The sequence below is a fragment of the Centropristis striata genome, chromosome 11 (genome assembly GCF_030273125.1).
Source record: "Centropristis striata isolate RG_2023a ecotype Rhode Island chromosome 11, C.striata_1.0, whole genome shotgun sequence".
NCBI lineage: Eukaryota > Metazoa > Chordata > Actinopteri > Perciformes > Serranidae > Centropristis > Centropristis striata.
Genome location: NC_081527.1, coordinates 20,163,781 through 20,272,477, shown reverse-complemented (window position 1 = coordinate 20,272,477; position 108,697 = coordinate 20,163,781). Strand labels below are relative to the sequence as shown.

The window sequence follows — 108,697 nt, the reverse complement described above, 5'->3', positions numbered from 1 at the left end:
ATTTTTATGCAGAAACTAAGTCAAAATATTGATTTTTCACTAAAAATGAGAGAACTGTCAATGTTTTTTGTTCTGACCGCTAGAACCTTGAAAGTCACGTGACTTGGAACAAACCAATAGCCACGGGATATGACTGTCATTAACTTGCATTGTAGCGAAATCTGTCAGTTTCACGGGCATTTGAGTGATTCCGTGGCTATTCCACGGATTTTGAGTTAAGCAAATCCGTGGCTATTTCACGGATTCCTGTGAGACCAGGTTCTTTAGAATATTTGCACTGCCTGACCTAGTCTTCAGTAAGCACTATGTAAGTGTACTTGGAGGGAACTGAAGCAGTTATCTATGCTCCCTTTAAAGCCACCAGACTCCATTGACAAAAACAGTATTTTTACCCTGCAGAACACGGGAGGTGCCGGTCTAATGCTGCCTCCATTAGTTAATTTGTTTCTATTATTGTGTGACTTTGGTGAATCTGAATTAAACTTTAAAACACCAACGTCACACACTAACAGTAACAGTACACAATGAGCCGACATGCAGTTTTGATTTGTCAGTAAAGTGACAGTTTGACTTAAGACTGACTACGTTACACATAGTCAAGTGAGTATTAACTATTTAATGTACAGTTCAGAGTTAAAATCACATATCTACAATAAAATGCACATAAAGCACGTAGAGCCAGATGAAGCAGCATCAGTTCCCCAGATGCTTGTGCGCATGAAAACCTCGATGTAAGAACCAGTCTTCAAGGCACATTTTAGTTTCACTTCAAGCCACATTATGTTCATGTAATCCATAAAACTTGTTGGAAAGATCGAGCAGCTTTTCACACCTGCAGAGCATCTTTCTATTTGTGTATTGCACAATCCCAAGCCTGGTCTGAGGAGGATTTGGAGAACGTCATTTTGTTTCATCTGGCTCCAAAAAATACATTTTTTTCCCAACCATACAAAGTGAATAGCATGGCTAAGATTACATTAAGAGACCAGAGATAATAGGAATACATAATGGTCATGCAAGGAATTAAATGGCTGATGTGACATATGTGATTAACTGTAAGAATAAAATAGTTCAAATCCAGGTGCTGGGTGACAGAAATATATAGAATACGGTTTTCTACTTGGCCATAACTATGCGGTAAATATCAGGACTACTTAATGAGCACAAACAGTTCAGTAATAGTTTCTGCCAGTTCAGATACACTCTGCTGTTCTGTGACTGGTCGTAAGGCAAGGGGGTGTGGGGAGAGAGAGGTAAAGACCCAAGACATTTTCACAAAATCCTTCATCCAACGTTTGCGGTAAATGCTGGGTCATTTTTATGCTTTTTAACCCGACAACATGAAACACACACTCAGAATCATCATGGCAATGCAGCATCATCAGAATAGCATCATTGTGTAACATGAATTGGCATTAGTGTCCCTTTATTTGGCTAATGATGGTTAATATACAATCGTCTTATCATACATCTGTGTTGGCAGCTGTTCAGTCTCGTCCGTTCCAGCTGTTGAATACGTCATGAATTGAAAATGGGAATCCAAATCTTTTTTTCTTTAAAGTCAATTTAATAACACTTTGTTTCTGATTCAGTGCATTTATTGCTCATGACACAACACCACTGATTCACCTTTTTTTTTTTTTTGTTTCCTGAAAAGTAAAATTTCCATTTGGAAAAAGTCTCTTCACGAGGTGGTCTCTGGCTCCTCTTGGAGTACGCTCTTATTTCCTATTAATGTTGGAGCAGTGAACACACCACGTGTAACAGTGTGCGCAGTTAAAACTAGAGCCATTAAAAGGTAGTCACAACCATAGACGTCCGGTCATTGGCTTTCAAGTGATGGCTGATCTCCAAGGGTTTGTGCTTCACATCAACAGTCATCTAATACACAGACAACAGAGTAATAAAGCTACAGTGTTATGAACACCACTTAACTTGATTGGCATTATACTTTCACATTTAAAAAAAACTACTCTGAATGTCCAGTAAAGTATTGATAGTGAGGATATGTGTACCTACAAGTCCATAACTGTGGTGTCAAGGATTTAAATAACAGAGTGAACATTAACAAGAGAGACTCACACGGAGAAGATAACAAGAAAAGTTGTGTACTTGAGTAAGATGGGTAAATATAGAGTTTATTATACTTGATCATTTATACATCACAAACTGTTATTTGTGACTTATTACATGTTTCGTAATAATAATAATAATAATAAAAGGATACAGTGGTAAAATTGTACAATGCATTTCTGTTATAAATGAATTGAACTGAACGGGGGCTGAGGTGCGTGGTGGTTTTGATGTTTTGAGGCAATTCTCTTGTATCTAATAAAGTCTATTTAGTTGTCAGTCACGTTATGATCACCAGAAACTCAAAGACACTTACGGTCCACCAAGATAGAAAGTCCAAATTCCTTCTGCCGCAAAAACAGATGAAAAACTTTTATCTCTCGATATATATCTCTATATAGATATATTGATATATATTTATATTTGACAAATGTCTCACGTGAGCAGTATAGAATTTCTTCATGGCATTTGATTGCGGGTATTTACACATTTTCTGTCAAGTTCAGGAATGTCACCAACAAGCCTTTTACTCATGTTCAATAGAGAATAGATTACTATCACAGGGGATTGTGCTGATGAATACCTTTAAGACACAGACATGAGAAAATGTAGCTGAGGATTATTTAAAAAGGCAAAAAGGAAAACCTGATTGTTTCTCTTCTAATGAATTTAATGTAAATAAGGGCCAACTTCTGCAGCAAGCTGCATGCTAGTATTTCTTTTTGTTACAGTCAGCACATTAACACTATCCCAAAAAAATGGGAAAACAGTTGAGAATTGAAATGTCAGCTATATAAAGATACAATCAACAGCCTTTTGGGGCCTCCTGACTTTTTTTTTTTTTAAAGAAAGCTCTAAGAGGCAAGTAAGAAAAAGGTCTAATGAAGTGTGATCTAAATTGTTTTTTCACTCCTGTTTTTGCCCAGGATAATTCTTCTCAATTCCTTTCATTTTTATATGTGAAAACAGGTGAATAAAGGTTTTTGACTAGTGCCTTTTTTCCTGTTCGGAGTGTTTGTTGTTGTAATACTCATTTAAGCCACAAGGGGGTGACGTGCACCACTACACCATGTTCTGAATAAAACTAAAAGCTTTCATGTTTTCTTCCAGGTGAGTTTAAACGCTCTTAACACAAGGTAAATATATTGTGTGTTAGCAAGCTGTTAACACTGAAAATGTCCCCGTTGTGGGACTAATAAAGGAATATCTGATGTTATCTTATCAGAGTGCATGGAGAAATAAAGCTCCAGTGGTTGACTTCACACAATCAGTTGAATAGTTTTTAAAACCTGTTTCATATATGAAAAGTAGCTTGAAGTAGCCTAGAAAGATTATCCTGGCATTTTATGCCTGTTCATAAACACAGCAGAGAAAAAAAAAAATAGATCACCCAACGTTTTTTCTCACTTGCCTCTCAGGGTGTCTGTACTTTTTTTTTTTTTTTCCTTTACTGTATGTAAAAAGTGACTAAAGTTAATAAACAAATCCAATTCAGTAGTTTCTGCCACCCACGTGGAACAAAACGAGATACTTGCATATATACAAATAATCCAGTTCCTTTTCTGGTTTCTAAATTGAAGCACAGTCGTCTAATTCATGAGACAATCCAAAGCCTCACGGTAGCAAAAGGCAACATTAAACACCAGTCGAGTGATGTGATTCAGGTTCGAGCAGCTCTTTTCGGCTCACAGCAGATTTCTAAAAAGGCTCTCCTGTTCGAACTGGTGACAGTATAAGGTCACTCAATACAGCATTGGTTTGATGCTGGAGATGTAACACTGTTGAGATACTGAAATGCTACATGCACCAATCCACATGTATTCTTTTTTTTTTTGATTGATGTGCAGCAAAACAAGCACAACAGTACTTCATCTCATCACAGGTTCGAAAGCCTTTTTTTGGACACATTTCTCTTCGCTGATTGTGTAACTCTAAAGTGACTGCATAAGAAAAAACAAATCCACAAAATGAAACATGAATAAATTAACACTGATGCCTTGACATGGCAGTTAAACCTGAGTTCTGTTTTGGAAGTGGTTTCTTTTTTTTTCTTTTCTGATGATAGTACTCTATTTCTATTCAGGCATTGATAAACTCTACTATACGTTTTTGAGTTACACACTCAACCGTTTTTCTGTTAAATACATAAATTATTTCACAGTTTGCTGTCAAGTCCCCAGATGTGCCACCCCACCCACCAACCCCTACGTTATGTTGTCAACAAGCAAACTCCTCAAAGTTGCCTAGAGTCGGGTGACGAGGTAACATGTTCGGCGTGAATCCGAGACTGTCCGAGTGACTCCGGAGGGTGTCACAGGTGCTCTGCAAAACAGAGGGAAGGAAGGAGGGAAGACGAGTTCAACCGGGTTAAGGGAGGGGCAATGAAGGGAGTGATGATGATGATGATGAAGTGAGAAATAAATGAGCCACAGGTAAAATGAGAGCGACCGGGACAATGGAGGGACGCAGAGAAAATGAAAAAAAAAAAAAGTATGATGTATGTGGCGAGGAGAAAATGTGCAAAATCAGAATTATCAACGCATCAGAAACAAAGATAGGATATTAAATGGAGGGCCATGAATGACAGAAACATATGTGGACAATGATGAGGTAATGAATACAACAAATTTGGACGTTCCAAGATCAGCCACATCGCATGTGGCCACATGATGTTTCACAGGCAGTGAAAAGATAGTTTAAAGAAAAATCAGGGAAAGGTGGGAAAAGATGAATGAAAGGAGGGAGAAGAGAAAGAAAACAGTATATTTTTAGTCCTGTTTTTACACTAACATGATAAATTCTTATAGTTACGGAAGTTGAAACATCCACATGTGTCTGCATTTTCCTATTTGTGCAAAGGAATTTATAAAAGAAGGAAGCATCATTACAGCAGAGTGCTAGCTTTCTAATTTTGCTTTGGTTTCAGTTCTATAGAAGTAAACTGGGCGTGCATTGGAGATCCAGCTGTAACACTTTATATCTGCTTTGACTGGGAAATGTCTCTACAAAATAAAGCCAGATATGAGATGTTGTGATGTGAACCTAATGCATAAGTGCCAAAAGCTGCAGTTTCTCATCTGGCCACTTGAGGCTGACTTCAAAAGCAAGTCGATTCCTACTGACTGATATTTTTACAGTTTACAGCCTGGCACAAAAATTGGTTTTGGTCTCTGTTGCTAATTTCCCTCTTCTCAACAACTGTGAAGGGCTGAATTTTTATGTAAATCACATTATTCATTTATATTAAGGCTTAAAGTTATGCATAATTAGGGCATGGCCGCTTAGAGTGACAGGCGGCCGCCCCCAGCTCACCTCTGTTCCACCTCTTTGCACCTTTTTTGGAGAAGTCAGGCGCTGTCAAGATGTTAACAGACAGCCACTGTGAGTGAGCTTAAATTCTGCTCTACAGAAACCTATGAGTGACATGATGAAGACCGGTCCATATTCTGTGGTTATATCTGACCAGAATGCAGTTTTATCCAGAACAATTTATAAATGGCTCAGATTTTAATTGGCTGGACTCAGTGTCATGGCCTTTCACAGTTTGGTTAATATCCTTAACCTGACCATATGTATGAAATAAAAATCACTGCAAGACTGCATTATTCTCGCCCATATTATTAACCAGCACACATTTAGCTAGAGAAATTGCTTGCTAATGTTAGCTAAACAAAGTGCAAATGCTAAGTTAGTTTACTGACGAGCAATAAAAAGTATCAGTAAGTTGCAGATTTGGTGATTAGCACCACCTCTAAATATTCTAATTAAACATTATTACATTTCATCAGGGGTCGAATGTAACTAAGTACATTTACTCAAGTACTGTACTTCTGTATTTCCACATATCTAACTATACTTCTTCTCCACTGCATTGTAGAGTAAAATATTGTACTTTTTACTCCCTTACATTTAGCTGACAGCTTTAGGTTCTTTTCAGGTCGAGATTTAACATGAAAAAATACAATCAATTTAAAATGATTATGCATGTTTATAAATAAAATATACTTGGAATATATATATAACAATCAAAGTGGGGACATCCTGCCATTCTACTTTTGATACTTCAAGTGCATTTTGATGCTGATTCTTTTGTACTTTAAGTTTTCAATGCAGGACTTTTACTTGTAATGGAGTAATAAGTACTTTTACCTAAGTGGGGGATTTAATGCTTCATTTTCCACTGAATATCATTACCGGTTAACAGTTAATGTTTGGTGCCTTAATACAATCAAATACATATAGAAAACTACCGGCTTGGCACCAGTGGCATACAATGCAACATAGCAACCCTTCCTTCTTTTATGAATTCCTCCGTGTGTGCAAATCTGCTCGCTGAGTAGAAAAGTCCTGACACTGTATGTGGATAACAAACATTGGTAGTCCCATTGGCAAAACTGGCTACTCCAGCAGACAAAGAACCATTTATATTGTGTGCAAACTCACTGCATGCAGACCTGTGATAACATCACAAAGTAATGCATCTAGTGATGTTATCTGGCACGAGCCTCAAATGCATTGCCTCTAAATGGACCTCTGTGCTGCAGGGAAACAAATAGATCTTGTGTGCTTTTTGTACAACAATTCAATAAATATGTAATCTGTTTTCACAGGAGATCTGCGCTTTATCCTATTGGGGAAGAAAGCATCATTATTCAGTGGAAGGAGCAGGTTTTGCATAGTGCAGAGAGTCAAATCATTACGCACTTGGAGAATCCAACCAACTTCTGTTGAGCCGATAAATACAGAAACACACCAAACTAATCAGTCCTGACACGACAGTGGACATTAAAATGCTCGCTGCAGTTGGATAATCACCCCTCTTTTCGTTGACTGTCTACCAAATAATTCGTAGCCACTGAGGGAATGATGTATGAGATGGTCTCAAGTATGTATGAAAGAGAGGGACAGCATGGGAGGGAGCATCTATTATCAATGGGGTGTGCTACCTGGGGGCATGATTAGGCGTGACACCAGGGCTGGTTGGGTTCTCTGGAAACTCCTGGAATAGACATGATGAAAAGAAAGATGGGTGAGGGTGACTGAAATGAAAATAAAACACAATGCAAATGCTAATCGTTCAACTTGTGAGGGAATACTGCAAGAGGGTGTTTTTCCCCTCAGTGATATCATTAAAGTACTGAAGGAAGATGGCTGTTTTAAAATAAGATTTGAGCCTTTTAATCAGCAGGGAAAACAAAAAAAAAAACGATCGCCGTCATCCAGAAGTGTTTGACGATCATTAAAGAGAATGACGGTCAAACTTAAAATAGACTCTTATAAATAACTAAACGCTTTGCTTTGCTTTGCTTTACTTTACTGTCGGGCTGTTTGAGTGGAGATGTGACAATGGACTAGTTGAAAAACGGTTATTGAGTATGAGAGAAAAGAAGAACAAAAGGATGGTTTATTGTAAGCAGATGAATATATGACATGAATGGGGCAGAATACAGTAAATATCACACTATGTAAGACTCCAGTAAAACAATACAACACTGTCAATATCAGCCCTCTATATAAATTCTTCTTCTACTGCCACTTAAAAAAAACACATGGACTAAAAAAAACCTTCATCACTATGTTGGCTTAATTTAACATATCTCCACTCCTACAGAAGAGAATAAAGAACTTCTTTCAATCTTTTCTTTCACATCAGCTATCAGACCAAACCCTGATCCCGAGGCAATTGAGCATGCAAGGACACAAACCACATGCAGAGACAAACCCACTGCTTTTTCACCAGTTTGAAGATAAATAAGGAGCGTGGTGCTGAATTGAAAAAGTCTTGGGCTTGTGTGACACACAACAGAAAGTTGGAGCTTGCATTTCCAAGATTTGTGCCAATAATGGATGCAAACTGGTGGATACAGTAACCTATACCCAGGGACAAAAGGGACTGTCTGCGCTTAACAAAAATCTGCTTAAATGCTTTTGAGTAAAACAGCACCGGAGAAAAAAGGAAATGTTTTAAGTTTTGTTGGAGCTTCCGCCCCTACAATGAGCTGCAGAGAGAGATTGGTGGATTTTAGTTGTCCCACTGTGTGTTTGAAAGACATTAATAAAGCGGTTATTACGGTTAAGATTTTAACATTAAGTTCAATTTGCACTGAAAATAAAGTGAAGTTATTATTTAAGTAATCAGATTGGAGTCATATTGGCACTTAGACAACGTATTTAATCCCATTTTAAAAACTTTATCTCAAGTGATGGCTTACGGTAATAAAATAATAAGAATGAAAATAAGAAATAAACTAATTAAAATGAAATAGTATCAAATAAACAGGAAACAAACGAACATCAGAAAACAAGTATGCAACAATAAAAAATGACAATAAAAATCTAATATAAACTACAAATAAAACAAATCCACATTTATGGTGTGAGATTAAATTCTCAAATGTTATAGTAAATTTAAATCTGTTTTATATTGGTCGAATATTTCACACAGAGGATGTTTTATTGAGAGCATTTCTCGTCTGTTGCGAACCCGGCGCCACTGGGGATTATGCATTTGCCTGATGTGACTTACACCTCTGATAAAAATGGTTGTTTTTCACAGAAGCCTCCACAGTTAGTCATGATGAGTGTTATACAATTCATACAAAAATAACTGATTTTTGTTATGTGTAATCTAAATCTAAAACAGATAACTGGGCGAGATATGACTGAACATGTGACAGGATGTCTTTTAGCTTTAGCTGTGTTCATTATCGTAGCAGTATGAGGCACAATAAACATGAAGCTAGCCTCTCAGCTCAAACACAGAACAGATTAAAGTTGTCCGCATATATAACTACAAGAGCATTTTTTAAGAACATAAGGTAAATCATTTATGAGAAATAAAATAAAAATGGACCAAAGCAACTTTCTTGCGGGACTCCTCAGTCAGAGTTTTTTTATTTATTTATTTGCTATCAGAGATGATATTCGCTTTGGGCTTTAAAACGTATGAAAAACTTAGTGAGAGTGGTTGTCCATATAGTGATTTTTTTTCTCTGGCAGAAAAGGGAGCACTCGCAGGGTGCTTGATCAAAAAAAGTGCTGCATGTGGGTTTTGTTTCAATGAAAATATATCTTGACAACATATAACCACTCAAACTTCTGATGTATGATAGCCAAGCATCTCCCCTTTGCCTTTAACTCTCTATCTGGGCTTCTATTGATTTGTTTTCTCACCATGAGGAAGTTAGCCCTCATACTGACAATATGTACAGTGATAAAAGCAACACTCAGTGTCCAAGTGCTTCCACTATTGGCCTTATTCTGTCTTTGTTGTGATATCTCAGTGACAAGTCCCTCCCCATCTAATACTAGAGCATGTCAGATATATTGGTTGACTGATATTATTTGCAGATATTGGCCTAATAAAAGCATATAAGAATCTGTGTATATGCTGTCTTATATGGCTGTCATAAAAATTATAATATATAACACAGCAAATGTTGCTTGGGATGTTTTCAAAATGGTGCTATTTATTCTTTTTTTCTTTTTTTTTTTCTTAAGTAGTCAGCAATTGACTGACACTGAACGGCAATGATGTTAATTTAGCTATTTATTTTATTTCTATTTATTCTTTTTGTTCTCAGTTATTATTTATAGACTTATTATAGACTATAGAGTGGCGAGAAATCGGTGCATAATCCACATAAAAAAGGTCTATTTTCATTCCAGCTCAAATAGTTACTATATCGGCTATAGGTATCAATCTCAAAAATCCCATATCAGTCAGGCTCTATGAAATATATTATTGGAGTGAAGTGACAACACCAGCAACTTTCTGAAAAGTTGAGAGATTTCTCCTGATTGGGAAGAATTGAAAGAAAAAAAGATACTGGTGATCAAAAAACTCTACTGTATGAACACTCAGCCCAATATGATTAATAGCATCAATTTAAAATTTGACTGAAAAAAAAAATCTCATATATTTTTCTGCAACTGTTGCCAGTAAAGGTTTGATTCAGCAGAATGTGCTGAACATTTGCTGATTGCTGATATTAAGAAGGTGCATTTCAGTTATAAATAATTTCTTAACTGCTCTGGAGAAAGCTTACATAACAGTCTGCAGGGGAAGTGGAGGTGCCTCTGGACGCCAGTGTGTTAAACCACTGGGCTCAACAGAATGCTGTGATTTAGGGCAGGACAGAAATGCCCCACATTCTTCTAGCTTTCATTTTGAAGTTCAAATGAGTTCCAGTGCCTTTAAGGCTTTGAAAATGAGTTGATCATGAAATGTTAATAAAACCTCCAGACCTCTTAATCTTGTTCCGTTTTTTGCTCTCTCTTTTAGTTTTCTACATGAATCCATTCGCAGTTTCCTCTGATCATACTGCCAGACATAAAGCGACAAACCCAGAGTACAATAACAGCTCTTCCTGCTCTAAGTGAACTGTAATTACAGGAGCGAGGGGCAACTTCGAGAAGCTACTGTATATTGTGTCAATACTGACTGTGTGTGGGATTAAATACGGTGAGGGCTACAACCTGTGAGTGTAAGAGCACTTAATGAGTCAGATACTTTACTTCTACTTGTCCGTGAACTGTAGTTTAAGGGAACTCAAGCAGCAGAGCACTTCACAAACTCAGTCAGTTTGCTCCTCGTAAATGCTCATCTGTATTCCCTCTGTAAGATGTAGATTTTTCTTATTACAGGGCACAATTTGTGCTGCTTCTCTACAATATTCACCATGTAAATAAAGTACCCAATGTGTGTAATATCAAACACACTGATTATTCATCCATACTGTGCAATAAAAACAATGTTTATATATTATTAATGATTATGTTTTCTAGTGCGATACATCTTTTCTGCATGGGAAATTGAAAACTAATGATGACATACCGTGGTGCGGCTTTGTTTTCTCTCTGGTGCTGTTCATTAAAAGCATTTACAGTGTTAGCAGACATTTTTTGTTGTTATTGTAGTTCCCGAGGCTCATTTAATACATCACATTCATTTCATTCTCATTCTGAGAGACTTGAATTACCAGATTGTCGCTCTGACAACGCTGTGGTCGTTTCTTGCGTATGAAGTAGCCCAGAACCTTATCCTTAAACACCTGAATGCAAAAACATCACATACGCATTAGTCACAGATGGAATACATTATGGTCAGTGACATTAAGACTAAACATGAGCAGTAAAAACACATTTAAATTTAAACATTTTGGGAAATATGCTTAGTCAGTGCCTTGCAAAGAGTCAGATGAGTCTGTACAGTTGGTTAGCTTAGCTTTGCATAAAGACTAGAAACAGCCCACTAATTAACATCTTGTTTATTTGATCCATACAAAACCAAAGGGCAAGAACTACAAGTTGTGGTTCGTGCGAGAAAAATATTAACTACGAAGCTATGTGACTGTCATCGTGATTTGGATTCAAACTCTCAGAGTCCCTCAGCGTCTTTAGCAGCCATGTGAGGAAGCTCTGATGTCTCCATGTTTGGATAAAAAGTCAGACTTGTAGATATTCCTGACTCCAACAGTTTCAACCACACATTACACACAAACTTGTATTGTTTCCTTCAAGGTAGCATGATTCTGTATGATGTGAGACTCCCAGTATAGAGCTGAATAACTGCCCTGTTACTTGAAGAGTTTGGTATAACTGTGTCTATGCAAACTGTAGCAGGTAAAGACAACTGAGGCTCATCTAGTTTATTCTATTATTAATCCAAGTGAAGACTGACTTAACGTACAAGTTCTTCTACATCATGGTCTTTGTTAGAAGTGCTGGATTATTATTTCATAGTTACAAAGCAACCATGCATTAACTGCTCCCAGCCGAAACATAATCCCCCCCCCCTTTTAGAGGTGCTGATAGGCAGAGTTTGTTACCTTTGAACAGAGCCAGGCTAGCTGTTTCATGGCTTTAAGCTAAGAAACGCTAACTGGCTGCTGGCTACTCATATTATGATTTTTTTAAAAATGTGATAACAAAACCTAAGTATATATAATGCTTTCAAAATAACACAAGTTTTTTAATCAAAATACTTGAATAATGACTTTCCTGAAATTTTATTTTAAATAAGTGTTGCTTTTCGTGTAATACTTAAATATCAAAGTAATGTCAATGAACTGAAGAGCGCACATGGCCATGATTAGTTATGAGCTAAACTGTGTGGCGAGCTATTAAACAGAGGTAAAAATTGATGTTTCAGACTCCATAGTGGTGAAGATTTTAATATTTTCTGAGGTGGTCCGCAGTGTAAAAAGTTTGAGAATCACTACCATACAGACATAAGACCGAGTAAGCTTATTTCCCAAAAATGCTAAACTATTCCTTCAAGACTAAACACAAGCAGTACAAATATATTTAAAAAGTTATCTTAGACTAATTTACATTGTGTTTAAATAAAACTAAATTACCTGTAAAGTGTTACACTTAGCTATCTGCCTTTATATCCACTAGCAGAAGAGTAAATTAAATGATTGTTAACAGGTTTTTAATTTAATAAGTGAAAAGCATCATTTTACCTCATATAGGTAGTCAAATATTTCCAGTATTGTTAGGACGCTGGCTCCGATAAACAGCCCCATCTGCCCTCCAATGTCACCTAGAACAAGAGAGATGAACAGATATGGGCGGGTACAGCAACTGAACAATGGTGCGTGAAAGCGTGCCCCGTGCTGTCACTCCTCATTCACTATCTCTCACAGTAATCTGAGCACAGTTGTCAAAAGTGTCCATCCAGCCCCAACTTCTCATCAGACCCAACCAGGCTGCCCTTGCAAGAGCATCAGATTATGAAAATGTGTTCAGCCTGTTTCATGAGTTCAAAGAGGAAACCTCAAAGCAGCAGGCGTGAACACACGATGTGAAATGTGTGGAAGAGGGGGGGCCCCCGCTGAGAGCGCCGATACCGAGGTCAACCACGTTTTATCTGTCACAATGAACCTGAAACTGCGAGAATCTTACCGAGAAGCCCTGCAATTTCATAGGCCTTCTTCTGCTCAATCTTCTCATAATTCAGAGCTTCAAAGAAGATGTCCATGACCAATATATTTTCTCTGGAGAGAAGACAGACAAGAGCACACCCAACAAAGTTTATTTCTGGTGATATTACATTACACCAAATGGTATTTCACATTTCCTGTGCAACTATCTCTCATTATTGTTACATTGAAGGTGAACGATGGAGACCCAGGACATGCTATGCCACAATACATCCATCCTTCAACAGAAACAAAGCAAAAGAGGCTGAATACTGGACTGTCACCATATAATACTTACCCAATATATTGCTCAGTTTTGTTGAATTTCTTAGCCAGATATTTAGCAGATGCCTTACTGGGGATCTTAACCATGGACAGCTCCTTGCCATAGCGAGTCATGTTGCAGGGGGTCTGACACACACAGTAATCGTTGTCTTTCTCTACCAAAAAGTCTGTGGATGATCAAAGTCATTTAAAAATATCGTGATCACTGCGAAGAATCAAACACACCTGCACACAGAGAGGCTCTCTAAAAATATCTCTGCACACAACTGAAAAGCTACATTCGCTGCCATCGTTCACTTTCCATGAAAGCAAATAATGACTGAAGCTATTATAAAGAGAAGGGAGGGAGAGAAAAAAAATGCTCTGCGGGACATATTCGACACAAGCGAAGCAAAGGCACATCACAAATCTCCTTAATGGAATTTTTAAACAATAATTTTACTTTATTATTTTTGCTCCAGCACTGTTTGAGATTAAAGTAATTTTAAGTCAAAGCTACTGAATTATTATACAAAAGCTTGAAGAGTCTCATGGCACTGCTGCTGAACACTTGATGGAATTCATGCATTAATGCACAACTATTACAATAATATTTCATACTTATGCAATAAAATGTGTGGGCTCACCTAAAGCTGGGTCAGCACAGTCTTTGTACTGCTCAGGTGTGCAAACTGTGGAGGTTCCTGTTTGGAATAACATAAGGGTGAAAATAATTACACATATTAAATATGAAACTGAATCACACATTTACAACATAATAATGATAGCAAATTTATGGAATAACAATTCAGAAATAAATGAGAGAGGTAGACAGAAAAGTCTATAATATGCATTTGAGAGCTACCATCACAATTTAATTTGTAGTATTTGGCGTATTGTGAATGAAAAATACATTAAAATCAAAGGAAGGAAAGGAAAAGGAAGAATTCAGACTGTATATTTACAGAATCAAAGGTTTATCAGTTTGAACATAAGCTACACTGTCTTTGTAGAGTTTTAGACAATGTCCCAACTGTTTTGAAATCAGGGTTGTATAAGATAAGGACAGTGTGTTGTCGTTGACCCACTGTTGTAAGGTAACGTTATGTGAATGAAAACCCCAACATACTAACGCACATTCGATAAATACAACACAACTTAATAATTTGCTTGTCCTTTGTAAGATATATTTAATTTAAACTTGTGCAAAGAGAATACACTCACCGGCCACTTTATTATGTACACCTGTTCAACTAATTGTTAACACAAATCAAATCAGTCAAATCAAATCAAAATTACTTTATTTATCCACGAGGGGAAATTCAGTTAGTCTGTTAGCTCTTGAAGAATAAATCAACATATCAATATTAATATTCAATCAACAACTCAGCAAGAAGAAAGTATCCAGTGAGCAGGAGTTCGCTGGGTGAAAATGCCTTGTTGATGCCAGAGGTCAGAGGAGAATGTGCAGACTGGTTTGAGATGATAGAAAGGCAACAGTAACTCAAATAACCAGTCCTTACAACCAAGGTCTGCAGAAGAGCATCTCTGAACGCACAACATGTCCTACCTTAAGCAGATAGGCTACAGCAGCAGCAGAACACTCCAGCCACTTTATAAGGTACAATAATAAGCTTATAAAATGGCTGGTGAGTGTGAATTTAATGTTCAGACTGATTAACTTTGTTTTTAGTAAATATATACATTCTTTATTGTGAATGGAATGCATTCTGTTTTAATTTACAGGTGCATCTCAATAAATTAGAATATCATAGTTTCTTTATGTCAGTAATTCAATTAAAAAACTGGAAATAACACATTATATTGAACCATTACACACAGAATGAATGAAACATTTCATGACTTAATTTCATTTCTTCTAATTATAATGATTATGGCTTATATTTAATGAAGACCTTAAATTCAGTGTCTTAAAAAATATATATTACAAATGACCAATTTCAAAAAGTACGTTTAATATGGAAATGTTGGCCTCTGAAAAGTATGTTCATCTTTATGCACCCAATACTTGGTTGGGGCCTTTGACTTTTCCATGATATTCTAATGTATTGAGATGCACCTGTGTGTTTTACACAGTGTCGCAACTTTTTTTGGAATCAGGGCTGTAGACGAACCCTGAAAGCTCAACATGGCTTCTTTTGCCTGGTTACAAATACTAACGTAGGATTGGACAGTGGCTGTTCTAGGGAAGGGTCAGTGGGTCACATCTTTCTGAAATCATACCAGGCATGTGAACCATCCTGCAGTTGCAGTTCTCCAGCAGGTACCGGGTTTCACAGTCAATGCGGCAGGCGGTGATGCTGTATGTGGAGAAGTACTCAGAATCTATGGGAGTAGACTTGCAATCTCCCCAAGGCGGAGGGAGGTACTGAAGCTGAAAGAGCAAACAGCACATGTTTTCCCTCAGTATATCAGCACGCAGGATTACAACGAGGAACATAATGCAGGCCCAGTACAGCAGAAGTACAAAAGAGGGACAACAAGCTGACAAAACCCAACACAAATGCATCAAACAGAAACGAAAAGGAAGGAAGAAAGAAAAAAAGAAAATACAGAAGCACTTACATGAAAATGTGCACTCAAACAATACTGGCACAAAATGTCCGGTAACATTATTGCTCATGTGTAGCAGCAGGCAGACATCATGCAAAACATTACTGATGCAGGTCTAGTCCCCGGTAGGAAGCAGAATACCATGGGAATAGAGACAGGCTTAATAGAAATCTTTAAAATATGTAGATTCAGACAGGACACCACAATCAATGGACAAATCTTTACAACCCTGAGAACAGAATTCAGAACAGTTTTTGAATGAAAAAAAACAATGAATTGTATTGATTTTAACAGACATTATACAACAATACCTCCTATTTTACAGTAAATATTTGACCCTAATGAAAAACTAGCCTCCAGAAGCTTACAAAAGAGGTTTTTATTGTTGATTAACTATTTAGATTCACTAAGCCCAAGACAGTGTATTAAAAAAACCACCCTGGACTGCAATGCCTGGTGAATTAAACAATGAAGTGAAGTCAGTGTGCAGTCTCATTAGAGGTAAAACTCTCATTAAAAAGGTGAAGAGCAGGTCACTACATTTATGAGTAACTCAGGGAATTCTAAATGGATCCACTAATGAGGAATATTTAATGCTTGAATTTTAAGGTTTTGGTTCACAGTAAACATTAGATCCACGGTGCTCATCTCATAACTGCAGCAATGTGCCCCGGGTGGAGCGTGCGATCTGTTTGGAGCTCTCTTTAACACTTTAAAGGATTTTTTTTTTTGGGGTGTACCAACATTTAACCACCAATAAGACTTTCAGTCCACTTTAAAAGTCTTGTTTACAGCAATTTATGGTAATGAATGCCTACTACTCATCTTCATGACAAAAACGAACCAATTATTTATGAAGACTACTGATGCTTGCTTGGGCACTGGAGCATATAGCTACTAATTGCAGTGGGAGCTCGCCAACAATCAATGTTAAAGGCTTCTTCCTGACAAACCTCACAGAGAATTCATGCTGCTACTGTCACATTAACGCTCACTGTAATTCCTAATCATCTTCACCAGCTCTAAACAAGCTAACGCAGACAAGCTAGTGGTCATTTAGTCAATAGAAAGTGACAGAGATGGAGTGGAATTCACTGAAGGAGTCGACTTAAAGTGGCAAATTATTATTAAGCCTTGATTAAACTCCATTTCTAGCCCACATACTCTCATTTCTGGAGTTGAAAAAACTGATGCCAGAGTCTTCATTGGTGATAAAACCTAATGAATCACATTGTCTCGTCCCTCCAGGTGACACTAAGGAGCGCTCCAGTGGATCGCCCCGATAACATAAAGGCAAAACAAACGCTGACGAAAAAAGATGTTAGCAGAACTGCACATGGTGGTGAGAGGGTAAAGCCAAACAACAGCTTTAATGGAGATACAGACTCGGATGAATGGATTAAAGCTGGAATGAAACCTATTAGCTGCTCGTAACTGAAGTCTATTAAACAGAAAAGAAGGTGAAGGGACTGCAGATGTTGTTGGATGTCGTTGCTTCAGCCACACAGAAGGGGGACAGATGGATCCATTCCTCAGGGGAGGGCACCAGCACATGAAAGTGGGGGACTTAGTGATGGATGTGTAGCCGTTTAACAATACAGTATTTGTGGCATGCAGCAAGCCCAAACAGTCATACGCTACCCTCTGCTCTTGGCTGGAAACGAACGTTTGGAAGCCGGGGGCGACCCCAAAGCCCAGCTCATGGAGGAAAGGAGGCTCTGACTGAGAGTGAAGCTGTACCTTTATGCCGGCCTCATAGGACGTCTCATCTAGGGTGAGGGGTGAGGGAACACAGCCCACGTCATTATCAAAATAAAGTAAAGTATAAAGGAGGAACAACAGCAGGGCGTGGGACAGAAAGACAGCCCGTTGTCAGTATAACAACACAACAGCTACAACACAACAGCTACAACTCCCAGCGGCGCCTGAAAACTTTGCAGCATTAGTTTACTGGTGGGTTTTTTTATTCAGCCATTCTTTTCTTGTATCCACTATAAAGCTTGAGTCATGATTAGGGATGTCACAGAACCAGAAATGTAGTAGTCTTGATACTAAACTTAAAAAGTGAAAACAAAACAATAAATCCCATTTAATTTGTCCTGACTGCTAGATTTAATTACCATCCAGCTATTTTATACTGTCTTTGGCGGTAAGGAAGAAATCATAGAACTGTAGTTACATCTGTAACTCTCATTTTGCTGCCAGTTACTCTCCTTTTTGTCAGCAGAGAAAAAGTTGCAGTGACGACTCGCTAATTTGCTAACTTGTTGCTCCTGCTACCAATATTAGCCGATCTGTTTCAACAAAGTTTGGCTGCAAAAACGTGCATATGCAACCATGGTTTTCTATCACAATTTAAGGGAAACTTCTTAAGGTCTCACTTGTGTGCTGCAGCACACAAAACTTGCCTCATCCGGCATACTTTAAGCGCCAGAATCACCAGCGTAGAGAGACACTGGGCATTCCCAGTTCCCCACGCTACAGTTGTTGCAGTGATGTATAAATATGTCACATTTAGACAACACAGTTCAGTTTCAACCATTATATAATTCTACTCTAAAAGTTGGTGCAGTCATAGCTTCCTATTAAAAATTAAATTCCTCTGACAGAAGCTTCACAAATGAAAAGTCTTGAAATCACAAGTGCTTTATCCAGCTGTCTATTATCACACCGAGAACAGTGTCACTGTACTCGTTTGAGACTGACTGAAATTAATGCTGGCCAGACTCTAACGACAGTCTAATTAATTCAGCACATCTTTTAGGTCGTAAACACGTCTTTTAGCTGTCACTGGTGTGGGCGCTCGTGTCATGATTATAAATGGCAATCCATGCACTTTTGCTTTCAGGAGAAATCTTTGAGATGGTGATTAATAGATCAGATTCACTTCTTGGAGATGGCTGAATGATGATACACTTGGAGCTTTTTACAACACTTGTATATAGAGAAAGAGAGTGAGAGAGAAATATTACAATACAATATTCAAAACTGCTTCCCAAAAATAGAGTTTGTCATCTTTGTGGTGTCCAAGTGTCTGCTTTAGAAAACCAAACTCTGTCTCAATCATCCCATGTTACTCTGCTGAAACAATGGTGGAACATTTTTATATTTGATCATTTATCTCATGCTTCCGAACTGACCAAGACCATTAACTTTAGGAGCAAAATCATTTAAATTAGGCTCGATTAATTTCTCTAGTAATGAATTAGATTTAGTGCTGAAGTGTCCATTACTCCGAGACTTCACAAGGACTGATTATGTGGTGGAAATTTTAATGAGCCTGCGGCACAATACCAAAGTACACTTGATCTCAAAGGTAATCACTGCAAAATCCTTAAATCCTTTGTGGCTCTGGCGCCATTTTCTTATGACTTACAATGACTGTTTGTCAGAGAATATCTCCCTGTCCTATCTCTGTTTCCCTTTGAAAAGACTGGTGTTTGGCTTGTGCGTTTATTCTAGTGACAAAAGAGACACAATTTGAATGTGTTGTCTTGGCAACCTCTCAGAAAACGCTGTACAGTTTCATTACATTTGGATAGGGCATGCGTGTGAGCTCAGTGTTATGACCTTGCACACAGGCTTTTTCGATCAATTCTGGCTTAACTACAGTTATTACTTTTCATCCTTCGCTGACAGCCATGAACGGATAGTTGAAGGCTAGAAACTAATTTTCTACAAAACCTGCCACAGGCCTTTTTTGCTCCCTTCATTATTGTGTGCTAAAACACACATTTTTGTCGTGTCTCTAAATCATTTTAAAATATGTCTTCAAAATATCTGCTGGTCGTCTTTCTCATCTAATGACACAGACTTTAAGTGGTAGTGGAACCGGGGAATAAACTCATATGACAGTTGTATCACCCTTCTTTAAATAGTTCAATTTAAAGAAGTAAAGATTATAAAAGTATATTATGTACAATTTCTCTTATTTTTTTATTTTTAAAATGTATCTTTTATTTAATTTATTAGCTTATTATTTTTTCTACCTTGCCATCTGGTTTCTATTGAACCTTTGTTTATTTTTATGAAATTAATTTCACACTGGAATTAAGTTTGTGATTGTTTTAGTTTTACTTTCTTTTTACATTTTTTCTTTCCATAAATCATTTTGTAAAAAAACAACAACATAAAGACGGCAGAATAATTGTATTGTAAAATGACTGTATGAGTTACTAAAGCTAAAAACTTCTAAAAGCCTATATATATATTCAAATCTTTAGAAATCTGTATTTTTAACAAGGTTACTCTCTGTTTCATTTAGTCACCTGTCAATTAGATCAGCTTTGTTGTCTCCTAGAAACATCATAAATTAACTTTTTATCCAGCTTAATCCACATTTTTACTTTTAGACATTTGTTGTTTAACTATACATTTTAACACGATGAAACTAATTTCCCTCAAGATACAGCAAGTCTTCAGAGCGTGCCTTCAGAGGTCAGTTATTTTTTATCAAGTCTTTAAAGCTTATTTTGGCTAAATGCTGCTGCCAGTAGTTTTCATAATTTCAGTGTGAAAAATCATTCATAACAATTTCCTTAAAGGATGTTAATCATAAGAAACTGTTAATTATCTCTTCAAACACTTTAAATTAGCTTTATTTTTTATTAATCAGAATTAATGTTTTGATCATTGAAGCCTGCTGACCATGGTTGTGTGAATTTAGACCCAGTTCTTTGCTGCCTTCTCTTTGAATGAGCCACTAGAGACGATTTTCACAGCATTGAAATAAGCTCTATTCATATTTTTTTCCTCATGCTTAAAGTAATGAAGACTCAACATGAAAAGGGAAAACAAACACTCTGAGCTGCCAGATATTTTTGTGTAGTCTGAGACTCTTTTGGCTCACATAAGCACAGTATGCTTGTATGCTTGCATCCAATCATTACTTGGCCGTGCTCTATCAATATTCTTTGGCTGCTGAAATCCTTCAGTTTCATGTACTCAGAATCACTGAGTGTTTATATAACACCTCAACTGCACATTTCCCACACAAGTTAAACCAAAGATCTGATTTTGCTCCAGGCTCTGTGACACAGAGGTAATGGGCACTGACTGGCGAGAATTTTGGGGACAAACACAGAATGAGGCGGAGGTCGAGGTTGGAGGGGAAGGAGGCTGAACATTAGGTACCAGTTGCTGCTGACATGACACAAAAGTTTGAAAACCAGGGGCCACACCAAATCCCAGTTGGTCAATGAAGGGCGGCTCGTCCTGGCTGTGGATCTGAACCTTGATGCCTGCTTCGTAGGAGGTCTCATCTGTGGATACAGCACGCCAGAAAAATATAACAACAAGTACGGCCGCCTATGGAAACCCGGCTTTTTTGGCTCTGGTGCTAAGTGCTTTAGCCCATGCTGGAAGCTAATAGCAGAGAGATACTCATATGTTAGTGTGGTGGAGCGGTGTTTAACAGATTTACAAGCAAAGATTTATCACATGCTGTATACTTTATGAATGTACAATACAGTGGGTGTTGTTGTCTGCCATAAATTTAAGACAACATGCCAATGAATGCAATTTATTAGACCTGATGTCAGTTGTAGACCTGGAGAAACATATCAAGATAATATGCCACTAAATATGCTTGTACAGTTTATCACTTCAGTGTGGTGTAAATCCTGGAATCGTATTATGTATGTGAAGTGATGCACCCTCATGTTATAGAAAAGACAAAGGACTTGAGGAGTGGTTGGGACTTCCAGGGTAAGACAGAGGGATTTTTACAAAAGGGTTACCATACTGACCTGTCTCTCCCCAAACAGGCAGGTATTCATCCTGCTGAATGTCCAACATGATCTCCAAGCCGTTCCCCGTGCCGCCTTTTAATGTGGTCAACAAAGGGTTGCCGTCCAGTCCAGAGTTGAATGTGTAGCATTTTCCGTAACGTGTGTAAATCTGTAAAGAGAGAGCACAGAGAAAGCAGGAGTGTAAATTAAAAGTCAAAGCCTTTCCACTGTGCCGTGGTAAACTGTGCACCTGTACGAGATGTATTACATGTCAGCCTGTAATTGTGCAGGACAGCTAATCATTGCAGGGCTTTGTGATTATCAGAGAAAGCGGTACCGGCTTTAAACAGGCACCTGGCTCTTATTTGAGGAATTAATGAGCTTTCCTTAGCAGCGGCAGCAGCTATCAATCTTCACCCAATTTCACTCCAAATTTCCCCTGAGTAACTTAGAGGGAATGTACTATTTTGCGGTCATTAAATAAGAAACATCTGACGTGGAAGCTCTTTGGACACACAAACAAACACTAAATTGGGTTTGTAAAAGATATTTGTGTGTCCTGACTTACAAACTTCTTGAGAGACCGAACCTGTGCCAGTAAAAGCTCAGCAGCACTTAGCGTTTGATGTGCAATTTCTACAGTACATTTGCTCACACCAAATAACGTTTGGATTTAATTAATCCGCTTGGCTTGAGTTATTTATTTTCATCTTTTTGCTTCAGCGCTCGCAGTTGACAGATATATATTTTTTTCCAGGTTTATAGATTTTCCCTGTGATTGGAAAATTATTCCTCCCGTGCCAAGCAAGTAGTAAACACATATGTATCATGATTAGAAATGTTGACATTTAAACTGAAATAATAATACGGAGAAATCGTCACGTTCTGTTTACAGTTTGAGGGGCTGAGTCAATTCAAGATAAGTCCATCAATTTGAGATAAGGCTATCAGACTGTAGAATTGATTGGTTATGCAACAGTCTGAGGAACTAGAATATGTGTCCCTCATGTATTTCTACACCAAACCTGCAGTGTTATAAAGAAGAAACAGCTGTCGTTTGTATTACCATTTCAAATTGTGACAACGCCTACATATGCCTTACACACAATCACACACAAGTTCATCACAGTTACATATGCAACAATATCTGCGTGTTGGTGTTCACAGCATAAAGTGAAGAGAGTGTGAATGACTACAGGAGGCTTGGAAGGATTTCATTTTTTTAAAGAAAACTGAATACCTGTATGTGAAATTTAGTCACTTGTGAATATTTATACATTACTATTTCATTTTGCTGTAGATTAGGGCTTGGCAATATATCAATATTATGTGGATACCATGAAATTAGACTAGATATTAACTTAGATTTTGGATATCATAATATGGCACAATCATTTTCTTCTCCTGGTATTAAACGTTGCATTGCAGTAAAATGATCATTTATAATCTTACCAAACTGTTCTTGATGTAATTATTTGCTTTTGCCCTCTAAGCCAGTATACCCACATTACTGATGTTTATTTATGAAATACATTCAAACTTACAATACCACTGCAATATTGATATCAAGATATTTGGTCAAAAATATTGTAATACTTAATTTTTTCCCATTCAAAAGCTAAAAGAATTTATAACATTGAAATATTTAATGTTGAAAAACATCTGTCTGAATTTATATGAACACGTGTTTTAATTTTCAGTTTGTAATTTCAAGTTATTTTTAAAAAACAACTTGATTTTCAATAGTTTAGAAGATTACTTTATTAATCCCACAATGGGGAAATTCAACCTCTGCATTTAACCCATCCTTTTTTTTTACACACAAGTGAACACACCATGCAAGGAGCAGTGGGCAGCACATTACTGCGCCTGGGGAGCTGTGCAGGGGGGGTTGGGTGCCTTGCTCAAGGGCACTTCAGTCCTTGACCTGTCAGTACCGGGATTCGAACCGGTGACTCTCCAGTTACAAGCCCGATTCCTAGGATTCTAGGTTTCATAAATTAAATTCTATAAAAAAACGAAATTAAAAAAACACTGAATTCAAGCCTAATTAAGCTTGAAATTGAATTGGTGAAATTCAGACACCAAAATTTAAACCGATTAAAAATCTGAGAAATCAGACAAAATGGACATTTTTAACATGATTTATTAATGGTTAATTTTCAGAATTACGTATTCAGTTGCTACAAATTATTACGAAGTTTTCTTGCTACCATATAAAACTCATGAAAACACCCCTGAAAGTTGATATAATAAATTGTAGCCACACTTTACACATTAATGATCATGGCTGTCCGAATGTCCTTACTTGACAAACAATAAAGCCCATTCATACACTGCAGCACCCTGACAAGTAATTGTGACTGCTGTTGTTGTTTCTGGCTTTCTCAACAATCTTGCTGTCTACATCTTTCCTCACCACATTTTTAAAAAACAAGTAACGCCTGAAAGGAAAAGGGATGTCATCTAATGGTTGAATTCCACTACCCAGTGTGGTGAGGTCGTGGTAAGAGGGCTGCTGGCAAAGAACTCAGCCAGCATGGCAGAGCTGATCTCAGGAGATCAGAGTCAGTGTTCCATGTCCAGACACAGTCAGACTTACATGCAGCCCAGACAGATAAGACAGCGCTTTGGTCCTTTCCCCCTGCTGGCTGTATAATGAGGTCGGCAAAGTGACTAGAGACCTGATTTTAAAGATTCAGATTTAAGTTAAGATAAAACGGGAGCTTCATTCGGCTGCACCACAGCCACAGTATGTGTTGCTGAAAATGTGAGCATGCAACACAGTTTAAATCCCAATTACTGTTCCAATCTGGAAATGATAAAGCTTGCGGAGGATCTGCATGGGTTTATGCAAAAAAGGAAAGCCACAGCCACAGCCACAGCCACAGCGGACAGCTGACATATTGCAGTGTGAAGGACTTTGCAACAGTATAAGAGCCAGTTGAAGTATTCACAGTTACATGTTAAATTTCCATGAATCGTTATCTGCAAATGTTCCGATCTACAAAGGCAAGCGTTTGAATGTGATGTAGTGACAGGGTGGTGTTTCTTTTGTCTTCCCAGATTTAAATTATTCTCCGTGCTGTGGAAATGAATTACTCACTCTGCATACTTTCTCTCTATTGAGCCTTTTAAATATTTTCTGATGACGGTAGAGGCTATGTTGCGTTTGCTAGGAATTTGATAGAAATATTACCATTCTGAATAGAGCAGCTATGGTTTGCAAACATCATCCACTTCCTCCATGCAGCATTCAGAGCCGACTCAAAAATGAATGGGTGTAATCGACTTCTGTCTGGTGTTTTAAATGGGACGCTCAGCTGCATTTCTGAAACAAGACTGTATATAGTCCACATGCCCTGCAGATGTTTAATTAGAGAGGCTGAAACTTTAATTCAAACTGATTTACGATGTCTGAATTATTAATGATCTAATTCTTCTTCCTTAATATTGTTGTCACAGGTTATAAAGCAAAAAGGCGTTAAAGCAACTGGCTAATCAAGAACTCGCCAGGGGTGAATATAACCCAATGAGAAAAGTAGACACTAAACTCATTGATGATTACATTTTCCCCACTACATCAGGGTAACATTGCATTTCATTCCTTTAGGGACTACTTTAAGTTTAATAAGGAAAAAGATGTCGTGTCTGAGAGACAAAAACAGGACAGGATTGTTTGCAGCTTAAAACACCCTCAGAGAACGAGGATGGTTCTTCAAATGCTTACATTAATTATTAACACACACTGTTAACAACATTCATATCCACACCTGACAAACACCATCTTTCTTTCTGTACATACAGTGCTGAAGTTTTTGTAGGTGCAGGTTTCCCCTCTGAACCTGCACTCCAGCAGCATGTCCTCCAACTGGTGACCGAGGCGTCCCATCATCTCGGTGGTGTTGATGCTGTAATCAGGGGGCGGGGTGTAGTTGTTGAAGTCCAACAGGCTCAGGAGACCTTGCTTGTGGTTGTCTTTAAGAATGGACAGGCTCCTCTCCATCACTGTGTGATTAGGATACATGAGGTCCATCCAGTAGCCGCTGTGGTACAGGTCATCCCTGGTCAGGGAGGATACTCGGAACACATTTTTATTGCAGAAAGTAACAGCTGGGAAGGACATATTGTGAGCCCACACCATGTAGATCTTGGTGATGGCAGGATAGGACATCAGGTAGAGAATTCGATTCCAGGACCAGGTGCACAGGAGACTGAAACAAAGGAAGAAGGCCATAATCCAGATGACCCTCTGCGGCTTTGACTTGTCCGGAGAGAAGATGAACTTCAGACCGTGGATTTTTGTCCTCATTATGAAATTCACCGAGATCTCTTTCCACGTTTGTGTAAGCGAGCCAGACTCAGTGTTTTGGAGATGGGTCTCTTGGGCATCATTGTCTTTGTTTGACCCCAGGGCAACCGTTTCGGAAGTGGGTGCTTTAACCATGATGGCTTGTGTCAGGACAGGCACTTCTTTAACAAAGGCAGTTTCTTAGTAGCCCACCCGAGACAACCCCAGTTTACACACAGTAGCTTTTTCCACAGCCATCTCCAGTTTTATGCATCACAAATTCCAGGTAGTAGCGACTGGAGTCCTAATGTGCAGCTGTCCCACTGTTCAGGCTTGAAAATTCTTTGCCGTGAAGATATAAACAAAGGAACTGAGCTCCTTGGGGGAGGTAAAATTGATTTACATAATGATTCCTTTATGAGAAAAACAGCTGAATCACTCCATTAACGAAAACCATCAAGCGTAACCATCACCAGTCCTTCATCAATAGATAAATGGACGTGATAATTGCAGATGTAAGCGACGGCTTCACTCCCAGAGGCAATCACTTTGAAAATCCGGAGAGGCTTACCCCTGTTGCTCTGATCTTTCACTCCTCTATCTCCCTCTCCAGTGCCAGACAATACTTGCAGATTTCGGTGGTTTCTCTCTTTGTGCAAAAAGCTGCCCAGAACCCAACTCCTCCCTTTTTCCACAGATTGAAGAGATGCTTTTCACACTGTTGACTTGCAGCCTGCAGAAAGGAATATAAAGCTTGTTGCCCCCCTACACACTCTCTCTACAGTCGAATGGAGAATGAGGTGGAGCCAGTGGATGAAATTGTTTTCCTCCGGTGATGAAGTAGACCTCCAACGGTATAGAGAGGCGGGGGGAAGTATCAATCAAAGTAGAAATAATTGTGATAAAGAAACTCTGCAATAGAGGAAGTGATGAAGTCTGAAATTCTTTAATATTGGAGAATCTGCAGCTCGCTCGTAGATCAATGAATCTATATAATTGATAACTCGAGGGAGGCAGTTGAAGAAAAACACAGCAAAATCCCCTTCAAAATGTGTAAGAGAAATCTGTTTCTAGTTCGTCTTTTCTGACAGTTTCAAATATATTTTTACAAATGCATTGTAATGAGGACTGACATCCTTCTGCATGCAGATGTGGCTCTGGCTGATATTAAAGGTGCTTTGCTCCGTTTATGTGAGACTATCAGAGGATTCTGTTTGGCAGAAGGCTCAGCTTCACATTGAGGGTATTTCTTTTTCCCCATTATGTTAGCTGTAATATTTTCAGTCTGTAATGTGACTATTGGCTTCGTAACTTGATCACTGCTCTGGTGATGTATGGTTGTAAAAAAATGATTCTGAAAAGTGAAAAATAGGGAAAATGTTGGATTACAGTGTGGAGGAGAGGGTGTCATTTGCAAGTTTAGATGGGATGAATTGGACTAAAATAATTAGATTCGACCTAGTTTATTTATAACAGAAAAGGGTGGAAATGACTCATGGGCATCACTGGGTCCCTGTCTCACTGAAATGCCAAGACATGCCTGAACTGATCTGCCAATTCTGGATCCATCAACTGATTGTGTTTTAATTGGGGGAGTAAAGGTTCTGGACTGAGACAGAGAATGCCGTGTTATGTGCTTCAGACATGACTGCACGGACATATTCCTGATGCACACTCAACCGTTTTATTCGTGCAGGCAGACAGAGACTGCTGGAGGAGCAGTTAAGAAAGGAGAGGGGGAATGTGCTGCTTGTAAATAACAGGTGTAAACCGGGCATATTAATTTACACCACCTGTTATTGGATGCTTTCTTTAATGGCTATAAGAGCATCTGTAACCCAAATATCAAACTATTAGCTGCAAGTCTTCTTTCATATTATCATCTACAAAGTTTGAACGCATCGTCTTTTTTATTGTTTAAATGCCACCAAAGTGGCATTTAAGTGAATTTTTTTTGGGATTGATAATATATGTCTGTCTGTTTATACTGAGAATGTGTTAGAATGTATAAATGAAGCCATGGGACAATGTGACGCATGTTATAATTTACTCCTATTTTCTTATATTTACCAATTGAATAAAATACAGTCTTTTTTGCCCCGTATTTTCTTATTCACTCGCCACGAAAGAAGAAGAAAAAAAGAAGAAGGAAGAACCGTACCTTGGCACAAAAATCAAGGTCTGAACCAAGCCATGCATTTGGAGAATTGTCACACCCAGTTTCCTCGTAAAACATATAGTTTAATAATAAGATTAAACAAATGTAAAAAGAGAACTCTTACTAAGTACAACATAAGTTAATAAACCTATTCCCGTGAATAAGATAAAATAATTGACATCACTTCCATATCTCTACGCTTAACATGAAGGTAGAGCTGCATTTTTAAGAATCCCACTTGTTTTTGTGGCAAGATCTGCATGCATGCAAGCATGGATGGCTAGCAAAACCTAGCAAAATGTTTATTTAAATGCTGGTGTGTTGAACACGGTGGGTTTTGAGAAACCATTTGCCATTTTGAGAAAACATGTCGTTCAAATTGTAAACCGTTGCAAAAACGTGCACATGGTTTTCTGATTAAATGTGTCCCTGGTCAATCCCAGCAATTACATGCTACACAGGGTAGGTCTTGCAAAAAAAGCAAGCGTGATTTATAATGAAGTGGTAACAGCTAACAGGATGTTGATTTAGCATAGCTGGAAGCAAGGACTTCAGGAAGTCACTGCACACTTTTTTTTCTTGCATTTCAGTTTTTGTAAGACTAAATAAACAAGAGAGGATATTATGCTAAGCTAATCTTCTCCTGTTCTTGAGCTTCACACTGAATGCATGACATGATAGTGGTATCAACCTTCTCAATTAAATCCACAAAAGCAAATAAGCGCATTTAAATGGCAAATTATTTCTTTAAAGGGAAAGTTTGCAAGTTATGAATTTAATTACTTGAGGCATTTCATGACTTTAAAATAATTTTTGCACTACAAAGCAAAGCCTGCCACACCAGGCAACAGACAGGCTGCTTTAAAGTGTCTGATTTATCTGTGGCGCATTTTCATCTACAGGTAGTGTCTTTATGTCTAAATGCACAGTTTTTGTCTGACACTGGCAGAAAATGCTTTCCTTTGATCAAAACCAATGACAAGTAATAAGTAAACAGAAGGGAAAGTGTGAATAGCAGAAAAAAGGCTTATGATTACAGCGCTAAATGTAATTGGATGTCATTATTACAAACAGTGAGAAGGGTCTGGCAATCACACATTACTTTGTTTAGAGATCTTCAGTACAGAGGATGAATATTTAAAAAATGCAGCATTCAATGGAAATAATAAAAGGTCAAACTGTAGACTTGTTGATTATGCATTGAGGTCCTCTGCTCATAACAGCACATTTGTTATTTAACTGAAGTTTTAAACCGTCTTTAATAAAAAAGAGATTACTTCAAAACATTTCAATTTATTTTCAGCCAATTTAATTATAGTCACAATTATTAATTCAAAACAAAGAGAGAGGGGGGCAGTATGCAGAACAGTTCAAAGTTCAGAGTTCAAAGTTGCGGCAATGACAGTCCGATACCATTAATGATGTCTGGATACTGAAAACAAAGAGAAGCCACAATAACAGCTTCAGTGCTGTGGTAATAGTTATTTTCCCTGTGTGCTTCAGGGCTTTCCGGTAGCAAAACAACTAAATTAATTGCCTGGGTCCAGCTTCCCCAACAGCTACTGGATGTCGTGTCTGCACCACGCCTATTTTTCCTGCCTTGCAGCCAAGACAGGAGCTTGGCATTACTGCCTGCTGCCTTTTTAGCCTCATGTTCAACCTTTTTATTCTTAGTAACAACTGAATAAGCTTTTTGTAATTGTAGAATAGAGAATGCTGCTTTTGTTTGGCAAAGATGCAATCAAAATGAACAATATGCATTATTTTATCATCAACAGGGATAACTACCTCAGTGTCAGACGCAATAACAAAGCACAACAAAGAGGAGAACAATACTAAGACAGCATGTGCAGCAGACAAGTAAATAACTCCAACAATAACACGTTATCAGACGGAATGCCTGGGTTCTTCACTTATTGAACAGCTGCAGTGGTATTCTTTCTTCTTGGTTTCTTTGGAGAAATGTCAATAGATATGAAGCACATTTAACTGGTGAGTTAATTACTTGAGCTCATTTGTCCCACACAAGCCCAGCAGAGATGCGAGGCAGAAGGCTTTCCGGGTCTCTGAATTGTCCCTCGTCAGCAGTTTGAGCCAAAGCGCAATTTCATTACTCCCAGCTGCAGAGGTTACACACAGGCAATGCATGACAATCATCGTTACTCTATTTAACATGCGCTTCCTGTCGGTGCCAGCAGATCTCCAACAATTGACTATTCTTTCAGCCGTTTACTGTGAGGTACATTAAAGCAAAAGTGTATTCAAGAACCCAATATCCAATATGGATTGGACCCATTACAATCACCCAATGGTGATTGTTTGTGGTACCGTTTGTGTATCTTAGATCTAATGCTGTACTCAAGTCTTGCAAAAAAGAACATCTCATTAATATATTTACATTATTACATTACAATATTCAACATATTGCAATATTCTGAATTACATACAGGTCATGCAAACTGCATATTCGGATTTGGATATTCTGAATAAGTCCTTTTCCGAATATAGCATTTTTCAATGAAAACATACGGGATATGCTAATATAATTTGGGTTGGAGGAGCATCTTTGGACATGATTATAGTGCATTCACAGTGCACAGTGAGCGTCAGCTTGTGCTGCGGTTGTTGTACATAAAACAACTAATAGTTTGCAAGGCTGGAGTAGAGATGCATGCCCAGAAGAAAAGCCCACATTTCTGGTTCAAAAGAAGAATCAAACTTTTAAACCTTATTTAAGTAGCCGCAGCTCGTCCCCCTCCAAACACTCAAAAAGCAGCAAGCACAGCAAGAAACGGAGCCGGTCTCTGTCGCGGTCCAGAGACAGAGAGAGGTCCAAGAAGCAGACCAAGTCCCCATTAAACCCTATTAAAGCAAATATCACAACACCAGACTTTTCAAGAAGGTTCTTAAAGGAATAAAAGAGGAACTGTTCACAGTCTAACAAATCCACCACATATGGAAAAAAATCCTATTTTGATGAAAAGAAACAAAACGGCACAAGTGGTTCCAGCTGTTCCACTTTTTTGATGTAATACACATCATGTTACATTAATCAGTGTATGCACAGCTGCATGCAAAGTGGAATATTAGTGGAATAATGATTGCCATTAGCCATGATAACAGCTTAGAAAGAATACTGGGGTTTTTTTTTTAATAAGGGGCAAAAGCTGAATGCATGTAAGGAGGTTACTAGTAAACTAAAACGTTCAGTCAAATAATGGATTCAAAATGTTTGACAATTGACCAATTGTGATAATCAAACAACCTTGCAAGTCATCTATCCAGCAAAAATACCATTTACGTTTGAGCCTCTCAAATAACGGTTCGCTAATCCTGCCCCCTTTTTCAATTGTTGCTAGGCCTGACAAGCTTTGGCACTAGCATATGCCATCCATATGCCATTTTCAACTATGCCAGAAAGAGATATTCCAAAGGAAATAAGAGCAAATTTGTTGAATAATAGCTCTGAAATATCTGAGAGAAGTAGACAGAAAGGACTATGAGCCCAACAAGCTGGTGAGCTAGCATGAGAGTCCGTCACACTTGCAAGCACAAATTAAACACCGGTACTGGCAGATCTGCCTTCAAATTCCCAGTCAGCTACGGAGAGTCGTATATAATAAGATGACAATGTTGCTCCATGGCTGTGGGTTAACATTTTGTGAGTGGAAACACATTCAACATGCTAACACACATTCATCCAGATTTGCTGATCACAAGGACGAGGAAAAAGCAGAGCCCAAGTCTTTAGCCCTGCTGTTCTTTCTAGCAGCCCTTTACTGCTGTCTGACTTAAACATGGAGGTCTTTTCACATCACACCGCAATTTTTAAAGTTGTCAATATATAACTATTGATCTGTGCAGCTTTAAGTATAAATATGACGAATGAAGTCTTATTGTGTGTTTTTTCAGCAGAATCAATGACGTGCTGCGGTATAGATGAAAGAACAAAGCAATGGACTGCGCAGCATTATGTACAGGAAATCGGTATTTCCGCCTCACTTGTGTTATTGGAAATACAACATGACTGAATAAGAGTCTCTGAGCATTTCAAATCTACTCAATGAAAGAACAAAGCTTCCCAATCTGGTGTAACACTCTGCAATCATGTTTCAGCAGTGAACTACAGTGTTTTAGAACTTTTTATAATATGACTCAGACTGCAGTGTGACTAACTTTTTATAACTGTGTTTATTTGTGAAATCATTTCATAAAATCATTAATTTAATTAAAATATCCCCTCCAAGAAAAAGCTGCAATCACTTAACAATTTAAAGCGCTCCAGGCAGAAGTTAATGATTTCTCGTCGCTATAAATTCGCTACCCTCCTTATTGAAAACACATTTCTGCCGCTCACGCATTTCCATTGTTATCTTCCTGAGAATGTAAACTGTATTTCATCTTTGTCTCAGTATTCAAGCATGTAATTAGAGGATCATAGTGTAATAAAAATTTGCCAAATTGAAAACGAGCTGCTGATTGCTGATTGATGGGGGGAAAAAAGTCAAACTATTTGAAAGATTTGTACAGTTATTGCCCAGCTTTAAGCCCAGCTCAGTGGTCCCTGAGCCTGTCAGGGAGTGACACTAACCATCCTCTTTTATGTCAGAGCCTATCTGAGCCCCAGAGGTCTCATTAGAGGAGGAGCAGAGTTTTGACTGAGTAAAGGGAAGAGCTCCTTCAAGGTCCAGTGAGAATGTTCAACACCAAATGAAATACTGGCAGCAATTAGGTGCACATCAGAAACACACGCAGCTCAGACAGGTCAGAACCAAAGATGAGAAGAATAAAAAGCTATATCCAACATTACTGTCCAGTTACCTTAGAGCTGAATTTTTACGCTAATTAGTTGATTAATAGACAACTATTTTGATTACTGTAAAATAAAAATTCCCCCCAAAAATGACTTCTCAATTCTTAATATTAGGTGTGTTTCTTTTTCTTCTATGACAGAAAACACAATATTGTAGGTGTTTTGGACTGCTGGACAAAGAAAACAAACAAATTGATTATGCTACCTTGGGCTCAGGGAAGCCAGATGGGCATTTTTCAAATTGTAAAGATATCTTATAGGCCAAATGATTTGTTAACTAAGAATAATTAATCCGAAATGGACATAATTATTTAGTTGCAGTCTTAAGTCACTCAAATATGCAAATATGTCTTTGCTGATTTCTGTCTTTTTTTATATGAAATTGCATATGTAATTCTATGTATTTTTACAGCTTAATTGATTTTCGTATATATTGTTTTTTTAATATTTAATTCAATTGTTATATTATGTTTTTATTTAAGTATTGATGATGATGATGATGATGATGATGATGATGATGATGATGATGATGATGATGATGATGATGATTAAACCATTTACTTTAATTATCAAATAATCTTTCAGTTATTTTATTGATTAATCACTTCCTATAAAACTGATAGAAAAAGAGTATAAAATAGAATTTCCAATATGGGTTTTTAAAATTCTTCAGTCATATAAAGAAAAGCAGTTAAATGTTATTTTTTGTTAATCAACAAATCCATTAATTGACTAATCATTTCAGCTCCACATGATGTGAAATCTGGAATATATTTGTTTGATCTATTCAAGTTAATGTAAGATCATTGCCATACATACAGTATCCTATTTTAGAAACTTTGTGATAGAAATCCCTAAGTTCTGTCCTATTTAAAGCTTGAATAAATAAAGCTGATTTGCTGAATATTAAAGACAAATTCCACATATATTGTGGCAGAGTTTTTCAGCCATGAGTCCAGGAATCCTCATGGAGTTATTTGATATGCAGCATGTCACACCCAGATTCACATGAAAACTTCACAACTCGATTCCCTGAGAATTTCCCGACAGGAAAATCAAGGCCAGAGAAAAGGCAGAGAAGTCCATGTGCCTCGCTGTGATTTAAAATGACCAAACAAATGTAAATCTAGAACAGAAGACGGAAAGGTTAGAGCCAAAACATTTGCAATCAGGGATGTCACTCTGCTGGACGGGCAGCTTCTTTAGCAGAGGGAGACATCTTGTGGCCTGCTTCTAAATGAAACTAACCTCCCTGAAACAGCAACACAGCCACTTTGTATGCTGCCTGAGTAATGCAAGGAAAGCAAGAATGGATTTTTTTTTTTTTTAAGCTAAGAGCGGCTTATACTGTGAAATACCTCATATAAAATTTATCAAAAGGCAAAAATATTGGCATGTACTTTGCAAGAAAAATAAAATAAATAAGCCCTAAAGCTGTTTTGGAGGACAAGAGTGCATTCACTGTAAATCTCATTGGTCATGACGCTATTTTAGTTGTTAAGGTTCTATAAAAGAAAATGCAGCACTTCTACAGTAATCTGTAATTGTAAACATCTCTGACACAGCACATGTACAGTACATCCCCTCTGGCAGACCAGGTGCAGGGCAGATGCCGTCTGTATCAATAAAAAACAGATGCTGCTGGCTACACCTGCCTCATGTTCCCTTGTTCCATTCCAGGCAGGATCCAACTAAAAAAACATAAGTGCGCTGTCACTCAAGCTTTCAGTCTGCAGCCCCGCAGTCACACTTTGATAAACTCACTCCTCAAATTTCTCCACCGGTACTTTCATTTGCAAGGATAATCTTGTTTTTTTTTAGCATGTTCTCATCTTGTTTGCTCAGCTGGAGGCTTTTGGTATCCATTCCTGAATCCATTTTGCCCGCTCGCCCAGAAATTAAGCATCGTAAGCACTCGCCAGCTGCCTAAACGCGCCACAGAGTAACAGCGTTCCATCAAGAGTTTCTCCTGTGTCAGGTGATAATATTATGAATTCAAATCATATCCCTAAACATCCGCAAGGCTACAGAGGCTCTCTATCTTTCCAGCATTCGGAGAAATGTTATTACATAATTTAAATATAAAGGTTTTTTTTAAGATTTGAAGGCTGATTACCTCATCACTCATGCTTCTGAAAAATGATTTACATAAATGTGTCATGTCTAGCTTCCCCTATACTGTGAGTCATGCTGTCAAGGGGAATCTCAGTTTACTTGAAAGAAGATAGCGATAGTATACTTTAGAAGGTGTAAGGCATCGTTTATATTGGCTTAGAGAGCAGGGTATAGATCTCAGATGCCATTAGAGGAAACAAAAGCTAAATATGGGCATAGCAGGTAATCTAAGATCAAAAGGACATGCGATATGAAACCATGAGTCATATTTTGCCCCATCATTGTCTAGTAAAATGTGAAAATCTGGACATTAACAAGCTTAACATGTGGTTTTGTTTGGATATTACACGTTGCCAAAAGGTTGGTAATCTACAACACAATATAATGGCACTATTGGTTTTGGACAGAGCAACAATTGTGTCCAATGTCTCCACCTAACAAGCTAATTATCTTAAGAGGTTCTGTCAACTGGCACCTCCAATGTCTGCCTCTGGTAGTATCTGCTCCCTGATGTGCAAGTCAGCAAAAAGCATCCCCGTGCAGCGTCCCCGCTATGAATTCCTTCACTATTCCTCTTCAGCATCATTGATCGGACTGCCAATACTGCACTTACAGTAACAGTGGCTCCCACACTGGCCTTTACTGACACTGAGTAATGGAACAAACACATTAGGTATTTGCTATCTGGCCTGTCATCTACACTCGCTGCCTCAGATTTGTTTATTTCACTGTTTGTACTGTGGAGCTTTATTTTATCTCCCCCCCTCCTTTTTCATGCTCCAGGCAGCACTGTAATTTTGTGCTCCTTCACACACCTCTTCCCTTCATCTCTCCTAATGCTTCCAGTTGTGCATCGTGGCGCTGGCTTGGCTTCAAAGCAGACTGAATCACAATGATGGTGTCGGTCCTGAGCTGAGTCCCAGTCCCACCTCAATCTAAGCACAGCACAGCCTCCGTGTTCTCTATCTCTCCTTTCTCTTTTGTTTCCACTTTGTCTTAGCTCTCTCCTTCAACTTTTATTTCTCGCTTTTCCCCCTTTATCCATTTCTCTTGTATAAGCTGCCACTCCTCTGTCTCGTCCCTATCTCCCACAGTGCCTTTTTTTCTGCCTATTTCTGAACAGGTCTAACACTCAATCCTGACTTCTGCTTCCTTTACTCACCCTTCTCTTTTCTTTGACCTCCAAAGCTAACTTCAGCCTCCAGACTATACTGCAGTGGATGAAGTAAAAGACCACATCCTGCTTCTGGTTTGGCAGAGGCTGAAAAAAAATCTCCAACCACCACAGACAGACCATAATATAATATTAAAAAGGCTTTGGTGTCAATGCAATCAGATACCCCAACAGGAAGTTCAATCACACCACAAGAGATCAACAGTAAAAGGATAAATGTGTTGGAATCAACTATGCATTAGCGCAAGCCAGCTAAAGCTCTGAGCTAGTGATCGATTGAAATGATATTATGCCAACTTCAGTGTGCATCCTGCATATACACACTGACAGATGATTTATTTGGTCAGAGCCAATCTTGCAGGTTTAATCCACAGCAGTGAGTTGGGCAGTATTGGGGTGCTTACGATTTTGAGTATTAATGAGGCAATCAATCACGCACCAGTTTACAGTCGGTGTGTACGGCATCAAGATGGAGGCATGAGATTAATTTTGATAATGAAATAAAGCCTCCACGAAGGCTGTATGTTCAGACTGCAGGCGAACCGGTCAGACTGTCCCCACTGTTTGTAAGTGATCAGATCGGATTTGTGTGTCCGGACATCACACACCTATCTGCATGGGTTGTTCTAGAAATTACACAGGTGACCGTTACTTTGCTGGTGGTGCAGCTTTCCAATGTGGAAGCATGAGAAATGGAGGTCCAAACAATCGCAGTTAGAACTCCTCTGCTGCACAAGGCTAACTCAGCCACAGAGGAGGCCGGTATATATTTCAGGGTTCTGTGCTGCAGTCATGGCAGGCTTCACTGTGCAGAGAGAGGTGTGGTGCCATTCGCAAAGTACTGACAGGTGGGAAAATGTAGTCTTTGGGACATTTGATCATGATGATAGGTGGTTGGCCAATTTTTTAATCTGCTGGGGGAGGTTGTGGCCATCTTGCAACTCATGCAGAAGACACTTTGAAATCTGTTTACACATTAGGGATGGGAATAATTAATCGACGACCGGTTAATAGTTGTTAAGAATTTGGTCGATCACGTGGAATTTTTAATTGATCTGTGTATTTTTTCATTTTATCTCTGACTGCGTATCAGCACGCACTGAACTGAAACATGGCCGAGCGTGAATAAGCCAACGAGCTGAGAATTGAGTTGGATCAAATTACAGTTTGCAAAACGAAAGCTGCAAGTACAACTATAAAAAGTTGCAAGTACAATTATAAAACACAGACAAATAAAAGAGTATTAATTTGAGCAAACTAGCTTACTGTATGAAACCTTGATAGCATGAATTACTAGGTTTAATTTGATCCAAAACTTATTTAAACACAAAACACATTTAAATATGCAAGATTACTGTGACTAACTAACCTCATGCCTCTTCGGGGGCTGCAACATATAACATTGAACTCCTTGACGTTATCTTTACAGTTTTATCTCAGTTGAGTTCGTTTTTCAATTGGCAGGAACAAGTCTGTCCGTCTTTTCAAAATACAAGCGTCCGTTAACAAAACAGGCTTTTGCATTGTATTGTATATATATTTTATTTTGCCCATGTATGCATGCAGCGATTAATTGATGGTTAATGTTATAGATAATTGAGTTGGCAGGTTTCTTCCAAACGCCCATCTCTAGTACGCATTGAGACATATTCATAGAAATACGATACGCTTTTTAAAAATCAATATGAATATACCCAAAAACAATGAATTTGGGGTGGCAGTGTGAACAATGCCTAAGAAAGTTTTTTTTTTCATAAAGTGTTGATAAGTTCTACATCCATTAAGACCTGCAGAAGCACAGAAATCCTCCAGTGTAATATGAACAAAGCTTATTACCACAGTTCACTCACAGATTGATACAGGGACATTCAAGGCTATGTTCTTGTATATATTTATAGCACTGCGTAGAAAATTTTCTAGCATCTACCATCTGCCAGCCTTTTAATATCTGAGACTCGTTCTCCTCCAGTGAATTACAGCATCCTTCCCCCAAAAAATATTTCATTACTTTATGCAGAGGGAATAATTGCACTTGGGGCCCCTGATATTTCCTCTCCAAGATTTCTCAATGCCACTGCACCCATATCCAAGTCATTAGCACAAACATCTGGTCCTTCCTGCCACTGTAGGCATGCTGTAGTTTCCTCAGCCACTGTTTCTTAATATGACTTTGACACAGAAATGCACATTCAGGCATAGTGAGCAAGCACATATACTCAAATATATACAAAAATACTGCACAGATGTAAGTGTGGTACAAGTAATATGCTAAGAAGAGCAAAAAGAATCATACTCTAAGGGTTTTAAACAGGAAAAGATTGTAGTATATTCTGTTTTTATTGCGATATCAAGTTGCATAACCCTGAAAAGTGAAATATATCAGCAGAGGCATTCGAATGATTTTATGCATATATTTCCTCCGATTTTTCCACATGCAGAGAGCTAATTATCAGTTGTTGTCTAGACCTTGCGTGAGTCATCTCTCAGTGATGTTCCTGAAGTATATAATGGGTAATCTCAATTCCATCACATCTCATCTCCTGTGAGAGGACTTGCCTCTGAGCCTCCCACAGTAAGATCAGCAGGCCGAGGAGGGGGAATTCAGGCAGCTCCATGAATATTTAATTAGTCCCCTCTATACTTAGGCCCTCAGAGCGTCTCCAGTTTCTGACATTTAGCTGAAATTTGCCCTTTGTGCGTGGGGATGTGAAAGAGCCAAGGTCACCTGACTGACCACATTGATATGAAAATATGCCTTTATTAGCTTACAAGTGTCGTTTTGTTTTTGCAACTCAATTCTGGTGCACCATTTTCCTGTACAGGTCTGAAGCTTTTCCATGAGCAGACGTCAGGTTTGGTGTGGGTTCAATTTATACTATTGTCTCTGACACAAAATACTCAAAAATATAAAAAGGTAAGAGCATTGTTACTGTAGACCTACTACGTAATTAGTATAAATCCTTTGCCTCACATTCACTGCTGCTGGTTCTCAAAGAAACTGTGCAGCATGACAAGCCCATCTTGGCGCTAGGCTTTCATCACTCAAATCAATGGCCCATTTCATCGAAATACAATCCTTCCCCTGTCTCTGCAGCAGGACGATTAAGTTCCATTCAAATTCTGCTGACATGATTTTATCTCTTTGGTTGAGGCCTGAAAATTGTGGGGAAAACAATACTAGGATTTAACAAAAATGAAAGCACCCAAGTTAAGAAAAATTACCCTTTAATTGCAGAAGTGGCATTGTTCTGTTTTGGTGCCAAATTGCGTTTTTTGATTTTGTAAGATGAGAAGAAACACTACAACATTTGGTACCTTTGTTACAATGAAGATCATTCTTCTGAGGTATTTACAAAGAAAAACAATAACGTATTGAAACTCTTCTAGTCTTGAAAACGGCATATGTTTGCTTCATAATGCATGATGCATGATGTCAGCAGAGATTTGTTGAACCATATGGCATCTCAGTAGTTTATATCTTTCTGAGGACAATTATAATAAGGAAGTAACTCATTTCTGCTTCAAGAAAAAGGACCATTATTAGTAGTCAGAGAATGAAGAATTGGACATATAAATAATAATATAAATATTGCCATCACCATAGAAGAAGAATCTGTCTGCTTTGGAGCCAGCACTTGTAGACAGAGATAAAGCATTGCTTTATTAGTATTCCATAGAATTTTTCCTCTTACACCCACATACCTGTTGTTCCCCCAGAGCTACTTAATCTTTCCACAAACATGCCATTAATTATTTAAAAAGGCAGGATTATGGGACCATTAGTGAAGGAACAATTAAGAAACTACAACATAATTTAAATGAAAGTGACGTCTCTCTTCCTAATGATATCTGATGTGGATGTGTATGTCTCATCATGACAATGCCCATTTTAGAAAAAGAAGCACTGAGAGCTCTGCTGTAATGTCTTCTGGTGTTCATAAACATAAATTAACTCATATCTCATAACACCGTGGGCAGAGTGAGGCATTCAAATTTGTGGCATTATAATGACTATTAAACAGCTCACAGTTGTTGGCATTGTTGCCAAAGGCTTCTGCATATGTTCAAATCTTCCTTTCAAGCTTTTCCACAGTGTGTACATTTCCCCCTTAATTTAATACATCATTTTTAGATTTTCTAATAAATATTTGGGCAAAACAAATCTGCATTTATATTACTGAGAAATTCTGAAATATTTAAGATAGTGCTTCTTCACTCTCTCGCAGCTCAACACTTGGGGATGAGTGTTTTTCTCACATTGATTCTGACGCAGTTTGCAGTGATTTCACCTGAGGTCAGCCATACTTACCAAAGTGAAGTTTTCTGGACCGCAGTCCTTGCCTCTATATTTGCAGTCGAGCAACATTTCGTCTATGTTGTGGCTGGTCCTCTGTACAAAGTCCAACATGTTGAAGCTCTTGCTGGGGAAAAATTTGCTGTTGTCTGTGGGCTGCCCCAAAGCGGCCATGAAGTCATCAAAGTCCCCTTGCTCTATACCCAAGAGCCCGGCCATCCAGAAGATGTCATCCCTACGGATCTGGGATTTTCGATAGCTGTTGTAGTTGCAGATGGTGATGGCTGGGAAGTACATCACAGGACTGTCCATCTCATCCAGAATGGTGACATGGGGGTACTGGTAGTACTCAATCACACGATCAGCCACTTGGTAGAGGAAGAACGAAAGAGAGGAGCTGAAGGCGGCGGCCCACAGCAGCCGTCGAATAGTCACTCCACCGGGCAGGAAGATGTGGCTGAGACCGTGGAGGGTACAGTTGGCCCCAAACACTGTAATGTCCGATGGGGGACGTGGCGCTTCCTCCTCAGGGGCTCCCATTATCCCAAAAGAATTTCCAAGTTAGTGGATGCGTTCTTGTTGCAGTGATGACCCGCTGAATACTGGTGCAAACAGTGAGGTTTACCTACACGAAATGTACAAGGGAGGCTGGACGAGACGGAGTCTAGTTTCCTCTTCGCACCGGGGGGAGGCAAGGGGTTGGATATCTTGAGCTAGGAAGTAGCGATGGACCGTTATATCAACCAATCCCCATTGAGATCTTAGAGGGCACATTGAATTTAAGAGATCCAGTTTCATTTGGGAAGTAAGACCTGATTCCCCAGTGGGTCGTGTTGGATGGATCAGACGGCAGAGCAGAGAGTCAAAGATGAAAACTGAACCTCTAACACACCCAAATTCTTTTGGCTTTTGTAACATTCTTCTGTCTAGGGAAGGTTTTTGGATCTCTAACTCCAACTTGAAGGACTATTGTTTTCACTCCAGAAGAATTCATTGCTATTTAATGGGTAAAAAAAGACCCATCAAAACCCATGGGAGACATTGCGCAGGTGGTCAGCAAGCCAAAAGCAAGGCTGTTCTTCTTTGTTCCTGAAAAGTTGACATTTTGCAGACACAAAATGTCAGCAATTCCCAATTAGCATCACATTTAGTTACAGCAGCACACGCAAAGCTTGAGCTGCCATGTACAACCACAATAATCTATTAGCCACAGAGAGGCTACACAGAGGAAATGGCTTAGTGCTTTTCTTAATGAAACCTTAACGGACGTTGTTGTGAAAGGCCAGAGTATTACTCATTCACAGCTCCCATTAAGCTTATTGCAGCTGGTGACAGGATTTAGACCTGGCACCCTTAGTCACAGACTCACATTTATAATCTTTAGGCTACCATCATCCCTCCTGAACTTTCATCTAATGACTACACATTTTACAATGATATAAGTCACTCTGGTGAATCAAAGCAGCATTTAATCTACTGTACAGTCTCAATAAACTATTTAGATCCTGCAGAAAACATGTTAAGTTCTACAAGCCTAGCAGTTCTCTTAAGTTTGCAGCACACATCTTCTATCTTGCTGCAGCCCCCCATCATGTGTTTTGTAACAGCATCAATTATTAATGCATTCTCCAGCATACATTTAAACTCATGGACAGAGGTGTATATTCGCAGGATGCAGGCCTGAGGTTATTGCAGTCCATCCTGATGAGCATCTGTCTCAACTGCAATTGATTTGCTCAGAGCCGCATTCATTTAAGTTAATAAGTTAACTGATGTTGAGCAAGGTAAAGACCTCTAATCGCCTGTCAGGACAACTTAAAATCTATCTGGTTAATGTATTCTCTCTTGTTGTCCGTCTCAACTTTCTTCACTCACCCACCGATCCCTTCTCATCATCCACACCTCTTCCTTCTTACATACATCCCCTTATCTAACCTTCTGCAAATCTATTCCTCCTCTCACCCCCCTCTATCCCTCCCCTCCTTAAATCAATTTTGTCAGCAGAGGCCAAAAACAGAGCTGAAGGAAAGTGAATATTGGACTTACATTCGTCAGATGGACACAAACTAGACTCCAGATGAATGATAATGTTGCTCTGTTCATGCTGGATGTGTAAATAAGCAACTGTTTGCTAAGAAGTTTGGCACATCTAATTAAAAGGTGATGATATGTCAATGTTGTGGTCATCACTTGTTTCTGCTGCAAATGGACAAAACAATCAGCTACTGCAGGGTGATGCTATGTTAGGTCTCCATAAAGTTCACATAGCAAACTCTGAGTTATTGATTTGCACCGCAAAAGTGGAACTGTAATGCATGTAAACCATACATCTTCATTAAGTAATGTTTTGGCCACTAGGTGGCAATGCAACAACCTGTTATAACAATCTTGTCACAATAATATCATTCAAATGATATGGGGAGGAGGTTAGCTAACAGTTTCCCATTAACACGCCCAGCAGACAGGATGCAACATTATCATCCATTTCGAGTTGTGATTCGGTACAATATAAATTTTCCTTTTAGCTCTGTTATGGTCTTCACCAACTCTCAAGGGAAATATAGCTTTTTCTCTCTGAAAACAGCTGCCAACATGATGAGAGTGGTGAGGCTGAATCAATACAGTAAAGGCTGCTGGCTATAAAACCAAAAACAATTGGTTAAAGGTTACTAAAGTGCTGCAGGGCAGAGGGAACCTGCAGGCTGATCGGTTTCTGTGGGTTAATCTCTGCAAACACCCTCTTTAACATTAGACAAAGTCTTTCATCCATTGTTAATGTAAAAATATTGATTGGAGCAGCTTTAACAGCTCTAACATTACCAATGGGGCTGTCATTATGTGTCTGCACTAAACACTCACGCACCCCCTCTCCATCATTTCATTCATGCCACAAGGAAACGATTGTACATAAAGAATGGGTCAGGCATTATAATTACCATATACTTTAATATTTGCCACTTGTACTGTTGTGTGACAGGCTTTACATTAATTTATCTTGTTAGAAAAACACTGCTCTGCCAAGGTTACACAAAGGTCTGACTTTGTGAACACAATAACAATCAAGAGAGATAAATGCAACATGTTTTTCATTAAAAAGTAAGATCAGTGGTTTAATGAGGAAATAATGAAAATGTTCAAAAATACAATATCTGACAAAGTTAATAAATCTTCTCCTGGACCTGCAACAAAAAAACGAATCACTTGGCTTGGCAATTTTGGCTGATGTCCTACTGCAATTTTCCACCAAATGTCATTAAAATCTGTTTACTTTTATGAGATAACCTAATATACAACCACACATAGAAGCGCACAGGGCAGAAAACATACACTAGCTCCTCCTTGGCTGTGGTAGTAACCTCAAGAACAACTTTTGAAAACACGAACCTTGTGGCAAAGCTGCAGTGTGCTTCCACTGAGCATTCAGACGCTGCGAGGCAAAAACACAAAGGCTTCCAAATCTAAAAGGTAATGTTTGAGTTGACTTTAAAGATAATGTTTTAAAGGAAGTCAAACCACAGCGACCTCTCCCTAAGCGAATGTGGCAAAGGGGGAAGTCATTTAGGCACTGTCGGGTTAAGAAAAGACACATCAAAAACTAGTTCCGACACAGAGCAGCTTAAAGAATGCGCAGCTTCAAACTAGCTTCTTTCATGCACAGTTTGCAGAGGAATTCAGCAGCCCTTTGTTTAAGTGTAAGTAAATTCATTCAAAAGCTTTTCAGTAAATTGAGCACTGAGTACATCTTTGCTTTTCTCTGTCACCTATGGGAAAAATTGAGTAATACTCCGTCTTCAACTACAGCAAATGGAGAAGTGGTCAAAGCACATCTTGGTATTTAACAGGCACACTCTCAGTGAAGTGCAGGCCGCTATTCAATCAATACACTGTGGAGGTTTTCCAGATGCTTTAACTTAGGTGTACTGGTTAATGTGCTGCCGTAACAAATCAGCAATACAGTACATCACCATCGCACAGTACCGCGTTCCTGAAAACTCTGTCTTTCACTCTACAGTGAGAAGAAACCGAGGCTGCATTCACACGTGTCAAGATTACTGATATCTTCAGAGACTAAGTGCTCTTTCTCATCAGCCACTTTGTATCCTGACTGTGTGGAGAATGTCAGAGTTAGTCTGCTGGATCTGATGGCAGACATGTTACGGGTGGCTATGAGAATGTCATTTTCATAAAGCTGAAAGACATTTAAATACTGAGTCTGGAGGAAAAAGGTTCCAACCTGTCCCTCTGCTCCTCAATATCTTATTACCTCACCCCTTTTTTGGTCCTCCCAGCCACCCAAATGTTGAGTTTACAAGGAGCTTAAAGTGTTTTGACTACTTCTGGTTCTTTTTTGTGATAAAAAAAAAAGTTGCTTGGCGTCCTGCGCAAGGACACTTCAAGTCACAGAGACTTTATCCAACTGTCTCTCAACTCGCAGTCTCTCCCAGTTTGTTTCCCCACATGTAGAGAGGGCCTTTTATGTACTTCCAAAATCAAAGCAGCGAGAAGAAGCCAAGTTAGGAAGTGCTGAGCTGACATATTTAATGTAACTACACATTTCACATCAATAGGCCTGAGTGAGATAATGATGAACATCTATGCAAATAAAGTAATTAAAATGCAGGGACATAGCAGGATGTTGGGATTCATTTCAAGTAGGGCTGGGCGATATGGCCCTAAAAGATTATCACGATATTTCAGAGTACTTTCGCAATAACGATATTCTTGACGATATTAAAAAATACTGAAAAATATATAGAAAATTATTTTTTAGTCTGTATAAATAAATAAAAATTGTACAACAAAATACAAATGAATCATAAATCTAAATGTAGTGTAAATTGCAAATCTCAACAGTTGCCAAATACGAAAAAAATACTTACTTGAGTATTAGCAAATAATAATAAAATTTTTAAATCTGTACATTTTATAGTACAATGTGATCAATCTCGTCCACTTTGAGAGCTAAATGTGAGCAAACACCTCACAAACACATCATTGCCTATTTTAATTAATTATTGTAAAGGAGAATAAAGGTTCTTCTATGTTTTATTTAAGGCATCTTATTTTGATAGTCTTGTAATTTCTGTGGTGGATTCTGTGCTCTTATTTTGAAAGCTGCATTTGTATAGCGACAGGAAGTAATAGTAGCTTTTTGTGATTAAAACAACTTTAATTGTTAGCTAATGTTAGCTCGTGGCTAACGAACGGCACAATGCAACAGTGTGTTTGGACCGTTTGGACCTCTGACAGGACAGGTTGATAGTATTTAGATCGGCTCACGCACACACAGACGCACAGAGAGAGAGAGAGAGAGGACGGGACTGATACATTACAGACAGGTAGGTGCTTGTTTTGAAGCGCAGTGGGAGGGCAGCTCGGTATATTCAGTGCGTGTGTGTGAATGCGCGCGCATGTCTCGGAGGAGGACTGAGAGGTGGGTCGGGGTTTTGACTGACTGACGGGTGACAGACACTGCTGAGCAGAGACACAACGCAAAATAACTTTATATTATAAATAGTGTAGCCTAGATATACTTTCAGTAGCTTGAAATGTGACGTTAGCGCAGCACAAGAGACTGGCAGGCCGCCAAGGTCTAGGTAATTAATAGGAAATCCTTATGCCACTATGTCAAGAAGTAGGGCATGGTGCCAATATCGTTATATGCATTTTTTTACCCATAAAAAAAATATACCGGTATAATCGTGAACGATACGATATGGCACACCCCTAATTTCAAGATGTTTTAAACCCTGGACCCCAAACTCATCAGTGTTAAGCTTCAAGGTTTACAAAAGTATTTATCTTCAACCACCCAAACTTTGACAAATGATAAATAAAGAATAAAGAATGGTGGGCATTAAAGTTCATTCTTGACCCTGAAGCTATTTTGCCAAACAAAGGAAAAAGTCTTAACCCTCTATGGTACGGTGTTGCCCTCAGGCAACATACCCATTTTTGGCCTGTCAAATTTCTACAATGCATGTTTTTGAGTGATGCGATACTTTAAAAAAAGAAGAAAGAGTATAGGTAACCACTAGCAATGCTTTAATTTGTCACATGATCTCCAGGAGGCCATATTGAAACCCTATTTTGTAGACTTTTCCAAAGTAATGCCATTTTGCGCCACAAAAATCACTCAAAATGTTATCTTCTGGCCCTTTTCCATCTGGAAAAAAATATATTCCTTCTGATAGGTGAGTAAACTTCATTTTTGATAGTTTTATACACAGACTGTTCAAGACAATCATTTCAATGGGTCGTTGGTTCAATGGTACAATGTTGCCTACAGGCAAAATTTAGGCAAGAAAAAGGTTTAAAAAGTTCCTTTTATAATGTTTTTAAATTTAAAATGTTATGTATTGTACCCTGTTGAAGCTACTGAATCTTTTAAACATGTTTATTAAATCGATTATGTTTCGATTATAAACTTTCTTTTTCACCTGTGCATCGTTATGGGACAATGTTGCCTACAGGCAACAAACCCCAAAAACGGGTTTTTCTTCAGATTATGTTTATTTAATCTATTTTAAGACAAACTTTTTTTCCTAACTGCCATGATAATGTGTACAAAAGAGGGTTAACTTAAGCTAATCTTACTGGACTTTTTTGGAGCTTATACCTTTAAGAAGCCGGAGACTGATTGAAACTAATCAATTAACTAACTGGCTGTCTTAGCTTAATTTGAAAGCTCCAGAAAAGTCAGTATATTGATTTTTTTGGAGACTTGAAGCATCACATTTTTGCCGAAATATGACTGCAAATTCGAATTACTTGCACAAACAAAAAAACATACTCAAAAACATCATTAAATACTTGGTAACCAAGAAAACATTTCTTCCTAACAGCGCTCCAGTTTTCAAATTTCCGTTAAAAAACCTTCTTGGTATCACAAAATTGTCACTTGCATAACTAATACTGCAGTTAGACACATTTATATTTGGAAAAAAGAAACGTCAAAATCACAGATCAGTCTTTGCCAACAGAGCCAAAATGACAACCATAACACATTTAAATACCACCACAGTTTCTGCAGCTATTCATCCACTGCTCCACTTTCCCTTCATAAAAAGCAGATTTTTAAATGCCATTAATCAGAATCCGGGACTTCAGTGAATCTAAGTTGCAGCTGGTTTCTCTTATGGCAAGAAGGAAATGGGCAACAAATTATGAGGAAATTCAATATTTCAGTATTGACCCGAACACATGAGAATCCTTGATAAATTGGGTTTCATAACAGCAGAGGGAAGGTTGTATAGGTGTTGTTTGCACAGCAGCGGCATATTCTGATCTATGGATCTGCTTTATAAAGAGCATGGTCTATATACTTCTGTATGTCAGAATCCCTGCTGTTTGATTTAATGCCTAACTCCATGCAGACAGTTAGTCATCAAGCACAAGCAGATGACTTCATACAGCTGCCAAAGTAATCACAGAGTATAAAAGGCAAAAAGCTTCACGTGGGTACTTCAAAGGACCTTTCAAAAATTAATTTCTGTCCATCCAAGATGGCAATTAGCTGTAAGTATAGTTAAGAGGAATGAAAGGTGACTTTTCCCTCATCCATTTTGGAGAGCGGTTTGGAAACAACACTCCTGAGATGAAAATATTATCTGAAATGACATTCACATATCGCCCCTGCCCTCGAAGACTGCGGAGACCTTGAGTCTTCAAAGAGTTGAACTTTTAAGAAATATATAAAATTGATTTTACAGGTTGTTCGCAGTGGCAGGGAACACTGTCGAAGCACCTTGTCCACGGAGGAAGCAATATTATATGATTTTGGGGAACTCAGTCCAAGATTTGTCAATGTCAAATATTATCTGTGCCAAAAATAAAGATAGGTTGGCTGAGGCTCTATCTGTGATGTCATTGGGAGACAGACCTTTAAGTGTGAGGAATGGACGACTACTCCTTCTTAAAGATGAGGTTAGGAATGATCTGAGGAGTGGACTTAAACAAAACATCCACCTTAAGCCTGAGTTAAGGGTTACTTTTATCAGTACATTAGATGATCTTTGACTTGTGACACTAGACACTTCTTTCCTGGGCTATCCAGATAATAAAGGCTCTAGTCTAAATTGCTGACTTAGTGGAATTTGTTTTAAATTGTCTTGTTGGAGCTTTTATTCCCAAATCGATACCGTTTCCATTTAGTATTGGTAGCTCTGAACCAAAGCACTTGTCCGCAGGAAATTACAATGTCAGTGTCCAGTGCCATACAAGTTCTCCTGCTCATTTAACAGAAGAATTTTAGGAAGTCCCTCTTGATGGAATCAGAGGTAAGAGTCTCTGTGATGTCTGAGTTAACCAAGGTCACAGAAATGACATATGTGAACGCTGGTTAACAGCCATTAAGAGGACAGTCTTGGAATCCCAGTGGCCTGTAATATAATATTGAGTATTTCCTGCCTTGTAAATGATAAACGATAATGTCCAGTGAAAACCAGCATCCAAGCAGACCGAATCAAGGCCGCAATGCTTCATTCAACCTGTCAGGGCTCATTGTCCAATGATGACCAGCTCTCCTGGTACATGATTACATCTACCAAGATGGCACCGCACTGCAAAATGACCCACTGCAGGTTAACACAATGCTGATAATTATATTGCTTACAATAATGACAAACATCACACATTAAAGCAATGTTAGGAAGCAACCCAATTTGGAAACAGCAATAGCTAACCAGAAAAATTGGACAAATAAAGGCCATACCCCTTTCATGACACATGAGCCATCTCCATGACAACTGAGCAAGTGGAGATGCTGCTGAAACCTGCAGTAAAAGCTAACCTTGATTCAAAAGAAAGGTGTATTTTACATAAAACTCTCCAACTATAAAAAGCACTCACTGCTTATAAATCATGACAAATCCATCACAGTGCTTGTTGTAATGTTAAAGTAATCCATCAGATCTTTCATAACGAATCCTCCCAGCTGAGTTAATCGCAGCCCTGATCCTAATTGTCAATATTTGATGTTTTAGAAGAATGCTGATATTATTAAATAGACTCTAAAGCCTAATGTCCTCCCTGCTTGCCCTGACTTTGCATCGCCATACAAAGTCAGCTAACTGGATTAGCAACGATAGTCGAATGAAGGCACTGGACAGCTCTTGTCAATAAAGATTTACTCCCTCTTCTCATTTATGCCTGGGTGTAAAGTTTACATTGAAAAAACAAGCTTGCTTCCGATTCACTCCCACGGCCATTAATTATAGCGGCTATAAATTGCTTCGGACCAATTAATATACTACTAGAAGGAGCTTGATTGTTTTGATAGCTGTCGGAAAGACGTCTGGAAAATGAAACATCGGAGGATGAAGGCAGAATAGCTGTGAGGGATATGACAGCCCCGTAGTGCTGACTAGTCCTGTCTGCCGTCTTCTCCCTCAGGGAGATTGGCAGGAAGTCCATCTGAGGGACGGCTGACACCTGTGCAAGCTGGATCCTCCACTTTATAAGCCGGTGGAGGCAGTCAGTCACTCTCTGCCTCCCCTGGTATTTGGTTTGTTGTTTTGAGTGGGTTTAGACTTGTGTTGATGTCTTTTGTAGATTGCAAAACATTTCCCACTGCGTCAGTGTTTATAGAAAGTAAACAACTGGACGTGACTACATTTCCGTCTGTTAAATAAAGACAAGACGGAGACATTTCTTTTTGCCAACAAGGAGGAGGGCTTAAAGTTAATGCCTTCATTGATCCCAGGATATAAAGACTAAAGGCCATGTTAGAAATCCTGATGTTTTAATGGATCTCAGCTTCCAAGCCGCACAGAGGCAAAAAGTAAATCATTTTTAAATATCTAAAATATATAGTGAGAATTAAAAAGTGCATGCAAGATTTATTGCTGCCATCCAGCTGTGGTTAACAGACTCTTCAGACTCTTCAACAGACTCTTATCCAATTTTTCTAAAATGACCATTGAACTGCAATACAATCAGAATGCTGCTGGTAGAGTTATAGTGAGAACCAACCCTGTATTGAAATAATTGTGTTTATATTCTGTGCACTAAATGGGTTGGCCTAATCCGCTTTCGAGGAAACATAATTGTTGCATGGATTATGTTGTCATTGGTGAAGTACTTTCATATTCATGTACGGCACAGGCTTCTTAGGGTGCCGGTTGGGGTGGATGGTGAGAGTACAAACGGCACGAGTTTGATGTCAGAAACTGGAGCTCATGTCCTGCATCCTGTGTTGCTGAGGGGAACTTATTCAATATTTAACAAGACCACAATGTAAACCTAACCTTAACCTAGTGCATGGATTGTCTAAACATAACCACATATGCAAACCATAATTAAGCTGTCAAAAAAAACAGTTGCAGTATCATTGAGAAAGCAAAGGAAATGTGTTTACATTGATGGTTTTGCAGATAAATTTAGTATGGATGTTATATTTGTATGTTGAAAAATTGCATGTTACTACAGTAGTAAAATATAATTTTGAGCTAATTTCTATGGCTTCTACTTAAGATAAAATAAGATAGAACTTTATTAATCCCGAAGGATATTCTGGTTCCAGATTGCTCCAAAGCCTCCAAAACAATTACAAAAATACAAAAACAATATTAACACATTTCTGGTATGCCTGAATTTAAACCCAGTCGGGCCTATATGTCTTTAAGAAGCAGTCAAAGCTGGACAGTGAATCTGTATTGAGCTACTATTCTTTATTACACACAATCTTACATGTGCTCCAAGTTCTTTAAATAGCATATTTCCTGAATTCAATTTGTGGCAATTTATTACTGAAATAACTGCACTGAAACTCGAATATAACTTTTAATATTTTTCATTATTTCCTGTCTATTTTTATTAAATATATTCTAGTTTCATTACAGTCCATGTTTTATTTCCCTTTTCATTGTCTTTACAAATGCTCCTTTCTTCTATGCTTTTTTAACTGCTACTTGCTCACTCAACTATAAACTGCACACACTCCTGATGTTACTTTTTTCTTTTTTTTTTTTAAACATATTTGAGATTATCCGTTTAACAAACCTTTGAAAATTAATGTGTGGACTTCTCCTCTGAGCTGTGCTGTGGCGGCGATGCCAAGTGTGAACAGCACACTGAATGCAATTACCTTCTCTCTGTATATTTGACAGGCTACTTTAAGCTGAGACGAAATAAATGGGCGCAAAAGTCGGCTCGGGAATCAATGGCATTAAAGTCTGTATTTTTACTGATTGTGAGAATCTTTCCCTATTACATCTGATCGTTTGGTGTGGCAAAGAGCTGTCACCAGGCTGCAGGCTTGAGTTAACTAATCAGGCTATCTGCGGTCTGTAATGGCTGTGTATGAAGCATGGGCAATTCAATTAAATTGGGCAAGTAAACATTCACTCAGCTACAACCTGTGACATTAATCCACAGGAACACTCTGATGAGCCCTACTTCCCTTATTTCCCTAGGATTAACGCAATCAGTCTTTCTGACAGTTAACCAAGCAGGACGGCAGCAAGGACACCAAGGCTTATACATATCAAAAACATGCCATACACTACAGGGAGTTTTTACAATCAATCATGTATTTCTGTAAAATGCGTTGGAGATACAGATGACACACCACAGAAACAATTGCCAATTGTTGTGGAGAAGTAAACAACAGTGTCTGACCTCTCTGGCCGTACTGTTGCTTGGTCATTACCTCCACTTCTTTACAGCTTTTTTCTGGGTCTCAACTCTCTGGGCGATGTGTACAGAACCTGTCTATAAAGCTATATAAACTGCAAACTGTGAGGAGCAACTTTTCATTTCAGCGGTGCAGTAAAAAAAAACATTTGGGCAGCTGCTACAGATCCATAAGATTTTTTTTTTCCAGCAGGGGAAGCTTACATACAGTACTAGGGCCCATTGTGTTGAGTGCATGTCTATTCTCATAGCAGACTTTTTTTTTCTGTCCAGGCCCTTTAGCAGACAGTGAAGTGAGAAGCTTCCATTATCCTTTTCAGCTGCCTTCTTAACAAGCTCTCCTGTGTGCCTCAGAGCTATCGGCTACGCATCTCCACTGTTCATCCACCAATCGTTTGCTACCATCGGAGTCCCCACAAACTGTCCCCAACCCCCCGGGTAGGACGGTTTTCAAAACCTCATCTGCGCTTCTAACATTGGGAGACTTTTAACATTCACACAGCATCATTGCCTTTGTAAATGTGTGAAAAAGCATACTGATAGATCCTTAAGTTATGACGCTAGAGGCTTGTTGATATATCTGATGACACGCAATAAAAGGATTTGAGCTCCCATGGTTCTGCGTTTGACATTTCTCCCAGTCAATTAAGCGATCTTTTTGGGTATGACAGCAAAATGAATGTCAGTGTCAGTTAGTGCACTGACACAGTGAAAAAGGCAGTTCAAAGACTCTTTTTGTGCTCTGATTCAATTAATAAAGGCTGGCAGCAGGTGGCAATGTTTATTTAGCCAGAGAGTGTTGTGGAAAAGTGCTATTGTTTCTGAAACAGTGACAGTGGATAGTGGAAAGGATTCACCTGTGAAATTGAATACAATTCAATACAACAGCCCAGCCACAAATGTTGCCTTTACAAAAATAACAACAGTTTCTTTATATGAATTTCTACATTCATGTATGATTTTTTTAATCTTTCTTTTTATGTGTACGAGTTTATGTTTTTACTGTTTGAAAAGTGCTCTGGAATAAATTCCACTTTGTTTATTATTGAAGCTGTGGTTTGCAGTGGCGCTGAACTGGACTGCTCTGTATTGATTGTTTATTATAATTGACCACCCCATTTATATTACTAGCATTGGGAGGAAGAACATTAGAAACACATTACAGCATAATGCGGTCCAATACAGTACCACCACCACCACTAACTCTGACTTCAGTGATAGACATATAGTTTAATGAACACCCCTTATCCTCACCCCTGACCCCCCTAACAAATTCTACTTTGAAACCGTTGTAACAGTTGTAACAGCTGTAACAGTTTTAACAGTTTTAACAGTTGTAACTAGTAGTCTGAGTAACCAGATGTGGGCATAGTGCCGCCCAAGACGACTGTGATTGGTTCAAAGAAATACAAACAACCCGTAGTGTTTTTCCCTTATACCAGAATGATAACTGGTGTAGAAAGACTATTCTCTAGCACTGACGCAGCGCTGTCGAGATCTAGCTATCCAAGACTCGCGCATAGAGAAAGAATTTGTGTCAGATAGTGAGGTAACACTTCTGAAACCAAGACCGAAAACCTCAACACAACATCCATGGATCTTGTGTTGTGGTCCTCTGTGTCGTGGAATTATGAATGCACTATTATGCGCTTCATAGAGACATTGCTGAGAGGACATTTTCCAGAAGCAAACTCAACCATTGCCAGATTGGAGATGGTACAGGTTTGTCAGAGACCTTAGGAGAAACGGTGCAAAAATAAAGGGAGGTGTAACTTTCGGCACATTACCATTGAAGGAAGTATCTGTAACCGAGATATTGAACTGTTAGCTGTCTTACTAAATTAAACTAAACTACTGACTCAGTACCACAATGTTTACCCCAAATTTACACCTACGATTGATAATGACTGTCTATGTGTTCAGCTCAGAGGAAAGTATGTGCTAGTATTGCCTTGGTCAACTTGTTAATTGTCAATTTCGAATGGACTCGATGGAGTCAGTTGTTAGCAATGCGAAAACAGGTCCAGTTTATTTAGGTTAACCTACCAGAGTGATCTTTAAATGCTCTTGTGGTTGTAGTTGAACATTTTTCCTATATTTTTTCTTATTCACTCCCCAAAAAAAGAAAGAAAAAAGAAAGAGACATGAACCGACCGAAAAATTGAGATTTGAACTGAAACATGAGTTTGGAAAATTGTCACATCCAGTACATCAGCACTAGAGCTGTTGTACTGGATTTTATAGGTGTGTATAATAATTGAATTGGCCAGGATGCATACTTTTTCGTTTGTATTTAAAAACAGCAATACAGTACAACGTAGCATGGGTGGTAACTTTTACATTTTGCTTTACAACGGACTAAATTCTCTGTACATCATGGATCCAGCTGGCAGATCAACTAAGAGTATTGAAAACAGAATAGTACAAACCTAACCCGGCTATATTACATGTAACAGCCTATGACTCAACTTGGACTGGAAAACAAGAGACTAATGAAGTGACGAATACAGTGCTGGTAAATCCTAATGACAATGTGTGAACATGGACACATACACATACTCACAGACACTGTGTGTATTCCATCATAGAGCAACTACTGAGCCACAAATCATTCTGTTAGCGTAGACAAACAAGCTATTTATCTATCCTAGTCCAGATCTGCAGCAGAGGCGAGCCTCCAGATTAGGTCTCGACGGAGACTTGTGAAGTCTGTGTTCTGTGAAATTTGATTTTTTTCATTCTCATGGATGTCACATCCAGTCGCTTTCATTTTAAGATGACTCAAGCCACCAAATTCAAACACAATATTCATGTGATTGCGCAGCAGATTGAACATTAATAAATGATGGCTGTCATTCATCTTGTTCTGAGGCGTCAATGAAGGCTGATTTATCTAATGTGTAGCAGACTTTATCCCTGTGTATAATATAATATTTGTGCCTTAAGGCAATAAAAACACAATGAATGCCTATAAGTAGTTTGAGTAGTGATTGCAGAAGAGGAGCTCATACATTTCTGACACCTGAGAATTTCAGTTTAACTTGAGTTCACTCGTGTGAGAGATTACAGTGGGTCTGGGTGCCTGTGAGAGGCGCTGGTACATGGCAGTGGAAGAGGACTTGGCTTTCCACCTATTACTCCCAAGCCTCCATGACCAATAGCATACAGGAAGGCAAACGAATCTGTCCACCCATGATAAATGCTCTTAGGCCAAATCCGTGGGCGACAGAAAAGCTGAAGCCATGTGCTGCCATTTGTCCTTATGAACGCAGTCTATAATTTGAAGACAATAATTTTCCCTGACACTGCGATCACATCTAGTGAACTGTGAGAGAAGAAAAAGAGAGAAGTGAAGTCTTAATGAGGTATGTTAGCTACACCACTTCAAATTTACATCGATTTCCTGCTGTAACCAGGGCAGTTAAGAGACAATTATGCACACACTCATTGGTATCTATATATCTATACAGCATATAGACTTCTGAACAGATGCAAAATCAGTGGGAACTTATAGAAAGACTGTGTGATGAATTGGTTTTCGGATGTCTTTGTCCTCTCACACTGATTACGCAGTTTGTGTGTCATCAGGGTGTGAGAGGAGAAACACAGGATTAGGTCTGTTTCAGTACAAACTGGTCCAATGATGGGCATGTTTTGATGGATGTGAGAGGATGCCTTTGGTTTCAGGGCTGCAGCTTTTTAATTTGTGAAGGATCATTAGTTGGAGAAGGCTTGTAGCTCTGGGGGTGGGGTGGGGAATCAAATAGATGCAGCGCAAAGAGGCACCTCTTCATCCATCTAGTTGCTGTTGTAGCTATCACAGCTGGTAACTGGTAAGGAGAGGATATTATTCATGCATTACAATGCGACGTGAAACGCCTCTGTTGACTGTAAGCTACACGTGGTTGGTCTCGAAAACCACCTTTCTGTGTGAATTATGTGACTTTTGAAATACATAGAATAGCAAGTGAGCTTGAGTCAAGCACTATATATCCTGGACTTGTCATCCAGCCCCCCTCCTACACACACAGCTATGTGTGTGGGCATGTAGTGTCAGGCTGGGGTCTTACTTATTGCCGCAGTCACTATGTAAAGTAGATTCATATATGCAAACGGTGAACACAACTGATTCAGGGTAAAAATAGATGTTCGCAGCTTGTCTACTTTCTACCACTTACATAATTACAGAACAGATTTTGGCTTCATTACCAGTTTTATTTTGGACTGCATGTAATTCAACAATGGGAATTTACCTCAAATATACAATAGTACTCACAAAGTTCAGACATGATATCATAAGGGCTAATAATAATGTTTAGTATGGTTTCCCTGAGCAATCCACTGCTCTGCCTGCCTCTGAGAAAACCCCACACTTAGGTACAAATACTATAATTTGTATACAGTTCTCACACTCCAAGGTGCTGTTTTCTATGGTAAACTAGGGGTTAAATATGCATTTACTGCGTTTGGAAAAATAAACAGTCTGCAGCAGTGGATGTGTTTTTTATCCTCAAGCCCACTCATGGTGCCTTTTGATTTCCCCCCAAATCAATTGAAAGGAAACAATACAATCAAGTGCCTGAGGCAAAGCACTCATTCTATTGAACACATGTCTACATCGTGATTGCTCTGGGAGATTGAGTATAATCACAGCATAGCAAACATTTTCCTCTTTCTTTCTTAAGGACACTGAAAAGAAAGATAGGAAAAGGATTAAATAGTCCCAAGTGTTTAATTTAAAAATGTACATACATCTCAGTGAAATCTAAAGATACCTGATGTTCAGAACCTACCATAAAAATATAAAAAGGATTACACAATTTACATTTTGTTTAATTCTTCCGTTATGACACCTTCAGTAGCCATATTTCATTCAAGAAGAGAAAACAATTTTACTAGATAAAAGGTGTCAGATTTTTAAAGGGGTTGATGTCCTCAACCCAAACTGATAAAAATGTATGTTGCATAAAAAACAACACAGAGATAATTTTTGTGCATGACTGAACTCATTCTCCACATACCTCCCTTCCAAAGGAAAGGTTGATGAGGCAGTTAGTTAATTAGCAAGAGGCATTTCTTTTCATTAATTGTGAGGGAGGTGCGCGCCCGTGTCATGTAGTTTTGCGATTCTGCCATCAGTGTAAAGGCTGGGTAATAAAAACCCAGCAATCTATTTATAGAAATGTGTCGACGGGCAGGTTGGTGATTTAAAGCAGCATAGTGCAGGGACCATTAGAGAAAATTTACAACCGTTGTTTCTTAAGGATTTTCTCTGGAAAAGGTGGAGGGCCAGTCTTTGCTCCATCAGTGAAATTATACATGGATTGAAAATATGATGTTGAGAATTAAAAGGTACTAAAAAAAGAGCAGTGTGTAGGATTTTGTGGCATTAGCAGAGCAGTGAGGTTGCAGATTGCAACCAAATGAACACACCTCCCCTAACCCCTCCCTTTTCAAGCATGTAGAGAACCTACGGTGGCCTTCAGGTGACATAAAAATGTGAATGGCCCTGTTTAGAGACAGTTTTGTTTTGATTCTGGACTACTGTACATATGGAAGAAATTTTAATGAAATATAATTTGATCTTAAAAAGGAATATTGGATTTTTTTTATCTTTATTGTAACAATTAGAGCTCAAAAAGAATTGTCAGACAGGCTACATAAAGAATGACATCATCAAGCTTGAGTGTAATAATATTTTTTGGTTTTGTTGAATGTATAGCCTACATTCTATTCCAAATAAAATAAATCCCAGACTCATATGCATAATAATGCCATTTTAAAAATGAATAACAATTTTGTACATCTTAAAAATGAATGTGTCACTTTGAGAGCAAAATTAAAAGGTTAGTAAACATTTAAGCATAACTACTTTAGATGAATAGATATGAACAGTGATGACATGGCACAAAGCACCCACAAAGTATGGAAAATCAGACGGGGTCTGTGTTTCACTATGGATGGATTAATATATGCTGGCGGATTAAAAAAAAAGGTTAATTATCAGATAATGGAAATGCTAAAATAATTATGAATATTTTAATCAATTTCTGCCACTAGATCAAACCAAATCCTACTCACTTGTCCTGTAAGTGAAGAGATGTATAGATGAGTTGTAATCTTTAATGGTTTTGGCCCCCACAACCACATTTAACAGCAGGCAGAGGCTACATATGATGAGAGATAATTAAGTTTTAAAGAGAAGGTGACTAAGCTGTTGCAGCATGCAGACTTTAAATGAGATAGAATTTCCCCCCTGAGTACATTTTTTTGTTGTTCTCTGCACACGCCGATCGATGGTTATTAATAAAAGCACAACATATGACACATCTGTTGCTGTTGGCACAGTCAGTCTCAGAGGGCTGAGGATCTGTCTCATGATCTGTTAGATATGCTTGCATTCAACACTGCAACAAACTGATAAATAATTAACAATCTAAAGTCTTTTCAGTCTTTTCTCGTTCAGTCTATGACCTATTAATTCTTACAACAACAAGGTAAATAGGATATTCATGAGGAGGAATGTTCCCCCTTGTCGATAACACTTCCATCACTGACTGATTATGCAGAATTCATCATTCATTAAATTGACACCACAATTTTCACTGCTCTTTGCCAGTTCTCATCTTTTCATCTCCTTAACTTATCAAGTTTATGCTGTTATCTCTCATTTCTCCAGGCAGCCATATAATGAGCATCTAATCATGTCATCATTAGCCTAATTACGGTTAATAGTATGATCATGCCCACCTGGAAATGGATGGATTGCATCATGTTGGAAGATAACTAGTCACAATTGTGTAATTGCATGACTCCAACAGTATAAAGTCTCACAAGACCAACAAATATTTCTGGGTTTTGATTAAATATCCAACACAAGGTATCCATCTCACTGAACTTCTGTTGCGTTTTATGTGGGTAATATTTCACTGGCTGGTGCAGATTATTTGCATAGTTGCAGATGGCAGACTGAGAGAAAACCATGTCAGAGGATCACTGCACAGTTAACCATCCTTTTGGTTAACTTTACAAAATGCATTCAGTTACTGTTCCATACAGAGCTCCCCTCGTTCGCTTGGCCGAACTTTGACTTGTGACATGCATGACTCAACAATGTCAGACAGTTGGCACAACTGATCCCTCACTCTCACCAACTTAAAATGGGGAAAGTTCTGACTTGTTTGACGTGCCGCAAATCACTGCCAGAGTGGAACAAATCAACACAATGGATTAATTATTAAAGGAAATTAAAGCTGCTATCGCTCATGTTTATTTTATTAATACATCATTATAGCAGCCTAATACATCATAAAACAAAAAACTTCAGAGTGCTCCCAGATTCAACTGCAACAACCAACTGTGCACTGCAAATACAGGAGTTACAAAAGCTATTATAGGTTTTATCTGGTTTTTCACCACCTGTAAGAATCCGGAAGAATGACACAGAACTCTGGACACTACTGAGGTTTGATTTCAGTTTTCACATGTTTTGATGAGGGGCATTGCACTTTTTCAGAGACAGTTTTTTATAGATTTTTCTTTGTAGAATGACTTGATTTTCTAAAAAAAATAATCTTACAATTACGTAGTAGCTTTAGACTGGGTCACGAATCAATTGATGGTTTAAAGGGGCTGTAATTTATTCTTAAAATGTATCTGTGGTTCTGTACAGATGAAGAATCTTACAAAGTACTTACTATCAAAAACAATCCCAAACATGTTAACAAATGAAAATAATATTACCAGTAATATCACACATCGCTAAAGTTAAAAGTTAAGAAAAACAACAACAAGAAAAAACCCAGCAGACTAAGACCACCATTGGGGACAGGACATTCCTTACATTGAGTGCAATAAATTGGGTGCATTATACTGCAGGCTATTTATAGAACTAATGCACTTTTGCTTCCTACCCTGAGCCATTTCGCTCTCTAATCTCTGGTTATACGTGATAGCTGTAATATTTGGGCAAATACCATAAAAGCTGTTATTACTGCTGGTAGTGGTGAGCATATGTTAAGTAGTTAGCACTGTAAGTGAAGCATAATGCCCATAACAAATACATTTCTTAACTCTACTTGTGAATCCATCCCATTTAAAATTACAAGTTATAACTCCCAGCCATGCAAAAGCTCCTGGGATTTAATATATATATATTTTTAAGACTTTTTTTAGGTTAAAAAACAAAAAAGGTGATATATAAGTAGTGAACTCCTTAACTCACTGTGTAGGTAGACACCTGCCAACTCAATTATCTATAATGTCAACAATTCATCGATTAATCGCTGCCTACATGCACAAAATAAAAAATATATATCTACTATGCAAAAGCCTGTTTTGATAATGGACGCTTTTATTTTGAAAGGACGAATCCTGTCAATCGTAAAACTAACTCAAGTGAGGTGATACTGTAAAGATAACGTCAAGGAGCTCAGTGTTTTATGTTTTAGCCCCCAAAGAGGCATGAGGTTAGTTTTCACAGTAATCTTATCATATTTAAATGTGTTTTGCATTTAAATAAGTTTTGGATAAAATTTAACCTAGTAATTCATGCTAGCAAGGTTTGATACAGTAAGCTAGTTTTGCTCAAATTAATCCTATTTCTTTGTGTTTTATAATTTTGTGTGCTTGCTTGCAAAAGCACACTAACTACTATTCAGCGGGCTTATTTTTATTCTTCCGTTTCTTCCGTGGTGTTTTTTCCGTCGACTACTCCTCCCAGAGTTTTGCACATACACAAAAAAGGCATCAAATCGACTGGCTCACCCATGACCAGTTTGCTATGACTTTTCTAAGGGTTTCGACAAACGCTTTTCAAATTATTGGGAAAAAACATGTAAAAAAATCCCCCCAATGTAACCCTATGAAGAGTCTAGAGTGATGAGGTCATCACGCAGAGTGTAGAGGGAGAGAAGAAATTGTCATAAAAAATTGTGAAAGCCTCGTCCAGGCCGCAAATTCCACTCTACAGAAATAATTTATACATAGAAACATAGGAAAATTTGTCTTGTCACTCACAATCCTCTGGTAAAGCTGTCAGAGTTATAGTTTGGGCGTAAGACGCACAGATGCGCCACCAACACGCACCAACAGCCCCATATTGAGTCCCATATTAAAAACGCAGGATGATTTCTGAAAAAAGGAGATGTAACAGTTTCTTTACATTGCTCTAACAAAGCTATTTCTTAATTTTTCTTCACAAAAAAAACTGAACCTTTTTTTGAACGTTCAGGAAGAACTCAGGACACTCAAAGTGAAGTCGGATCAATGATAGGTATTATGGTTTTGCCAAAAATGCTTTCTGTTCGAGGCCAGGAATTCCAGTCTGTCCACCTCTGGCTGCTGTCACTGTGGCCGAACATTCTACAGGCAGTTAATTCTGTTGATTGCTCTGCTCTGATTGGTCGACTCCACCTGGCCACGTGGTTGCTTAGCTACCAAAGCCTCCCCCACCCTCCTCCAACACAGACATTCTAACTGAAAACTGTCAGTTTACTCTAACTGAACAGACATGGCGTTTTTTCATAAAACACGAGACTGTATAACTTGACCATACAGTGTCCAATCTGCCTCAAACTTGTCATGCAAGAACTGAATGCTTGGCCGTGTTTCAGTTCAGTGAGTACTGATACGCAGTCATAGATAAAATTTTAATTTAAAAATACAAAGATCGATTAAAAATTCCATGTGATTGACCAAATTCTTAACGACAATTAATATAGTGCGACGTGGATACTCTGCATTAAGAAATCATACTGTTTAAACAGATGCCCAGTTAGTCCTAGATATTCAGCAGCCTGTTCTGTGACCTACAGCATGTCAATGTGTGTCTGTGTACCTGGATAATGGCTGCCTCTCTCAAGGCTTCATCAGAGAGGTCTGTCTGTCTCTGGCACCTGATGCAGGGACATTTGGCTGCTTTCTTTTCCCCTTCTCTGATCGTTATATCTCTTCATGTTCTTTTATGGGGATGATGTTTGTGTTTTAGAAATCTGTGATATTGCCACCATATAATGCAGACATTTGAAACATACCACATTTTGCTTTTAGCTCCAAATGATTCTTTACTTGCTTTCAGCCATTTATTCTGTCGTATTTTATCTGCCTTATTACAGTCAGTGCTGTCAAGAGCAAAAAGGTCATTATAGAAGCCAGCAACAAATGACTAGTTTAGAGACTCAAAAACCCTGACTTATTTCATACAGTGGGATGTAAAGCTCTGATGCAAATCCACTTGATAAAGGAGATTACATTTTATATAAATCAACAGGAATCAGTTGATAATCTCTGTAAAGTCATCTGTAGAACGCTGCAGCTGCCAATTGTAATTTGGATTTATTTTTCATTGCATATAAGCAATAACACAGACTCTTCATATCACAAACAAACAAACAAAAGGGGGAGAAGAAATATTTAAATTAGGCATTATCGGGGGGTGAACCAAAAATGTTTATTTTCTGTCATCAGCAAAACAATCCTTGAGCTTTCACTTCATAATGAGCGCCAAAGCAGCTTCTGTATTCTGAGGTTTAATCTCAGTACAACTGCAATAATTTGGCCTTCGCATTAATAAACACACACAAATTGAACACATATCGGTACATACCTACTATATATTCAAGAAAACACTAAGCAAGGCATTGCTGGTATTTAAACCTCATTAAGGTCATTATTTCAGCAGCACCAGTGAAATTGTTTTTTGAGCCCTTCCTAATTATGAGGCTGGTCTCGTCGCGTCTTGCCTACTCTCTCAGCATTCATGATTGAAGGTTCAGCAAAGAATGGAAGCACATTTACTGATACAACCTAATATGTTGCATCCATTTGTTCCCTTGTATTGCGAGAGAGCAGTGGTTTAATCAGGTCTGGTGTAATTAAATGTTCAAATTTAACATTTCATGTCAGAGTCATGAAAAAGAAGAAGAAGAAAAAGAAAAAAATCCATTTGTTTTCCTCATGGCTAAAACAGAACGAGATGAGGTTTGAGGTGTGTCTACTGAAAAGCAAAGGTCCTGCTTCAGTGGAGCAGAAATCTTAAGCCAGGAAGTTCTTTTGCCTTCACTCCTTACTGCAGACATATATTTCTGGAATTTTCCGCTGCGGCACACTATTTGATTTAAATGGAACGCTCCAAATACGTCATTTAATATAAAATGACAACTTAATACTAACACAGGGGCATTAGAAACAAGTGATCAGTATTGACATTTTCATGCCAGAGGTCTACTAATGTGGATCTAATGACTGTGGAGCTGAAACATCTTCAAGCTTGTGTTTTGTTTTTTATTTGAGTAAGAAGAATTGGTTCAAGTAAACAGAGTAATTAAGATTTACATTTCAATTTGATGAAATTGATTAGATTTTTTTTTTAAACGACAATGGTACAGCACTAACAGCCAAGACATGCTGAAAACAGTTCAATAAATGATTACTCCAATTGACTGAAAATGAATCAACACCAATTTTGATAATTTGTCCATAGTTTGTGGTCTGATTAGCCACTTTATCAATACATTTCGTAGGTTTTAAAAGGTCCTGATGACAATTTAGTGAAACTCAATAAACAGATAAATGTTTAAAGAAGCTAAAAGAAAAAAAGAAGATCAATGATGGATTCCGAAATTGTATTTCTGCAAATATGTTCCATCTTGTTTGCTCTTCAAAAGACAACAGCAAAAATGCAACTGAAGCCCTCTCAAATGTGATTGGTCAATACCACATGGACCAAAAAGGGACTATAGCTAGAAACCAAAACGCTTCCAAAACCAAAATCTTGTTCCGTTGCCTACAAGGAGAATCTCTTTAGCGAAATTAATTGAAGTTAAGTTAATTTATATAGCACATTTTGTATGACAGGCGTGGCCTCATTTGCATGCACAGATCTTAAACTGTGCGGACACTGTGGCAGAAAAGATGGTATTTATATCTTAAAGGGTTTTAATAATTCTAGATTTTTGACTTTCAAATATTTATTTGAGTGTCATTAATTTGTGAAAAAAGTATATGGCATGCTGAAGAGTTTCTGATATCTGTCAGTGGCTTGTTTGTTTGTGGTTTGCACACAGCACTTAAGTTATATGGGTTTATGGGGGCATTGTCTTCTGCTAATAATAAATTGCCTGGAACATGCATCAACACGGACATTTACATTACCTCATGAAGTTCATTTAGCAAACAACCACATCCTATGGACATAAAAACAGATTAGCGTTGTGGTAACAAACAAACTTTCTGAGGTCTGGTCTCCTTCATTCCTGAAGGGCAGTTCAATTATCCATTAAGTTCACCAACAAGCGTCTAACTTTGCTTGTCTGTTGTTTCGTGGTGGGCCGATAGAGGAAGTGGCCAGTAAACAGCTGCCTGCTGTGACTTGAGTAACAAAAGTGATGAAAGTAAATCAAAACAGCAACACAACACAAGTTGCAAAATCAAAGAGCTAGAAAACTTTAACATCTTAAGATCATGGTCTCTGGGAAACTGGCCATTTTCCAGTGTTTTTTCACCATTAGAAAGATTAAATTACTTTATCACTGAGATGATCAATAAAATAAACTAGAACTCTGAGAGCGCAGACGTCCGCCAAGGCCAAATACCCCATCACACAATGTTACGAAAACAAAAAATAAAAAATAATTTGTGTCTCTGCTTCACTGCAAACTGTAATGGGTTCTGCCTTGGCCCATGGTTTACCCCTCCACCAAGTTTCATAAAAAAATCTATCCAGTAATGTTGCTGTAATCAACTTGATCAACATACAAACAAACAAACAAACCAACATACCGAACCAAAAGCATAACCTCCTCCACAGAGGTCATAATTGTTAGTTGCAGCTTTAGGTCAGACTACAACATTTACAGCGACATCAGCGATGACTCAGTATTGGACCACATGTTTCACTTTAGAGCAAAGTACAATGTATTTGTTATAAAAATAAGTAGTGTTGTGCTACTTTTATGACTTATTTTTCTAACCATATAAGAAATAATTTCTATAGATTTCCCAACAGTGAACACTTGACAGGTCAGACCTGACAAAGTAAGCACAAAGCTAATGTTGCTACTGTATGAAATCAACACTGTGTACAGTGTAACAGTGAACCAACTACTCACAATTAATTCTTAATTGCCAGCTGTACTGAATGGTCACGAGTTGCAAGGCTTATTATACTATATGGTAGATGTCTTGGAAACATATGCATCTGGCAATTTAAAAAAAAATATGAATAGTGTTAGTAGTGCTAGTAGTGCACATATAAAGTGAAACAATTCACAATTACAGAAGACAGCAATCACATAACAGAGCCTTAGTAAACGCCACAGAAGACAATGAGCCTATGTGATACGCATGGGCTGTAATCAACAGTAGAGAAGGAAGATTTACAGGTGGCTACCATGAGAGAAAGCACTTGTCAAAACATAACACCATGTGACTAACCATCTCTTTTATGAGGCTGTCCACAGAGAGCTGATTCCCAGTCAATCCACTTATTTTCTGGGCTGCTGCATGCTGAATCATATGCTGTGTATAAGGTAGCCTCTAAAGCTGATGTTCAGGTGTTTGAGTTCAATTATGCTGAAGGAAAAAATATCAGTGAGGAGGTGGAGGATGACTCAGTGCACCTTCCAGGGTAATGATGCTAATGCACAAATACAGGTCCTGACATGCAAATAAAGATGATCATGAACATTCTGTATCATTATAAATTGGCATTTTTCACAGTGCCGTCATGGATTCTCCACCTTTATTTAGATGCAAACAAAATATTCACCCCTCTCTACAGTGAGACATCCCTGCCCGAGGCTCCATCTTCATTTCTGCACTGCACTGTCTCATGTAATGAAGTTAAATCATTTGTGGTTAGACATTGTCCTTTACCATATATTCAGTTAACTTGATGTCTTTCAATTTTGGTAGAGTGGAGCATGTCTCATAATGTCAACATCTACCAACTAACTTTTAAAAAAAGATTATAATACATATACATCTCTTTGGTTTCCATATCAAAATAAAAAAGCCAAATAGTTGCAAAACAAGGTTGCTTGTGTTTAATGTTAAACATCTGATTTGGCTGAAGCTTTTTACAGATCTTTCCCCAATTAAAACAGTGTCAGAATCTCTAAATCTTCACAAGGCAGATCCAAGTTGTTTTACCAGTCCAAACACTATACTGTAAAAACTAGGAGTAGAAAGCAGTTATCACACATTCAAATCTTACTTTAAAACGTTCAAATCTACGTTCAATCCTTTAAAACATAAACTTCCAAACCATAGTTGCAGTTTTTATTAACCGTGAGAATGATTTTATACACAAAACTCTCTCTAAAATGGTTGCAAACTCAATAGTAGGGAGCCTTGATTTTCCATCTTGAACAAGAACCCACAGCTGTAATACTTCTCTTCCCCGAGGACGGAGGAGTTTGTTTTTGTCATAGTAGCATTCACTGCTGAATGCCATAGCAAGGGACAAGAAGATTTTGCAATGTCACATCAATGTGCAGCTTTATACAGAATTAAGTGTAAAGAGACAGAGACAGTGGCCTAACAGTACCTGCGATGATTTTCTAGTGATCTGGGCACATTTTCTGGTTAGAACTGTAAGTACTGCCATTTCATCCATAAAGATGGAAATGTAGAGCTCATTCAGATGCAAATTCGAACAAACACTGGCCAAGTCTTCCAAGTCAGCCTCATGTGATGTTAAAGAAGCAGCTCCACACTGCATAAAATATTAGCATCTTGTTTTTCCAGGAAGTTCATGGTAACAATAGTGACTGAATTGTTGCAGTGAGGCTTAACTGAAACGTATTATAACTCAATTAGTTTTTCAAGCATTAATTGATCACTGGACAAATCTATTCATACTGAATATGGATTTCTCAACTGTGAATTTCAAGTATGAATCTTTATTTTCCAGTTGTACTGGTAGCAAAGTATATTTCATGAGCATGCTGCTAAAAGGTAGAAATTACACTTTTAAACCACAGTTTGCCCTTAAAAACATTTACTTTTCTACCAAAAGTAAACATTTAACTTTAATAAACTGTATGCTTTAGAGCTGAACTCCTGTAAGAGATGACCCTCCAGTTTAGGGCCAACAATATGCATTGATACAGAGGCTCAGGTTATGTTCAGGTACTGGGTACAGGGTGCTTTAAATGAATAGATATATCTAGTGTAGGCAGATGTCAGTAAGGCATGAAATGAGCCATCCCTACGGAGGCGTCTCTGCAGCAGCACTGTACAGCAGGTACCTCCATTTCTCACTGCACAACACCAGCCTGTTTATAGCAGCTCCATAGAGACAGTACAGCTGGTCTGCACTAACATACACAAATCAACAAAAATAACTACATTCCTAGGGTTGGTGTTCAATAGTTTTTTATCAAATCTGATTCCATTATGAAATGCCGATCCAAGCTGACATTGGGTGAGATGCAGGGTACACCCTGGACAGGTCGCCAGACTATCACAGGCTGACACATATAGACAAACACCCATTCACGCTCTCATACACACACGTTGGTGTTTTTGGACTGTGGAAGGTCAGTCCACCTTAATTGAGCCTGGGCTAAAGTTGTTACTAAATTCAGGGCTAACGCGTTCACTTTAATCAGCAGGTGGCAAGCAAGACCAGAACTTCACTTGGGTCTTGAGCATTGATAGACTTGTCGACATCCTTCTTTTCGTGTGTCGCTATCTTGTTTTCGGAAACTGGGAAAAGACCATATTTGGACTTGGGGGGGATGAGAGGTGGAACTGAGTGACGGCCGAGGATACCGCACTACACTCCATCTGCACCGGCAACCTGACTGTACTTGGCTGATAACAACTTGCTGCTAATTCATATTAACATTAACTGTTGCATTGAGATAGATAGGACCGAAATGCTTCTGCAACCGCCATTAGCGCCCCCTGTTGGATTTTTTGGCAGAATGCAGGCTTACGGGACTTCCTGGTTTGCACTCACTGCTCCGACCCGGAGGTTACCGCCTGAGGAGCACTTATTCATTGATAAATAGCCCGAAATGTATACACCCTGCACTGTCACTATGATGTTACTGCTACCTTTATACTCATTGTCACACACACTCACTCTGTCTATAACTATTTTCTTGGTCAATGATGCACTTGTTTTTAACATAACTCACAGGGAAGGCTAGATGTTCAACAGTGCTGCTTTTAGTGAAGCATGAGGATTTTCCTGTTCTGTTTGTTTTTCTGTCATCTCAAACTGCAGCAGAGGCCATAGTGTCTAGAATTTTGCACTGCAGGCCAATAGAAAGCTATGCTGTGTCGTCTTTGAAGTTTTGTTGTTGGGTGGGAAGAGGGCATGGCCAATCCTGCTTTTGATTTAAATTATCGAAACTAAACGCTAACGCCCCTACAATTAAACCATATTTTTCACAAACTACTTGCTCCAAAAACTGGAGATTGCTATTCAGGTGATATGCTAAAAGTATTGATATGACATGCATGAGAGTTTAACTAGAATAAATGTATGTGACTTCCTGGAAAAGCATTGTTGCCAACCTGTTTGTCTTTGTTGAACTGCAAAACCACAGATCACTTGTGGTTGCAGAGCAGTGCTGCGGAGTAATGTTTGTTTTCTTCTCAAAACAATCCTTGGCTGAGCACAGAAACTGGCTTGCAGAGAGCACTTTAAATCAGACAACAGTCAAAAGTTTCATTTCAGCCGTTAATTAACGATAATGAGCTAAAGCTGATATAATCCACCATCTGTGATGTTTATCATTTTAATGCAACGGTCAGCACTGGCTGAAAAAAATAATAAAAGCCTGCTGCTTAAAAGTTTTTTTTTTCATTTTGCTCTTTTAAAATAAGAAGAGGGAGAAGAGATAAAAGGTTAAAGAGGACATTGATAAGCGTCAGAGTTTGGGAAATCTGGGTATTTTGCTGACCGGAGGCTGGATCAAAAATGAAACCCTAAACTACACTTTCCAATTTTGCATCCATCAACACTTCAAATCTGGATGTGCTGTAATGACAATGGCTGCAGACAGGGCCGGCATCTTCTTTCTGCACTCCTTTAACTTCTCACATGCAAATCTAAATTCTAGTGGGGTATCATCAAAATATGACTAACTCGAGGTGGAAAACGGCTCAGTAAAATCCTGCCATTCCCCTTAAGCCAAGCCACCAAAACAACGCCCTCAAGTCGTAATGAGGAGGAAAAATGTGATGGGAAACAACTGCGAAGCTCACCGTGTGAGCGGGGAACACGGGCCAGCTGCTCACTAGATCAGCTTCAGCAGGGGTATCTCACTCCATCACCACCGCATCAGTGAACACATCACATAGATGGAGAGAGGCTGCATCAATCAAACACCACACCACGGGGAACTCAAGCTTTCAGCCCCTTGGGGAAAACTTTGGAGACAGTGTCGAAATCCAAAAAAATATCAACAAACGAGCCTTGGGTTAGAGCACATTTTCAGTGTAGAAGTAAAAAAATAAATCTACAGACTCCCTGCTGATATCGATGGGTGCACTTCCTTCCCAAGCTTAATCCACAGTTAAACAAGTAGGTACAGTCTGCAGGAGAAAAACAGAATATCCAGAGAGGGTGAGGATCAAATGGAAGAATGAAGGGAAGAAACCATAGAACAAACAAGTCCTGGTTTATTTTGAAAAGGCTTCTGTGCACTAAATCAACAATATTTATGTGGATCAATTTCAGCAACAAATGGATGATGACAAAAAATAACAGATACAGCTGACTGGTACTAGGAATAACAAGGTGGGGCCAGTTAATGTGATATGAGGTGGGAAATATTTGACATTGGAAGACACCATACAAAACATACATGCACCTGTAACGTGACAGAATTCTGTCACAAAATTGACTGTGTATGCTACTTAGATCAAGTTGTGAAGGAACTCAATACACTGCACACTCTGCTTGTGGAAATAAATAGAAAATGCAACAGGTTTTCGCCATGCTGTGATAAAATGCAGCTTGAGAAGGAAGCAGCTCACAGCAGTGACTGTGTGTGCTCTGATTTGGGGGGACACAATAAAGAAGAGTAGAGGGCTTCATGCCAAATTTGGAGGACTGACTGGTTAAGGAGACGTGAGCTGCATGTGTTGTTTGTTCTGCAGAGAGCCGGAGGTAAATTATAAAGCCAAAATGGTTAGTCCAATTAAAGCAGCAGGCTACACCGTTCCTTTTCTGATGTTCCTACTGCTGCAAAAGAAAGTTTTCTCTCCCAGTTGCTGCCCATCTTTCTCCTTTTTACTGTTGTCTCACGGTGCAAGAACATTGTAGGTTTTGTGCTGACAAAATCAAACATGAAAATGAAAATCTCAAAGTCTGAGGGGGCTCAGAAAGTACTTCAGCTATGCTCAAACTTGAAGAACACTTCAAGCGAGATTTCATTTCTTTATTTTGACATGCTTTCTTTTCTTATTCTTTGCCAGCCTTTAGTATTGAAGTTCAACAGATATTTGAATTCACTTCACTTTTTGTGTAAGGGAACATCATATATAATGATACTATGGCATATTTCTGTATTTTTCAAAAGAGGACATTTGTGTAGAAGCTGTCTGAGCCTCTGGCCTTTGAGGCATTTCCTCTGGGAGCTGTTGACTGACACTGACAAGGCTAGGAGACGCCTCAAAGGGCCACTTAAAGCTGGCGCCAAAAGTGAGTCAATTCCCATAGACTCCCATGTTAAAATGCCCGACTTTACAACAGAAATAAAACCTGTTTATATCCTTATATACTAAAAAACTGTATTGGTTTCTGTAGCCAACTTCATGGTGACTGTACAGGGGTTGAAGTGTTATACAACTTACCTATTTGAAATGTATTAAGGCTTAAAATTATGGTAAATGGACTGAACTTATATAGCGCTTATAGGGCTTATATATTTCCAAAGCGCTTTACACTACAGACTGAGCTCATTCACCCGTTCACACACACATCCATACTGGTGGCTGAGGCTACCAGGGCACACTAGTGTCACCGGCCACCATTGGGAATTCACACACCAAGTAACGCAGCATCGGTGGGCTATTTGGGGTTCAGTAACATGTAGGCTGCCATGGTCTGGGATCGAACCACTGACCTTCAGATCAATGGGGGACCGCTCTACCAACTGAACCACAGCCGCCCCTATGCATAATGAACAGCAGGCCAGTTTGAGTGGCAGTCAGGTGCCATCACAGGTGGGATGTTTCAGCACCCAGACTTCAATTTTCTTGCTTCAGCTCACCTGCAATCCATCTCTTTGCCCATTTTTGAATTATTATATACGCCAAGGTGCAACAGCCAGAAACATCCACATTGAGTTTAATTTCGGCTCTTCTGATACCTGGAACATGGATGACGTCACAGGGTCTATGTAAAGTATAGACTACGAAAGTTGATACAAGCTAATCTTCCCTTGCTATTCAGCTTTAGCTACTTACCTGTCCGTACCTTTACAACAGGAGGACCCATTGTGCTGTTAGGTTTGTTTTTCACTTAGAAGTGAGTTAGCTTACTAACAGAAGCATTGATTTTGTTCACCCTTACTGCAATGTTCTTCCCAAATTTTACAAATAAAGGGGGGTATAGCAAGCGTTACCTTTCTGTCTTTTAACAATGGTTAAGTGAACAGCTAACACCATCTTCCCCAAGCTAGTTAACTGCTGCTTACCGTGCACAGCAGCTGAACTCTCATGATATCATAAGATAACGTGAGAATTGCAGGATCACAAGATGGCAGATTAATCTAGTCAGGCTTCATGTAATGAGTTTGTGTGTGAAAAGCCAGTCATTCGACCAATCGGCATGCTGCAAGGAGCTACTAGCAGCTACAGGTGTGATTTCGGTGTGTGATGACCGGTAATGACATGAGGGGACAATCAAATGGTGCATCCAATCATCTGCCGTGTATTTTTTGAAAATGCCTGCCCTTTTCCAAGCTGTTTTCAAAGATGGCTTCTCAGATGGTGAACAAGAAGCAGAATCGTGATCTCTATGGTTCATCCGGATGCAACCTTCTGTCAATAACAGAGGACAAGCAGAAAAATGCTAATTTGGGCCCAATCAGAACAAGATGCCAGTTGCTTCACATTCAGTACAAAGGTAGTCAGCTGGGACCCATTACTGCATGAGTACCATTTACCAAATCAAGACATATTGTGTTTTTGTCAGTTATGTATCTTAATAAGCTACATTAAAGCATTAAATATAGCACAGTGCCATTCAAACAAACCGTGGGAATATGTAGGAGTATGATGTCCCTGAGCCTAAAGATTTTTTATCAAAGCAAGTTTAATAATAACACCAATTCACCCAGTTATCTGTTATTATGATACTGTTTCCGAAGAAAATCATTATCCTTTTCACAAGATACACACAAAATGCTCCTTAAGCTTGTCTGAGTTCATGCTACTGAACTGGGCTCAAATTGTACCAACTTCAAACACCAAAGGATTTAATGCATACTTCCCTTACCCTCCTGTCATCCATGCACACACACACACACACACACACACACACGCACGCACACGCACACACACACACTAACACAACGTCATAAAATAATTAAAGGAGATAATGACAGCACAGTCCTGAATGTTAAATTACTTCCCTTCTTTTATTTTGCTAAGACCAGCCGAGCTTCCTTTTAACTCCAGAGGAGAAAAATGAAGGTTCAAACGCTCTCTGATGCAGACTTAAAAGACAGGTTGGATTTTAATATAAATGCTCAGGACGTGACGTGTTTCATGGTGTGCGTGTGCGTGTGTGCGATATGATTTCGATTCTGCGTGCATATGCGTGTGGGAGGCTGCGTTGTGTATTTGTGTGTGTCTCTGTGTACAAACGAGTGGGTGGACAAGTGCATGCATGGGAATGTGTTTCTGTGCGTCAGTGTGAGTCTGTGTGTATACACAAACATTTATTTGCTCTTCCAGGTCTGGTCTTGAATGTACACCGGCTGAATTTGACCTTTCAACGTCGCGCAAAGCTCCAAACAGGCAAAAGATCATGAAAACGGCGACAGAGATCAATTCTCTCATTTCCCCTCTCATGCTCCCCTGGGTTTTCTACTGGGCCCTTTAGTCTTCGGCCTAAAACTGATTTAATTGACCTCCTGCACTGTGAAACTTCACCGCTGAAAACTTTACCCTATCATCAAAAGTATAATGAAGTGACTGATAATTAATTAATGCAGTCCCCCCTGTGTTATTACCACGGGCCTCAGTCGAGTAGATAATACATATCTGTATCTGTATTAGGGAGTCACGCTTCAGTGCCCGTGATTGTGTCCGGAGAAAACAGTATGTGACTGTCTGGCAGGAACACAGCACGCCTGATGTAAATAAAACACAACAAGATGAGTTCTGCAACCCTCCTCCCCTCTATATTCCTGCACTCCTCCACCAGAGTGACATCTAATGCCAATCAATCTAGTCATTGAGTTATTCTTAGGGAATAAAGTACTAAACAGAACATTTTAAACAGATTTGTCAGGGTTGTTGTTTTTTTCAAAAGAGCTGTATTGTCATTGTCTCTGACAGCAAAATTGCAAATATTCTGTTGGTGTGCCTGTTCTGTTGGTTGGCAAACAATTTACTAGAGCTTTTATGAACTGCATTTTGGCACTGTGTTCTTACATGAATTCAAAGCATAGTCAGGTTTGTTTTATTAAAAAATTGGTTGTTGTGACCGTTTAGTCATGTGTAGACAGGTTTAAGGAAAATAGCAATGGCCAAAAAAAATTGTTTAAATTCAACAACAAAAATAACCTTCAAAATGAGCAGTGTATTGGATTTAGGGGGACCAATTGGCAGATATTATAATATTATATTCATTCTAATGTTTTTTATTAGTGTATAATCATCTAAAACTAAGAATCGTTGTGCTTTGATTTTTAGAATATTGCTTGAACAAAATCTATTTAAATGCATCACATTGGGCTGTGGAAAGCTGTGATGGGAACATTTTACTATTTTCTGACATTTTATGGACCACACAACTGATGATTGATTAATTCATCAAACAAGAAAATAATTGCCAGTGCAAAAAAATCATTAGTTGCAGTCCTAATTATCAGACTAAATTGGTTCAGAAAAGCCTTATGATCGCTTTATCACCACTGTTGTCTTATATTCAACAGTTAAACATGATCACAGTGTTAAGGCTGACAGAGACTACAGCATTACAGATAATAATGTAAAGCACTTGGACAATAGTAGAGTGTAGAAAAAGCATATTAACTGTTACGAGTGCTCATAAAATGGGAGTATCCACCTCACCCTTTGTTAATACTTTGCATTTGGCTTCAAACTGAGATAAACAAATCGTAAATGCTATTAAGTAAAAGGTCCTGAACTTCCCCATCAAATCATCAGTGCTTAAAACATTATTCATTTGGGAGAACAAAAAGGGAAACAAATTATATAATGCATTTATATTTTCTTGAGCACGTCCCAGAAGCATTTTTGTGTGTGGTGAACTGGGCGGGGTTGTTAATGATGTCCCTGTGAAACCTGTATGCATTAATAATAAGCCCTGGCTACCCTTCTGCCTCCTTATCAGCTGTTCATTTAGTTAGAGAGGATAAACAAACCTCAGTCAAGACAACACACATGCCCTTTTAAACTTCAGCATGGTGTCAGCTGAGTAACTGTCACTCTCTCATTGAAAACTGGCTGATATCTTCAGGCACCAGGGAATCTTTAGCCAGTGGAGACATAAAAAGGATCTGTGCAAGTGTTTTAATACGTATGTTGTTTGCACAGGCTCAGTCAATATTCCTCTCTGCTTTATCTAAACTTGCTGAATGCCTTGGGCTGATTGATAGTTCTATTTTATCTACTAAAAGCAATTCAAGCCATCCCAAGATGCACAAAAAATCTGGACTCAAGGACGGTGAGGCAAGGAGCCCTGGAAACTAAATTACAACAGATGCGGAGTTACCTCTCTAAATTCTGTGCACGAGGTTCAGCTGTCAGTAGGTAAAATAATCCCTCAAACATTTATCACAACCAGCTTAATAGATCCCCATGCACATGCAGACAAATCTCTCTCAGCTGTCAATCTTGTGGGAGAAATGTAATAAGAATAACAACTGAAATGTACCAAAATTTCCTTACAGCCGGGCTACAAAATAACAACAAAACTTCTGTTTTTCTATGCTCTGCTAGACTGCAGCTGATGACTTCACAGTAACATTTTAAAACAAACTTTAAAGCTGCCTTCTCAGCAGGTTTGTCTGCAAGAGCAGGAGACAGCCCTGTCCTGAGGAGAGAGGAATAGTAAGAAGGTACAAGTGGCAACGAAATTGGCTGCCACGAGAGACGCCAATTTCCTGATGTGTTTCAAACAGCAAAGAATAAATACAGTGAATGACTGGCATACTTTCTGGCACGCCTGCTCGTTGTACTCCTTTCATCTTTTAAAAAACATGTTTTTCAGTCTCATGATTGCAAGTATGTATCTTATTCTCCTCCAGCTTGGAAGTATAATCTATTTTGGTTATATTGAAAAATGTCACTGAATAAAAGGCAGACAAAGCTTTTAAGCTGGAGACATTTGTAGCGGCAAGAAAGCTCCCTTTAATTCAGGGAATTTAACAGATGTAGACAAGATGTAAAGAGCACTGGAGAAAACATGAGAAACATTTTATTTGGTTTATGGGAAACTCATCTTTCAACTGTAATAATACCTCATCTAACTGCATAATTTTCACAATTTGTATACTAGTCCAAATACTGTCACAAATGAACTTTCCACACCGTGACATCCGCAACGGAAAAAATAATAATAATAATAATAATACTTTTAATTTATATATCGCTTTTCTAAACAATCAAAGATGCTTAATAGGCAATAGGGGTGGACAGGACATGAAGACAGGGATGGAAGAATTAGCTATCAACCCGTCCGTACGTATACATAAACATACATACAATACTTCTATTTTTTCAATACTTTATTTCAATCACACTATTTAGCATTTATAAGCAGATATATAGCGGTGCGCCGCTGCTGGATTACGTGTGCCGCTGCTGAAATTTCACATGATCATTAATATCAATACGCCACTAATAATTTCTACTCGCACTGTGTGAGCACAAAAACACACAACGCATCAAATTCTGTCTGACTCTCTTGGGACATCAACGTAAAAGGTAACGTTTATATATATATATATATATATATATATAAACACCTTTCTTGTATATCTATGGTTAGGGGGCCCATCCAGTCCGGCTTTTAAATGCCCTGTCCGGCTGCGCAGCCGACAATTTTCGTGTTGTGACCCATCAACACATGGCTAATTTGAATATTCAAATGAGTCATGTGTTGATTCACTACAACGTGAAAATGCCAAAACGAAAGACCTCCTTTAACCCGGAATGGACAAGAGAACACGGGTTTGTTACTAAAAGTAAAAGGGATGAGTTTCTTTTTTTTTGTACATTATGTCGAAGCCATGTGGATGTGAGCGGCAAAGGCAAAGCAGCTATCGAGAGACATGCTAGCACTGACAAGCATCGAGCAAATCGGAGTACAACTCTGCTTAAAACCGAATGATACCAAACAAACATCTGCTTGCGTGTCCGGTGTATGCAAAATGTCCTCCTTTTTGATGTGAAGGAAATGGCCACCCTACCGGGCGGTCAGAGATCCAAGTACACTGTTGCATATGCCGTTCGGTAGCCGCGAGCAAACATTAGCTAACAGTTAAAGTTGTTTTAATCACACTAAACTGTGACTTACTGTTTTGAATAACTTCCTGTTGCTAAACGCATGCCGCTTTCAAAATAAGAGTGCACTGTGTTAACAGAATTGACCACAGAATTTACAAAAAAGACTGTCAAAATAAGATGCCTTAAATAAAATATACAAGAACCCTTATTCTCCTTTAAAATAATTCTTAAAATAGGCAATCATTAAGTTCAGTGTATATGATGGAATAGTGGAATTAGATATGCGGGAGGCCACCAAATTTGGGCTTTTATGGAAAAAAACATTGGCTGGCTGCTCCATGTCCTAGTGGAAAGCATGTTGACAGCAATTAAAAATGACACAGTATAGGATAACAAAGATTTTATAATACGGTATCTCCCGACCGTGAAAAATGTTATGTGAGGTGATTGCTCTCATTTAGCTCTCAAAGTGCACAAGATTGATGCATTTTACTTTACAACCTGCTTGACTGTTTGGACTGAGACTCCAGTCTTCCTCAGAAGTGTCATTACTAGTCCTTAAATTAAATCCATAATGGACGTGGACTTAAAATCATTGTTTTATTTTATGGCCTTGGTGCCCTGGCTTTTGGCCTTTGTGCCCTAAAAAAATTGACAACACAAAAGGCCAAGTGGCCTTGCCCCTGAAATGACAAAATTCAAGGCCTGGCAGGTACTCAGACTTTTCAGACCCCCCCCAAACGTCTCCATGGCAGAAGTTTGTTCGGCGGTTCTACAGGACCAATTCAGCAAGAAGAATTAAATGTTCAAAAGGGGGCTGTGAATTGTGCAAATAAAGTGTAAATTACAACTAAAGTAAATTGAGTCTGTCTTTTAGTTACCTAAAGTAATGATAATGGTCAAAATTATGTGAAATTGCACAGTTTTTGGTAAAAAAAAAAAAAAAGCTTTTTAAAAAAAATGTAAGGCAGAGGAACGCTAACCCCGCTGTTTCAGCTGCCCACCCCCCTAAGACCTCTAAAAACCCAGGGAAAACCCTGTAATGTACAGCATTTCTCAACAATTATATATTCTCCTATTAAGGCACATATTTTACAAATGTAACAGTGTTTTACAATGTTGTATGGCTTTTTGACCACATTTGTAAATTAAAGGTTTGATATAGTTTTGCTGTTGCCCACATTTACCTTAAATCACAAATATTTTTCTCTGTTTGTGGTTATTTCATTCACTATACAGGCATGCGTTCTTCAAGAATACAAGGTACCACAGGGTGAGTCATTGACATACAAATAGCCATTTTGCGGGTGACGCACTCCTTAATGCCACTACTTCATCATATGCACTCATCTTAATCACTGCCCATTTTAATGAGTTTGCCTACTGGATTGTAAACGTGCAGTGAAATATTGTAAAGAAAAATTAGGCTTGTTGTGTATTAGATGGCTCTGTGTTTGCACACGCACACATATTCATAGAGCATGTTGGGGTGATACAAATAGACTCGTTTCTCGATCGTCACGCTTGCGTTGCTTTAAAGAGGAGGCTAGTGGTTGTAAAATGCACACACATAGCGGATTGCAACTTGTTAATCAAAACTATTTTATTGGAATAAAAAATTAATATAATAAAGTAGCCGACTGGACATAAATGAGCAGTCAGCTGTTTGGCCAGTGGCCGGCAGCCGGCACTTATGGAAAGCTCTGCTATTATCAATCATTATCTTTTAATAAACCAGCCTCCACTTATTACGGGTGCCTGCGGAAGGAGTTATAGTTGTTGACAAATGCAACTATATTACAGTGTGTTATAATCTATTTACTCACTGTTTGTATACTGCTTATAACTGCTGAAGAGGGAGCGTGGTTGAAGGTAAAGCATAAGCTCTATCAGCAACATACATTTGAACACCAATGCTGTCACGCAGCAAGAGTTCACATTACAGAAACACATGACCTTGAACACTCCCTGAACCCATCTGCCATGTTTCATCTGCCCATACAGCCTTGGATCTGCTAAAAAATCTTGCATCTGCAGCAGCTTTTTTGCCTTCCACTATTTTCTTAGCAACCTGTGACAACCATTTTGGGAAATGTTTTGAAAAACTCATAATCTATAGTGCCAATTATGTCTGTGAATACAATTCACCAATGTTTCTATTTGTTTTTCCATGCAGTAAACTAACTTCCTTTTGGAGGACAGTGTACATTTGTCTGTCTGGAAAAATTTTTGTTTGTCCCTCTCTGTTTACCGTCTCTCTGCCACCATCCATCTACATCAAAGTTTTGACAGCAGTAGTGAGCTAATCCCACTACTGTGTGATCATGCGTTACAACTCGATCTTGTACATCAGCAGAAGTGGAACAACTTTGAGCATGAACACCATTTTCTCTCACAGCAATTAGCTGAACACCCTGCTGGGCTAACTGCTTTACAAGTCTACAACTCCACACTTAAAGCCTGCTGACAAAATATTTCACCGCATAAATAAAAAAAAAAAACATTAACTGAAACAATTGCTGTGGTCTGCAATATCTCTGCTCTAAATCTTGAGAAGCTAGAGAACTCTCATTGGGGAAAAATAGTTTTTACTATAGTTGCAAAAATATAAATCCTTATAAGCATGTTCAGCTCTGAAGTGTTATATTCATTCATGCTTGGTGTGCACACAAAGACATTCAGCAAGTATAAAGTAAACAGCTCCTCATCATCCTACAAAAGGTGAAGCGGTCAGTACAGTTTCCTGCCAAAAAGCCAGCAGGGAAGGCAGCCCAAAAGAAAGCTGCATTGTAGCATAGTAATATATTCAGAAAAACAACTGGCAAAGTGTCCAACAGATCCAACTGGATATTATGATGTGATTGCACACTTGAATGGTTTGCAAATGTTTTCACGTTTTTAAAGGCGTAACATCCCCAGACTTCGCCTGAGGGCTGCACCAATTGAAAGACGGACTCGGTATTAGAATCACATCAGGCGGACTCACACATATTGAGAAAAAGTGAAAAGCTTTTAGCAGAATAAATCTTGTAGGTCGACTGTATTAAGCTATCATATCATTTAAACTGTATTCAAAACACCTTGAGAATTTCTAAAACCTTGAACTCAGAAAGCGGCGAGCAAAAATGTACTGATGAGGAGTTGGCCACAAAGGAGAAGTCAACTCCTCTAAAATTGGTATTCAACTGTGAAAAGGCAAATCGGGGAGCTAATATGCAATTTACATTATTCTTTAACCCAGTGTTAATCTGTGACGGATACTGTTGAAATATTTAGTTACACAGATACAAGTTATATGGACATAAAGGCTTATTGGAAACTAAATCCTTCTACTAATCCGTCAACAGTTGAGATAGCTCCACTCAGCTCTTTTAAATCCCATTTAACTCTTACTTTGGAATGGGATGCTTGAATTGACAACATTCATAAAATTATCAAATAAAGCAGAATGAAGATTTGATATTCAACAGCTAAGCAAATCTAACTGGCATCACCATTGTTAACACATTGTTTATCCATCTGACTCCTCAAATGCTGTTTTTCAAGCAAAGTACATAACATTTTTTTTTACAAATAGTATTCTTAAGAAGTGATTCAAAGTGATTTTAATGGTATTTAATGGTCGAAATTGGTATTGTTGGTTAAGAGTTAAATGACTGATTGTTAAAATCCCTAATATCATGCAACCCTATTCATATTCAAGCCACTTGTCTGCTGTTCAGTCACCAAAGTTTCAGCTAGCCCAGGAGCCAGCAAATGCCCATGAAACATTACCACTTGACCATGAAAGCTCCTCACTCGTAAAGCACAGTGTGAACACTGCAGGACTGGAGAAACCTTCCTGAAATCAAAACAAAAAGCCTCCTGACACAGTCGGGTCACTGACTCAGAGTATGTCTCAGTGCTCTGTAAACAGAGCGAACCCTCAGGTCAGGCTGACAGAACAGATGCAACCATTACTGCGCCTGGGTGTGTCACAACCTCACATAAATATCTCCACTGCACCACGACCAGATGGGAGTTGTATACAGAACGCATTAACTGCAGTAACACTCACATTTGACTGTGTTTGATTTCTCCTAACTCATGCAACCACTCATCCACAACACACACACACACACACACACGCGCGCACACAAGTGTACAGTGGTGCTGCAATCGCTTCTGTTCCCAATGAAATCGCTAAAGCTTGGTTTTGTCTCTGCTCTTGTATTCCCCTTTGCCACCCACACTATTTTAATTCTGTTCCTAATCCCACCAACAGAGGCCCAGGTAATTACATATGTTCAACCCCAGTCCCCACTGCAATATAGCAGGAGACTGTGACAAAAAAGAGCTCCAGCGTCTGTTTGTGCTTCACTACGGAACAAAGGGACAATGCAGCTACCTCCTCATTCGCTCACTCATGTTGCTTTCTGTCTGACAGTGTCTGTGGATAATGACAGAATGCAGACCCAATGAGGCACCCTGGGATTTTCACACGTATATGGAGTTGTGTGCCTTATGTCTGATCTTTAATTTCTGAATACATGACAAGGGCTAGGGGCACAGTGGATTTAACTGGATATTGATTTCTGTGTCAATGCAGCTCTGTTCGCAATTTAAGCACAATGGGAGTAAAAATAGAACCATTATTAATAGATTAATAAGCTTGACAAAGGTAAAGCAAGATGACTCATAAAACAGTGATGGTGCCATAAGTTAAAACCAGCAAAGTAAAAAGTAAAAAAAGTGGATCCCGAGAGACTCTGATTTGGGGCGATTTCTTTGAAATGTGAGGTACATAAAGACCTTTTTAGGCACCCAGCTACTCCATTAATCAAGGAAGTGTGCTTTCAGTGCTTAGATCCAGCTGAGGCTGGCTGGAAAGCTGATCGCGGTGGCTCTGTGATGGATTGTGTGTATACTGTGTTCCCCGAGCAACATGCGGTGCTCCCCGGGCCGGGCGAGCCCCTGTGGCACCCAGCCATGAGAAATTAGCTGAGTGTGCCCAACATTTTTCTGCCTTGACATGGATCTGCACATCCACTCCGGTCAACGTAACACACAGTCTGGACTGAGAGGATGGTGTGACTCATCATTCCTTCATGCAAAGATGCTCTGCATTTTTAGTTTATGTCCTCATCCAGCTGCTTCTTAATATTCACCTGAGGGAAAATACACAGCGTAACCTACAATTAATCTGTTTACACATAAGAACAAAAAACTAAACTCAGTAGAGTGCAGATTTCTGCAAGGTGCGTCTCCCTCTCGCCTAAAAACAAGTTGAATCTCACTCAGTTGTCCCTTGTGACTCCTTACAGTCGATATAGCAGCAAAGATAACAAAAACAAGGCTTTATTTATCTTGAATCGGGCCTAATTATGAGACCAAACTTTTCTATGGATGTCAGTTTTTCAGCAACGACAAAGGCAAGGCAAGGCAAGGCAATTTTTTTTGTATAGCACATTTAAACAACAGGGCAATTCAAAGTGCTTTACACAAAACATTAAAAGCATTTAAAAGAGACATATATAGAATGAAATTCAAATATAAAAATATAAGACTAAAAACAAGCAGATAAAATATTTAGGAAAAAATATTTAAGTATATTCAAATATAACATTTTAAAATTGAAAGCGAGCTGATAAAATATATATTTTTAAAATATCAATTCCTTTATTCTATTTTCTATCCATATCGCTAAATGACAGGAATCCTTTATTCTATTCTCTACTCATATCGCTCAACAAGAGGAGTCCCTCAATCTATCCGGGTGCTCTAGCCCCTCTAGGAAAAAGTGGCATCTCGAAACTGCAGTTTTCTGGGAGTATGTTCCAGATATGTGGTGCATAAAAACTGAACACTGCCGCTCCATGACAAAGACCAAAGTTTAGCCTGCAACCAGGCAGCAACCTCAGGGTCTGAGCAGGGAGAGAAACCAGGAAGTGCCTTCAGCCTGCATTCTACCAAAAATTCCAGTAGGGGGTGCGCTAAGTTTGGCTGCAGAAAGATTTCTGTCCATTCATTTCAATGCAAAATGAGAAAACTTCTCACTTTATTTATTACCTCAGATTTTTTTTTAGGACAACACTATGGTCTCAATCGCTAGTAAAAAATCTTCTTCAAGACAATTTGATGTTAATAGTGTAAATAATGGCTCCATTTAAAATAGAAGATCGAAGATCGAAGATAGAAGATCAAGAATTGTATGATTTGGGTCGTGGCTACCTTTGATTGACAAGTGTAATCACGGTCACTACGTCCATTATTTATACAGTCTATGCCTGCAACACACTAGGTAAGGCTTGTTTTGAGTCTCGCTGATTACAGGAAATGCCTTTTGCTTTGCACAAAATTGTGGCCCCTATTGGTCGAATAGGAGGAGCGTGGATTCACCACAACTGCCAGAGGTCCTTAAGCATACACCTATAACTGTGCATAACAAATATTAGACGAATAGTCCAGTTGTATGCAAGATTAGCTGCGGTGAGACAGACACACCCATACACAACCAAAATCATGATCTCCTTCGAGCTTACACCTGGCAGGGATGAGTGAAGTAACTCTTTGAAATAAGGTTGGGGCAAAAATGTATTTTTATCATCATAATTTTTTTTATAAAATAATCTATCAAATAACAAGGTGACAATATGAAAGGTTAGAGAATTATCACTTGACTCTGCAGCTCCCATTGTTTTTTTGGAGCTTCATAGCGGGTTTCAGCTAGTTTAGCTGTCCAGATTTCAACGTTACCATTTTAGTTCATTATCATCACATTTCTGTCTTTTTCAGTCATGAGCACACAGCTGATTATAGTGTAAAAGCTCTTATGTACACTGTACTTACTGTACCCTACCCGCACAGCACTAAACAGCTTATAGATACGGGTAGCAACTAGCTGGTGAACTTAGTGCAACATTCAACAGCTAAAGAGACACATTTCCCTGAGGAGTTGGTAGAGACCAAAAACAGAAAAGAAAGCATTAAAATTGGACTTATAATATTGTAAGTGGCAGAGCTTTGTCACAAGGTGTGGTTGCTTTTAACTTTAAACTTTAAATTATTTCTTTACCCTATATTCAAGTTGAAGCTACGTCATTTACTTCCGTTCCTGTCCCGGTCCAGTATTTCTCCCTAGACTCCCATTCATTTTGTTGCAAGGAGCTGCAAAATATCAAAGTCTGCATGTTGTTCCCCCCTTTTTGGGTTAGATAGGGTCAGACACTGCAATACAGACAATTTGACCAGATTAAGTGTCTAAAAATGCTTGTAACAGAACAAAGGAATATGATTTACGAACTGTGTTTTTGAACCTCCTGTAACCAAAACAAAAGCAGCTCTTTCCTTTTTGCGCAATGTGATCTTTGGATCAGACAACTGCACAAGCCACCAGAAACTGAATCCCAGAGACTTTGTTTCTGTTACAGCCACTGGTCCTGAGAGCTCAGCTTTCTTATGAAAACTAAGAAGATAAAGCAATAGGAGAGACGGTTTGAATCAAAACAACTCTTATTCACAATTGCAGATGTTGACCTCATAACAGTTCATATGCGTCCTTTTTTAATGCTTATAAAGTGAGAACAGAAGGAGATAAATGACCTGTTTCCACGTGTAATGTGAATTAACCACGACAGAAGGCACTGAGCAGCTCTCAGGGGATGTACAATGTGCACAGAGTTAAGTGCTTTGGTGCCTTTAGATTTAATAACTTTGCTTACTTTGATTTTTCGCAGGAGCATGGCATTTCGTGAAAAGATTGTACGGCATCACTAGAATGACCACCCGGTCAGCCAACTCTGACTGGGTAAAGAAAATAACTTGATTAGACCTGCACAACATTACAACATTGTTAGTAATGGGTCTTTTGTGGGATTACCGTTGCCACAGAGAGGATGTTCTCCACTGCCAGACAAACGTAAAAGCACAGTGAAGCTGTCCAACTCATCTTCATCACACTCATACCTCAGTAAGTTATGTATTTTATTGAAAGCCAGTGAGCTAAAAACACAGTTGAATGGTTTGTCGAGTGTTAAGGGTCTGACATTTGTGCCCCTTTTCCTATTTTTAAATTGGTAATTGATTCTGAAATGTTGTGTTTACTATGGCATCATTAATGACTGTGGATAGGCAATTTCATTATCATAATTAATAACAACTTTGATTAATAAGATCTTTGACATTCACTAACTTCAGTCACAACAGTTTCAAATGCTTAATTTAGATTTAAATTAGATTCTCTGCAAATGAATTGATAATTGTGAACCATCAGCAACAGTTGGCAGGACAGGAGTTTGTGCTGGAGCGTCTGACAGCAGCCCTGTCACCTCTAAGCATACGGCTAATGTGCCGCATTCTCACTAAAAACAGCAGGGCAAATTACACTAATCAAGAGCACGTTTTTAACATGCTGCCGATGAAGGCGACAAGCTTTGGGCAATGACTGTTTGATTTCTGCAAATGTTATGGCTGTTTAAATATCACATACAATTTGTATTCACCGTTCGCACAACTCTAAAAAGGAAGCAAAAAATGGTGGGCGGAGGGGAGGAGAGCAGGGAATTTGCTTGCAACGCCTTGGTGCTTGACGTTTGCAGAATCAATGAGATAAACATAAGGGCTCTGAATGTCAGAGTTTACATCTACAAGATTGAAGACTTAAATTTGGTCACTGGCGACTGCTCTTAGGGAAAATTCCATTTAAAAAGGTCAGCCTCAACCCTCCTCATACTGAATAACTAAATGTCTGGGTCCCTGTGCGGCTCTGGCCTCCTGTATCAAAAGCATGCAATTGACTTAAATGCCTTTGCCTTTGTTTAACAAAACCAACCATTTCTGGAAACCACAGAAGGTTGTTGAATCACACAAATGTCCCTACTTATGCTGTAATTCTTTATTTTTTATTCCTGTATCTAGAATTTAGAAATATGAAACAGACTTCTATTTAAAAGTTTTCTCATTGATAAGAGCAATGCTCTCCATCAATGACTTCCTTAATTGGCCATATGTGGGGATGGTAGTAAAAGTCAACAATTCATTTTTCCGCTTATTCAATCTTGTAATTCAAGCACACCGCAACAAAGGAGCTTAGCAAAAATACTTGGCGCTGATGCTCGCTTATTCCTACAAGTTGTTGCCAGGGTCCTCGCTGAGGTCTGATGGTGGGACTACAGCTTCATAAGGAAACCTGGCTGCCTTATGGATGGGTCTCTGGCTGGGATTAGACGAACAACAGAAGACCAGGTGGCAGTGCAGTAGGAGGCTCTTGGCAGGAGGTGGTTTTGTGAGACTTGAGGGGAGGAGAATGTTATCCTGCTGGCTGAGGGAGCTGTTTCTCACCCCCTGGTACAAGCCGAGCACCCTTCTGCCAGAACATGCCTGTGGCATGTGGGACTTTCACCAAGTCTGGAAGGGAGAAGCTGAACTTCAGAATTATGAAGTTCTGTTCTGTGATTTTAGGAATCCAGCAACACAGCAATTGCAATTGCAATTCTAGATGGCCATGGTTTTATTGATATTTCTCAAATCCCTTTAAATTAACATATATAGTCCTGTTGATGTCACTGCATAGTAGTCGATCTTTACTCGCTAATCAAAATCACTTTTATTTTGGTCAATATTAAGATCACAATTATTTTACATAATTGCTCACTGCTTTTTTCTTTTATGTTTTGTGGATTTTCTATATAACATAATGTTATTTTCTATATACTATAAATATATACATTTTATTAATATTTTTTAAAAGAAATACATTTTATTGATATGAATAAGATAAACTATGTTGTAACGGTAGGGCACTAACAACCTACTGAAAACTACTAAAAATATATTCCAATCAAGTCAATTCAAACTTTATTTATATAGCGCTTTTCATACATATAAATGCAACACAAAGTGCTTTACAAAAATAAGAATAAAAACAGACAATAAAAATGACAAAACCCACCCCTCCCATTCCCACATACACATCTCTATGTACATAACACAAACACATGCACACACACGCATGTAGACACGCATGCACACAAACACACACTCAGACTCACACACAGCACATATTGACTGACAGTGTAGAGACATGGCAAGGCGCCGAGGATCCAGATGAGGAAAAAGCAACCTGTGGGAGCATCCACACTGAGAGGTGGCAGAGCCCACAGCCATAGAGGAGCGGTCACAGAGACCACCAGGACCCGGGGAGACCGGGGCGGTCTCCACACATGGTGCAGAGCCGCCCAGTCCCCCGGGCCCAGGGAATCTCCAAGACCACATCCCCACGGGCAGACCGAACACACACCCCAGTGAGGAGGCCCCCATGAGGGAACACTGGAGCTAAAAACTAAAAGACTAAAAGATAACAGGACAGGATAAAAACTAAAAGACTAAAAGACAACAAAACAACAGGACAGGATACAAACTAAAAGACTAAAAGACAACAGGACAGGATAAAAACTAAAAGATTAAAAGACAAGAGGACAGGATAAAAACTAAAAGACAAAAATACAACAGGACAGGATAAGAGCTAAAAGACTAAAAGACGACTGGACAGGATAAAAACTAAAAGGCTAAAGACAACAGGACAGAATAAAAACTAAAATACAACGGGAAAGAAAATATAAACAATGTGATAAACAACTCAATAGGTAAATAGATAGCTAAATAGGAGAATAAATAGATAAATAGTAAAATAATCAGTTAAAAGCTAGACCAAACAGGTGGGTCTTGAGCCTCCTTTTAAAAACATCAACAGTATCTGCGGTCCTGATGTCCTCTGGCAGGCTGTTCCATAGGCGCGGGCCATAATGGCTGAATGCAGCCTCCCCGTTTTAGTTTTAACTCTTGGAATAATTAAAAGGCCGGTGCCAGAGGACCTCAGGACCCGCGAGGGTTGATATAATAAAAGCATATCCGATAGATAAGGGTGGCCCAAGACCATTAAGACATTTAAAAACTAATAAAAGAACCTTAAAATCGATCCTGAAACATACAGGGAGCCAATGCAGTGATTTTAAAACCGGTGTAATGTGCTCTCGCCCTCTGGTCCTCGTCAGCACGCGTGCGGCTGAGTTTTGTAATAATTGTAAGTTGTGGATGCTCTTTTTGGAAAGACCAGAGAGCAGGGCATTACAATAGTCTAAACGACAAGAGATAAAAGCATGCATCAGCACCTCCGTGTTAAAACGAACGGATGGAAGCATCGATAAGAGCATGGTTGTGTGCAAGCTATGACCCTAAGTATTATAGTTTACAGGAGGTCTACCTACCTATATAGACTACCTGAATTTCTGAAATGTACTGTATTTCTAAATATGCTATTGCTACACTTCATGGCAAAAAATTGCACTGGTCTGTTGGACTTGAACAAAAATAAAGAATATTTTTGTTGCTTAAGCTTATGTATTCAGTCATTATTCAATGGTATACTAAAAATCCATGTGAAAAAAATTACTTCTCACTGTTCTCAGGTCAAATATTTATATGCGCTTAAAATGCGATTCATTTCGATTAATTAATTACAAAGCCTCTAATTAATTAGATTAATTTTTTAAATCGATATATTAAAGAAAATGTATCTAATTAATTAGAGGCTTTGTAATTAATTAATCAAAATGAATCGCATTTTAAATCGCATATAAATATTTGACCTGAGAACAGTGAGAAGTAATTTTTTTCACATGGATTAAAAAAAAAAAAAAAAAAGATATATATATATATATATGTACTGCCTGCTGAAAACTCTGAAACATTTTGACAAGCTATTCTCAGCATATCCCAGTCATTAACCCTGCGAAAAAAGGGTGAAAGTGCACAGTTTTCAAGGAAAGGGGTGCGCTGGATTTATAAATTAATTTACACACATTCATTGTTTTAAGGTTGATTATCTTGTTTTCGTACTTGTTGGCTAGAATCAGAATTAAAAATTAAATTAAATTAATGGCCCAACTTTGATCTCTACACAGGTCTTCTAACCATGTTGGTGTTCCAGGGGAAATCTTCTGCTGCACAGCATGTGACAGATGTTACACTACTAGCAGCAGTTGTTTGGAGTACATAATAAGAAGTACTCCGCGCATAACCACCATGTCTAAACAGAGCAGACAAGAAAAAACAAAAGGAAAAACACATCACATTATTGTGGTAAGATAGTTTAGGAAATGTAGTGCAGAAACAGCAGTGAAAGCATCTTACAGACACTTAAACATGTACGATACTAAGATGTACAGTATACTGCTAGAATAAAGCGAGATTTCATAATCTCATACTATTTCCACATGCAGTGTTCACAGAGATGTTTTGGTGTCAGGCCAGACACTGCCTCCATGTGCCAAACATGTCAGAGAATGGGCCTTCACATTCACACTACACAAGAACATGGCATTATTCACATTGGCTCTGGTTTGCAGACGAGAAAGGAAATTGGGCTGGTAAATGAGATCGGGTGTGGGTTGTGGGTGAAGGAAGTGGAAGGCATGAGTGAAATCCTCTTTAAAAGGACTGGAGGAAAGATAGTCTGTGACAAGCATGAATGAGGACGGACCTAACCTGGCAAATTAGGACGAACAGCATTGTAAGTGAGCATTGCCCCTGCTCAGACACTGTCTCAAGCAGAAATGCTTCTGATAATAGGAAAAAACAACATAGGCTTTAAATGAGATGAATACCAATGAGTAATACTGCATAACAATCTGCATCTAAACACTGTCTGCCTGCAACTCCTTTTGTTCCCTCCTTTCCCTTCAAGAGACAACCACAGAAACTTATTTCTCTCAGATTTCAAAGCAAGTGAAGATTTTTTTATTTCCTTTGAGAATTTATACGGCACTCTGAAGTCTGTCCAAACCAATGTGAAGCACTCTAAACCCTTCCATGTGTGGTATGTCTTGAAAATCCCCTGTTTGAATCACTAGCACAACTGTTGTTCCCAAATTTCATGTGGGCAGATTCTCATGAATCATGCTAATCTTGTCACATGTTCCATTTCTCTGGTTTTTACCAATTTCATCTTTTTCTTCTCTTTTTTTTTTTTTTACACTATTTTAACAATTTATGTGTAGTGAAGGGAAGACAATCTACTCTCATGCAACTGTAATTACAGTAACATCTACAATGACAACATGGAAATTACGGAAATGCACATTATTGTGCCAATATCTCTTGCTGTGTAGTTACAGAATGTGGTTACCGTGTCTCTTATATTCACTATACTGAAATAATGCAAATAAACTTGTGGTAAAATATCACTTGCCAACAGCTTCCAATCAGTTGTGCCAACTGAGGACAATTATCAGACTCATAATGAGTTCATTAAGATAATGAAAGAGCCATGGCTGATTTTCTATTCTGCATCTTAAACCCTTGCATTAGGTTCTCCACTAGCAATTTAGATTAGCAAACCCAAACACAAACTCAAGAAATGCATTGGGCAGATAAGACATTACTATGGCACAACACACAGACGTTACACAACACTTGCATCCGAAATAACTGGTGCAAGTTTAGAGGAATGTAAAAGAATGATCTAGTTGAACGCAGCAAAGTCTTTTTGGAAAGTGACACATTTAATTCTGCTGGTTCTTTACTCCAGGGCCTGGTTTTACAAAAAATATTTTAGACTACAGCACCACTGTTACTGGACTTTTGAGGCAGATACTGATTATGATATTAGAGTGTCTGAAGAAAAACTGACAGCCAACAGTATTTCTCTTTTAAATAAACACATACACAAGCTTTTGAGAAAGTGTTTCAGTTTTCATATGTTTTCATAACCATCACTTAGGACCCACTAGAAGTATGTGGCAGTGTCTGAATCTGCATGGACCCTGCACACTGCCTGGATTTTCTCTTTTCTTCTTGTTTTGCAAATTCGGGACATTTCTGGGTGTCAGCCTTTGGGCACGAAGCTACAAACATAGCTGGCACAGCACTGAAAAAATACAAATGCAGCGAGACAAAACACCAGGCAGACAAAGCTCATTCCAACACCAGGGTGAACCTGGGGTTTTCTTTCATTTTCTTGAGTCAGGAAGGACATTCCGAGATTGAATGTTGTGTAATAAAACAGTAAGCTACAATTCCTCCATAAGCATAGTTGTCAGAGGGCAAAATGCTACTTTGCTGTGACTCCTTAACTGAGGTGAGATCCAAACCGTCCCTTTTGTGTTCCATGACATCCCTATTCACTTCTTACCTTTTTTGATTTGCCTTCAGTTTGGTCCTCAGCCATATTAAACTTATGATCAGTTTATAAAGGTTGTGATTGATTTGGCCTGTCAATATTTAAAAAATCCCGACTGCACGTCTGAGTTCACTGTCTGGCTGCAACGTCCTAAAATTGAGTATGTATAAAACCACTTTTCACTGAATACAGATGTGAACCCCTTTAAAATGGCCACTTCAATAATGTAAGCTGATAGTCAGCACTTTTGCCTGGTAGTTATTGTTCCATTTCAAATCCAATATGCTGGAATAGATTTTTTTTTTAAACTGAAAATGTGTCACCATGCCATTATATATGAGCAACACTGCACACAGGATGCTAGTGTGTAAGTGCTAATGACTAAGCCGGTGATCACGGCCAGGATGAAGAAAACACAAAAAAATTATTTGGTTGAAAAATAGCACCCTTGATAAGATCCATGAATTGGTGTGAGTCACATTTTGTTCAATCTTTTCAAAATGTGAATCACACACACGCGCAGGTACAGCGTGCCTTATGGAGGGCCTGAAAACAAAGGTGTTGCTTTGGAACTGTAATAAAAGCATGCCTATACAGAATGGCAATGAATCACTGATCATTCATTTGCAGCGCCTCCCATAACTTCATGACGGTGGTCGTTACTCATCCTCAGCTTGAAGCATGCGAATGAGGTTGACGCTCCCGTCATTAGCCTCTGTGAAATAAGCACCACCTCTCAGCGAGAAGTTTGAAACAGCACTCAGCAGCACAGCAGATAATAAAGCATGGACAAGGCTATCTGCTTTAATTTATATGCAGGCAGAGAGTGATCTGCCTCAGGCGTGTTAGGCCTGACTAAGCAGAGTGAGTGAGACATTGACTTGTCTGCAGAGAGGCTTCCCACGACCCACTGAGGAGAAACTCATCGCTTTCAGCTCAGGGCAGCGGCGCTACATTGATGTATGGACAGTCTAATGTCCAATCAAGAACATTCTAACATGATCCTGACCGGACCGCAAAGTTACCATATGGTATCGGCTTGTAGAGTCAACAGCGAAACATGGAAAAAACCTTGACAAACGCAGTATTATCAAGAGACTGCATCTGGGAAACATGTAGCCTAAAACCAGCCATTACAGAGAGCTAGTTCAGCTACCAAAGCAGCAGTTTCTTAATAACAATTACTGTTTTAAGTGTTCAGTGTGAAGTGTCTTCAAAAAGGAATGTTCCCCCGTGGCTGTCATACATAGACAGTCCTAATAGACTTTATCGGCAGATATGAGAGAACGGCAGAGACAGAGAGGAAGATGGAGATGAAACAAAGAGGGGATGAAGACAGAGTAAGAGAGAAAGAGAGATTCCCTTTGCTTTCCGGGGTACATAAATTATCTGACTGCTGCATTTGTTAAATGTAAAAAGGATATTGTACATGCTGTGCTACATTGTTTTAGTAATTACTGCATTTGGAGGCACCCAATAATCACTAAAATAACTGTTTTATGCAAGAATTTTCAAAACAAAGCTATTCAAAGCATAGACAGTTACAGCCAAAGGAGCTGAGAGGGGTCTTTATCTAATACTGGTACAACAGCCAAAAACAAACAGACATTTTTGCATTAAACAGATATTAAGTATCCACTTGTGTCACATAATATGCCCCCTTTGTGCTTGTTAAGTGACATCATACCAGGACATAAACATTTAGTCTCAGTTTTGGATTGTGTTGTATTGGGCAAAGTGTGAATCAGCAGCAGCAAAGGTTTACTAATCCGCAGATACAGAGGCAGAGACAGGAGACAGGAAGGTACGAACTGTGCCGCAGAATAGAGACACTTTGAGATAAGCAGTTACAGAAAATGCAAACTAGATGACTCACCACTCCTCCTCGCACGTATCAGAACAACACATTTCAGGTAAGGTCATTACAATTACAGATAACAATACAGTGGCAGAATTCAGTGCTGCACTAACTGTGAGATTGTGTTTCACTATCTCTTGCAGGTTTGCAGTTCCGTCAATGTCCTCCCCATAACCCCTCCAGCTCACTTAGAGGGAGCTTTGGCCCTCATTTACTGTGCTATTGTTGAAACCAGTGCAAATCTGAAGATTGGCATGGTGGTGATACAGACACCGTCTGATTACACTGAGTGCAAGCTGAGAGAGCACACTGACAACACCTACAGTGCATCGATGGCTGTGCTCCACAATAACACAATGGCCACTTTTGACTGCCCTCCGTTAAAATCCACAGGTGGCATGTAGGCTTCAAATCAAACCCATTTCATAAATAAGAGCCATTGTAATTTTGAATTAGGGAAAACTCTGAACTCAGCCCGAGTCACATTTGGATATCCATGACAACAGTCAATTTAGCAGTTTTGAAGGGTATGACTGTGAATAGACAATTGCCATTTCAGTGTCCACACTGCAAGAGCCCAGCACCTGAACCAAACAAAACAAGTAAACACACACTCACACACACAGGGGTGGAGGCTTTACATTCCAAAAAATATGCTTCTGGTGAGAATCATGTCCCCAGTGAAACCATTATTTTATATCCTCCAGTTCCACAGCCATAATAGGTCTCAGGGGAGTGCAATGTTGTAACAAACATCTCCCTGAAAACACAAAGGAAGACAGAAAAGGCTAATAAATTGGAGCGTGTTTCAGTTGTCAAACTGTGGATCAATCAACAAACAAGTGTAGAGAGGAAACCTTATATGGCAACAGTCTGTTGTTACACAGTTTGAACACAAACTGAATTAGCCAGTTTTACACAAGAAGCACAAGAGCAAAACGTTGCGACTGAATGTGCAATTTCTACAAAGCTACTGACTGGATGCCATGAACTACCTGGAAATTAAAATAATAGGTCCAACAGTATTAGTTATCCAACTAGGTATCGTAACCTTCTCTGAGATTTTCAGCCGTGTGGCAAAAGAGGATCATCCTTGAGTCAGACAGAGTAGGATAAATGTATTTAACAACCTGATATATTTGTGGCCTCTTTCACCACAAGGCTAACAGACTGAATGAAATATCATTGTATATAAAAAAAAAATAGATTTATACATTTATTTTTTTAACTGTGGCAATGGAAGACTGAATAAGCATTACATATTTGTAAAAACATAAGCTGTGTTTCAATTCAACTGTCAAGCTAATTTCAAGCTAACTTTTGAAATGTTGCAAATTAAGATATGCTGATTAGGCCTGTTTCCATCAAGTGATCTGGAGCAAATACACTTGCCTGAAGCATTATTTCATTTATAATTGGATCTATATGCTAAGCGTGGCTGTAATCCATCAGTTGAACAAGTAGAGGTTGGAGAGAGATCTTCGGGAATTTGTTTTATTCACTTGGGTCGGCTTGAGCCAATCCCAGCTGACATTGGATGTAAGGCGTACACCGTGGATAGTTCGCCAGACTATCACAGGGCAGATGCATAGAGACAGACAATAATTCACGCTCTCATTCACCCTTATGGGCAATTAAGAGTCACCAATTAAACCTAAGGTCTTTGGACCTTCAGAGGAAGCCGGAGGACGCGGAGAGAACCCACGATGACACAGGGAGAATATGCAAACTCCACACAGAAGAGCCGCAACCTGGATTCGACCCTCTTGCTGTGAAGCGAGAGTGCCAGCCACTCACCATCATGTTGCCTGAATTTGTTTCAATTGGGCAAACTTTTTTATTGTTCTTTCATGTCAGCTAGTACTGGGCATGTTTCCCAATAAGGAAAGATACCAAAAGCTGAAACAGCTGTTCAGTCTTGTGAGTTAAATGTTTGCATGTCAGAATTTATTTGTCAAGGTGTTTCCATATTCCATTTATTGCTCTCTTAATATAATATTTTATTACTCTTGGCCAAGGCAAATACCACCTTAAATTTAGGTAATTTTCCTTAGCTGCAAATTGAATGCATTCTGATTTTATTCATATATTACAAAGCATCAAAACTATTTTGGAATCAACGTTGTAATTTAGACATGGATTATCATATGTCGTATAAATACCAATGTCAAGACAATTACCTCTACCTGATTTGGGATTAAGTCTTTTCTCTTAAATCTCATTGTGCTCATGTTCATATATTGATTCTCTGTGAGTGAGGAGTGCCTTATGTCCTAATGTTTGCTGATCCGATATATTGATCAGTAAGGTAATGAGATGTCATTTTGTTGTCAATATGGCCAAATGCTGGTGATTCACTAGGCTGTAGAAGTACTTTGGAACAACTACACGGAAAAAATAAATATAGGTTATAGGGTTGAAGTTTAAATTGCACCCCATGTTAACTGCAGGAAGAGTGCTGCTGCACCTTAAGAACTGGTTAGATGAGTAGGGTAATTGTGCTGAACGTAGAGTAATGCAATTCGTGATAACAGCACAGAGCATGCCTCACAGACGACTGTCATGGCAACAGACTGGCCCAAGGTAGCAAGGGGCTAGATTTTATTTCACTTCACAGTGGAATGAAAGAACAGACTAATCATGAACTCATACATCAAGCTTTGATCTATTTAACCCGCTAATGAGCAAACACTTAAGGTTAAACAAAAGCAGGTAATCATGTGTTAAGACATTGACGTGAAGGAAAGCAGGCTTTCAATATTTAGCTTTTATTCATATAAATGGCTCGGTACAGGGTTGCTGATTTAATTGTTTGTTTTTTTTTCCCTTTTTTTAAAGGAGTAGCTAGCATTTCTTGCAAAAATTAACTGTTTGCTCAACAGCAGTCCTACGTAATTCTATTAACTACTTAATTTTCAGACACTTAATAGTTTCATGCATTTCAGAAGATCGGGGGTCTGTGTAATGTTCTGGAAAATCAGTTGGTGTGTAATAAGACCATAGATGGACCCAGTATAGGGTGACAAAAATAATTATAATCCAACGAGTTTTCAAAGAGCAGACACTGTACTCCCTTGTCAATGCAGCGACATTCCCTTTGGCTACCTCCTTTGAAATCTCGGATTTACCAGGATAGAGAGAGGGAAAAAAGGGTTGTTAAATCACAAGATAATATATTTCATAAAGACCCTGCTTAAAGCTGGAGTAATAATTCACAGTATACATGCCTTCATGTTTATTCAAGATCTTGTTAGAGCTTAAACGATTAGTCGATTTCTTTTCAATTAGTCAATTAGTTGTAAGAAAATAAATCTGCTATAATTTTGATAATCAATTCAACTTGTTTAAGAAAGAAAAAAATATCCAGCTATCAGCTCGTCTTTCACATTAAAATTCATTCCTTTGAATTTTGAATGCTAATAGAACAAAAAAAGGTCAAGTATGTCAACTTGTGCTTGGAGAAATTATTATGGGCATTTTTCAACTTTTTCTCACATTTGATATAAAGTAATAATTCAAAGAACGAAGAAAATCTTTGGCAGATGAGTCAGTTATGAAAATATTAATAAGTTTTCTCTTTGGATCTTTTTTGGTTTTAGAGGGAGAGAGCGACAACACAAAGCATAAAAGAATGGCTGGTACTAAATTTTAAATATCACACACATATAAAGCTGTGGCTGCACATGTTGGCCAAACACTCAATTAAAATCACTCCTAGTCTCATTGTTCCAAATCAAATATTAAATGACAGCTCAGATGGTTAGAGAGAGAGAAAGCTGAGGGATGCTGGAGTGCTCAGTTACTCTCATAGTAGAGGTGTGACCTTCTGTTTGGCCATTGACTGTGGGCTATCACATCATCTAACTGCTTTGTATCTGTAACTGCAGCATGTTCAGCCAACTGCAGACTATAACAGTGTATAGAAATAAACTTTTTGCAAAGCTTATATGTGATGGTATCTCTATTTCTAGCCACAGCTCTGTAAGATTGGACTTTCGCAAGTACTGAAGTGTTTGAGGGCCATTGACCCGCTATGTATTACTCAACATATTTCAGCTGACACTGTGAAAGTCAGCGCCGATGATGCTATACAATATGTAACACACAAGCTATAAGAATAGGCGGAAAAAAGCACATAATACTGCCAAGCATATAAAACCTTAGTGTGAAGTAAAGGGATATTCTGGATTGAGCATTAACCACAAATTAAAGGATTTTGAAACATAATTGTATTGGCCATGGTTGTTAAAGGACAAATGAAAGGGACAAATCATGACAGAGCACATTATGTACCAAGAGCAAACTAAATGGGTTTAATGAAGAAAAAAGGAGCCAGTGTTAAGCTCAGAGGCACACACCAATCTCTTTCTGATTAATTTCATTAAGAACAGAAATTCAAGACTGCAAGCTATCTCATATCAAAGCAAAAAGCACAGCAGACCAACACGTTTTTTAGCACAAGGGTAAAAATGTTCTGAATCTTTTCGGGGATATAAAGAAATGCTGTTTTCATATTTATTTATTTTTCCTACAGGACATGTGTGAGTGGAAGCATTTTGTTTCCCATAAACACACTGGAACAGTATTACCCTCCGTCATAAACAGAGTTTGTACAATACAGAGGGACATATTGACAATTTGGCCTTCACATAATCCGGTCTTGGTGAAGATAAACAAACCACCATGTCCCATGAATGTAAATGAGTTAAGCACTGCAGCCCTATTTATGCTGGTGGAAGGCAGGTCACAATCAAGGTAATGACAGGTGAAATGATTTCCTGCACAATTGTGTCTGTGTGATTAGTGGTTCGATGAACTGAAATGTAAGGAACTAGAAGGAGCCGCCTGTTTCCAAGCTCTGGGCAAAAAATTTTGTGGGAATTAATAAACATTCTGAACATGTAGGAGGCAGAATCGATTTACTCAGAGACGTATTAATTTCTGCTTCCTCAATGTGTTGTTGTACTTTAATGGAAAAAGCACTCATGCAAATAGAAGGTGCAAAATGCTCATTGTGCCCATGCAACACCAAAAAATATAGAAGTACTTGTTTTTGCAAAAAGCAACATCATCTTCAGTTTATCTGTTGTTCTATGCTGGCATGTCGTGAACCCAAATTAAACTAGATTTACCTTTGCTTACAGCATAAATGACTGTTTTCCACAACAGCAATGCATAGTTCTACTGATAATTTCATCAAGTCATATAGCTTAACCTGAAGTCCCAGAGATCTAAAATGTGTAACAATAACCGTCTCAAGAGAATTGAATAATGTGCTCTTTTCCATTTGCAAATATAAGGGAGGCAATGAACCAAAGTATACTTCTAGTTTCACTGGCAGTTCTGATGATGTGCTCTTCCTCATGTGAAGCCCTGGTACATGAGAAAAAAAAATTCCTTTCATTTACGGAGCATTACATCTTGAATTCTCTATGTAAGTTCCTCATTATGGTCAAGAAACAGCTTAATTTAGGATTGAATTAGAGCCTAATCACATGTGCAAGTATGCAATCGAGCTGTATATAAAACTTGCTTCGTGTTTGTATGAAAAGATTGTTATGCAGAGCAAAATGAAAAGTTATTTTTAAATCCTTTATTTATTCTGCATTGTTAGTTTGAAACATTGACCGGTTTTGACCTTACAGGGTCTCCTTCAGGGCTGAAATAGTCAATATGCCTAGTCAATCCCTTCTATATAAAATCTTTTAACTGCCTTGCTCTTATAGTACGGCAAACTGTGCAAGGCATGGTTGGACTTTCACCCACATCCTCTAATTCCACCCAACTAAACTTCTGTTTCCAGGATTATTTAAATGGCTGCTTCAGCTCAAACGCAGCCGCTGCTTTCTCGTGAGTGCCCGACCTGTACTGCACATGTGCAACTCTCAATAAAGATGAGAAGGCAGAAAGGCTCACTCATTTGCTACTTTTAATACCAGCTCCAGAAAAAACAATGAGTTTCATTTTTTCTTTCCAATTGCCTGATCAGACAAATTAGTTTCTAGCTTTACTAGCCTGACATTGCATGTTACTTGCCCCAGGCAATCAGGAAATCCTTACTGAATGATAATATTGAAATATTGTCTAGCCCTTATTGAAAGTAGGGTCATCTGTGCTTCAGGCTTATGTTCATAGTCAATATGCTGTTGTATGTTTACCATGTTCTTTCAAATCCTTTAATGGGGCTAAACAGGGACTTTCTGACATTTGGTGGACCAGTAAAAGAATGGCAATTGGCTAACAATAATGAAGACAAATACAAATCAATGAAAAAAAATGACTGAAATACAAATTGGCTCCAGACAATCCTAACATTGCCCTTTACATTTATATATATGACATATTAGTTGTCTCCTATGTCGCACTGCTTTGTTCTGTTCTGACTTTTTATGATGCGTCTTAATAAATATCTTCACACAGACAGTGAGACTGCTGTTATTTCACTCATGATCACAGCAGTGGTAAATAATTAGAGCAATACTACCTTTGCCTTTCCCGCCCACGTGTATTTCTGACCAAGGTCTTCTGCAAGTAATGCAAGGACACTGAAGGCCATGGCTGCAATTATTTGTATAATTTTGTACCAATGATCAAAGAATATTCAGCTTGTTTTTCTTCATCTTCATCATCTCTGCATGATTAATTTTTTAATGACCACTAGATAAAAGTGCAAAAGGCTGCCGTGCAGTGATCATTACCAGACATGTCACAATTTTTTGTCAACAACTGCTTTTAAAGTCACTACAAACTAACTTTTGATTACTACATTATCAGTCCCTCTAGGAATATTTTAGGGATATTACAGCAGACTTGTTTGCAGCAGCAAGCTGTAAAACTTGTTGTTATCTGCTGATGTCAAATGCGAGCAGTGACATAAGGCAATCTTGGGCAGAGATTAGGCTCATTCCAGACATGCTGACTGCAATGCAGACGAGAGTCGCCAGCTCAGGATGGAGGAAATGACAAAAAACACAGTCAGGTTGGACAGCTTCAGCCTTCCTGAGATGACACTGAAAGTCAGATATTTGTCATATTAAAAAAAATGTGACTGTTGGGTGGGTTATAATATAAGAAGTGTCTTGCACATACCAATTTAATTATCAAACAGCTTGTCAGTCTCTGTTGTAATAATTGTTGTTAAAATAATATAAACTTGTTGTTTTATGTGCCCATTAAATAAACGTTTTCAATAAAATGGGACTGCATGCAGCACGAAATGTCTAACCAGCAAGCTTGTTAGGTCAAGAAGAAAAGATAATTATTCAATGATTATGTCAAAATAAACCATAAACGTAATTACACTTGTGGCCTTTAATTTCTCTTCTGTTCTCTGTTGTTGCACCAGGGATGTACTACCTTCCAGGCTTGCTTCAATCTGTCTCAGATTAATCCACCTGTAATCAGTGCTGTAGTGTGTAGTTATGCATGTGCATGATAAGCTTTCTAGTGTTTAAACTGCATGCATAAATTTCATATTCTTTCATGCAGCTTGCAGGTTAGGGAAAACTGCAAAGGAAGTGACTTTTGTTCCATAAGTAATCCTAAAGACTGTGCATCTCCCTGGGGCAGTATACTACCTGGATGGAGGCATTACCTTGAAGGCTAAAGTCAAGGAACAAACGTCTCCCGCGAGCAGTTTACACCGTTCACGAAAGATTGTAACATGAATGACTTCAGCTTTGCTCTCTGAGAGGGAAAATGATACACATCTCTGGCTATTTTCAGGTAGGTTATCAGTAAATCCCTCCACCCAGAGAAGGGTATACATTGTATACTTGCGTAGAATAATTAGGGAAGCGCTTCACTCAAACTACGCTACAGAACTCCAGAGTAGTGCCTCGAATGTAATGATGCTTTCTTTCCTTTACAGCCCACCTTTTGGCATTGTACGTTTATTTTTAGATCTGGTTTGATACTGAAAACAACGGCAGAGAAAAATAGGCCTATACCTCTTTCTGTAACCACTTTTCTCCCTCTTAGACATACTGTTGTTTACCACACACACTCACATATTTTCTCTCCCTCTCTCTCTGTGTCTTTGACATGCCCTACTCTCAGTAATGGAGAACCCAGTGGTACAGGTAATGTTGTAAACATTAGCAGGGGACTGGTGACCCTCAATAAGCAACTTAAAGGACCTGCTAGAAGACTGAGGACTGTTGAGAGATTTAAGCTCTAAAACATGCCCTACAGTTAATGTGACAAAGGGTCCACTATTTGTACCAAGGACACATGCTGTTCCCTCTGAGAGGCCCTAGTGCAGCTGAACTACCACGTCTATATTTTCACCTCTGAAGTGCAGTATGTATACACTGTTGCTTATGCTGTACATTCAGTCTATATCAACATTAATGTGTGTAAATATAAGCTGTCCGGATCACTCATAAGGCTTGTTGGAAAAAAAAATGTCTATTTGCCTACAGATATTTCTTTAATGACTGATTTTGAGTGTGTATAATGAAGCACTTAGTTTCGACATTTGGCCTTAACCGATTTGCTTATATGCATCCACATCAGGAATCTGCCCCAATATCTCTTTAACAGTGCAGATGGTTTAAATCCCTAAAACCACAGTAAAAACAAGGGAAGGGAGATGTTAGACTTTTTTTGGCAATGAAAAATGTGGGAATGGCCCCAAACAATTCATTAAAAAATTGCATCACACTTCAGCTCTATAGCTTGTTGTATATATTTAGAGGTTATCTTACTTTCCAGATATGCTCTCCTGTCTTCCCATCGCCTTCTGTTCCTGAGTTTACAAAGTATGTCTGCTACACTCTGCTAAGTTCTCACAACTCATCACCTCCTGAAAAACTCATGAAGCATTATTCAGTGGAGCGTCTTGTTTTCTTCCTGCCTGACACTCTCCAGTGTTGCTTCCCGTGTGCGCATCCAGTATCAACTGCTGTTGCAACAGCTGGTAGTATAGCGAGGATACATTATTTTTATTTTTTATTTAAACTAAAACTGATCAGCTTAATGGCACAGATTTGAAGACTACTTGTTCCCACCAGCTGAATTCTGAGGACAGCTTTGTTCCATAAAGTCACTCAGCCCACATACCCACTTGACTACAGTGGGTTCATGCAGTGGCTGCTGGAGCAGTTTCGCGGATTTGGTGTTTTACTGCTGCAAATTCCATTTCATGGGAAGTGGCTTTGTGAAGTGTTGTTACATGCTCTCACTGAGTATCCCTGTATGAGTACATAAGGCTCCATGTGGTAATGTCAGCTGCCATGTTCCTGACTGCAGCCATGCGTCTGTGTGTTGTGTCTGCCTGTCTCTGTGCACACATGGTAAGAAGATATGTAAACAAAGGATTGAGTGTATGCATTGATTAGACTGACTGTTGCTGCATTTTGGAGTACAAATGTCCCAACAACAATACGTAGACATTTCCAATTGCAGATGTAGCAGAAAAGGCACATATTGTACGATAATTTTTATGATGTATCCTCATTATTGCATATATTATTATTGCAATGGATTAAATAATCATGTGATGAACCTATGGAGAATTATCACCCAATTCTGCATCTTAAAAAAACCTTTTTAGGTGTGTAGTACCACTTTAATCATTACAGTTATTATTATCAGAATTTGCATCACCATCTGCTGAACTGTGATATTTAACTCTGCCAACTCAGCTGCCGCAGAGTGTTGTCAACAAAAGAACCTACTCTGCAAACAATGAAAATATGAAATTATGATTTCAATTAATTAAAGTAGATTTTGCTTCACTTTGTTCTAGTATTTGTACAAAAACTGCCAACATATGCTCCACCACTGACAAAGTAGCTGTAATAAGACATCTATATCAGGGCTATGTCCAGAAAGATATTGTCTGGCTCTTGCACAAGTCTGTTCATAGGGGAATTGAACATCCAAATATTGAAGATCTCTGCCTAAAAACATAAATTTCCAATGTGTAGATCCACAAGTCACATTGTGTCAGTCAACCTCGTCTCAACTGGAGCCATGTTTCATCCCCCTTGGCACCTGCTGTCATCTGGATGATAAGATGAAAGACAACTCACATCTTAAAGACTGAGCTTCAGCAAAATGTGATAATGAATACTGATTTTTACACACTCTGTAAGAAATGGACAGAAATGTAGCCCAGAGGGACTTGTCATGACCTGTCAAGACTTAAGAATGGAGCGCTACATCCACACTATCAGATTATGATAATCAACCTTTCGTTCACTGGCTGCAGTCTATCATCGACTGAGGCGTGATTTACATACAGTGTTAGTCATAGGCCACTCACGAGGTCTTTCAGAGCCACAGCAAGTCAATAAATGCATATTGATAAAGGTCACCTTGTTGATAGAAACACAGCCATTTTAGCTAAAAATTCTATCTTAAAAATATAAATCTGTATAATCCCTTGTGAGGTAAATTAGACTATTTAGGTGGATTACTCAAAATTGACAAAATGTCAATTAAAATCTGTATAATCCTACTATGATCTTTCAACAGAAAATCATAAATTGAGGTTTCAGGATTACTATTATAATAGGGTTGGAAAGCAGCTTTGGGAGATTTCAGGAGATTTGAACTGTGGTTCACTTCAGACTGGAAGGTAGATTTTTATACCAAAGAGACTGTGTTAAATGTCTTTCATCTTTCTGAAGAGAGTGCTCACTGTGGAAGAAATTCAAGCATTAGAATCCGAGGGTAACGGAATATATCCATCTAAGGACCATGATATTCAAAAAAGATAACAACTGCCCTGGAAAAGTCAGATTTTAAATAATGGAACAGCCTGCCCTGACCTAAGAACTGAAAAGGCGCCAGAGAGTTAACTTTTTTGAGAACTTTCTAATGTTTCAGTGGCTATTTTTGAATCATGTTACAAAATGTTCTTAAAATGTGCACACAACCCGTGAGGAAAATCTAAATTTTTCATGACATTGAAAACATATGCCCAATAAAATCATTAAGAGGGATTAAAGGGGTTAATCACATGTAAATAAACGTTGTCATTCTCCCCTTGCTCGCCCACCCATTACAATGCAAAACATTTTAAATGCTTTGTTTCCCAACTGCATCATAACCCAGACTTAATGGAATTCTTCCTTCATTTATTCAAGGTCAAAGCTCATCACTCCCACAGTCCTTTGCATTGTAAATCTTCCCTTCAACATGTCTGTGGGGGAATTTGAATAATTGAAAATTTCCTGTAGTAGTCGTCTAAATATCAGTATACTGCCAGAGAATTGTGATTCAGTGTTTGGAAAAGACAACAGCATATTAGTAGATAAAGTCAACAAAACACAACCTGGTATATTAGAAGCATGTCTTGATTTGATGTTTTCTTGCTGAAGATTTCTAATAAACTCTAGCTGGGATGTTTTTTTCCCCCAGTGAAGCAGGTTAGGAACTCAGTTACTGTATAAGTGAGAAAGCCTCGGTTGTTCACAGCTAGTTGTGTGAGATTATTATCAGATACAACATAAAACGCTCAGCTCAATGGATATGGCATACTGGCATTCATCCAAGTCCTGACAAACACATTTCAGCCCATCGAGAGCATAATGCAGCGCGGTGTGGCACTGCTTTACCCACTCCATCCAAACAACACAGCAAAATGATGGATGGGTATCAACAAGGCTGTTCAAATCTGATTCCAGTCATTCACGGCCAGGTGAAAGTTCACAGTTTGCTGGACCACCTAATTTTCCCCCAACAAAAACATGTAAACACACAGCAAATCCAAATACATTAACCGTCTCTAGCAGCTCATTTGACGCTGAAAGCATTTTCAATCAAGCAATACAACGGCAATTAGCTTCCCATGAGTGATTTGTTTCTCAAGACACTCTTGAGTGCTGCTTGGAAACAAACATGTAAATGGAGACATTCACAATTCACAATATTCGTGATACAAATTGAAAAAAATAAGATGGAAAAATCAATATTAAATTAGTGCCTTATCTCCCCACACAGTAGAGAAGAGTTTTGATCAACTCTGAAGATTATAGTCAGTCACTTAAAAACTGGGCACCTGTGGGGATTTCTTTCAGGGCTGATTAAAGATACTACACAGATAAGAAATCGTATTTTTGAGAGTGGATAGACTCAGTTGAGAGATAAGTAAGTTAGGTGTTACTCCATCATGCCTGCACCTTAAGAGATGGGATATAGGACACAGACACAGTGAGAATAATAAAAAGTCTTAAAATAAGAGTGGGAAGTGAAACAGAAACAAGTGATATTGCAGTGCTGCCTATCCCTAGGCTGCATCTTTATTATTTTTTTCCTTTTTCACCAATGCACTCTTGTTTGAATAAAATAATGGGCAATCCAACTAAGCCACAGAGAGCTCTGCCTTGTGCTTTTGGGGGTCTGTACCTCACTCACATAAAATGAGCTAATAGTAATGAAACAGTCTGATTCATGTCAAACTTATAGCAGAAAGAGTGGAGTAGACCGGATTTACACAGAAAAAAAAAAATGTTTGGAGCGACATAAGACACACACATTTCAGATAAACTACAGTGAATTGCAGTAATATATTCACACATTCTTACTTGACATTTTTCATGATGCAGATTTAATTGTAGCACTTATGTTGCCCTTTAAGTAATGCTCGGGATCGCCACTACTTTTCAATTTCAGGATTTGTTTATTTTCAGTAGAAAATACAGAAACCTTCTATAAGGCCACTCTTTCACAATAAAGGTCTAGTGTAAGTGGCACTTTTTTAGAGCTATTACAGCCACATCTCACAGTGTACATTATAATGCTGCTGCAATACTTGGGTGTTTTAAGATCTTTACAAGCATATATTGTCTGATGTCACTTAGATCCAGGGCTCTGCTTGAACTAATATGGTCCATTACTTCTATTCATAACGTGAAACTACTGTGGGGCCAATTAATGTTACTGTGTCTATTTCAAACTACTTTCCCATTGAATACTCCACCACAGGTATTTACTATGGGTATGAATTATCAGCTATATAACTAGCTTACAGAACAAAGCAAACTATTTACAGTTTAGTGAACTTCATTCATACTGAATGGTGAATGAAGTCTTATACTTGATTGGATACATAGCCAAATTGTGTTAAATGAATCAAAGCACACAGTAAGACTGTCAGGTGATTACTCAGCACCTTTTTTCAGAACAATCTCAAAAATAAATCTTTGTAGAAGTATCAGTTTTGTTTCAACATTTGAAAAAGCACAACAAATTGTTTCCACTGATTACTGTGAAAATAACTTCTCTGAAAATAGATAATGAGGAGCAGTGCTGATGAATATTTGAATGAGCAAAATAAACAAGGTGGGAAAGTAATGACAGAAGACAGCACGGTGACTCCAGCCTCATAACAAAGCAATAATCAGTTAGAAACTTTGATTCGAACAGCGTTATTAAAGCAGGAGTCAGATTTGCAAAAACAAATGTCTGTGTGCATGCTTCAACTATCGATTTGACCTAAGTACAAAACCTCATGGGGAAAAGAAGTCTTTCCCCAAGATACAGGGATACACAACACCTAACAACAACAATCTGATTTTCCACTTTTTGTAAGTTAAGCTGTCTCCAGAGATCGCCAAGCAATCCAGTTATAGCAAAAACAGAATTTTTTGCAGCATTTCACCTTAGGACCTTTCCCTTATCCCTAGTTTTATGCACTATTTCCTCTCAGCACAACACAAACATTAACTACAGCACACAATGAAACACAGCTTCTGCAACTACTGACAACACTTCGGAAATAACAACCACAACATTAACACTGGACTATGTTAGAGTACCAGTGATTAAAGCCAGGCATCTACTTCAAATAAATTGTTCAAGCAATATAAAAAATCAGTCTAAGCTCAGAGTATAAAAAAAGGGACAGGCTGTCAGGTTTGGCAGGATACCCCAACATGCTGTGCAGAATTACAGCATGTTAAGATAAGAGAGCATGTGAGTACTTACAGTGCTGAAGTTCACCGGGTAGCAATCCTCTCCTCGGAAGGTGCACTGCAGTAGCATGTCACTGATGTCATGACCTGTACGGTTATAGAAATCAGTCATGTTGAACAGTTTGGGCTTGAAGTTCTGAAAGTTGGCCTTATCCTTTAGGGCTGCCAGAACCTCAGGCTCAGCCAAGTGTGGGTTGGCTATTTGGTAGTTATTATTAAGGAGGGCCAGGAGCTCTCCGACATGATACAGGTCATTCCTGGTGATTTTGGAGAAGCGGAACTCATTGAGGTTACAGAAGGTAACGGCTGGGAAGGTGAGATTTGTCGCCGCCACCTCGTCCAGCTTGGTGACGTGAGGATACTCCAGGTAGTACGACACTCGATCCATGCAGACCAACATCAATAAGCTTAGTGAACCAAGAAAGGAAAGACTCCAAAGAAACCGGCGGAATGTCATGTGCCCATAGGCGAATATGTGACTCATGCCATGTAGGGTGGATATGTTAGCAAAAGCTTGCAGGTTGGAGGGCCTGATGCTTTCAATGCTTTCCTCTGAGCTCCCTTTCATGGCTGTAGAGTGATGTTCAATACTGTCTGCCCAAGAACTTCAGGTTAAAGACTTTGCTTAGCAACAGCAATAGAAGAATCCAACCGGCAGTGTTGGTTTGGCACACTGCTTCTTTATTCCCTCCAGAAGTGGTAATGTGGTCTCAATAAATAGCTACCTTAAAATGGTTGTCAGTCTCTGTAACAGTTTTTTTTTTTCATCACAATTCACCTTCCATTGGTAGTCAGCTGTTCCTGTAGTCCCAGGTCCCCCCTTTTCTTTCAGGCTGCTATTTTATTATCTCCAAAGCTGTCTTTCTCACTCCCTGCTCAGCTGTCCTTTGTAGCGGCACCAAACACAATGACAGCTCCAGAAACACCCACTTCTACCAAAACGCAATGCCTCCTGATTCCTGAGTGGTGTGAAAAGGGGCAAGAATACAAGGGACAAGAAAAGAGAGAAGAACAGAGAAATAGCAGACGTAAAGGATAGAGGCGAGTGATGAGTGGGGGGGGGGGACTGCGATGAAAAGCTAGCGTTTGGTGAGAGGTGCTAAGCCTCAGCAGTCAATGGGACCCTTCCTCCTCTAACCGGAGAGAATGCCTCTACATCGCTGTGATAATGGGATGCAATGGTTTTGTGAATGGAAGCAATAAAGAGAGAAATGGCTCACTGGTCCCTCGCTTCCACCTTCCTCTTTCTCTTGTGTCTTTTTTGCTCTTCTTTTCTCTTCCAGAAATAAAAATGAGGGGGTCAGAGACCTCCGACCAGCCCAACACTGTGCTTGACAACCGGCGTTCGCGGCTTCCACTGGTTCCACTTCCTTATGTGAACAGATCCTCAGTTAATAGGGAAGACCACCTCTTGATGCTTTGTGTCCACCCCCCACCAGCATAACCACTAAAGCCGCTTCAAGACCTCCAGCTTTAGTCCCGTTAACATACAGATTTATATTCTGCCGTGTGGAGCCCTACACTCTCTTTATCGCTTCCTCTCTCTCTCCCACCACTCCCCCATTTCTTGCTCTCTCTCTCTCTCTCTCTCTCTCTCTCTCTCTCTCTCTCTTTCAGTCTCCCTCTCTCTCCCGCTCCCTCTTTAGTAGTCAGGATCCATCCCACTGCTGAATGGCTGCTTTGCCTGTGTGTCTGTGCTCACAGGGGAAGTCTCTCAATCTGGACACCACCTTCACTGTGTTATTATTCTCTAATCTGCTCCAACAGCCTCCGCCACCAACATGTACAACATGCTCGCATGCAAGAATGCTACAGGTTGCATGTTTATCTCTTTTGTATACGTAATGGAGATCCAGAAATATCTACGTTTTAACCTTTTCACGGGAACCAGCTGGTATTGTATTATCATTATCTCATGTAATTCACTAATCATCTGAATTAAGATTTTAAAGTAGTATCTTCTTTTGTGACATCACTGTTTATATATTTTCATTTTCTTTGTAGTTCCAAGCGATGGACTAATCCCAATTTGCATTTCACAGT

General features: G+C 38.7%; 1 protein-coding gene across 2 annotated transcripts; it reads right to left on the bottom strand.

The window, feature by feature from the left end:
- Nucleotides 1–598: 598 nt before the first annotated feature.
- Nucleotides 599–108,131, bottom strand: asic1c (acid-sensing (proton-gated) ion channel 1c). 2 transcript variants are annotated; one of them, XM_059344011.1, is made up of 11 exons: nt 106,668–108,131; nt 21,587–21,737; nt 17,481–17,608; nt 15,510–15,660; nt 13,913–13,969; nt 13,300–13,453; nt 12,985–13,076; nt 12,543–12,622; nt 11,055–11,126; nt 7,020–7,072; nt 599–4,395 (listed from the first exon to the last, which is right to left on the bottom strand). In XM_059344011.1, exons 1-11 carry the CDS (start codon nt 107,220–107,222, stop codon nt 4,317–4,319), a joined length of 1,572 nt encoding a protein of 523 aa, XP_059199994.1. In that variant the 5' UTR covers nt 107,223–108,131; the 3' UTR covers nt 599–4,316. The 2 variants fall into 2 exon arrangements, with proteins under 2 accessions (XP_059199994.1, XP_059199993.1); XM_059344010.1 differs by lacking the exon at nt 17,481–17,608 and adding an exon at nt 20,973–21,100 and having other exon boundaries at nt 106,668–108,130.
- Nucleotides 108,132–108,697: the final 566 nt, after the last annotated feature.

What these genes read in the sequence shown, in the direction of transcription:
- asic1c (XM_059344011.1), bottom strand. Translation starts at nt 107,222, where the DNA reads ATGAAAGGGAGCTCAGAGGAAAGCATTGAAAGCATCAGGCCCTCCAAC. An exon ending in TTTCCAGCCAAGAGCAGAGG is followed by an intron (nt 15,661 to 17,480) that starts GTAGCGTATGAC and finishes TTGCTCTTTCAG; the next exon opens with CTTCAGTACCTCCCTCCGCC. An exon ending in CAGGATGGTTCACATGCCTG is followed by an intron (nt 13,970 to 15,509) that starts GTATGATTTCAG and finishes TATTCCAAACAG; the next exon opens with GAACCTCCACAGTTTGCACA.